This window comes from Paramisgurnus dabryanus, chromosome 10, assembly GCF_030506205.2.
Source record: "Paramisgurnus dabryanus chromosome 10, PD_genome_1.1, whole genome shotgun sequence".
Classification (NCBI taxonomy): domain Eukaryota; kingdom Metazoa; phylum Chordata; class Actinopteri; order Cypriniformes; family Cobitidae; genus Paramisgurnus; species Paramisgurnus dabryanus.
This window is the reverse complement of record NC_133346.1, coordinates 17,118,962-17,263,140: the sequence shown is the minus strand read 5'-3', so window position 1 is coordinate 17,263,140 and position 144,179 is coordinate 17,118,962. Positions and strand designations below refer to the sequence as shown.

The following is a 144,179-nucleotide window of genomic DNA, read 5'->3' as shown; positions in this document are numbered from 1 at the left end:
TGTAAGACTCGTTTCTTAATCTCTCTGTTTTGAATCAAACATGAAAAATATGCAAAGGTATCCTTTCAAAAAGTTAGTACATTAAAAGAGTCTCGTCTTTTCAAGGTTTGCCCTATTTTACGCACGACTGTATTATATCCGGCAGTGCATGGCATTGCAAAACTTTAAATCATTTAGATGAAGTTTGATTTTAAAAAGCAATTTTGTTAAAATACAAGTTTAGCTTAAATACTTGTCTGACCTACTGAAGTAATAGTGCATTTTAATGTGGTTATTGATCTTCTATGTCCCACATTTTTGTAAATATAAGACATTTTTTAAAATTATTATATATGTTTGGCTGTCTGTCTATTGCCTTTCAAACTACATTTGATATTATATATTTAATTATGTGCAAAGTAAAAAACAAACAAACTCATTTTCAAGTTGGCTAATTAGTATGAATTCGTACGAAGTACAAAAAAGTACGATTATTATCAGTGTTGGTGAATGTTACTTTAAAAGTAATGCATTACAATATTAAGTTACTCCCCAAAAAAGTAACTAATTGTGTTACTTAGTTACTTTTCAAGAAAAGTAATGCTTATGTTACTTTTGCATTACTTTTCTTACTTGGCTGAGACTTGATCTCATTCAGGCCTTGCAGGGGTTTTCATACGACTGAGAAGTTCTGCATTTAGAAATTGCTCATTTCCATCGCAAAAATGTCAAGCTCTGGCCTGCCATCTCTGTTTTTCACTCAAACTGTTCTTGCTTAGATGTGCACGCATACAGTGCATAATTCTGCGTAACTACATTAAGTTTAATTCAGTACCTTATTATTTTTTTAAATCAAATTAATTAAACTGAAAAGTAACTTGAGTTACTTTAAAAAAAAAAGTAACTCAGATATTAATGTGTACATTTATAAAGTAATATGTTACTTTACTCGTTACTTCAGAAAATTAATATTATTACGTAATGCACGTTACTTGTAATGCATTACCCCAACAATGATTATTATAAAAAAATAATAATGAAACCCCATCCCTAACTTCGCCCCTAACCCCAACGTCACAGGAGCGAAACTTAAAAAGTAATGTGGTCGTACGAAAAATCACCTCGTAAAATACGTACAATTTGCCATGAGATTGCGTTGCCATTCTTTAAGCTCATCTGTTTAACTTGGTTTTTTTTTATTTTTAAGCTAAAAGGTCTCCGAAAAATGTATTATATTTTTTTTTTTATAATAGGAAATATCACTTTATCAGGCAATCGAATGTTATACATGAAGATACGCATCAGTATTCTACATTCTGTATGCAAATTGTGTGGTTTCAACTTAACAATTCACATTAAACTCATAGTCAAAGATCTCATGAACAGTTTGATGTGATATATCATCTCATGGTAGATGTGATCTATTTATGTACCTAGTTTTCTAAACTTTAAAGAATTCAGTGCCCTTCTTACATCAAAGCTGCATTTGACAGCAACAAGGTGTTTATTTACACCAATTTGTACACACACCCACACATTTACTCTACACGCTCGATTTGAAATCAGGTCACATTCATTTACTTTAAACAAACAGCGCAAAACGATGCGGCGATGAACGCGTATGCCACGACCCCTCAGCCGGAGTCTGCTGACATGCTTTATCGAGCTGTTTCATGAGGAATGAGAGCGTTCTAAGTGGAGACTCAGATGAGAGATGAATCGAAGCATCGCACGACTGCATCGCATCTAAAATGAGGACTCTGTAATGAGGATTAACTTAAGCAGTCAAGCCTGATCGCACCTGGCACCCATCACTCTCTGACACTGTGCTCTAAACTCATATGTTCACTAATATCAGAGCACTCGCTGAATCTATCCATAATTAGAGAGCCGCTCTCTGCCACAGGCGGCCCTTCTGCACCTTTGGCATTTACAAGTTTGTTGAATCAGCCTACCAGAAACTTTATTACTCATTATTGGTTTCAAAATAACAGGTTATGTAGATCCTAAAATGCCTAGTTTTAATTGGTGTACAAAAGCAAACATATGGATGGGTGGCTGGGTGGATGTGTTAACTTTTGTTGTGAATATGTTAAGATTTTGTTGAACAGAGGTAGCTTACGAAACCTTACGGAGTTCCCATGGTTCATACACTTAAAGGGACACTCCACTTTTTTGAAAATATGCTCCTTTTCCAGCTCCCGGAGTTAAACATTTGATTTTTACCGTTTTGGAATTCATTCAGATGATCTCCGGGTTCGGCGGAATCACTTTTAGCATAGTTTAGCATAATCTATTGAATCTGATTAGACCATTAGCATCTCGCTAAAAAATAACCAGAGTTTCGATATATTTCCTATTTAAAACTTGACTCTTCTGTAGCTACATTTTGTACTTATGCTACGTACACACCAAACGCGGGGCATCGCGTTACTCACTCTAGATAACTCGCGGTATTTAACTTCGCACTATTTGTCTCAAACGCACCTTCGCCCAAGTTGAGCGATGGCGCGTTTGAGACAAATAGTGCGTGTTTTTGCAGCAAAAGTGCCGCCCATATCGTGTCATTCGCATCGCTCAACGAGAGGCTGCATCTAATCATGTCTTTGCATTGACTTTGTATATAATCTACTTGCGCAAATCGTTGAACTCGAATATGGTGTGAACCCACAGTAAGACCGACGGATTATTAAAAGTTGCGATTTTCTAGGCAGATATGGCTAGGAACTATATTTTCATTCTGGTGTAATAATCAAGGACTTTGCTTTTGTAACATGGCTGCAGAAGGCGTAGTGATATTACGCAGGGCCTGAAAATAGTCCCCTGCTATTGAAAGTAACCAACGGGACTATTTTCGAGCACTGTGTAATATCACTACGCCTGCTGCAGTCATGTTACAGCAGCAAAGTCCTTGATTATTACGTCAGAATGAGAGTTTAGTTCCTAGCCATATCAACCTAGAAAATCACAACTTTTAATTTTCTGTCGGTCTTAGTACACAATGTAACTACAGAAATGTCAAGTTTTAAATAGGAAATATATCGAAACTCTGGTTATTTTTTAGCGAGATGCTAATGGTCTTATCAGATTCAATGGATTATGCTAAGCTATGCTAAAGTGGTACCGTCAGACCCGGAGATCAGCTGAATGGATTCCAAAACGGTAAAAGTCAAATGTTTAACTCTAGAAGAGCTGGAAAAAGTGTCGCTTTAATTGTTTCTTAACATTTTCTAGAAGACATAAAAATAGAAAATGTGTGGAGGGTACAGTAAGAGTCATTAAAAAATGTGGACACAGTAGCAGAGCTCTGAAAGTTTGGTTTTGGAAGAATTTGATGAGAAATGTTTGGAAACCTGGTGCGTTTTCTCCTTTGGTTCAGTTCATTTAGGCATATGTGAACATGGCAATCACGCCTGGATCCACACCAAAAACAATTGGAGCGGCTTGTGGTGAGAAAGCAATTTGACCCAACAGACCAACAAACCAGGCTGAATATAATGGATGATGACATACAGTGTGTTTTTGTAAATCGAACAAGCATATGTCAGAACAACTGTCCACTACGCATACAAATGCATCATTTTAAAGCTGTTTAGTAAGTGTGAGGCGAGACTTCTAATCTGAAGGTCTCCTGAGGTGCCCTTGAGCAAGGCACTTTATGATGGCAAGGACCCCCAAATATGATAAACCTTATGCAAGAAAGAGAAATAATTAGCTAGATTTGTAGATACTCTGAATTTTTCTGGGTACCCCTTAGACCCCAACACACCATTTTGAAAACCCCTGGTTTAATTTACTGTAATCACACTTTGGGTGAGATTACTAAAACCCTAAAGGAGGCAGATGTGAGACTTTATTATTCTCATTTGCTAAATCTAATTGGTGAAAATCTCAATTCGCTTTCCATTTATTCTAAAGCCTTTTGCTGAGAAATTGGTGAAATAAAGAGATCCTATTTGCTTGGCTATGCACAAATGCCATTTTAATTAGCCTACGTGTGAATGTCAAAAAATGATTTTGCACAAGTCAAAATATTGACCTTGATTATGCGGCTTCGATTATACTTTTCATAAACGCAGGAATATTTGTTTCAAAAGACGAGCTGATTGCATACAGAAATGAAATGGCTCATGCTTTCTGCCCGTTTGCATGACAAATGTTTCGGCACTCCAACGTGACCTCTTCATTTCCAGCAAGCTTTTCTAACATATTTACTGTAATTAACATGCCAATGTTTCACTCAGCATTTGAGTAAAAGGGTCGCTCCATTCCCCGTACATGAAAGTCAACCTCAATTACTGCTCAGAAATGCCATTTAGCCTTTTAGCTAGACTCACACCGCTCTGTTTATTAAGCAAACAAAAGCAACACAATGTCCCCATTCCCTAGTCAAGACAGATAACACAAACAAGATAGTCGTTAATGTGCTTTGTTATCTAAATATGAAATTTCAATTACGTTTTTGAGCAGTGCAATGTGTTTTCTTTCTTAAGGGCTATGAGTAATTATAAAAAAGGGGGTTGCAACGTTCCGGGGCATGGATGTAATAAAAATACGAAATGGGTAATTTATTACATTGTTACAGCCTGCTGTCCCCATAAGCTGTACAGTCACCAATTTTTGAAGTGTGTGGTACAACTTCATTTGATGAAAAGAAAAACAAGGTTTTGAGTCACTGTAAGGTTTTGCGTCAAAAGTCCTACCTCCAGTACGTTTTCTATACTGTGATACATTTTTCATTTCGAATGCTAGACACACAAATGAGAAATCATATTTCAGGGTCATTTAAACCTTCATGCCTCTTGCCGCACACAAGGGGGGGGGGCATATGCAGCTGGGCCGCTCAAATTTGTGGAAATATTACGGCATGACGGTCATACGGGCTGATACCAGAAGAGAAGTGAGTCTTAATGGATTGTATTCCCGGTTGTTTTTCTGAGTTCTCTTGAATGATTTGGTTGCAACATGAATGCCACAGCATGTGATTTAACCTTCAGGGTTATTTTTTGCAGTTTATGGGGAAACTGGGGCACAACCTAAGGCATTTTGGTTATGCATCAAGCATTCAAAGAATATTTATGTAAATCATGTTTCACACAAGCAACATAGGCAGCTCTGCTACAAATTAAGAGTTCAAGTTTGTACAATTACACCAAAAGTGACAATTGTTACTACTGCTACTTACCCAAAAGTACAGCTTTGCTCCTAAGGAGTTTATATTAGTAGCTCAGAGGTACATTTAGGTAACAAAGAGAGTTTATTAAGATATTATATTTATCAAATATTCTTACTGTATTATTCCCATCTTAGATATACATATTGGGGGTGACACAGTGGCTCAGCGGGTAGCACTGTTGCCTTACATGAAGATAGCCATGGATGCTGGAATGGCAGAAAGAAAGAAAGATGTGTACATATCTGTCACTCTGAAATAAAAGCTTGTAATCACAGGGAACCATTTTAGTGCTACAAAGCAACTATATAGCACCTCTGTAGAACCATAAGCATGACTATAGCACCATTTATGGCACAATAAGGTTATACACAGGTGCTACACAGGTAGTGATGTTTAGCACTAAAAATGGTTCCCCTGTGATCACGAGCCAGTGAACCACATTAAAGGGATAGTTCACCCAAAAATGAAAATAATGTCATAATGACTCATCATGACTCTCATGTCGTTCCATGAAAATCTATGTACGGTATAATGTCCATGTCCAGAAAGGTAATAAAAACATCATCAAAGTAGTCCATGTGACATCCGTGGGTCAGTTAGATTTTGTCAAAAATACATTTTGGTAAAAAAAAAATAAAAAAAATAATCATCATTGTATTAACTTCCGCGTCTGTTGCGAATGCGCATGCACAGTGACACTGCTGACGTAAGATGCTACTGACGTGTTATCCTCAGACATGTTTGTGAAGATTTTTTTTCAAACTTACAGCGTGCGTCTTCCTCAGACTGTAAACGAAGCTCGGGAGCAAAAAAAACCAAACAAAGCTGGGGCGCACCAGATAACATGTCAGCAGCGTCGTACGTCAATAACGTCGTACGTCAGCAGTGTCACTGCAGTCTCCTGCATGCGGTTCACAACAGACCCGGAAGAGAAGAAAATACTGAATAAAGTCGTATTTTTTTCATTTTTGGACCAAAATGTATTTTTGATGCTTCAATAAATTGGAACTGACCCACTGGTGTCACATGGACTACTTTGATGATGTTTTTATTACCTTTATGGACATGGACAGTACATAGATTTTTAATGGAAGGTCAGAAAGCTCTCAGACTAAATATAAAAAATCTTAAACTGTGTTCCGAAGATGAACATTTTGAATTGTTTTGAATGACATGAGGGTGAATCATTAATGAAATCATTTTCATTTTTGGGTGAACTATCCCTTTAAGTACTATTTAGCACCAATTTTTTTTTTTTTTTTTTTTTGATGAGGGACATTTTTTTGACTGTTTTTTTTTTCTGCAATGCAGGTGGGGTTAAATGCAACAAATTCAGAATATGCAACAAATTCACAATGCAACAAATTCACAATAAATACGCGGTTCACATATCGCGTCTTTTGCACGCTCAAGTTCGTTAATTAAAATGTAGGCATATTGTTTATTCCAGGCGTGGCAGCACCACATTGAGTTAAAAACATCTTAACTTTTCAGAATGCCGCAATTGCACCGCAGGTCATGTGACAAGAACCAACCAATGGTCGCATTTTCAGCGTGGTTGTAGTCCAAAGCACATGTGTAAGCGCTCTACCCCCTACTTTGCATACAGGGAGGGGAACAGAAGCTTTCTTTGCATTTAAAGAGACATACACAAAAATTTGCATTTTTCATTGCAGCCACAAATGGCCATGTTCAACATTGTATAATGAGATGAGCTGAGACTTTACAGACTCATTCCAGGGATACCAGAGACAATTTTAATATTGTTGAAAACACCTAGGTTAGGGGCCCTTTAACCATTTCATATTTCAGACAATACTTAGACTGCGTCCAAAACCGCATACTGTACAGTTTGTACTGAATGAGATGAAGTACTTTCTGACCATTAAAACAGTACATATCATACTGTATACTATGAATCCAGGTAGTATGAATGCGATTCAGACGTACTACATCCACCATGTTGATACATAACGTGACATATGTCGTCATCACGTCATGTCATACCAGCGTGAATACAGCCGCATCGCAGCTTTCCGCCATTTTCTAATATGATGACGCCTTATTTATTGATTTTCAGAATAGCGCAAGGGCATTCTGAACCAACCAACAGTTGCGTTTTCTGCACAGTTTTAGACTCGAAATGTGAACCGCCCCTCATGAGGCCAGTGATGGTCCATTGGTGTTTGAGATAACACTCTAAAGGGTTTTGTTGTAGCAACCCAAAACAAGCTAAAATATAAACCCTATCTCAGTAGGAGTGAGTAGAAGCTTGCAGATCTATGCTTTTGAGATGATGTGTGGAATCAATTTGTAGAAAAACCTCACACTAAATCACCAGATAATACATAAAACTATCCTCACGAAGACAAGCCATTTTTGCACATTTATTGTTTAAGCCCAGTCAGAATGGACTCGGAAGAACCAGACAAGGTAATTGTTCCCAAAGGACAAAACATTCAGGATGAGAAGCTTTTAGTAATGGCAGATTTTTTGGACCACACCTAAGATATACTGGCCTGCATTAGTCAACAGAGATCCAGCAAGCATAAAGTCCTGTATTTAGCACCTGAACATTCACGTTTATGCATTTGGCAGAGTCTTTAATCCAAAGCGACTTACAATCGCATTCAATCGATACATTTAATCAGTATACGTGATCTCTGGAATCGAACCCATGACCTTTGTGTTGTTAACACAGCGCTCTACCATTTAAAGTAAATCGATTCGATTCATAGAACGCTTTTTACAATGTTGCATAGTTCAGCTTTACATGAAAGATAAAGAAAAGAAACCACAAAAAATGATACAATGATTTAAATTAGACGTGTCATAGAGATCAACTTGTTTACTCTAATGATCCAGGCACCAAAGAAAATAAGGTTTAAAGCAGAGCCGGAGGAGAACCTCAAGGCATTGCATTACATAAACAATTCTGCTACAGTTCTGCATCTTCAACAACTGTCATGCTTTACTGTACACCTCAGCCTGTCTGTGGACATGAGCCTAGAGGAAGCCCTCTCCATTGTCACATTCATCTAAAAGCTAACAAATCATACCATAGTATGAATGTGTTTTGTTGCCCTCTGGTCGACCCTGTTCCTACAACCTGGTGTTGGCGGCTTAAACAGCATCTCGGGGACAAATTCACTTTTTTCCAGATGGTCCGAGGAACAGCAGCCCAGTAGACAGCTTCACACTGAGACCCTCTCTGGCTCGAACGTGTCTTTTTGTCATGCCTAATATGCTGACTGGATGTCACACATTGCCTTTATTTCTCGTTCTTTCCCATAAAGGGCTCACACATATTTCCCACCTCGCTGTAGTAAACATGCCCAAATGTTGCAATTTACAAAGTGAATCAATAAGAAAAAATGAAACCATTTCTAGGCTCTTTGCAAACAGCGTTTGATCTGATTGTATCGGCGTGAGGCTTTGGTGATGAGATGTTATCAGTGCCATCGGAGACTTCAGTTACTTGTCTGTCTCAGCTGCTATGCAAAGATTAATCCTCAGCTGTTTCTCCTGATGGGGGGCTGCTCCTCACAATCTCTACCATTCATCAGTCAATATCTCTCAAGCAGATGCGTATTAAAAGACGCGCGCACACAGGGATGCAAACAATTAAAAAAGACTGGATTAGAAGGCACATGGCAACTGAGGATCAAATCTAACCTACAAGCATAAATCATACAAAAACATTTATGCAGAAACAATCACCCCATCTATCTATCTATCTATCTATCTATCTATCTATCTATCTATCTATCTATCTATCTATCTATCTATCTATCTATCTATCTATCTATCTATCTATCTATCTATCTATCTATCTATCTATCTATCTGATAATATGTTGTTATCGGAATCTAGGCTGTGAGGTAAACAAAACGCTACTGGCTATTTTAAAAGGTTCTTCCCGACCCAACATCCTGTTTCGATGGAATAGCAATTACAATCGGCAATGCATTGAACAAAGCAGCACATTTTAAGGCACTTCACTAAGTCTTTAATAATCCCATAGACACCCGAGCTCAGTTTTATATGCACGCACACTTGTTTTCGTCTAAACACTTGTACTCTGACAGGAAGTGTGGGCTTATCACCTCACTCACTGTTAGTGCAGAAAACACAGCAGTTTGTTTTTCCCTTGTTTCTCATTTTCACCTGTCACTTTAGATGTGACCACACACTTTGACATCTGTTCGAATGTCTGTTCTCAGGGAAACAACATGTCGACAAACATGCACCACTGCAAACTCCTCAACCTGTTTTTGCATGTATTTGCTCTTTTTTGCGCGCTCTCTTTCTCCTTCTCTCAGTTTTTTTTTCTCTCCAGGAATACACTTCTACCAGGCTCACACGCCATACAAGCCTAAAATATGTTGCTCTGGGTACATATTGCTGCATCTTTCGATGTAATGTCCACTTGTTTCCTGTTCATTTTGACACTAAAGTTTAAAAGCTGACACATACACAAATGAAAACCTGCACGTCTTTATTATCACATATCGCGTCTTTTGCGCATTCAAGTTCGTTATTTCAAATGTAGGTGTGCAGTATGCACGCTCATAATGGAAGCGACGCCCATTTTTTCCATCGAGTTAAAAACATCTCAACTTTTCAGAATGCCGCAAGCGGACTGCAGGTCATGTGAAAAGAACCATGCCTAACGTTTTTTTACGCGTTTTTTGGCAGGACATGTTAACGGTCCTTTAACTCTTTCACCGCCAGCGTTTTTAAAAAAAGTTGCCAGCCAGCGCCAGCTTTTTTCATGATTTACACCAAAGTTAAATGCCTTCCAGAAAATGTTCTTCTTTAAATATATAAACATACAATATACCAAATGAAAGAACAGACCCTCTGCTTTCAAACAAAAAAAACCGTTTCATCCTACCTTTAGTGGTTCTTTTGCAATCAGCTTTTGAATATGGGTAGGTTTTTGCAAAAACACCATATTTTGAGCAAAAAGCAGAAATAATTCCATTTTTGTGAAGGACTTTTCATAGAGATCCGATTCAGAGCGATCTTTAAAACAGACACGGACATGCAGCAGCTTGCCATAGAGCAATACTTCTGGGTTTAAAAAGTTGCGGAAGGGCGCCACCTGGTGGAAAATAGCGGTATTGCGGAAAGACAGAAAATCTCGTCATTGGCGGGGAAGCGTTTTCTCTTGATTGACGGAATATCTCGTCAATGGCGGGGAAAGAGTTAAAGTGACAGTAAATAGGGTTTTAAGCGTTTTATTCACCAAAATCAATGTCTTTATTCAAAAAAATGCCCTCGTTGGTGTCAAATGACCTCTGCCAGTGATCTGACTTTTCTTTGTAAGCTTAGAATTTCTTCTCTTTACTTACATTGAACGGGTAAGTCCAAGCAGGCTTCCATGTCGTGCCACCATAATGATAAATTATAATAGCAGAGAGGGACAAAAAGCACTAGCCTACCAACGCGTTTCCACAACGTGTTTTTTTTTTTCAAAACACGTGAACTAGCTGAAACGGACAAGGAGATCAGTGATTACATAACCGCTATCGTAGTTGCAACACACATTTGGAAAAGCGAGGCGCTAGAGAGGACTGTTTGTATGAATGCGAAATACAATTTCACCACTAGGTGCGGTTAAATCCTACTTATTGTCCCTTTAAGCAGATTTGTGGCATATGTTACTTATTTATGGTCATACTGTATGCATGCAAACCTGCAGCATGCCAAAGCGTCTATCACTGTCCTTGCAATTTAATTTGAATAAATTACAGCCAACTAAAACATACAGATGTACAGTATTTTAATAATTTATTACTGTCCTTTTGTAAGTTGCCAAAATGGTTCTTTTTAACAAAATAGTTATGATGACATACCTAACATTTTCGAAAACCCCAAAATTCATCATATGAATAGACAGAGCAGACATTCCCCTTTACAAACATACCTGGATTGTAAAAATCCATTGAGGATTGAAAAAGTTCTGATATTTTTAATATTAGAAATCAGAGGAAAAAGTTATATGTATGTCAATGAAAGGTGTGTGCCCGAAAATGCTGCTTATTCACATGGTTTTGCTTGTAACTTTCTCTTTTTATCAGACATTTGCTTGAAAATGTTAGTTATTTCAAACGATGCCTGCAGTTCTAATAGGACGTTCGCTAGTCTATTACCAAAAATGTGACTACCGAATTTCCGTGATTTATTTAAATACCGTCCCACACGGGCGGAAACAGATTTTATGCCTCAGAATTTTGACGCGTGTGCCCGCGATGTCAGCATTGCTAAACAAAAAGTTCTTGACATACCTCGGCCGAACACAATTGGCCGAATCCTGAGAATAATCAGACATCAGACGTTTATCTGTCACAGTCAAGGATTAACTGAAAAATAGACATCAATAATGTTCATTATTACACACCACTTTAAAATGCTTGATTCTGATTGGCCAGTTGCGACATTCCAAGGTTTGTAATTCCGAGATAACAACCGCCTGAAACTAATAACGCACGGTAAGCCAGATGCTGCAAATCCTTTTGACCGGTACATTTGAAAATTACACAAAAAATATACATCTGTATTTATATGACATTATATTTACAAATGATTAAACCAAATAGTGACATTTGAGTGTCTTGTCTTATCTTAAACCAAAGGTAAACGGGTTTTCCTCTCGGAATGTCTGCATTCTTTAAAGCCGCCGTTTATCTTGATCCCATTTTTCAGACTTTAGTTGTGTGTGAGGTTGTGGTTAGTGCATAAATAATACCTGCAAAATTATAAAGCTCAAAGTTCAATGTCAAGATATGACAGAATTCGCTTTTCAAGGAGAGAACGGCTGGTTTGGACTACAGCCCTCTATTTCCTGGTTATATGACGTCAATATAAGAATTTTGAACTAACCTTCGCCCACAGGAATATGCCAGTTGGCAGCCAAGCTAAGCTGCTGTCAAATCACAACACACTAAACAGGCTACACAATCAGAACTTGTTACGTATTTCTGAAGGAGGGACTTCATAGCCCAAGGAATACATTAGCCTGTTTTTCTGGTTATGCAGAAATAGGCAGAGGTATAGTACCTAATTCCAATGAGCCCATTTAACACTTCTGAATGCAAAGGAAAAGCGTGGTGTTGATTTTGTCTTGTTCATGTTAATTAGACAAAGTAGACAACAGAGAAGTTTGCACTTGCAAAATATTCAGTGTGAACGTTAATAACTTTGCAGGAAAACAGATGTGAAATGCTGTAATAGACATCAAATAAAAATTGTCCTTTTTAATACTTTTCATAGTTGAAAATTGCAAATCTGGTGCATTGATAAACGAAAATTACCAACAATAACTTGCTTTTCATGTTTTTCAAGAGAGCAGAACCAAATAAATATGAGAATCGAGCACTGTGTCCTAACCAGCTTTCCGGTGTGTTAGCATGATTACTATTTATCTCACTGGAAAATTGGACATATTGACGGATTCCAATGAGATGTTAACATTGGGCTCTAATGGGAATCAGACCCTTTATACTGTTTCAAGAAAAATGCATTTCTACAGGAAGGATTACGGGATCAATACGAGGCAGCCTCGTTCATAAAACCATCGCCATGGAGTGCTACACAGACGGCTATCCGCTGTCTCTCTGATCCATCTGCAAATGCAATTAGCAATGCACAAAGCAGCGACGTGTCTGCTAGAATCAATAGCATACTTCCTTTTGTGAAATACACCACATTCAGACGAGACCATGCAAACAAAGTTTCAACATTGAAAATGAAAATGGACTGTATGACACGCTGGTATAAACTATGCTGTGTTCAGCCGTTTAGGGTCAAAAATGAATGTCTGGGTGGAGCAAGCCTTTATGTGTTGAAATGTCTTTACAGCCCTAATGGACTCCAAACATCTTGCAATGTAACATACTTTATGATGTAATGCATATACTATGTCAATACTAAAGAAATGAGAGTGAAAAGTTTCTGGTTTTATTAAATCCGTCTGTCCATCTGTCAACACATCCCTCATGTAGCTCAGTTTAGTAGAGCATTATTTTAGCAATGCAAAGGTCACTAGTATGATCCACACATATTTATACAAAAATGTATGGATAGAATGCACTTTAAAGCAATACTCCATGCCAAATATCAAAATTACCCCATGATTTTTTCACCCCAAAGCAATCTACTGTAAGATGCATATGTCCGTCATCATTCAGACAAAACACATATGGAGTTGTTTTAGTAAAAGTCCTTGGTTTTCCAAGCTTATAATGGTAGAAAACAGGGTTCAGGAACCAACTTGTGACTTTTAAGCCAAAAAAAGTCCATCCATCCTTCACAAAAGTAATTCACACAGCTCAAGAGAGTTATTAAAGGTCTTTTGCGCATAATTGATGTGATTTTGTAAGAAAAATATCCATATTTTAAAATTTTTAACTATAATAACTAGCTTCCGGTAATTATGCGATCTTGGACTGAGACGTATCACAAGATTAGCGTAGTGAGCATTACCAGAAGCTAGTTATTATAGTTTCTAAAGTTTGAAATATGGATATTTTTCTTAAAAAATTGCATCGATTACCTGCAGAAGACCTTAATTAACACCTTGGAGCCATGTGGATTACCTTTTTGAAGGATGAATGCATTTTTGGGGGGTTTAATTCAGAAGTTGTCCTCTGATCCCTGTTTTCTACCGTTATAAAGCTTGGAAGAGAAAAGTCATTTGCTAAAATAACTCCAAATGTGCTCGTCTGAAAGATGATGGACAAATTTATCTCGGATTGCTTGTGGGTGAGTAAACTATGGGGTAATTTTGATATTTGGCTGGAGTATCGCTTTAAATGTTTTCCTGTATTGCTCAGTGGTAAAACATTGCATCTGCCAAATGCATAAATGTAGATCTGAATTTTTTTGTTTGTTTCTGTAACACTTTACTTTGAAAGGGTGTTCATAAGACTGACATTACACCTTCATAATCATGACATGACACATGAAGAAGATTTTGAGATTTTAATGCAAAGATGACATTGTTTGAGATGTCTTTGTTATGAAAACTTGACATTAACCAATACATCATACTGTAACTGACCACTTTTTACCAGTGATACAAATTGAATTTGCCATTAAAATGTCATTTAGTGTTAATACTCTGTCATATAGTATTATAACAGTGTCATTAATATTTTTCTTGACCTCAACTACAGTGGTACAAATATATTTTGTCATTAAATGTCATTAAGTGTTAATACTCTGTCAACACGGCTATTACACGGCTACTTGCCACATAAGGAAAAAAAACTGGACATGAATATGAATTTAAAACATTTTATTGGCATATTTGTTTTAAATAAAGATTCTTATCTTTCAGGTTTCAAACTATATAGTACCACCATTGTTAATTGTGGTTGTCCAGTGTTTGTCACAAGATGGCGCCAAACGGTAATCTTTATTGGCGCGGAGGGATTTAAACATACAGGTAGTACCGGTTATGCGTTATTACTTTGGAGCGGTTATTATTTGAAAAAAATGAATCTGCAAATGTCTCAACTGACCAATCATAATCAAGCATTCCAGAGAGGATGACAGAGTCATGAATATTCTCCAGTTCGTAAAGTGTCCTATGTGTTTAAGAAATAAAATCAATCATCCAATAATAATAATAATAATAATAATTAAAATTGATAACATTTTACTTTATTGCATTTGGAGAGAGACTCACCTAAAATTAAATATACACATTACAATAATGGGTTATGCCATGCAGTGTTGGGTCCATATCGCTGCAAAGTTAATCCCATTAAATTAATTAATTAAATGTTTTGTTCGTTTTTTCTTCGATGTCAGAAAATTTCAGAACCCTCTGTGTGAGGAAGAACAAAGTCTATTAGTTGTCAGTTTTTTTTTATTGTGCACGTACATACAATTATTTGACAGAGTATTAACACTTATTGACATTTTAATGACAAGTTCAATTTGTACCACTGGAGTTGAGCTCAAGAAAAATATTCATGACGCTGTTATTAAACTATTTGACAGAGTATTAACCCTTAATGACAGTTGAATGTAATGTTAACCCATAAAGCTAGGTAGTTTCTTAGGTTTGATCATTATTCTGCTATGTCATGTTTATGACAGATTTATGACAAGTTATGATTTATTGATTTATGTCAAGTTGCCATAACAAAGACATCTCAAACAATGTCATATTTGCATTAAAAATGACATAACTGAACAAATGACACTTAATGACTGTTGTCATAAAATCTCCTTCATGTTCATGACACGCGTCATGTCATGAATATGTAGGTGTCATGTCAGTCTTATGAACACCCCTTCAAGTAAAGTGTTACAGTTGTTTCTATTAAATAATGTCTTCTAACTTCATCCCTGGACTTGTTGGAATAAACTGGAGTAAAGTTGCACAAAATCTTCAGTTCAACAAAGTTCAACAAAACTCCAGAAAAAAACTCTAAGCATTCGAATGAGGGCAAAAATAGCTGCGTAAGAACGGTACAACAACATAAAAAGCACATCTTTGAGGAAAGATTGAAATGCGGTTGTGAGGGCCAGATGAATATTTCAAGTGCAAATGCTTTAGTTATGCTGCTGTTCGGCGAGAGCTAAAGGAGTTCAAACATGCAGAGTGCTGGATCAGCGGGGACCGGACCGAGTGCAGCTCTGAGCACTTTGGCTGTGCTGTGGTTGTGCTGGGTGATCAAGAGGAAAGGAATGGCTTGGGTCCAGTGGAGATAATGGAATTGGTGTGTTCTCCCAGGGCGATGCTCCCAGCAGGAGTTAATTCTGTTAATAGCAGTCGACTCTAGCGTCTCCCTTTGGTCCCTCTGTCTGGCGGAGACTGCACGCAGCGGGGACCGGGGAGCTCGGCATAAACGGCCGGTAGTCGCTGTATAATGAATGGAGCGGGGCTGAAGGCTACAGCTTATAATTGCTCTCTGTGCCGCTAATGTATCATTACAAAAGAACCGGACCCCGCACACTTCACTGTGAATGCTTTTGCATTGAAAGCCAATCAGAGGGGCACGCCGGCCCACGCCACCTTGCACGGGAACATGCGGCTATGAATCAGCCACCCTGCAAACATCTGTTCACTTCAATGCTTCACCTGCTCCGGTTTCATTGTAAACAACATGCGATATAGCCCACGGGGTTACAGAGAAAACTACCGAAAGCCAAACAATATGATTTAGCAAATGTTAGTCAATATGGAAGCCGTTCCGCTAAGCTAGTCAGCTGCATTCGTAAATTATTGTTGTTTTTCCTCATAGGACCCAATTAACCCTCATGTTCTGTTAAGATTGACTTTATTGGCTTTCGGGTTGGGGTTCCAGAAATTCCATGATGTACGCGTAAAGATTACTAATTGAAATGAGTGCCTGATTATGAAAATTCATTGCATTTATTACCTGAGGTAAGGTATGCATATTAGGAGACAATTTTTTGGTAATACTTTATGAACTAAATGAGCAATAGTTTTTTCAGCATTTATAAATCTTTCCTATTTTTATTTTGGGTGCTCTGTTCCTTTAAGAATGTTTTCACTGCTATTAAAAGGGCTTTGGGGGCTTTCAGACCCCAAGGCAAACATGAGGGTTAACTTGAACAGCAATTTACCGGATCCGTGATTAGACAAGTACAGAAAGAGATCAGGACACAGGCAGAGCGTGATCATCCTGGCTGATTTACACTCTGTCAGTCCTGCGAATTGAATTGGCAATCGTCAGCCCAGCGGCTCTGGAAAAAGAAGAGGGGAACTTATAAAGAATGATGAGATTAAGGATCATTATGGACAACTATTCTAGCCAACAGGGATGGAGACTTACAACGCGAGTGGAAAATAAAATTACATTTGTCACAAGTAATAACGAGCTCGTCTCCATTTTTACAGACGTCCAAGTCTCCGAAAATGAATCAAGTCATGTATATATTATTATGAAAAATCGCAGACGTCTTGTCCCACAGTGATGTCGCCCCCGAGGAAAGAAGCTGCACTTTGGAACAATGACACAACACGTATCGCATGACAAGTCACCTCCAGGGTAAATCTTCGACTCGGCATATGACTCATGAGAACAAAACAGCATTTCTTTTTCATTCAGCGATGCTACAATAAAATGTGGTCGGATGTTTCTGTTATTAAATTTTCCAATAGTTGGATCTGCTCCGCAGCAGGTTCACTTTGCCACCTCTTCTCGGAGAACGCTTCCCTCCGGACGTCCCTGCAGCTCAACCGTCTCGTGTTCTCCCAGTACACAGGGTGATCATTTTTTGCCGGCATTATTTCTTGCCACACGTCTGTGGTGAAAGGTCCAATTTACAGTTCAGAACTCAGTTCAATACAACCGGATTGCTTTTGCAATAACTTCAGATGACCGAGGGGAGTATTATCACAGCCGAGGGGAGTTCGGCAGGCATCATGTGGGGGAGCTCTTGAGCTTCGCAGCATTTCCACTTCCTCAGATGAAGGCTCATCTGCCTATCTCCAACCTGTTGCTAGTAATTAAATGATAAATGTCTGCGGCAGAAAGAGAAATCATAGATTGTTCTTCTTTCAATTGCGTACAAATAAGGGATGCCAAGTCGATGGCTGCTATGCTGTAAATATTGACGGAAAATGCCAACTGGATAGATTAGCATGCATTCCTGTCTCTGGTCAATATCCTCTTTCATCAAAGTGGGAAGACGTTATAAATGCAGCCTATTGTTTTTGCAGCTTAGTGCCATGTTTGAATTCTACATGATTCATTCGTCAAATGAATCAGCCGTAATCTTCACCGCGGTTAATTAAAAATCCACCAAACAGACTCTTCCTGAAAACAGACAGAGGCTTTTGCTGCTGTATGCAGTGGGCTCACAAAGCCTACGTTTGTCCTCACTCAGTTCAATTGATTTAAAATGTAAACAATCTTTTCCACACAACAGGCATTTTGCTCCGTAATCAGATTCGTCCTGTGTTTCGTATGAAAGAGTGCGGATCATAGTGAAGCGCATGCACTCGCAAATGACATCCATTACTTCCACTGAAGATCTAATAAGCTGGAGTCTCATTTTCCGTCTCTCTCCAGCTTTACCACTCTGCAAGTTTACAAGGCGTATTTCAGATTATTGGCAAAGTAGCCTTAATGTGCTTGCAACGTATTTCATCAAAGCAGCAAATCAACGATGATAAACGCCTATCTCCGTTTCTTCACATCCTATTGATTCATTGACGTGTTCCAGCCTACATATCACTCATTTTGCATTGCATTGGGTGCAAATCTTTTAGTTTTTACTGAACTCAACTCAGTTGACTAATGTAAGAATGTGGTGGCTCAGGTTGTGCCAAAAAAGGCACAACTAAACGGATTCTGCATAAAAATCCAATATTGTTGAAGCGGCTCAGGCAGACCATTTCTTCAGCACATTAGTTTCAGAGCCGTAGCCACGAGCGTCTCTGCGAGGCTGAACGCGAGCTCATTGGATTGGCAGGCCGTAATAGCGCAAACAGGATACATTAAACGGTACCGTCGTTGACACCCCACAGCACGAGTCTGGCGACCACTGCAGTCATTACTCTTTAAAACTGCTGACCAAAGCCATCACAGCGCCCGGGCTGTCAGACAACACACAACTTCTACCTGCCAGGAACAGAGAGACGGCAGGCGCGAGAAAGATAAAAAGAAACAGGAATCAAATGAGGTGTGTAAAAGGAAGCGTGGCCCGATCGTGATTCTAGTCGAAGGGAAAAAGATTAAAGCGACTGAATGAGATTAATAGGAGCCATGCATGAAATTACAATTTTATGGATCTGGGTTCCTTGTTTTTATAGACACCGCCATGACCAATTCAGGTTAATTTCACACAGGTTAGTTAAGCGAGTGCTGTTGTTTAGCCTTGGGGTGGAGGTTAGTCTACCTTTCGAGCCACCGATAAATAAAGAAACTTTATTGTTTCACCTCATTAACATTTCATATAAATTATTCCCGTAACACGCATTAATACTTCAAGAACTGTAGTTAGCTAAGAGGGCTGCGAAATGAATTGCTTTGTATTTTTAATCTCCGTCATATTTCATTTGGCCAGAGAGTTCCCTGTTCCACCATAAAATCACAACAAATATCGATCAGCATCTCCTGTCATGTGCAGCCTTATATATTTTTATGAGAAGGCATTGTTGCTCGAGAAAAAACGGCTGACTGTTACCGGACGCGGGAAATCCATTAACATCGCATCGTTCCATCACCGGGCAACCTCTCTTATGTCATTCAGGGGAACGGATTCACACAAAGCCATTAATAATTAATAGATATTCATAAAGGCCATCAAATATGAAATGCTTTCAAAACCGACTCTGACGACCCAAATCCAGACCTCAGCGTTGTATTGGATATGGCACCATAGCATTTCCATAATAAATATCTCTTTTAATATTAGGGTCAAGAAATCCGAATGCGAGTATTTCTGGTGAGATGTACTAATGATGAAGTTTTATCTTGCTCGGTGTTGTGGCGCATAAAGATTTATTATGTACACACGCAACACGCGCTGTCAGTATCTCCGCAGCATTAGCACAGCTCGCATTCATTAGCGAGCTATCCAAAAATGACGAACGCTATTTGACATAAACAGCTCATTAATTTGACCCTGTCACACAAAAGTTTGGCATGCAGTCACTAGGAGACCGTTTTGTAATGCTTGCTTGTACTGCATATATTAATTGGTCCCAGACAACAGATTGTAACAGCCTCTTTAGTATCCTGCAACAGTGTCTACAGAGAAAGACGTATTTCTGTCGAAACACCTTTGTTAACTTGTCTTTTTGTGCGTGGGTGCGTGGGTTGATGTTTATTTTTGTGATCTGGCAGATCAGCAGGTGATTGATGTACAAGCAGAGGAAAATGTCTATCATTTGCAACACTTGAGTAGCAAAATGTTGAGTAACAGCATGGAATTTTAACCTCATTCTTCATTCTGTAGGCAGAAAGCAGATGTATTACTTCGACTTCACTTCTCGAACAGTGAAACAGGGAGGACTGGAATAGAAATGGTTCATTTGTGAGGAACAGACATATGTTATTCTAACGGAAACACAAATAGTGCTCAAAACTTCAGATGTTTGGTTCGAAGTTAAAAATAACCACATTTTGTAGATGTATAAAAAATTAAGAAACTATACTCTGGTTTTGCTTTTAATCTTTATTTCTACTTGTATTGTGACATTTTCTATCCAGTGTCTATCATATTTCAACAAAAGTAAACTTGGAATGGATTAAATTCACCCAGCAGCAATGTGAATTCAAATATATATTCATATGTATATATTTTGAACTGTTCCATACATGTAAAAAACATTAATAATGTGCTTCAGTAACACTTTTTAACAATGTTCACTTGTAAATCATTTAAAAGTTATAAGTTAATAATGAACTTATAATTTACAAAGCATGACTATAGATTCATATATGAATAATGATTGATTGATTGATAAATAAATAATACAGTGATATGCTAACATTTTGTTTCATTCAGTTGCCATTCATGTTATTAATTAATGATGAACTAATCATTTGCAAAATGACTAGTACATCATGTGAATCTGTACAGAGCCCCTCCTCCTGATAATTATTTTAAAGGTGCCAAAGTATGCATTGATACAATCTGTTAACTTGAGCCCTTTTCACACAGACATTCCGGAAAATACACGGAAAATGGATCCTGGATTTTCCGGGATCGTTTGTTTTTTTTGTTCATTCACACTGCCATGATTTTCCGGCATCTGCAAGGTTCCGGAAAGACAAGTGACCTGTTTAAAGTCCTGCCCTCTCTTCTACGCAGTGTCTGAAGTTTGCATATTATTTATTATTTCTCTCTCCAGAAACCACTGCATTTTTGTTTATGATAAGACTATAAAGGAGCACGTGAATGCGAAGTTCTATGCTGGTGAATGATTTCAGCTTCAGAGTGGATATTTGATGACCTCCCTGATGTTTGCTTTAATACAGTTTTCAAACATTTCTCATCGTGATTGTTTATATGCATTTTAAACCCCCCCGTTTTGAGAAACTGAACGATATATCTTGTTGGGATGACGTGCGGGTATTTTTGTTTATTATAAGCTCAAATGAGCATGTGATGCGATATTCTTTTATGCTGCTGAATGATCTCCGTTTCAACGCAGTAAGTGACGAGCTAACTTACCTGATATCTGCTTCAGTCCAGTTTGCTGACATTTCTCGTCGTGCGTTGTAAATCCCTCATTTTAAAGAGTTGAACCAACTTCTTTTTCACACAGCGGGTTTTCCATGTGACTTCCTACAGTAGGTCCTCTTTCCGGCGTCGATCCCAGAAGATTTCAGGAACATGTTTGCGTTCACACAGAAGTTTGTCTGGCAATTTTACCGGTATTTTTTACCGGACCAAAGGTTTGTGTGAATAGGGTATTGTTCTCTGATATCTACATAGAAGGTATGTTGCTTTATTATGTGCAAAATTGATCCAGAAATGTCCATTTACAACCCTAGGATTATTCCATAGACAGTCCTTCCAGAAAAACGTGATTATGCGATCGCATTACGAATGCGAATTATCGAATTGCGCGTCGTGAACATTACTGAAAGCTGCAAACCCTGCGATGCAGATGAAACAATGAAGTTTTGCAAAGCTACATAACTTGTTTGACTCATCAATGTTTTTGAGCCATGTGTTTTTTAAGGTCTGAAATAAAACAAGATGATAACTTAAATATTTATTTTTGTGATGTGGTATGCTTGCTTATCATATCGCGCTTTTCCATTGCATAGTACCCCATGGTTTAGTTTTGTTTGGGTGGGGTCAGCTCACCTCACTTTGGCTTGGTTAGCTTTTCCATCGAGTTTAGTATCACTTCGCAGTGGGAGGGATTATAGGCGTGTCGTTATATTTGCGCTGCATACTGCTGTGACATTATACAAGTGAGAGCGTTGTTGTACATTCCCATACATTTATTTATTTCTCAGTCCGCCACAAAAATTTAAATTGACCACCATAAACAGATGTTTGCACATCGCGTTTATCACTAACGTTACCTCTGTCTCACATGACAGTTTCTGTTCAAACACCCGTGGCGTCAGTCGACGGCGCTCCGCTGAGGCTCATTGAAGTTGCATTTAAGCATATATGATGCTGACGTGCTCGTCGCTAATGTTCCGCCACAAACTGCAAGTTTGGAAAAAACTGTTATGGTGTTCCTGATTCTCAACCTGTGGATGTTTTTCATCGTTAAAAGGGAGTTTGGGAACTTATAGCAGAGCACAGATGACAACCTGTTTGCTCGAGACAGCGCAAGCTAGCACTGAGGTAAAGCTAAGCTTTTACATTATAGCGATGACGCTGAAAGTGACGATTCTGTCAGACCAATCAGTGAACTACAGTGTTTTCGCGTCACGTTTGGTATCAGCTTGGGTTGCTTGGAACCCCAACCGAGGTGGTATGAAAAAAATTATCGGGTACTACGTACTGCACCCAGTGGAAAAGCTCCCAAAAGTAAGCTGACCCGACCCAAATTAAACCAAACCACGGGGTACTATGCAATGGAAAAGCGCCAATTGAAGGTAATAAGAAATGACTCTTTCCATTAAGGTAGTAGCTAGTGAGAACAGGGTTTTTTGGGAATCCCTTTTTTCTCTTTTTCTTCCAACCGCAGTTTTTGCAAGTTCCGGCAGTTTTTGCAAGTTCCCACAATTTCATCGCATTAAAAAAGCACAAATATCCCGCATATTCCACCGCATTTTTTAAGAAAACGTGCCGCAAGATCAGGGATTTTTGCCCGCAGCCATCACCAGAGGTGGTTAGAGTACCCAAAATCTGTACTCAAGTAAAAGTACAAGTACTTATACAAAAATGTACTCAAGTAAAAGTAAAAGTATCAAATCTAATTATTTACTTGAGTAAGAGTAAAAAAGTATTAGATGAAAAAACTACTCAAGTAGTTAGTTACTCGTTACTTCCGATCTGATAGAGAAGTAGCGCAAAAGCACTGAATTTCAGACTACTTGGAGGGTTTTCACAAACCTCTCCTTAAAAGTCTCATTGTTCTGCTTATATACAAGTAAAGCAGACTATCTCAGTCCTGCAATGGGTACATTAACATCACATAACGTGTCATTTGAGAAAAAATCTCAAACACACACAGATGTTTTTCTGCCGGTTAACTCTGTATTTATTTTCATGCTCACAACACAAACTTATCAGCATCTGCCTTTAAACATGCAAACAATAAACAAAAAAGAACGTGTATGTCTGTTTGTTATCATGTTTTTATATGAATAGGTTATTTTCATTGCCATTAAAGTGCAATTACTGAACATAAACAGGAGCTTAATAAAAATGATCATTTTAGAATTTCATATGGAACTTATCTGTTTGTGCAAATCAACTCTACATTTATTATAATATATAATACATGTTTCTTTAAAATCAAACTTGATTCTTTTATTTTTATTCATTCATTCTTTAGGAAGGACTTAAATAAAATACAATCCTGTTTTTATTTGAATGTATTTTCTACACATTAGTGAGGTGTCCGGATTTGTGTATAAATGCAAGACGTCCTTACATTATGCTGTTCAGTTTTTTTTTGTTGTGGGAAAATGATATGGAAATGTGCAGATGTGAAGGTGCTGTTTGTATGGTTGAACTTACACTAGGTTTTCTCATCGCTTGCACAAGAGTGCATATGGCAAAAAAAACTCGGACAGTGTGTCACATAATAGTGTTCAAATAGACATTACTGTGACACTTACCACTTTAGGTTGGATCTTGAATTCCTGTACGCTGAGATGTCAGCTCGTTTAGTGAACAAAGCATGCATTGCATTATGAAACTATTCTTTTTGACCTCAACATTTGAAAACATAGACCGAACTTGAAGCCGTGCATGATCTGCCTCCGATATCTCGCACAATGCACACGCGCCCTCATCTGCTTCACCTATCATCTACGCGCAATCGCGCGCGCTAAAGGGTGACGCAGCCTGTCTTGCGAAACTTTCGAACACGCCCTATAAAGTTTTAATATATATATATATATATTCATTAATTATTACCATTTGATAGTAGCGCAGTAACGCAGCCAAATGTAGCGAAGTAAAAGTACAGTTTTTTCACCAGAAATGTACTTGAGTAAGAGTAAAAAGTACCCATCCTTAAATTTACTCTAAAAGTACTAGTTACCCAAAAAATGTACTCAAGTAAATGTAACGAAGTAAATGTAATTCCTTACTACCCACCTCTGACCATCACATAAATATGTTTACTGTAGGTTACTCACATAACCATGGTTCCCTGAAATAACAGGAACAAGCATTGCGTCAGCAACTGATGCAATGAAAAGTGAACCGTATTGAAAGGGAACTCTGCGTTTTTCTGGAAGGACTGCATAGAATGAAATGGGCTGTTATTACCTTATTTGGAAAGGTTATGAATAATAATGTTAAGCTCTGCTCTGATTGGCCGTTTCACAGCATGGTTCATGTCAGTAGCTCACACAGTAAAAATACCTTATGTTTGAGCCTGTATTAGACAAATATACAGATTTTGAGAAATAATCATTTATTTGGAGATTGGAAATGGACATTTCTGAGTGGTAAGTTTGTGTATTTTCAGTATGGACCTGCAAAATGCAACTTTAACGTCAATAAACTTCTGCCTAAATGCTAACTAGCATTAGCATATAGCATTAACTTTGCACGTTAACTCTTAACGTCAGCAGTCACAACTTTGTTTATAGCATTGTAACAAGATTGTCATTCATTTAAAGTCGCCATGAAATGGAAGTGGCGATTGCCTTGTTTTTCCTGTGGTGACATATCCGAGTGAAACGGTTTCTGAAATGAAATAAGGCAGGGCTGGATTTGAATTTGTCCATTGAGATCATATTGGATCGTTTGAAGTTTGGTCGTGTTGCTAATCGCTGTGGACTTCTCCCGGACCCCGCCCACCTGCCATACCATATGACCAGAAATAAAGAGAGATTTGTGTTTTGGATTAAAGATTATGAGGGCACGTGATTTTAAGTTTAAGTCATTTGTAAAAAAAAAAATACCACAATATTCCAAAACAAATTACAGTTTTTCATTTTATTTTCATGATGACTTTAATGTGGAACTTAATGTTGGGGCGTACATCTCGACTGTAACGTAACAGTCGGTGTTATGTTTTCAGTGCTCTTTTGCACGCACAAGGTTTACATAAGAAGATGGAAACAATTACTTTTAAAGCTTACGATAAGTCATTATCAAAAACATGTACAAAACTTTAATCTATGCCTATGTACTGGAAGCTGGGCCTTTCAACCATATTGAGCGTTGCATTGCATCCTATTCAAAGTAATTGCAGTGCTCAATCTTGTTATATTCAATATCCTTGGTAAACTTTGAAAATAGTTATTTGGAAAAAACATTCCCTTAAATAATTGGCCAACTGCAGCTTACTGCACTTGTTTCTGGAAGATTGTGAATGTATTTTTATACAGTATAACACTTTTGACAATATGTTTTGCTGCAAAACAACCTTACAGCAACTGGTTGCAGACTCCCAGCAGGCAAGCCAAGGGTAAATGTAACAAGGAAAAACTCCCTGACAGAAATGTACTCTGTAAGTTCTCTGGCTTGCATAGGCCTTTACTTTTTCTCTATTAAAAGAATAGTCGAGGTCCCATCTTCCAGTCGTGAGCATTTTTGTGTGCAGAGATGTGTCCTGTGACAAACTGTCTAATATGAGAGCGCTGGCTGCCCATAAGTTCACCATCACTCTCATTTCCGTCTGAGCATCGGTGCACACTGGGAAATATTTCATGAGCTCTAAGTGACTGAAATAGTGTGTAAGCATTTTTTATCGGCTGGCCGTTTTAATTAAATGAGCTTGGGAGAGTTAGGAGTTTTTAAGAGGGCCTTTCAGTTCAGCGCTCAGGCATTTATAATGTACGTCTCAGTGTCCATTTGGATCTTATCAGCTTTGACCCACGATGGCTCTCTTACGGTAGACGTAAATAAAAGACCTTCAAATACCTTATCAGCACTGACCCTAACTCGATTGTGGACATGAAGGTGTTTGGAGACCAAATGTACCGCATATCTCTCAGCGGTACATAAACAAGCACAGCAACACATATAAAATCCTATAGCTAAGCTAGATGATGGACCATTCAGCAAACATCTTGTGATCAATCTTAAGTCAGCTAAGCTGTCCCACTTTCCACCAGAGACTTCTGCTGAGCAGGACTCATCGATTTCCTTCCCAAAAAGAGACACCTTATGCACTGAATTTTAACAGAATAACTTTTTGCTCTCTGCTCCCGGCAGCAGGTTATTACTGCGTGTGGAGATGTTCGGCACCAGGAGGTGTTAACCAGGAGGTATCGTAAGATCTGCACGAATCTGCCTCACACATGATGTTATTAGACATTGGATACATTTGGGAAAGGAACATGAGTCGTAGACGGGTTTTCATAGAGCCTATTTATGTACAGTTCTCTTTCTTACACATGAATAGTGTGGAAGTAGAAGTTCTTCACAAATCAGGTTATCTAAGGGCCTCCTGTGGTGAGAGCTGTCACCTCCGTCTTTTTGGCACTTCAATTACCAGGAACTCGTGACCCACAAGCATGAATCATGCACAGGGATAGAGGAGATGAATGTGATGAATGGAGCGATGAGAAAATTTTATCAGAGATTGACATTTGTACTTAATGAGCCTCATATTTATTTAATTGGAATATGATTGTACTGTAGCTCTTGTTTTTCAGATGTAGTAGAGCGCCTCACAAGTTTTATCCAACTGAATTTTGTGCCTGTTGAATATCTTCATCAAAGATTACAAGCGAACTTGCTTAAGAAAACATATTTTATTTAAACATACAGTGGCCGCGAAATATTTTTTATCACTTTTAATCATTAATCACTTAAAAATTTATCAACACATGTCATTGCTTTTGATACCAAATTCATAAAGCATTTGAGGACAGTTTTTTTAATGAAAGCACACTCTGCACGCATTATTTTTAAATAATAAAAAAGATTTTGTTGTCAATGAAAGTGTATTTTGACGTGGTGTTTGATTTCGAGTTATTTGTAGTCGACTCCGATTCCTGACTCCCTCTTTTGGATTCGATGGAATCGACTCTTTGACTCCATTTCTGGTCTATCAAAACAGGGTCAGCATAAAAAATACAAGATAACTGAATGTAACTTTGCCAGTTCTGGAACATTTCAGCTATAAGCTGATCACCAAAGCCTTCGCAGCTACACTTGGAGCATTTTTGCAACGAGCACCATCAAAAGTCTTTGTGCTTATGGAAACAGCTCTCTGCAATCAAAGTGAACAATTTTCCTAGCACGCAACAAAGGCATGGCAATCCAGCTCTAAATAGACTTTATTAGTTAGGGGCCATGTACACCAAGCGTTAAAACGCAGCTAAAAATGCCAAGGGAATGCTAACTGTGAGCGCTTGCCAGCGTTTCTTCTCACTTTTCAAGCACTTGAATGATTACTTTGATACTTTTGTTTTGTTTAGTTGCCAGCTGCTGCCATTTTTAAAAGCGTGCCACTTCCATTGGAAACAATTAAAAACATACGATCGCAAGTGAAAACCTACCTCGCATACCTCAACACAGTTACAGGCTCATTTTTACTTTATTAGGATGTTTCTTTTATTTGTACTTACTGTAAAGCTCTATTCGGACGGGATTACTTTTACAGGGGTACCTATGAGAAAATCGTGCTTCTCAGAGGTCCTCTGTGATTTTTATCCCGTCCGAATCGGCCATGTCTGTGTTTTTCTCGGACAACCTCCGTTAGAATTCCAGAGCAATTTACCTAATGTTTTTCGCCAAACTCAGAGGTCCTCTGAGAAATTTAATCCCGTCCGGATGCAAATGTCTGTGTTTGCCCGCAATATCTTTTGAAAACGCGGTTCATTTCGTGTTTTGGCCAACTTGATCTGCCGTAAGGTCTTACTAATGCGCGTATATTGCATTTCCTGGGTCCCATTTATTCAGATATGGATGTTTTTTGGTAATGTTAATTAATAAAGATAATAAATTGTTATTAATCATTATTTCTTCATTTCTTTGGGTTTATTATAAGCAGACAGTTATATAAAACACGTAGGCTAACGTTACTTTAGTAGGATTTGTATATTTTATTTTGATTTGTTAAAATTAAATGAATAAATTACATGTTCTCTCATAATTTTACATTTAAAGCTAAATATTAAACATTACAAACACGAGTATCCAGAGCACGTGCTCTTCTGCAACACCCAAATGCATGAAACAGACACTCCCATCTCTGGAATAGCCTGCATCATTTTAATCCCGTCCGAATTGGTACATAAAATCACAGAAGTCGTGGGGGACACGTTGAAACTCAAACGTTGTTTGGAAAACTAATCCCGTCCGAATAGTGCTTAAGATTGGTGGAGAAATGTTCCACGGGAATGCTTTTTTTTTATAAACGCACAGTTGACCTATCAAATGTCTAAAAATAACCAACAGAGCAAGTGTCTCTGGTAAATGTGGAATAAATTAAATAATTGACTTTGAATAATTTAACGTCCCACCGTCAATTATTCCATACATAATCAGGAGAATATTATTATGGACAAACTGATGGGAATCAATTCGTGTCATGGAGTCAAATTCGACTTCAGGGACATTCAACTTCTTTTGGAGTCAGTTCACAGTCACTAATGTTGACGCCTTCAGTATATCAATCGGAGAATATTCTGGAAAATGTTTATTTACATGCTTTTATTTTTATTCAGAGCAACTTACAGTGCATTAAGGTACAATTTTAACAGTGACACTAGGACATTTTTCTACCAATTGAGCTACATCTTAGCATGTTTATTTCAGATTCTACTTCGTATCATTTTTTTTGTTTTGTTAGTTTTTGAGGCCACTTTATATTTCTGTTTTGCTCCTTGTATGAAACACCCAAACGCTGTAAACCCAATAATGTTTCATTTCTATATACATTTTTCTGTTAGTGAAACAGAATCACTATAATCCAGACAATCCGACATACATCTTTATATAATCTGGGGATCAATTCAAGAAACTCATTGAATTTATCCAAGGATCAATGGAATTATCAAGGGAACTTTCTGTAAAGCAAAGCTGTGTTTCTCAATCCTGAAAAATCCAAACTCCAACACTGCACATTTTGGATGTCTCCCTTATCTAACAAAATTGATTCGTCTGCTAGCTCATTAGTAAAGTGATCCATGACTGGTGTCTCAAATAAAGGCTGAATGTACAGTACACAATACCATCTCATTCTGTCCTTTACTATAGTTGTTTGTCAAACTGTACAGTCTGACCTTAGTGAGACCTTAGCTAAAAGCCAAAGCAAACTAAGAGATTCACATTTCACTATCCACTTAAACTTGTGAATTGGTCACAACTAACAGCATTGACTGTGCACTTTAAAGGGACACTCCACTTTTTTGAAAATGTACTCATTTTGGCGCTACCACTTTTACCATAGTTTAGCACAATCCATTTAATCTGATTAAACCATTAACATCGCGCAAAAATAACCAAAGAGTTTTGATATTTTTCCTATTTAAAACTTGACTCTTCTGTAGCTACATCGTGTACTAAGACCGACAGAAAATTAAAAGTTGAGATTTTCTAGGCAGATATGGCTAGGAACTATACTCTGATTCTGGCGTAATAATCAAGGACTTTGTTGCTGTAACATGGCTGCAGCAGGCGTAGTGATATTACGCACTGCCCGAAAATAGTCCCCTGCCATTGAAAGTTACTAAAGGGACAATTTTTGACGCCTCCTGCAGCCATGTTACAGCAGCAAAGTCCTTGATTATTACGTCAGAATGAGAGTATAGTTCCTAGCCATATCTGCCAAGAATATCACAACTTTTAATTTTCTGTCAGTCTTAGTACACAATCAGGCCCGGATTAAGAGGACTTTGGGCCCTGGGGCTATAGCAAACACCAAAGGCCCCCCTTCATCTGATTGCTAAGCCAGTCTTCTACCGCAATAGCCTTCATATTTTTTATTGTTATTAATCAATGTATTTAATTAGTGTTTTTCTTTAACATTATTTATTATTATTTTTGCACACTAAAGAGTTCAGGCTATTTAACACAGTAACCCTCAACTGCACAGATTTTGGGAACATTTTATTGATAAAACATTTGTACCCTAGGTAGTGCATTTACTCCAGATATGAACTCAAAAACATAAAGGTTGCCAAAAATCAGCAAAAACATTACTCCTACTTCAGTCATACTTCCTCAATAAGTACTTAACCATGAATAATTTAGGGATAGTTCAAAAACATCACCCTCATGTTGATAGCATGAGGGTTATTAATAGCCTATATTTACACTGCATTTACAATTACATAAATGCTATGATTGTTATTTTAGAAGAGTTTTTTGAAGAGCTGATATACAAAGTGATTTTGGCTACACTACCTCTCAAGCATTGCAGAGCTTTAGGCTACTGATGCTCTTCTCATCTTGTTGTGTTTATGAGCGCTTTTAACTTTAAATGCAAGTGATAGTTGGATTGTAGATCACGTATGGCGAAGACAATTCAGCGCAAATTCAAAAATATGAGAAAATACACTGTTACACAGAACTACAGAACACACGCATAACGCACCGCACCATAGGGAAGGAGAGAGCTCGCACACAGAGAACCGATGTGTGTGTGGGAAAACACTACTAACCTTTCGTTAAGTCATGATACAGTCTGTCAGCCGTCTTCTCTGTCAGTAACATCTGTTGACGTTTTCGTGAAAATACAAGTACATTGAAAAATGACATGAAAACACCGCCAACTTTTAATTCTTTCACTCAGTGTCATGTGAGAGATGCGCTGTCGAGGTGCCGCACACAGCATGAGACAGAGAGAGCGCGTGCGCACGAGAGAGGCGCCGCTGAGCCCTAGCAATAGTGAATGAAGCCGTTTTAAATATTAAAATAAAAATGTAAATGGTAATCATGAAAAATCTATTCGTGGCGCCCAGTGTTGATTCAAATAATGTATGGGAAACACTGCGATTATCATCCAAATAGTGCTTAACTCATTAACTTCAGCTGCTTGCTTACCCTTTTCGACATATAAAACACGCGGATCGGGGACGACCCTTGTGAAAAATTAGCGTACTTAAGTGTATTGAAAGCATACTTTTTGTGTGCTTAAAATAATAAAAGTATACTTTTTGAGAAGTGCACTTGCTGATAATATAATATAATATAAATTAAAGACCACTTAAGCGTAATTAAATGGAATACACTTTAATGACACTATTTATTAACACACTTAAGTGCACTTTTTACAACTGCACTTTGTAAGAATATGTATTTAATTTTAACTTATATTAAGTACACTTTCATCATAATATTTATAAACACACTTAAGTGCACTTTTAAAAATGCACTTTGTAATAATATCTAATTAATTTGAACTTATAGTAAGTACACTTTCATTATAATATTTATAAACACACTTCAGTGCACTTTTAAAAATGCACTTTGTAATAATATCTAATTAATTTCAACTTTTAGTAAGTACACTTTCATAATAATATTTCACTAACACACTTAAGGACACTTTTTAAAAATGCACTTTGTAATAATATCTAATTAATTTTAAATTATAGTAAGTACACTTTCATTATAATATTTATAAACACACTTAAGTGCACTTTTAAAAATGCACTTTGTAATAATATCTAATTAATTTCAACTTTTAGTAAGTACACTTTCATAATAATATTTCACTAACACACTTAAGGACACTTTTTAAAAATGCACTTTGTAATAATATCTAATTAATTTTAAATTATAGTAAGTACACTTTCAACATAATATTTATAAACACACTTAAGTGGACTTTTAAAAATGCACTTTTTAATACTGTCTAATTAAGCTTAACTTATAGTAAGTACACTTTCATCACAATATTTCTTAACATACCTAATTACACTTTTTAAAAATGCACTTTGTCTAATTTAGTTTTACTTAAATGTAACCCTGGTTAAATAATTAAATATTATTATTTTAAAAGTGTGCTTAAATATAATAGAGACTATTAATACATCTACATTTATTTTATAAATGAGGAAATACATGTGAATAATTCAATCTGAATTATAAATCTGAAATGAGTAAACCAATCGGAGTGTTTAATTGTAAGCTCCGCCCCTTTTTTGCTTTCGGATCGCGTCTCAGTTCAGAGGAGAGATGCAGAGCGACAGAGACACTCGATCTAACGCGAGAGTGTTTAATTTGATTAAATATGACTCTTAAGTTCATATAAACTGAAGAGATCAGAATTTAACTTGCATATATTCAATGATACAGCGTGATTGTGTGGATTGAGCACTTTTTGAGCTTTCATTTTGACCTGGTGAGTTTGTTATAATTACCAATGTTATAATTAGCCATAAAAACGAATGTCAACACTTTAAATGTCATATCATTTTATTTGTTTAATCCATACGAGACAAAATAGTGTTATATTGTGATGTTATATGGGTTGGATTGTTCATTGCAGTGTGATTATGTAAAACCACATGGTGCGTTGTGTTCACTGCTGTTCGCTGACGCCATTTTGGTTGCACGTGCCTGTGAAAGACAAAAAGAGAGAGAAACACGTGAATGGACAGGTATTTGTCTAAATTGTCATTTATTTTGATGATGGCACTTATGTATGTATTTTATTTGTTTCCTGTATTATGTATAATTTTAATCATTATTGATACACAATATTGAATGTTTTTTCCTTTCGTATGAACATTCCTTGAGCTGGATTTTCCTAATTGATGGCGAGCCTCCCATTTCGACCTGATTGGATCACGAATCTAGAGGAAAGGACAATTTTCTATTTTAAATATTTTTCTTCAGACAAGTAAGAGGATACATTTCAGAAACTGTTTCCTTATTTTGTTTGTTTACTTTATTGAACTGAAACATTTCAGAAGCACAATTCTGATAATTTAAGACTGATCAACAGTGTTGGGGCTAGTTACTCAAAAAAGTAATATATTACGTATTACATATTACTCTCAAAAATAGTAATGCCTTACTTTACTTTATTACTCCCTGGAGAAAGTAACTAGTTATATTACTAGTTATATTACTAGTTACAGTTTTTTCTGGACAAGAATGTTTATTTGGGCAAGCCACGGCCAAGAAAATGCTGGCTTCCTTACCCGCTACCGGAAGTGGGGCACAGCGTTCGGAGAAACATTAAAGAGTGTGCACTGCACCGTCAAGTTATTTTCCTTCCGTTGAACATAAAAAAATATGACTGAATCTCCACCCGTCGAAACTAGCTTTCTGTTGCTGGGAACCTTCTTCTGAAAAAGAGCTTGCCGTTGTTGATGCTTCCATTTACCCGATCTGTCTTTGAGTGTGCCGCTGCCGCTCTGTGCTGCTGGCTACCGGGTGTCGACCAATCGGTGATGGTAAATGATACCTCGTGCCAAACTTAGACCAATCACTGTTCCATTCACGCCCTCCTCCCCTTCCCTTTTGTTCTCTGTGTTTTGTGCCTTGTGTGATGAAGGTGCTACTGGCGAATGTAACTTAAGTAACTAGCTCGGGAAAACTGTAATAATATTACCATTTTCAGACGGGTAATGCCTTACACTACTAGTTACTGAAAAAAGTAATATTATTACAGTAACTAGTTACTTTGTAACTAGTTACACCCAACACTGCTGATCAATACTCCAATTGATAAGAACTTTGAACTTGAATACTGATTTCAGTGTGTTACATATATAATTTGTACCATCTTTGTACATTGATTGTGACTGTGATTTCTGTAAATGAGAAGTAATTTAGAGCGTGCACCCATAGGATATATAGTTAATTGTATTTTCATTGTTGTTACTATTTTTTGTGATTAAGGAAAGAAATAGAAAGGTTTCTTAATACTCAAAGTAAAATAATTTATTAATCAACTTACCTTCTGTCTCTGCTTGTTGCTCACTATCACTGCTACCTCCTCCTTCGTACCGTGCACCCTTCTGATCTTATAATTATGCCTGGTCTATAAGTAAGTGAGTTAATACCCGCTACATAAAGAAAGTACACTTTCATGGCAATATTTCTAAACACATTTAATAAATTATCATTAGACTGATGTGACCTACCAAAGACTTGTTAATTTAAAGTTCATGCAGTTCTTTTTTAGTTGTCTGTTAAAATGTAAAAAAATTATAACTTTGAGTTTATTTTTTTCTAAGGGATGTAATTATTCAATATTGATAGTTGTTTGTTTGATTCCAATTTAACAATATTAAAATGAGTTTTTTTTTTTGTTTGGACATATACAACTCATAATTAATTTATTAAATGTACTTTTGCAAAACAAAAAATCTGATTCATAATTTGACTACCAAACTGTTTTATTGTCAGTGTAAGCATTGTGGTTTTTGTTTGTTTGCAATGCATTAAACTGAAATGAATACATATTTAATTAACTAGATTTGTTTTTCAGTATTTTGAGAAGTACATAAATATATTTCACATACAATAGAAGTAGTTAAAGTACATACTGTAGAAAGATGCAATGAAATCACTTCACTGCACTGAAATCCCAGTTCAACTGATTGCATTTAATTTTATATATTGGAATTTATTTGGCAAACTTGTATTTGAAACATTACATTTAATGAGTAATGAAATGTACTGTTAATATACATTAACTTATTTTTAATTTCACATTAATTGCTTGACAGTAGATTGAACAGTGCACTTTAAGTATATTCTAAAAACACTAGAAGCAATTATGAAAGTAGATATAAAGTTGTAATAAAGTACCAATTAAGTTGTTCCAAAAAAATCACTCTTAATGGCAACTTATTACATTTTATTTCAACTTAATATATGATATATGTTAAATTAATTACACTTAATGTGCATTCAGTGCGCCGAAAAGATTGCATTTAATTCACACTTAAGAGTATTGTTAACAGACATTAAATTGCATTTTAAATCACATTAATTTCATGTCATTATATTGTGTAGTGCACTTTAAGTATATTTTAAAAACACTAGAAGCAATTATGAAAGTAGATATAAAGTTGTAATAAAGTACCAATAAAGTTGTTCCAAAAAATTACTCTTAATGGCAACTTATTACATTTTATTTCAACTTTATATATGATATATGTTAAATTAATTACACTTAATGTGCATTCAGTGCGCCGAAAAGATTGCATTTAATTCACACTTAAGTGTATATACTTAAAGTGTATTATTTATGTAATAAGTACACTTTATAAAAGTACACTTAAGCACACTTTTTTTTCACAAGGGGAGGCAGGGGGGTGAAGCTTGTTTTTCCTTTTTTTGTGAACCACTATCACTTTTTTCATCATTTTTGAACTCCAGCAGAGATGGGTCTGTCTGCAAGAGAGGGGCGTAACTATTGCTCCAGCGAGCGTTTTATAGCGCTACAATGTTCATGAAAGCATAACGAAAAGAGGCGTTTCCCAACGTCATGGCGCAAATTGTGGAGTTAATTTGATTGGGCGGTGAATTATATCATTCAAGTCACATTTTCCAATAACGTCTTGTTATTTTATTATACACAAATCAACCACCTATGATTTGACAATCTCATTTCCTCCAGCCAATCACGGGCCCCCAAATCCCGCGGGCCCTGGGGCTTCAGCCCCACCTAGCCCTTATGTTAATCCGGCCCTGTACACAATGTAACTACAGAAGAGTCAAGTTTTAAATAGGAAAAATATTGAAACTCTTTGGTTATTTTTGGGGTGATGCTAATGTTCTAATCAGATTCAATGGACTGTGCTAAGCTATGCTAAAAGTACTAGCGCCAGACCCGAAGATCAGCTGAATGGATTCCAAAAAGGTAAAAATCAAATGTTTAACTCTAGGGGAGCTGGAAACTGAGCATATTTTCAAAAAAGTGGGATGGCCATTTAAGTCACCAGTTCTGACATTGCTTTCTTACACACAAAATTAAAAAGATGTACGGACTCCAACAACCCTGAAAACCAAATCGGAGTATCTCAGATAGGCTGCAACTTGGCAAAAGAGGTCACGGGCTGCTAACTTCCGAGCTGAATTAATGGCGGTGCAATTGTAAATTTTCATAGTACGGTTACAACTTTAAGAAGTGCTCTAAATAACAACATTATTTATGTTGCATATCATTAAAGCCAGACATTTTATCTAACTGTCCTTTCCTCTCTCTGTGTCTGCTGTGCTCCAATTGGTTCTTGGTTCAAAATTTCAGGCACTGACATAACTCAGTCAGTGGGTAAGATACATTATAAAAGCAATTTATAGGCTGTTGTGAGCATATCGCACTGTACGATCCAATATTGCTGATTTTACCAGACTAAAGACATATTTTTATAATCCTCTAAATTTATCTGCGGCAGCAAAACCGCACAGTTTGCACCTTTAAACCACACAATGTTGCAGGTCCTTGCGATAGAGAATCTGTACATTACTTCAAAGCTATAAACTCGTGTTATCTACTGTGTCTTATCGATGGTGAGAGGAATCCTTTCAGTCATGCACATCTGTTACCATGGTGACAAAGACCCGCTGGGCTCCTCAATACATGCAACATGTGTTTGACACACTCCATCACGAGCACAATAAAGTGATTTACATGCATAAGTAGTGCATTTGTTGGCGCTTGTTTGTGTACGTAAGCTTATGACACCAAAGCAGTCTTTGTACCTTGTGATGGCATGGTACATTCAAGTCTGAATGCGTACAGAAGTGTGTGTGTGTGTGTGTTGCGGCAGGAGTGGCTTTGACGTGCTCATCCATCAGCGTGGCGCGCTGAGGTCTCCGTCAGAGCGGCGGGAATACAGTGGACCGCAGGGAGGGGAGGTGTCACTCTTAAACAGGATATATGGCCTCTCACTGAGACACAAATTACAGAGTAAATACATTATGGTGCTGCAAGACTTCCCCACTGCAACATCTCTTTACTGGCTGCGGCCCAGTCACGGCAAGCACACCCGCATTTACCGGCCAGCTCCGAGCTGCATACACAATCGCATTAGAACGGCGTGCCAACACCACATACAGTCACATTATACAGAGTCAGGAACTCCTGTGCAATCAAGAATTTAAAATGAACTCTCTGGATCTAAATGTTCATCGACCCAGCATGGAGCGAACAAATTTAGCCGCTGCATTTAGCCCCCGCAGCATACCGGATTCAGGATGGTCTCCAACTAGAATAATATTCCCTGTGTGATGGCATTTCAAGGATACAATCTGATCAGTCATAAGCCTGCCAGTCTGTGCGATTCAACCCTCACGCTTACTTTTAGAGAAAGTAAATTGCTTTCCGTCTACCGCCTTTCCTTCTCACTTCACTTTTTATCTAATTAAAGTGAAAAAAAGTCATTTTTTCACTCCTCTGTGTTTTCAATCTGATGGCCACCAAGAAGGTCAGTTTTTCCATACATCAGAAGCCCACGCTTGCCACATGCTTTTATCAACCTCCATATCTAATGAAGACTGATGTCCAACACCATCCATCTTTAAAGCAAAAGAGGTCTCTCTGCACTGAATCATTCCAACACTGTCAAAACACAACATCCTCCTCGACAATCAGTAAACAACTTGCCATCTATAAAATATGATTTTTTTACTCTGGAAGCGGTTTCACGTGAATTATGCCCCGTTTGTTTGAAGCACAGCTATAATTTTCATAACTACACCCACTGATAATAAAGTGCCACGGTTGGCTGTCTGTCACCTTGCCGGCATTCTGTGACAGACGACATCCTGCTCGGTTTATTCCCAGTTCTCCGCTCTCCTCTCTTGCCCTCAGCGAATCACAGCATCGCCCCTGCAAAAGCACAAACATGCTCGACGTGAAATTAAGCTTTTTTTTGCCGGCGCTGTCAGATAATGCGGCAAGGATGACGGTGACTTGTTTTACGACCTCATTTCTCGTTTTCAAACCAGCAGATTCGCTCTGTATTTCCTTTCCTTTGTGACTTCGCCTATGAGAACAGACGGGGCACGGTGCGCACGGCATAGACGAATGGCCTCTTCGTTTCGAGGGGGAACGGTGTTTATATCAACTGTACTAGAGGGCTATAAAGATGACCAGTGAGAAAGAGGGGAGTAGGTCAAATGAAATGTTTAATTTGAACATGAAAGCTTTTCATTTAAGCCTATAGTCTATAAGATGATCGTATATTGTGTTATTCTGAATTAGTGCAAGCAAGGCAATGTGTGAATGTTTCAGGCTGGGTGCACAGACCGGGGTGAGTGGACAATTAGATCAACACAAGCTGATCTGTGCAGAGTTTTCCTCCAATTATTTTTGGTGTGAACCACAGGGAGGGGGTGGAATGAACTTAGCCCTTAGCAAATAATGATGTACAAATGAGTGGAGGGAGGGGGAAGATGGGGAAGGCTTGTGTGGGGGCAGAAATGCAGCTCCACCGCAGCTCCAAGTGTATATAGCCTGTGAGGACTGTCTGTAGGAAAGAAAAATCTCTTTAATATCCCAATGGTTTCTTCCAAATAGCCACGAGTTTAAATAGTGCAATTGGAGACTTTAACGGATGTTTCTCAGATTTGTCTGGGGAAAAATGGTAGTAATTTTACGTACACGTCCTTTCAAGTTCAAAGTCAAAGATTTCAACGTCAGTCAAGTCTACAAAGTTATTCTGGCCATGATTTTCACGTTAATTACATAGATCTTACTGTTAGCTGATTTCTCAATGCAGTGTTGGAATGTGGTTGCCAACTTGGACAATTAATATGCCTTTAGTATTTTTTTAACAAAACAACTATTAGGATAATTTAAAACCCATTTATTCATATAAATTTATTGGTTTGGTGATGGCAGACTAGATCTGCTACGCTGCTGCAGAGCAAGTAAGACACTTGCTTCTGCTAGATGCTGTGGCTTTAAAATATTTTAAGATGCTGCTACTGATAGAGAGAGGAAGCCCCCCAGTACCAGATCAAGACAGGTGGTGCTGGGGAGGTGGAGGGCTAGAATTGAGATTTTCATAATGCACAGAGTAAATGAATATGTTTCAGGTTGCCTGAATTTAAAGAGAGGTTAATATGGAAACAATAATTTGATTGGCTGAGGAAATTACCTGGAAGTGACCAATACTTATGCAAATAGTTAGTTTTGTGGCTGAACTGTACATTTCTTCAAAAATATTAGGTCCGGTGTTTTATGTATACTGTGTATAAAATACTTTAGATTTGTTGGTTTAACTTAAAAAAAGTTTGTGCTGCCTTAAAGGTAATATTATATATAATTAGTTAACTTCAACTAAGATTTTTAAGTTGAATTAACTTATCATTTAAAAGAGCACCTATTGTCTGATTCACGTTTGTACATTTCCTTTGGTGTGTAAGTGTGTATTTGTACATGTTAACTATATGCAAAAGGTACAAACCCCAAAGTAAACCATGACACGAGTTATCATCTCCAACATAAATCTCTTTTCTTGGACTACAACAAACACACGGATTGGAGGCAACAGTTCACTTCATGGGATTGGTGATGTAGACAGGACCGACATTATCATATTTCCTCCTGCTTCTGACTCACAGCCTGTAAGCTGTTAGCAACTGAATCTTTCAAACATGGTAAGGAGCGTCACATATCCGGCTGACGTCAGAGGTATTCAGGCCAATCACAACGTACAGATTAGCTGGCCATCAGAGCTTTTCAAATCTGTGCTTTTCAGGTTGAAAGTGAAATCTGGAGCTACAAAAATGTACAGTATTTGGAAAATAATGTGTTTTTTAACCATAAACCACACAAACGCACTGTATTATACTCAAAGTGCACTGTATTATACAAACGCACTGTATTATACACAAAGTAATGTTGTTTTTAGCAATGAAATAGGCTTTCTTTTGTGTTTTTTACAATAAGGCAACTATACAAAATGATAACATATATTTTTATGTTACTTACAAAGTACACTTACAAAGTTAAGTTAAACTTGCTTTTATGACTTATGTCAAACTTATCACAAGTCAAAACTCAAAATAGTAGGTTGAATTAACTTGCATAACAAAGTTGTTTTAACTTTATCCTGCATTTTTTACAGTGTGTGGCAAAGAACTATACATTCCAAAAGTATAGAAAAAAGACACCAATAAACCAGACCTAAATGTGTAGGCAAGAACTGCTCTGGCTAATTGTTGACAGTATGGCCAACAATTGTGTCTTTTTGTTTGTTTCTATTTTCATTACACTCAAAAAAGTTTACAGAACCATCTGAGAGTAAGGTGATACTTGAAGTTGCACTCAGTATTTTCCCTCATTAAAAAGTTTTACACAAAGAGATCAACAGTACTTTTCAAAAATATGTTAACTTTAAAGTCATGCGCACTCTCATGAGATTCCAGTCACATTAGTAGTCTAATAAAAGTTATTTTATTTCATACGGAGCTAAGATATTGAGATGATATATGTGTAGCTGAATATTACCTTATCTCACTGAACTCCATTGTTGGACACTTATCAGTCTGACGGTGACTAACAAAAACTCAGTAGGCCTAATTGTAAAAACTTGTTTTTGCAACTCACCAGGCCATAACGTTCAAGATGACTGCTGTGTCATTTAACTCAAAATTAAAATAAAAATACAGAATGGAAATGAAAATAACAATTGAGAAGAAAACTGACAATACCATACCACTAGCATTATTTATGTGAGTGTGTCAAACCTGTGATGAATGTAAGCTTTACACTCATTAGCTCTTTATGCAACAGGTTCAATATTTGATAAGAATCAATGTACAGTACAGCATTTAATTTCTGAATTACTCCTTGTAAAATATTACGTGAAGATATTAAAGCCATGACATCCTTAAACAGTTGATCTGGTCGTGGGATGATTGAGATTGCGTCTCTGTATTTGCTGTAGGCCTGTGGAGAGTAATTGACTCTCATAATTCACTTTTAGATGCGAAATTTATAGCTGAAAATAGACGAGCAGGTTATCTCGCAGAAAGCCTTTCATTTAGGCAGCCCTATAAAATGATGAATTCATCTCATTCCCAGACCCCGGGCTTAAGTGCATTTTTTTCTCTCAAGATCACCTTTTTATAAAGCCGCAGGGAGATGGTAAGAACTGGACAATTTTCTTTCCTCAATGTAAGGAAAGAAAGTGTTCGCACCTGATATGAATCTCATTTGAAGCAGACGGAAACATTTCTTTGCATGAGCGCCCCTATCGCGCGCATGTCGCAGTGGCGCGCACGCGCGAGGGCAGCGATCTGTCATCACGCGCTTCCCGCGTTTCTGCAGCGAGTTGAGGAAACGCTCCGTAAACGTCAAAAACAGCTTAAATCTTTACAGGCCATTAAAGTTACCTCACCATGGAGAGATTAAACACCCTTCCTGAGGAAATAAGGTAAGGTAGAAAGAGACTCGTCTTTACAACCCTTATAAAAATACCTGACCATATTCAGCAGCTCCACTAACATTTGACGGATATAGATTGACTGAGTGAGTATGGATAAGAGGTAGGGATAACTAGATGGATGGATGGATGGATGGATGGATGGATGGATGGATGGATGGATGGATGGATGGATGGATGGATGGATGGATGGATGGATGGATGGATGGATGGATGGATGGATGGATGGATAGATAGATAGATAGATAGATAGATAGATTTTTATTTGCACACTACATCTACTTGACAGCTTTAGAAACATTTAAGATGATAGATAGATAGATAGATAGATAGATAGATAGATAGATAGATAGATAGATAGATAGATAGATAGATGTATTTATTTTAATTTGCACACTACATCTACTTGACAGCTTTAGAAACATTTAAGATGATGATACAGATAGATAGATGATAGATGCTAGATAGATAGATAGATAGACAGACAGACAGACAGACAGACAGACAGACAGACAGACAGACAGACAGACAGACAGACAGACAGACAGACAGATAGATAGATTTTTATTTGCACACTACATCTACTTGACAGCTTTAGAAACATTTAAGATGGTAGATAGATAGATAGATAGATAGATAGATAGATAGATAGATAGATAGATAGATAGATAGATAGATAGATAGATAGATAGATAGATAGATAGATAGATAGATAGATAGATTTATTTTAATTTGCACACTACATCTACTTGACAGCTTTAGAAACATTTAAGATGATGATACAGATAGATAGATGATAGATGATAGATAGATAGATAGATAGATAGATAGATAGATAGATAGATAGATAGATAGATAGGTAGATAGATATATAGATAGATAGATAGATAGATAGATAGATAGACAGACAGACAGACAGACAGACAGACAGACAGACAGACAGACATACATACAGACGGACATAGAGTGACTGAGTGAGTATGGATAAGAGGTAGGGATAACTAGATAGATAGATAGATAGATAGATAGATAGATAGACGGACGGACGGACGGACGGACGGACATAGAGTGACTGAGTGAGTAAGTGTGTGTGTGTGTGTGTGTGTGTGTGTGTGTGTGTGTGTGTGTGTGTGTACCTGGTAATTATCACGTTGTGGGGACCAATTGTCCCCACAAAGATAGCAATACCAGTGTTTTTGTGACCTTGTGGGGACATTTTGATGTCCCCATGAGGAAACAAGCTTATAAATCAAACAAGATGATGTTTATTGAAAATCTAAGGTACAAGAAAGGTTTTTGTGATGGTTGGGGTTAGGGAATGGGGCAGGTAAGGGGAATAGAATATACAGTTTGTATGGTATAAAATGCATTACGTCTATGGAATGTCCCCACAAAACATGGAAACCAGAATGTGTGTGTGTGTGTGTGTGAGAGAAAGAGAGAGAGAGAGCGAGAGAGCTCTACTAGTGTCCTCCATCTCCCAAGAACAAAAAAGAAATACAAGTTTAGTCAAGTGTGAAGGAAGTACTCATTATAAAACTGAAACATGTCGGTTCTGCTTTAAGAAAAAAAGAAATACATTTTAAATGCATTTGACATTTGAGCTTCTCTCCGACAATCAAGTACGTTACATTAAATGATCAGTGTTACCCAGAAAAGTGAGCTCATTTCCACACTTTTGAGAGTCTTTATCAAGTCAACATATCCTCAAGAGAATTTTCATCCCATTCCATCATATAATCTCGGAGAGATCAGTCTAGAGGTTATCAAGTCTCACGTTTTCCCCAATTTCCTCCCCAGAACAAAAGTCTTTCTGTCTCCTGGCAACAAAAGAACAAATTTATGGAGAGTGGAAGAGAGAAATGTGACAGCATGTGGCACCCAAAACATATGCTTTATTTTTTTACCGAGCCTATTCAAAGTTTCCCTCCGCCGTTTCTTCAAAAACACATCATGCACTGAATAATGGCCTTGAGACTCTCCATTATCTTGAATTCAATGTGTTGTTGTTTTGAGGCACAATCTGCACTCATCGTAATTGGACAGCCGGGCCTGGTGTGTGTATTTCTTCTCAGAAAAACAAAGTCAGCCCTGCGACTTGGTGAACTGGGAGAGTAAAGTTTTCCTATGGGATATGGACCCAGCACTGTGGACCGGGGACGAAAACAAGTCGAAGTGACTGGGTTTGAGATGGAACCTCCAATTCCACATGGCTTTAGAAGATCCAGTCGGGGAGGCAACAAAGTGGATGGACTAAAATTGGCTGGATGCTGGGAGAAGGAGGTTTATTGTTAAGGCTATGGAGAAGCCTCACTGCCTGAGGAGGGAGACAATGATCTTCAATTACCAACAACTCTCAGTCCAATTTACAGCGGACATGAGAGTCGCAAGGACGAAAGAATTGTCTTCAGAGGAGAGCTGCGGATTGTGGAGGCTGAAAGTTTCAGAAGTGATCTGCGCACAGAGGAAAGGTGAGATTTTTTTGTGCAGTTAAGTGGATCGACATGTACAACAGTGAATGGGAGTCTTTTAATTAAGTGACGGACACAAAGAAAGGGTGGCTTTAATTAGAAGGGAATCGATTGCGGAAGAAAGTTTTATTCATAAGGGAGAGAGCGAAAAAAGTGTCTGAGCTTTAATGAGACCAGATCAGAGTCTGAGCATGAAGGAGGGGTGAGTTTTTGCTTTTTTTTTAAAGATGTAGGTGGTGAGCGACAGTGAGAGCTGCCTGTCATTAATGGCTGTGCTTGTCTTTAAAGCCCTTAATGTATTTTTCTGTTTTTCTTTCGCTACAGTAAGGCCACGACACTTCGCATTGGATACAGAAAACCTTCACAATCCAGACATTTCAGGGCGCAGTGAATCAGAAATGTTTTGCATTATCCACCGAGACGCACTCAAGTTTCTCTCTAATCACGTGCATCCGACCTCTGCAGTCGGCAAACAGGTAAGCCTTTTCCCTGCTCGGCTACCATACAGAGGCAGACCAATTATACTTTGATATGTAAGGATTGAAGAAGCAGAAAATGAGTGTGTGTGCGGTTGATCAGACGCTCCCATGGCTGAGATCAGCCGATGCCACTCTGCTGCCCAGGTGTATGCTTAATCAGAAGCGCTTCTCCTTTAGGTTTCAAATCGGACAGAAGGAGCAGGTCCACCGGGAGACCGCCTGTCAGTATTCATCTTCTAAATGAGAGCGCCCTTCCATACTCCATCATGTAGCCTGTCTTCCGTTCTCCGGCAACTACCGGCTCAGCTTTCCTCAGCAGCTACAACATTTCTCAACAAAACGCTGTGTTTTCCAACTGTACCCCAACTGTCTTTACAAAGCCATCAAGCGAGCGCAGAAGAGCTGCCTCCGCAGCCTTGGAGGCAGAAGAAACACTATAGCTCACCGTGCCTGTAGGACTCATTCAGGTGTGTAACAATATCTGACAAACCTCCACAATAAATGCAAGCAATGTTCCTGTGTGTATATATAACAGTACACAAAACGCTGTCAAAATAATGCGGCCCTGCGCGTAAAGCTAAAAACGAATACGTAAAAAAAAATGTTTCAACCCCTAAACTGATCTTCCTTTAAAACAAACTGCTTTTCTTCACCATTAGTAGTGTTTTGTACCGACTCTGCATGGCCTTCAACGAAATCGTTGAGAGCAGCTGTACACATGATGTTTAATTGCACCCCTTGTGTTTACAACAAAACATCCATATTTTTTTCTTTGCTTTCTGTTTCTTTTTTCTTTTCTATCTACTTCCTGAGCATCTGTTTTCTTACACTTTATCTAAGGTTTCTCGTGGGAGAACCTTATTGTTGTGATATTGAATTTTGAAGTTTTTATTTTCTTTTGAATCTAACTTTCCTTTAAGTTGCGCAGTGAAAATGTACCATATTGCCTGACTGGAACCTCTGTCCCACTGGACAAATAAACAATGCATGCCCTCAATAATACATGAAACAGAGATGCTACACAAGCAGTAACGTGTCTCCCTGATAAAAAAAAAAATTTTGGAAAAAATTGCTTGTGCGTGATAATGATCTACGAATGAAAATTCAAAAATATCACTTTTCACAGAAAAAACATGTTGTAATTGGGATTTTTAACATTAATTAACACCCGTAAGCAAACAACCTTGCATTTTACCAACCAAATGTGCAATGTGTCACAACATGTGTGCATGCCTTTAACATTTGATTAAAACAGAGCTATTACATTTTTTAACCTGTCTAAATGGCAAGGATAATTAAATTTATTTCTACCACACATTTACGTTAGTTTTCTCAGTTTAGCATTTTCAACTTCATTACCTTTTTTCTTTTCTAGAAGGATTTTGAAGATTTTAAACAATGGGTGTCACATTATTTTTAAAGGTGGTGGGCACAGTTGCAGAGTTTGACGCTCTGTTTATAATGTCACAGAATGTCCAATGCCTACCTTATGAATATTTATTAGGCTATTAAAAAAATAAACAAGGGATGGGATGAGCTACCGACTAAGAATTAATAATGGTTCATTTGTAAAATGTTCAGTGCGAGCATTAACGGTGGCAAATTATAATATAATTTCCAGTACATAATAAAGCATTTAAAATTTGGTATATCATAAAGAGGTAGGAATAAAATCGACTAACTGTCAATGCCCTAACCAGACATGTGAAGGTAAAAGTTTAGCTATGCGATGAGACAGCAATATGTATCGTACTGCAAGGTACACTATGAACTGATGTGATGATCAGCAGGAGTGGAATACAAAATAGCAGGGCTACATCAAGGGCCAACGCTAGAATTCATGCGCCTCAGGACTAAATGATAAGCTTCTGCATATCCAGCAGTGTAAGTACGCATTTAGTGGGCCACTTTCATCACAGGTCCTCGTTGTCTCCTCCCCTGACACTGGCCCTGGCCGCATCATGGGGTAGGTGAAGATGTAAAGCTTATGCATTGGCATTTTATTCAAAATTGGCCAAAAGTGCTCGTAAAACACCCTTTTTTAGAAAATCGGTGGAGAATTGGTATTCTGTAGATTTCCATCATTACCTGTGGATCCAAACAAACCCAGGATTTGAAAAAAAGATGATAGTTTACATGTCTAAACCATCTCCTTCTCAAATGACACAGAGTGCTACACAGCTGGAGTCGGTAGATTTACATTTTTTCCAAGGTATTGCACAAACCATAAACCACACTGTCAGAAAAAAGGTACCATGGAGGTACCTTTACACAATAGGGTACAATTATACACCCAAAACAAGTTATAAAGGAACTAGGGGTACAAAATGGTGGGGTACCATCCCAGTAACGGCAAGTGTGAACCTGGAAGTGTACCTGCAAAGATATAATATACCGTACCATCTATTATCTAACATGACCATTTTTAACCATATCCACAGTATGTAATGGCTCTTTTATTTTAAGAAATCATGCAGAACGGATAAAAGCCCTTTCATCACGTTGTGTTAGTTTATAATGAAGTGATTAATTGCAGTCAACTCTGTGGTTCATAATTCTGATCAAATATTTATTAAAATAATATTTTAAGGAAACACCACAGTTTTTCAATATTTTACTACGTTCTTACCCCAACTTAGACAAATTAATACATTTAACCTGTTTTTTTTCAATACGTGCACTTAATTTTTGTACAGCACGTCTTGAATGTGTTAGCATTTAGCCCTATTCATTTCTTAGGATCCAAACAGGGATGAATTTATAAGCCACCAAACACTTCCATATTTTCCTTGTTACATGAGTAGTTAACATGTAAGTATGGTGGCACAAAACAAAAACGTGGTGATTTTTAAAGCAGATAAAAAAATGAGAACTATATTGTAAGGTGGAAGAGCACTTAGTTTGCAGCACTTCGACCTCGGGCGTAGTAATATTGAAGGAAGTTTGAGCACGAGGGGGAGTAAACTAAGTGCTCTTTTGCCATACAATATAGTTCTCATTTTTATCTGCTTCATTTTATTTGTGCCACCATACTTACTACTCATGTAACAGTCTTTAAATAGAGAAAACATGGAAGTGTTTGGTAGCTTCGAAATTCATCCCTGTTTGGATCCTAAGGAATGAATGGGGCTAGGCTTAATGCTAACACATTCACGACGCCCTGTACAAAGATTAAGTGCACACATTGAAAAAAATAGGTATGTATTAATTTGTCTAAGTTGAGGTAAGAACATAGTAAAATATTGAAAAACTGTGGTGTTTTCCTTTAATTGGTATACACTTGCATATACAGTAGGATGAGCATTTTTATTTGAGAGGATTTAGAGATTTGCTATTGCATGTTTGGTGGTGTTTACAGTATTCAACAACCTGTTAGAAATCTAGCTATTTTAAAGACAGAATATTTTAAACTGATTTTGTTCATAAAGACCATTCATATATTTCATCACTAAGCCATACAGTATCACTTTTTTTAATCCATTTCATTAACATTAACAAATGGTATTACATGCTGTCCAGAAGTATAATTGCTCAATTCCGACAAGCAATTGCCGGTGGCATTAAAAGCAGTTTTAATTCCATCTGGACAGAGATTTGCAGCAAATTAGATTAATGTTAAATCGCCATATTTCTGGGATTAGAAGATGTATTCAAACAAGATCCCGGATAAGTGTGGCACTTGGCGGGTGGGCAGGGAAGTGTCAAGCTTTTACGAAGGTGCGGTTGATTCTGCGCATATCTGTGATTTCAATAATCTCGCTTAAACACACAAGCACAGGTCAGTAAAAAGTGACAGATATTTAATACTAGCTCCTGTTGGACTGCTTTACAAATCTGAATCTTATGGTTATAGTGCGCTATAACTCGCGCGCTCTACCAGTCATGAGCTATATGGTGTTTCCATCAAGCTGAGACGAGGCTGTGAACGAGCGTGTGAGGGACAAACAGTTATTCAAAAAGCGATTTTCCACTTGAACATACGGGAGAAAGCTCCTGAGAGCCAAGTGACTGTGGAGAAGAGCGTTTAGGCCCACTGAACAGGTGAAAAGGCAGCGTTCGAATGAAGACTGCCACGAGGCACCAGCATATGATAGCCGTGTTATATACGTACGCGTGATGGATGGCTCTGGGCTGTTTCAGGATCATAGATGATTGGAAGATTGGGTTCAGTTGGGAGGTAATCGGGTGTTAAATTAAACAAAGAGACACTTTATATATACTATTGGACTGTTTCCCTCCTCAGCACAAACAAAAATATAGACGTTTATGTGCGTAATTATTGTACATGTGTGGGTGTGTATAAGATAAATAAGCATTTTTTTTACTAAGCGTAACGTTGTGTGTGTCCACCGAGCTTCACTGTGCTTATTGACTTTGCACATAAACCTCTTTAATGATGATGCTGTTTAAATTGCACCATTGATTTTAATGCACCAATTACGTCCATAGTGTATGAGAGTCGATATGTAGGACAGGAGTACAAATAGCTGAATATGAGAGGGCTTTTGTCCAACAATTTTCTATGAGTCTTAAGTGCCCACGATCTGTAAAACACCTCACTTTCCTGAAAAATGCGCAATCAATACTGTGGAAAAAACCCTTTTTAAGGCTCGTAAGCTGCGCACATTTTCAGACGAATGAAAAAATAATCATGTTTTAGCGCCCGCTACACAAAAAACACTATGCTTTAGGATCATTAGTGCCGTTGCCGGAAAAGGACCTGAGATGAGAATCCATGTACCCATCGATCTTCCATCGGTCTGTTTGTTTATTTAGACAAAAGTACATTTACACCCCCCCCCCCCCACCCTCTTTTAGAGGAGCGGGAACGTGACATTATTCCACACTAGGTGGAGGTTGGAGATACGCCGTTATTTGACAGTGTTTAATTGGAGAGTATGGTTGAGAGGCAGCCGTCCCCGTCGCTGGCTTCACTTCTAATTGCCGGCAGCACCACGCTTACCGAAGCGAGCAGGAAAAAGCGTGGGTGAGGGAGAGCGAGAGGAACGGAAAGAGAGAGAGAGAGGGGGCAGGTTGCCGTGGCAACGGCAGATCAACAGTAGGCAGTAGCCGAGGGGGTAGTTTCATCTTGAAGAAAGAGCATCTCTGCTGCGTCTCCCTCTGCAACAAGAAACAAATGCCCCAGCCGCCCGCAAACAAAACAGCTGCTTTAAAGCTCAGCCCGCAGAGTGCGAGGCGAAGCGAAAACCTATCCATTAGAAAGAGATTAATGAAAAAAACTCAGTGGGTCCTCCCATCGCAGGCTCGCTTAAATAAGCTGCCACAAGCCTCCCTGTCTGTAAAATGTGCTTCTGTGTGGTCTACAACCACTATCATCCTGATCTCAATTATACTTCACACGGCTTCACTTCGGAAACTGTTGGTGCACTACAAGAAACTGTAGAACAGAAGGCCATCTGATTCATTAAACCTGATGGTTGAGTATCAGGTATTATTTGCTAATCCTTTTCCCAGACGCTGGGTGCAGCTCTGCCGACGAACATTAGGGGGCAGTTTGGCCCTCTAAAGTCAGCCTGCTGTTACACTTACATTTGAAAGCGTCATATATATTTCTCATATTTGTCTGTTTACTCGCACACTTGCTCTGAGTATTTACCTCACTTTTCATCCCGTGTGTTTGATATTCCTCATAACTTGTTTATATCCTCGCATTTGTTCACTGGCTCGCATCCATTTATTTTTATCTTTGAAAGCTATCATTTCCGAAGTGTGCCGTAGCATATAGATATAAAGGGGGCACGGCAAATGAAAGCCGGATTGATTTATTGTCTTTCATCTTTTTTTACGGCTTTGTCTTTATTGTGCTGTCGGGTATTGGGAGGTCTTTGGCGGAGCCGTTTAACTTCTTGAACGCTGCGGAGGACGGAAAATTCATGGAGCTTCCCATTAATACTGATGGACAGGTTTTCTAAATAGCTCACCTTGTAAGATGAGAGCTGCACGTTACATTTGATATTCTGCAGTATTAAGGTCCTGTCAATCTGGAGAGACCTTTTCTTCTTTTGTTTACCCAAGTAAATAGATATGAGAGAAAACACAAAGTGCATTACATCTTTGTCAGATCATTTTGCTTTATTAATGAAAAAAAAGCTTCACGGAGATAGCACGATCCCTAAATTCATTCTTAAACAATGACTCACCAAGCAAATGTATTTCTTTAGTTTTTTCCTTCACTCATTTTATTACAAACTTTGCAAGGACTTATTACAAGGAGTTTGTTTTCAACATGCGGAAACAGAACGAAACAAAACACATGGGAATCAAACAAACAAGTCGGATCGGACAATCCACTGTTCACGATAAACATAAAATCTGATAAGCCCTCTGTGACAGGAGCCAGTGAATGACTACGGTGCAGGCATACAACGGCCACATTCACACTGACTCAGCAAAAAGATCGATCCATCCAAGGCAAGATGTGCACGTCTCAATAAACACTTTACGATTTTTATATGCCGTCGGCTTTTGTTGTAAGATTTAAAAAGCTTCACTTGCATGTACATAAAACTGTACAAAAACAGATCATCACAAGCATTTTTAGTCCTATATAAATATAACCAACAATTAAGGATAACAAGTTTTGAACTCTCCTGCAAAAGACATACTTTCAAGGCAGCTGTCTTTAGGTTGGGGTGAACGGTGAAGATGGGTTTGTGCAGTGAACGTCGGTTTTGTTCTACGAAAGGGTTTCTGAACCGGCACTAATATATCTCAGCAAGAACAGTAAACGGTTTCTACCAATTATCTTTGGAATCATGCTCAACTCGTCGCCTGCTTGACACCACGCACTGGGGGATGTGGAGAGCTATGTACAAAACTCCTTCAAAGAGATGTTTACCACAGACACCAGTTTTTTTGATTATCTATGAAGAAAAGCCTCATTCTAAGGACAAGGAAAGACTTCCCCATTCAATACGATCTCATCCAGAGGTCCTCAGCTAGAGACATCTAACAGCAAAAACAGCACACATCTAAACACCGGATTAAAAAAACAACCACAAGAAGTGGACATTTCTCAGTCTGTCCTCTGAGCGGCCCGCGAAACAAAACCGGCAAGAGAACTCAGAGGAGTCCATTCCCATGAATAACATTTCCAGACTCGGAAATCTGAACGAAGTCGAAACCAGCAATTTAGACTACCTGACTCAGGCTGGCATCAGAGTGCGCTAGTAAGGTCAAAGCCTGTTTGAATAGATGAAAGCATTTCAAGTGGTAGAGGTTTGTGGTCATATCTCTGTGTTAAGTCCGGGTCGGCGATCTCCTAGGAAGAGCTACGCTGAGCGCAACTGCGGGTGAGCCGGGCTAATTACGTCGGATCATGACTCTCGCTGGATTTTTTTATCAAGAGTCACTAAATGGCTTTGAAAACAGCATAATGTGCCTTCTTTCCTTGGGGCGGGATAATCATTCGCCTTATTTAATCATGGCTATGTCCAGTGATTTCCATATGTTTCGGCCTTAATTGTTGGGGCTGAAGGCCGAGGTAAGCGCAGTGAAAAATGCGACTCTCCGCTTTTTCTCTGCCGTCTTTTCCACGATATGTGCTTCCTTTAGGGGTTGGACTGTTCACATATGCCAACTGCACCACACTCATTACTCACCCTAATTAAGGAAATGCCCATCGCAGAACACCCCCGTTCCATCCCCCCGCAGACACAAACACTCGCTTATCCGAGCGCCGGGATACGAGCAGTTTCTGTGCTGCAGCGGGTGCGGAGAAAGTAGATATCGAGTTGATACGTTGTGATGCAAAAGTAATGATAATGTCCATCAGATATCCAGTCCTTGAGCTCACTAGATAGTAGTCATTGTCGAAACGGTCCCTTAAAAGGGACTCTCAAACACAAGGGGACACAGCTAGATAGTGTCTTTCTATTAGATAGTCAGCACAGTGTCAAAGAAAAAAATGTGTTAAACTCGAATTCCCTATCAATGGACGACAGTACATTTATGTTAAAAAAGGTGGAAAATAGTCAAAATATGGTGTGCAGATGTAATCTTTTCTAACATTTGTATTTTTTTTTTTTTTGATTGTGGAAAAAAACATGCACAATTGACATGCGAGAGACAAGACAGGATTATCAGTCTAATTTGTCCATTGTGATTGTTATATACAACTGTTTTAAGGCATTAATACATTTGTTCTTCAAACAAAGTTGAAATAGCACACAATTATTTCCCTTTAAAAAAAAGTAAAACACATGTAAACAAAAACAAAACAAAAAACAACCATGAGTATGATCGTGGAAAAATGTGTCCATTTGATGGAGGCAAGGCATGTCCGTGTACTCTCAATCGCAATTGTGTCATAGTTTACGAAACTCTGTTGATAATCTGAGGGGAGCCAGACGATCTCCTCCTAACTGATGCTGTCCTTCGTTAGCTGTAGGCATCTTTGCGAGTGCCAGACAGTGAGTGCATTGCACCGCGGGACTTCAGGTGGAATGAAAAATTCACAGTGCCAAAAAACACAAGTTTTGCTGCACGACGCAAAAGTACGCAAGCATTTTCGCATCTGTTGAAAGCCTGCTAATGTTCCAGAAGCCGCGCGTGTTAATTTTTCGTGACAGTGGGTCCCCTGACGCCCATCAGACACAGGCATATGTTAAGCTCTGTCATAGTGTGTTAATCTGTGTTAAACCCCCCCTCACAAACCTAATGAACGGCCACAAACTATACACTGTGTTGCAATGCGCATACGACCATACGGCACAGCAAGTGAGGGTCTCAGAGTCTTAAAAACGCACACCTGTCCCTCAAAAGCAGCAGTTCTGACATCTGACTGTACACTCGGGTGTCATCAGGCTGGTTTAGATGTACCTTTTTTGTTATGTTTCAACTCACGCCTGATAGTAATTGATATTTATATATACACCATACAAATGTATTTACAGCGTTTTAGATATACATATAAAGTCTGCTCCACTCTGAGAACAGGATTAGGAGTGTTATACACCCTGTATGTGGCTCAGAACCCTTTACAGTACCCTGACCGTGGCACTACAGCACTTGGTAATCTATTGAAAGAACCCATTGACATTTTGCAGGCTAGCAAAGCTAAACGTCATCAAAGTATTCATGAATCGTTTCTGATGGCATGTAAAAACAATGGTTTAAAACAGAAAGTATAATAAATATATGTATGAATGAATGAATGAATAAATAAATAAGATAAATAAAACTCTTTAACACATTTCCAATGACCAATTTTTCAACTATTAAATTCGTTTTCATCTTGTCGCAGGTTCGGGTTTACAAATGTCGTTTCTAAACCGTGTCTCTGTAACTTTTGATGTGCATCGATCGAAGATGTTGGGCGTGGTTATCTCACAGGTATATCTCCCGTTTCGAGGCGTGATTCGAGGTCGGACTGGTGGGTGGGAACTCTGATGTCACGCTCAGAGGCACCTCTTCCAGTGGGGCGTGGTCACTGGGGTTGTGGTCACTACTGGAGTAGGCACTACGGGAAGGTGGGAGGCGTGGCCTGTTCTCCTCTCCCCCAAGCCTCAAACTCCCATTGGCCAGGCGTCCCAGGCTCCCCCTCTCCTGATAAGGCACAAACGTAGACAGTTTGGGGGGATTGCGGGTCTTGCGGACAGGTGAAGGCTGACCGGGCATCCAACAGGCATCTGAGTGACCCAGCTCGCTACACTCCTGACTGCAATTTCCCGTCATGGCAACGTCAGGCAATGAGCGGATATCTGTCGGGGGAAAAGACAAACACACACAAAACAAGTCTTTAATGATGGCAGTAGTTCAAATTAAAGAACGGCAAATCAAAACTTGTTTTGTTATGCTAGAGTGGATCTCTACTAAGAGAGTTAGAGAGACACCGCAGTTCATCTAGCAGCAAACACAAGCAACTATACGCTGAATACACAAAGAGCTGCCGGTGGTTGCTATGCACTGTGATGTGGTTGCTATGGGAGAGACTGTGTTTGCTATGCATAGTGCTGTTGGTATGCTGTGCGTTTTGGGACATTCGGTGGCCACCGTGGGTCAGATTCTCCAGCAGGTGATGTGATATGAAAGAGTCTATAATGTTGATATGTGTTTGTTATGTGCTGAGGTTGCAACAACTGTTTGCATTCCCCACATGCATATTGGAGGTTTAGTGCCAAAAGGGCGAAAGTGCATTTCACATTTCATTGCATGAATGCCCCTTGGGCTCCGCTCTCTCAATATGCACGTATAGAATATTTATATATACATGCTGCATGTACCGGCACGTCTGCTTTGAGTATCCTACATTCGACACGAAATAAGACCCACCAGTGGTCCCTGAAGGAAAATTCAACGCGAAGGCTTATTGATTGGCAGGTCTGAAATTAGTGAGCCTCTGATTTCTATCCATTTTTCATTCCAGTGTTCCCTAATTAATTAAATAGGGCCGAGACCCAGTGACCTCATTCCGACAAAGAAACACTAAAAGGCTACATTAACACACGCTTGCTGTAATCCGCCCACCACATGCATTTCTTTCATGTTGGTTCTTGTAAACAAAGTTCTGGTCCCAGTGTACCATGTTTCTCACCACTGTGCATTGGCATTATTTATGGTAGGCAAATGTCTTATGGCTGATTTGACCCCGTCACCTTATGAAGTAACTTGTGGGAGTATCTAGTACAGAGGAAGCATATTCAGTAGTGGAACAGGAATTTGTATTTTGATTGTGTGTATATATAGTAAAGTGACGAAATAGTGCTGGAATTTGATATTTTTAATGTTTGCATTGCGGTTTTTACTAAGATACTAGTACAGCCCAAAGCATGACCTACAAACTACGTCCTTTTTTATTAAAACATCACAGTTTTTTTTTATTAAACAGTTAAAATATTGTGCATAACCATATTCATAACCTAAGCCTCAGTCAAACTGCGTTTTTAAAACAAAGTAACGCCTATGCATTGCCTATGTATTTAAGGAAAACACCACCGTTTTTCAATATTTTACTATGTTCTTACCTCAACTTGGATGAATTTATACATTGTACACTTAATCTTTGTACAGCGCGTCTTGAATGTGTTAACATTTAGCCTAGCCCCATTCATTCCTTAGGATCCAAACAGGGATGAATTTAGAAGCCACCAAACACTTCCATGTTTTCCCTATTTAAAGATACATGAGTAGTAATATGAGTAAGTATGGTGGCACAAAAAAAAAAAAACGTGGCGATTTGTTATCATCACTCTTGTCTACTCCCCCTCTCACTCCAACTTATGTCAATATTACTGCGCCCGAGTTCGAAGTGCTGCAAACTAAGTGCTCATCCGCCATACAATATATCATCTCATTTTTTATCCGCTTAAAAAATCACTAGGTTTTATTTTGTGTCACCATACTTACTCATGTAACTACTCATGTATCAGTCTTTAAATAGGGAAAACATGGAAGTGTTTGGTGGCTTCCCTGTTTGGATCCTAAGGAATGAACGGGGCTAGGCTAAATGCTAACACATTCATGTCGCGCTGTACAAAGATTAAGTGCACGCATTGAAAAAGATAAAATACATTTTAAAATATTTTGTTACCAAGCTGATCTGGGGCACCATTGACTTCAATAGTAGGACAAATAATACTATGGAAGTGAATGGTGCCCTAGATATGTTTGGTTATTAAAATGTTTGAAAACATATTATACAGAGGTTTATACAGGTTTAGAACAACTTAAGGATGAGGAACAGAATTCCCCTTTCAAAGCCTACAGCAAACGGCCAGTTTGGACTACAGTCCTCTACTTCCAAATTGAATGACGTCAATAAAACCGTTTTTGACTAAACTCCGCCCACAGAAATACGTCAGTCACCAGCTTTGGCTCAAACGGCTTTGCTAAGCTAAGCTGCTGTCAAATCACAACACACTAAACAAACTACACAATCAGAACTTGTAACGTATTTCTGAAGTAGGGACTTCAAAAAACAAAAAAGATTTCAGCCCGTTTTAGGACAGTGAAAGAAGAGCTATAGAGATAAGTAAATGTATATGTATGTATACATATATTTTTTTCACGTGAAACATAAACACATGTTATATTGCACACTGTAAACACAATCAAAGTTTTAAAAACACAGGAAGAATGTGACCTTTAATTACATATTTGAACAACTTACAATGCATTCAAACTATACATTTTTATCAGTACGCATGACTCGAACCCATGACCTTTGTGTTGCTAATATAATGACTAAGCCACACATTACGCATTTGGCACAAGCTTTTATCCCAAGCGATTTAATGTATAGTGCATTAAAGCTATACATTTTTTTCAGTATGTGTGTTCCCCTGTAATCAAACCTGCAACCTTTGCAGTGCTAATGGAATGGTCTGGCAATTACCCTACAGGAACACTACAAACGGCACCTCTCATGTTCCGTGTCTCTCCATTTTCAATTCTCTCTGAGAAAATGAAAAGTAGTGGAGACCCTTTAATGTGCGAGAGATGCACAGATGACAGCCCCGAGGCAGACGCCGGGGCCCAGGGGACGAAGCTCCACTGGCCTTCAACATTCATGCAGCCTTAATGCACTCATTAAAAGCAAACTCTGCGAGGCTCCACAGGCACAACAAAACCGACGGTTCTCTTCACACGAAAACACAGCGGCGACCCCACCGCCGAGGATGAGGCATGCTTACGTATGTTTTTAAAAAAACTCCCAATAAGCAGCAGCCGACATGGTCAATATATCAAAGAGGTCTAGAATAGTGTAAAAGAGGGCGTTTGCAAGACTGGAAAAGAGGCTTTATATCTCACAGAGAGGAATAGATCAACTCTTCCCTCTGGAACAAACACATTAGTGCCCTGCAATCCTGTTTGCGTGCGTGCGTTTGTGAGGGATGAAGTGTGGGAGAAAAAGTGTGTGGTAAACCGAGTAGTTGAGGGTGTGTGCGTGTAAGGCATAATTTGTGCAACATAGTATGCGAAGGACCGGCAGCATGTGTTTCAAAGGCATAGTGTGGAAGATATTAAACTGTTTTTAAGTGGAAATATTAGATGAAGAATGTCAATTTTTCAGTGGTATCTGTTAATGTGTTTGTGGATTTTGTATGATGCAGATGGTGTGCTTGAAAGATGCAGTGTGTGTGTGTGGTATTCTTGTTGCTTTACTGAGTGAGTTTGTGTAGGCTGGTGTGAAAACAGTTTTTACATTTATTCGAAAGTTTCATTTCTTCTTATTTTCCTAATTAAAGAATAATATGTAATCATTAAATTAGATTTTGAAATAACAATACATTTACCTGTAGATTGAATTAAAAGAGAGCCTCGTGACTATGCATTAGAGCTAGTTAAATCAATAGCAAAATGTAAAAATGTAATTCTATTCTATTAAGTTGACCGCTGGATGTAGATGATAATGGTCATATTCACACCGACCTTAGTAGGATCCACATACTGATCCAGCAAAACCCAACAACAGAACAAACAAGTGTTTGGTGTGGCATTGCTTACTAGCCTTAAAGGGCCATTCACATTATAATGATAACTATAGTTACAGTTGCGTCACTGCAAGCTGTGCGTGCAATGTGGTTGCAGACAAACAGTGGAAATGAATTACACACAAGTGAAACGAGCAAGATAACTCACTACAAAATGTCTTGTTGTGCTGCTGGTTGTCAGAATAGGAATGCTAAAAAAAGATGGCCTTCATTTTCATAGAATACAGTCGTCGAAGACAACATTTGAAGATAAACGTAGGTGTTTATGGTTGCAATAAGCCCTTAAACGGACAGACTGGAGTGATGAAATCATCTGGAAATCTATTAATAATTAGAATAGAAAATAAGTAGAAGATATCCGGTGTTCTGTCGAAGTCTGTTCCCTCTATGTGTTTCTTATCACGTCACATAAGCTATAAATATAAGCAGGAAATAATAGAAAACAGGAAAATGATGAAATATTTAATAAATGGTTTTATATAGAAACCTTGAATGTATTGCTTTTATATGTAGCCTACTTTAGCGATTCACACTGTGACAATAATTGATTTACCAATAAAGAGCAATATACATTACATCCATGCATATCAGTAGCCAAGCCATTAAAACTTTTTATTTATCTAAAAAATAAACGTAGCGTGATTAAAATGCTATAAGTAACATAACATTACAGTAAAGGGAAACATAGGGAAATCAAACTTCGACAGAACACCAGATCCATAACAATCACGGTTTAATGCTAAAACACTTCATACTGCTACTGCAAGCTGTCAACTTCTGCGACAAGTTTGGCTCCGCCCACAAAAAACCGTCTTCTCTGTTTGCAAACATGAAAATGGTCTATTACCGTCCACATCATAACTATAACTTTAGCTAATTTGCTCACGGCACTCGCGAAAAGGACTTGCCTTTAATGGTATTAACTATTATTGGATGTTTCTTGTAATAAAAACTTTTGATATTGTTTACATGTCACTGAATATGTAAATATGCTGTTCTTGATGCATTTACACAGTGGGTAACCAGCAAATGTCTTTAACATGCTGTGTTTCGCGTAATCCTAAACAGTGAATCTAGTAGTTTGTGTAATAATATCTTACCTTTTGGCATAGTCAGTGTGGGAGGAAAAAAGCTTTCCGTAGTGAAATTCACAGCAACTAAATAATCACTGGATATATGAGGTAATATGTAATGGACCTCGGCAATGAGCTTCTCCACTGTCATTTCAAGTGGGAAAAATGCTCAGAAAGCATTTATCGTTATATCGTTATAGTTAATACATATAATAAAAATAAAAAAATTAAAAACGATATTTTTTTTAAGTTATAGTTATCATTATAATGTGAAGGGCCCTTAAAGGTCCACTGTGTAGATTTATAACCATGTGGCGGTGAGATTGTGAATTGTAACCAACGTCTCAAACACATAGTGATGCTACGGTTGCTGCCACAGGACAAACATGTCGTCGTCTGAGACAACGCAGGTACAAAATGCGTTTGTCCCTTTAGGGCTACTGTAGAAACATGACGGCGACTTCCATGTAAGGGGACTCTTGGTGTATGTAGATAAAAATGGATCATTCTAAGGGAATAAAACAATACAGTTCATTATCTAAGGGGTTTACACACCACTGCTAATATAGGTATGTGTATTATATCACATTTTCATCAAGAAATCCTTCAAAAAGTTACATAATGCACATTTAAGACACGTGTGAAAGTTGCATTTGTAACTATAGCAACAGTAGGCTATCAAGGCTGCTATTCATGCTACCAGTTGTCATATTAAGTTGAGATAAAATGAATCATAGCATTGAAAGGTTTGCGTTCAGCCTCCCTCCCCATACAGCCAAGCTAACCCCTCCACATCTGTTTGTGTCGGACGGCATTTTGTTTTCCCACCATCCAAGTTTCCAGCACTAATCACAGCACGTAGCCTGAATGGAAGACCAAAGGAAAACCGTGCGCTATCGGCACTTTCCGTGACCGCTTTAGCATACAGAACCTGCCCGTCGTTCATTTTTAAGGTGTGGATTTGCAGTGTTCTTGCATCAGAGAAACAGTGGGATGACTGGTCTCGTGGATCTGTGGCTGCCTTTCACTGTCTGATCTTCGGCCCAGGGGTAGTGGGGAGGGGAAATGGGCATGTTGCTTTTCTTGGGATTTTACAGAACCGTTTTCGTTTGATCCGGCGTGCACGCGTTCGAACGCACCCTGTCTTTTGCCCTCCATCCTTCTCTCTGATCCTTTATTCCACAACTCTCGCTGCACATGCCTTTTTTATTCTTCCACTCCCTCCCCTCCTACTTTCTCTCCAAAGTACCACTTTCTCACTCATTTTCATTTGTCCTCCTTACTTCTTTCTCTTTGTACCTGCTGCTTCCGAGTGCACCGCTGTGCTCTAATCAGCTGGAAATTACAGTCCAGTTCACGGAAAACGAAAAGAATCTGTCTGACTTCACGATTGTCCACGGTTTTAATCAAATGTGCAAAACGCTCGTATAATTACAAGAATCTATTATCAAAAATCAGGTGCCCTGTGGTTAACCGTGAAAAACACAATGATGTCTGCATTTCTGTAATAATCTGTGGCAGCCGTCTTGACACAGTTTGTTTTTGCCTGGCATGCAGAGGGTTATTATCAGACACAGAAACTCCTCTAACAAGCTGGCTCTGCTGAGTACATCATGTTCCTCTCCAGAGAAACAATGAAAGACAAAGAAAATGAGAGAAATCAACCGCGAAAATGACACGGAATAAGACACAACTCACTTCGGAATCATTCACGTAATGGCAAAGACATCCCGGGAATGATACATATTTAAGAAGTAATGATGGCAAATGTTTTAGGTGCTGAAGAACCGTGGACCTGTTATTCAGAGTTGTTTCGATGATATGTACATTTCTGGTGCTGCTTAAAAAGGAATGTTGCAGGGGAATAACAAAACCTTTTACATTTGGACCAAAACAGCATGTCAATCAAACATGGCCAAACGACCATCATTACCATGTTTGTTGTTCTTTCTAAAGTTCTCACCTTAGAAAGTTTTCAAGAAAGATTTGATTCATTATTGAACACAGCAGTACTTGCGAGTGTATGTACTGCTTCTGAGAGAGTTTAGGGTTGCTTTGGTCTAAAAAACCTCCCTTATCCTCCTGCTTGTTCTGGCAAGCCTTGCTATTTGAGGATGTAGAATCGATGGGCATTCTTAAAGAAGGCTTTAAGATGGCCCATGATGTGAAGAGAAAGCTAAGCCTGAACTTGCCCAGGAGTAAAACAGGGGGTTAGTAGTGCGGCTATCCTGATCAACTGATTAGCCACTCGCTTGTGCCAGGTCCTCCTGATGGGCTGCAATTTTTGGGCTAGGGATCATTTTCCTCTTGGCGCCAGATTGGCGTTGCTTGGCCATGGCCCATTCTGGGTTTTATAATGGTGATTGCTGGCGATGCATGGTCGTATCTGGCATTGGTGCAATATAGTTTGGCGCTTTCAGTTTGCGGTTGGATTATGGGGTTACAATTAAAGTCTGGCTCGCTGGTGTGTGACTGTATAATCACAAAGCATTAAAGCATGGAACAAATGGTTTGTATCTGCATCTATGACGAGAGAGGGAATGCGGGTGTGTCTGACTGCAGACTGCATGGATGCCGTTGCCTTTGGCTGGCTGGTGAAGATGGAAAGCGGCCGCAGTGGATTTGCTCCTCTCAGCACTACTGAAAATAAGGAAGTACATGTCAGAGCCACACAGCTCCGCTCCCTCCAGTGCTATCCATCATGGCAGGCCAGTTCAGTAGTTAAAGAGTGCTTCACTAACTCATGCCAGCAACGGTCGTGTATATGTGTGTCCTGTATGTGTATAAAATGGAGGTTTGAGCCCCAGGGCCTTTTTTTTGCCTGTATGAGCAGCCCAACTGGGGTGGAAGTGGATTTGTGTGCGAGCCAGTAGTCTCTCAAGAGTGCCCTTTGCGCTACCTGGTCTTTTGTGCGGTTCAGAGGTGATTTGTGGTTTTTGGTGGCACCTTACCCATTCTTGATCATCTAACTTGCTCCCAGTGTGCGGCCTCCTAAATGAGACTGCAGAACTGCTGCATGAGGGCTTAATTATTATGATAAAATACAACATAACTGTTGACTATTTTTTTAGTTATTTGTCTTCCGAAAATGACCCCCTGGGTCGTTTATGTAAGAGGCATATTATGGCCCATGGTTATGTTATAAAGTCTAGCAGGAGTAGAAACCTTAGGGTTGTGTTGTGTGTGTCTTCACAAAATAACTGTAATACCAAATGCTGAAACATGGCTGCAAGCAGGTGTAGTGATATTACGTAGCGCCTGAAAATAATCCTCTTGGTAACTTTCAATAGCAGGGGAATATAGCAGCAAAGTCCTTGATTACTACGCCAGAATGAGAGTATAGTTTCTACTATATCATCCTAGAAAATCGTAACTTTTAATTTTTCGTCGGTCTTAGTAGAAGATGTAAATACAGAAGGGTCAAGTTTTAAATAGGAATATCGAAACTCTTCGGTTATTTTTGAGCGTAATGCTAATGGTCTAATCAGATTCAATGGATTATGCTAAGCTATGCTAATAGTGGTACCGCCAGACCTGGAGATCGGCGGAATGGATTCCAATACGGTAAAAATCTAATGTTTAACTCTAGGGGAGCTGGAAAATGAGCATATTTTTTTTAATGTACATTTAAACCATATACTATAGCAATTAAAAAACGAAATTTTATGAGGTAACTGCATACTAAAGTTTTAAGCCTCACTGAAAGCTGTTCCACAATTACCTAAATTACTGCTATATATAGTTTAGAAGTAAGACAAAGCAGAACATAAACATTCAACAATCAAGAAAATATGAAAGTACAAAGAGAAACAACAAACAGCAGTGTGACACCACTACAACGCTTTCATCCAATTATAATAAATCAAGCTGCCACTGTAAGTTTACAGTGTCATGCGACTGTATGACCGTGCAGTTGAGCGTGAACTTGTTTACTGTCACTGTGCAGAATTCTGCACTCTCGGTTATCATTACCAATAAGCCTACAGACTAATTTACTGTAAATGCTTTTGCATTCATCTATATTACAAACATATCTGTGATTGGCTGGAAAAGAATGAAATGAGATAAGATTTTTAGGCAATGGGTGAAGAGGCTGTAGTCGCCCCGTGATGATGATATGTTAATGGCTGCAGCTATAATTGTAATCTCAATTTTTTATATTAATTACGCAGCCCCAGCTCAGAGATGAGCCAGCAGAGATGTTGTTCTCTCCGTTTTGAGCGAATCTTCAGTCCGGTTTCGCTTCATCATGTCTCATCAGCCTGTGTTTTCCAACGTCACTTAGCCACATACAGTACAGACAGGGCGGGGTATTTTTCTGAGTTTTCAAATGATCCCCATATCTCTATAATGTCTAACAGTTCCATCGTCTCTTTTAACTCCGGTTTATAATGTTGACTTTCCAAACCTTGTTTGTCATTTATTGGTTTATGTTGTGCTATATGTATTGTAATTGGCTCCATCTGTCAGACCATCAAAGGTGTTTATTGTGTAAGCAATTCACATAACAGTATAACAGTTTTTTCCTCTGATTTTCATGCAGGCACCCCCACACACAAACAAGAGATCCCTCGAATCAACTGCTTACAAAAAATATTAAATCTAATAAGTCTCCCGTTATGTTCAAATTTTAGCAACACTATTACTGTTTGAGATCAAATTTACCCCAAATTGTTTAATATATGCTTTATAACTTTAAATTTAAAATAAAATTGTAGAAAAAAACATAACTTTATATTTTTATATACATAGATTTTTTATTTAATAGATTAATTTCTATAAAAACGTATCTTTTTTAGCACATTATTTTAGTGTATATTTAGTTAAAAAAGTAGTAATGACAATAATATAAAACATTTATTTTATTTGAGAACCGTTTTACCAGTTTTTCACATGAACCCCATTCATACAGACCTTTGGTCCCAGAAAATACCCGTAAAATTGCCAGACAAGCTTCTGTGTGAACGCAAACACGTGCCGTAAATCTTATGGGATCGTTGCCGGAAAGAGGACCTAGTAAGATACACGGAAAACCTCTGTGTGAACAAGAAGCCGAAACAATGCCGTAATGGGCGTGTCGTGGTGAGGATGCGTGCGTCATCACAACAAAAGTTATGGTTCAGCTCTTTAAAATGAGAGATTTACACGCATATCAACATTCAAGACGAGAAATGTCTGCAAACTGGACTGACGTAGATATCAGTTAAGTTAGCTCGTCACTTACTTTGCTGAAGCGGAGATCATGATTCAGCAGGATATAAGAATATCACGTCACATGCTCATTTGAGCTTATAATAAACAAAAATGCCCACGCGTCATCCCAACAAGACATATCATTCAGCTCCTAACAACGGAGGGTTTAAATGCATTTTAACAATCACAGTTAGAAATGTCTGCAAACTGGATTAAAGCAGAGATCGTCAAATATATCCACTCTGAAGCTGAGATCATTCACCAGCATAGAACGGCGCGTCACACGCTCCTTTATAGTCTTACCATAAACAAAAATGCACATGAGTGGTTTCTGGAGAGGAAATAATAAATAATATGCAAACTTCAGACGCTGCGTAGAAGATAGTGCGTACTTTAAACAGGTCACGTGTCTTTCGGGACCTTGCAGATGCCGGCAAATTCAGTGTGCATTTTCTGTGTATTTTTCGGAATGTCTGTGTGAAAAGGGCTATATTAATAGTAAATATTATGAATACTATTAATATTAATAGTAAAAACACTCATAAGATCAGTTTTACAGGAACACTGTGTGTACTGTATGTACATTTATACTTGGAAGACACTTAACTCTTTCCCCGCCATTGACGAGTTATCTCGTCAATCTGCAATACCGCTATTATATTGCAGGGCAAACCCTAGGGCAAACAGCTGTATGTCCGTGTATGTTTTAAAGATTGCTCTGCCTCTGATCTCGATTAAAAGTCCTTCACAAAAATCTCAGCTTTTTGCTCAAAATGTGGTGTTTTTGATGAAACCTACACATATTTGAGAGGTGATAAAAACAGAAGACATGAAGGTAGGATGAAACGGATTTTTTTGGTTTGAAAGCAGAGGGTCTGTTCTTTTATTTCATATATTGTATGTTTATATATTTAAAAATGAGCATTTTCTGGAAGGCATTAAACTTTTGTGAAAATCATGAAAAAAGCTGGCGGCGAAAGAGTTAAAGTAACTTCAAGTCAAAAAGTCAAAAAGAAAAGTCAAAAAGTAGTTTTAAAGCTTTTAAAAGACAATTAGCATATTTTTCAGAGCTGTTAAAGTAGCTTTGGGGGTTAAAACCTGCAGAAAAAAATCTATTAGTACAAACATTTCAGCTGCACAGTTGTTTATGAATTAACCAATATCTCATGTCATTATATAAATAATAATTGAATAATGTATTTCAAACTTTCATGATGGACTGAATAAACGACTTCAGGCTGTGCTGCATCAGCAGGTGGAATCTGAATCAAAGATTTATTAGGTGTGGCATATAGATGAGAAATATCACCGCAGTGTGAGGTACTTCATGAGATGCTGTATCTACTAAAGAATAGGTCAGGATAGTGAACTAGTCGTGTACCAACCAAGTGATTGACTAGGGAGGTCAGCTAGTTTTTTCCCCAAAACTTTAAACCAAATAATAAAAACTGTAAGATGTTTATTAAAGGGATAGTTCTGGATAAAAAAACACAAAAGTAGTTTGATAAATGATGGTAAACACACAGCTGATTGTAACCATTGACTTCCATAGTAGAAAAAAATATATTATGGAAGTATTGTGATAAATGATTGTAAGCAAACAGTTGATGGTACTCATGGAATTCCATAGTATTTGTTTTTCCTACTATAGAAGTCAATGGTTACAATCAGCTGTGTGCTTACCATCATTTATCAAAATGCTGTATCTTCTTTTGCGTTCATCAAAATAAAAAACAAAAACTTATACAGGTTTAGGATGAGAAAATGATGACAGAATTTTCATGTTTTGATGAACTATCCCTTTAAGTATCATTAAATCCCATTCTTATGTTAGAAGATATTTTTACCTACTTATTTTATGGCCCAAAATGTACTACAGTATTTGTGATGGGAAACCATATAAATTTAAGTGCATAGCAACAGAGTATGCAGGAAAGCGTTATGCTGTGATCACACTAGGCTTTTCGTTCCATTGACTTCCATTCATATGCATGAGAATGTGCCAGACTGTAAATGCAAGGTAATGCGACAAAATGTTGCATTTCTGCACGTTTCAAAGTTCTGACCTGAAGACGTTGGACCAATAAATGATCGATACAGCACAGCATGACCTTTCACAGGTGAAAGAAAAACTGAAAATAGCAGTATTGCACAATCCTAATTTGGCCAATAATAATTAAAGCAACAATGACGTGCAAGCACATTGGAATCCATTATGTGTGAATTAAAAAATTAAACACTTTAGAGTGTGATATTATAACTGGTTTCTACCCATATACACTGGGGTCTGCATAGAAATTTCACATGTTAGTGTGTCTAGTGTTAAAAGTGATGGCAATGTACAGCCTTTTCTTTGAAACAGTAGACCATCCGGGTAATATGATACTATTTTAGTAATACCGGGTACTACTAACTCACTGTGATTTCGGACATACTAATTATAATTTTGCAATGCAAAATACTATGCAAATTGGGACACAGTCTTTGTGCCTGACATGTAAACAAGTATGCAACACACATAATAATACTGTAATAAGGGCAACAGGTCTATCAGGGCTACACTGTGTTTTACTAGAAGCTAAGACCACAGCCACAGACCAATCAGCATCAAGGACCAAGAGCTAACACTTAATAATTATTCCCTATAAACATCCAAGCAAGGACAGTCAGTGAGCATGATGTAACTTGAGGAAACATCAGACATTATTTGGTGGAAAATTAGCGAGGAGCAGTCAAGGGGTTTGAAAGGGTTTATTTGTGCTTTATTGTAATGTGACATGATGAGGGTATAATCAGGCTCAATGAGGCACAAACCGAAGGTTGATGTTGACGTTTTGTCAAGGCGATAATCATCTCATTTTATCTATGATCAGCTCACGTTGCCCATAGAGCCCTGAAACGCTGCTGTATTTTGAGCGATCCACCTTGTCCTACTAACAGATGTTATCTGTAGCACTTGGGTCAGATCGTATCGCAATCATTACAGACAAAACTGGATAAATGCGGAGGGTGATATGTGAAGTTAAACATGGGAGCATGGAAAGGCGAAAGTGAGTAGATTTGCCTGAATACGCACATAGGTCAGATCAATGATGCTTGTTTAATATAAATAATAATCAAAGTAAGGCAGGTTCCTAGACCAACATCCTTGTAGGGTTAGCAGTGTGAAAATGATTTTAATCAACTTTGTTGGATGCGGATGCATTTGTGGAATATTGTAAAATACAATAGAAATTTAACATGCTCCTTATATTTTTCCAAGAACGGTACATTAAGAAACTTACAATGGGAATTAATGGAGCAACACAATGAATATAAAGTTATATCTCCAACCTTTAGTAGTCCTAACATAAAACGCTTACAGCTTACACTCTAAAAAATGATGGGTTTTTTTCAACCGTTGGGATAAAATAACCCACAAAATGTTTTTGACCCAACAACTCTGCATAGATTAAAGGTGCCAAAGAATGCACTTAAATAATATTTTATTTCTAGTGGGTTTATTAAAGGTGGGGTGCATGATTTTTGAAAAACGCTTTGGAAAAGGGAGTCTGGTTGAGTACCAAAACACACTTGTAGCCAATAAGTAGTAAGGGGCGTGTCTACTAATGACATCGTTGCCTGGGTTGGGTATGTGTGGGGTGGGTCTATCAAAAGCAGGTCCAGATTCTATTGGGGTAGGGGTGTGTTTGTTTAGGTGATTTCAAATTTCAACATTGGCTTTCAAAGATAATTTAAGTGCAAAAATTATCCATAGACGGTTTAACATGTCCATTTACAACCGCATGATTTGCCTTTACAATGAAATGGTCTATTATTACCATATGTAAAAGGGTTATGAATAATAATTTTGTGCTCCTCTCTGATTGGCTGTTTGTCAGAGCAGCTCTTCAGAATAGCTGTGTGTGTGTGTATAAACAGACCTTATGTTTGATCCTGTATCAGATAAAGATTCTGTATTTGAGGAATAATCAATTGTTTGGAGATTGGTAATAGAGGTTTCAGACTGGTAAGTATGTGTTTTTTTCAGTATGGACCTGCAAAACGTAACTGTAACGTCAATTGTAATACTTCAGCCTAAATGCTAAAATATAGCATTAACTAGCATATAGCACTAACTTAGCTGTCACAACATTGTTTTTAGCCTTGTAACAACATTGTAATTAATTGAATGTGTAATTTAATGTTGGGGCGTACATCACGACTGTAACGTCACAGCTGGTGTTATGTTGAAATTGGCCTGTTTTCCAGTGGTCTTTTGAATGCGGGAGGTTTCAACAATGGCGTTTGATGCTCACAAGATGTATTTACCATGTACAGAACATGGTACAAACCATACTCAAGCACAGACACATGCAGTACAAATGATTTCTCATACAAATTATTACTTTAGCACACCATTAGGGCAGCAATCATTCGCGCCATTTAAAGGCCATTGACAAATTAATGATAGGAAAGTGGCAAAATGACTGTAGGCATGTGTTGACATGCACCATGCGTTAACAACTGATATTAATCAATCAAAAAGTCTTACCTTTGATTAAAGGCAGGGTACATGATTTAAAAAAAATGTGTGTCTGAGTACCAAAACACACTTGTAGCTAATCAGCAGTAAGGGGCATGTCAAAAGAAGGTCCAGCTTCTATTGGGGTAGGGGCGTGTTTGTTTAGGTGATTTCAAATATCAACATTGGCTTTCAAAGATCATGCACCCCGCCTTTAATGGTTAACAGGTCAATAAGAACATCCCTAATTCCAACGCAACGGGCTGGGTTTTCCCCTTTTTGACCCAATGCTAGGTTGAAAATAACCTAGGATTATTAAGTGTACTTAACATTTGTATAGAAAAAATTATCTAAGTGCTTTAACCAAAATTAAAGCCGCACAGTTTTGCTTTAAAGCACTCAGCATGCATGACCTGGATACTTCTATTATAAAGGCCTTACTGCCTTTCAGCCGAAAAAATAAAAGAGTTGAAGTTATTTTCTGTGGTAAATGCTGTCGGTAGAGCTAAACCAGAACAATTCTTGAAACTGCACTGTGACCCAGTCCCTCGATCTCTCTGCAGTCTGTCTGCACTTACCCAAAACTTTGAAACACTGATACATCGAACCCAAGTGGATATTTCTTTCTTCTTGTTCATACTGTAGAACAATAAAGGCTGCCGAAAATAAACGACAGCACAATAAGCACAATAGCCGTGCTGGAATCTGCTGGCATTGAGGCCACAGAGTCACTGACGTCTCACCTCTGGAGGGTGAACAGAATCAGGACACATTGTTTCACTCCAACCCCCTCAATCTAAAACAACCACCGGGGGAAAAAATATTGTCTGAAAAATCCTGAGCACCACACGAGACTCTTTTTTGTAGGGAAGGTTGAGCAAAGAGCAGGAAGCCTGGCTCAGGTCTTTGCAATCAATTCTACTAACAGGCAGGGACTCTGACAAGGCCCAACGCCATCTGTCTGAGCGGAGCCGTGCCCCGCGTCGTCACGCCACGCTGGCATCCGGGCAATCGCCCAAGCTGGCACCCACAAGACAAACAAGCCCCCTCAGACTAACACTCTGTTTGTCAGTCTGTCCCTCCCGCTTCCTCCCTTTGAACACACGCAAACACGTACGTATTGTCACATACAGAACCAACAAAGACAGCATCGGCTTTCGTCTGCCCAACTCACTCGTGAACGATCACATGAGGACGCATGTCACTCACACGCTAAATGAAACGACAGCTAAACAACGCAGAGATGTGAGTGCGATGTGCCATTAAATATAAAAAAGGAGCTTGGGACACAATAAAAAAATCTATTAAACACAGAGCTAAAAAAGCGAACGAGACGCTCTCAGTGGTGTTCAAAAGACAAGCTACACTATTAGGACTTCATACGGCCCAGAAACATCACAGAAGTAAAAAAAAAACGTTCCTCATCATTATGCAAATGCCATTTTATTCCATTTTATCTCTGTCTCTTTTTCCTCTCTGGCCATATGTGCTATGGCTCATCAAAAGGAGGCAGACCACATGCCAATACCCCCATCTGGGGATCACGCATACCCCCTTCCTCTGCTGATCACTGCATGCAGGCAGGTGTCTCAGGCACGTCACGGCCTCGAGATGTGGTCAAACGTCACCACTGACCTGTGAAAAGATCCCAGGGAGCCTCAGATGGCTTTTCGGAATAATTCGACTCTCGGGGCTTTAAACCTGCACGCTTACCTCTCCCTGCGGGACGCGGCTAGCAAGTGCTTCTAAAGAGAACAGCAATCTAATGTTGAGTAGTACCCAATATCATTTGCCTTAGTTCCGACAATCGCGTGTAATGAGCCTTTAAAAGCGTTTCAGAGAGTGAAATCATTCCAGACGCACGCAAGACTGAATTGTCGTTAGAAAACCGAAACGTTCGATACAAAAAAACATGCTTGCTAGTTCCTCCATAAATCAAAATTAGCAGCTTTAATCAGAGTCAAACAACCACTTATCAGGAAGGAATGATTCATCAGTGTCAATCCTTCCCTTTTTCCGACTCTCTCGAGTAGAGGAAGCGAAATGGAAGCCGCAATAAAGGCAAAATCAGCATTTGCGAGCATGTCATTGTTCGGTGGCTGTCACTCAGACCGGCTACATAAATGAGTTCTGTACACCTGGCTCGTCCAATCAAACGAGACCAATTAGGAGAGAAGATTAAAACTCCAAACCTGTTATGGCAGACGCGTTCTCAACGCTAGCACTGCCTGTCTAGAAAAATCACTATCAAACTTCTCTGAATCGGGCGTAACCGTACACATTAGTACAGAATTGTACTTATGAGATGGAACAGCATTTGGAGTGCAATGTAAGCACAAGCTTTCACAGTACACAAAAACTTCTGGCTGATCTTCCATACGCAGGCAAAATAATTTGTAATGCATCGATTCTAATTTAAGCAAATTGGGGTTACATACTAACCATCGGAAAAACAAGCACAGATGAGATGTGTAAAAAGATCTGCTTATCGTACGCGGAAAACGTTTAATTTCAAATTCATTTTTCATCATAATGCTAATACGATATTAATACGCATTAGCCAGCACTTAAACTAATGATGCTCATCAATTCTAATCATTTCCACAATGATGACCGGCTTATTGAAAGACTGTGCGTTCGATACAAATATAAAGGCTGACACACACAATCGTTTAGTCTGGGGGAAGCGATGACTTTTTCCTGTATATTAACTACGGAATCCGAAACGATTCCTAATTAACATTAATCTAATTATTATACAGCACTGTATCATTTATTATATGCAACATATGGTGATATAGCCATGCAAATCACTCATCGTTGCATAAATATGTATGGTTGCTTGGGCAAATGTTATTTGAACTAAATCAGTGCATTCCTAGAATGTTGGTTTAAGGGATGTCTTTAGGCAGGCGTTGAACCATGCACAAAACACATGAATGCACTAAAAGCGAAAGCAATACTTATGAATTTTAATATTTTCAGGTATGTGCACTAGTTTGTGAAGGATGCAGTACGTTTTTTCTGTGTATACCCCCCCCCCCCCCTTGTGAATGGTGCATCCCTTTGTACGCCACCCCAAAGACAATTCAGGACATAAAATATCCAAACTTAGAATTTGAATTAAAATAAACTGATTAATTTAGTGTTATGCTCTTGGTTGGTAGCTATATTTTTCGGATGCTTAATTACACATAATTTATGGTAAATAAATGCATTTTATAAAATGTCATAAAACTGGGGTCCCCTTGGCACAATCTTACGCCCCGAAGTTTGAGAATCACTGTAGTGAGCTATGCTTTGGCATATATTTTACTGGACCTGTATAGCATCTTTACATCGCTGCTATAGATTTGGTCGGCGTTACTGGAAACCCAAAAAGATGTCATATCCATATCCAAAATTATTTGAATTAACGTGCCTATACCTAGTTAGTCGTTTGATCTTTACAATTTGTAATGATTACAATAAATTTTAGCTTGCTGGGTGGCGATCTAAAAAACCCTAATATGAAGTTTTATATGGGCTTTCTAAGTAGCCCTCCGAGATGGCATCACAACAAAATAAATAAATGTCACTCCCTGATATTTTGCGAAGTAAAACCACTCCCACATAGCCACTGGTGAAAAAATGGTGAGCCTCCATGGACCTGTAATTCTTTATGTTGCTCTGTGAGTAGATATAGCACATCACAGAATATAGGCTAGCACAGTAACGTCGCTGCTACAGTAGAAACGGTGCATGGAATCTATTCTATTAACATGCTAAGATAAACTAGTCTTTATATCATAGCTTTAAAGGGCACATATTATGCAAAATACACTTTTACAAGGTGTTTGGACATACATGCGTGTTGGCAGTGTGTGAACACAACAACCCTACAATGGGAAAAAAATCCACCCTCTCCTTTTTTAATCTGCATTGAACCAAAGCAGTCTTATTAGACATGCTGTTTTGATTCTCTTGTTAATGTGATGTTACACTAATAACAATGCCCCGCCCACAGCCACTGACTGACTGGTAAACTTTACCCAAAATATTTCCTTAATGTGTTTTTAGTGCAAAATCGGCTAAAATACTATTGTCTTAGACTGTATACAAAGAAATCTGATTTATTTTTAACCAAATGCACTCAGTGTCTGTTTGTAAGGAAGTGAGGAGCTGTAGCTCATTTGCATTTAAAGGTGCAGTGTGTAAATTATACCGGCATCCACAGCTCACCCTCACTTTTGAAACTCATAAAGAAGCTACGGTAGTCGCCACAGGACAAACATGTCATCGTCGGAGACAACTTAGTAAAAAAAGGTTGTCCACTAAGGGCTTCTCTTGAAACATGGTGGCACAAAATGGCGACGTCCACGTAAGGTGTATATAGATAAAAACGTCTCATTCTAAGGTAATAAAAACATAACAATTCATTATGTAAGGTCTTTATACACCACTGATAATATAGTTATGTATATTTCATTGCACTTCTGTCAAGAGATCCTCCTAAAAATTACACACTACACCTTTAAAGTTACATACATTAAAACAGCGCTTTTTGCTTCCACCCAAATACGGGCATTTTGGACATGCTATAGCAAATGAATTGTGTGGTAACTTTACAGACACATTCTAGGCACACTTACGACTTGTATTACATCTTGTAAAAATGGGCATAATATGTGCCCTTTAACTCTTTCCCCTAATTGACGAGTTTTCTCGTCAATTAGGAGGAAAACGCTTCCCTGCCAATGAAAAGAATTTCCGGCTTTCCGCAATACCGCTATTATACATTACCGCAACATATACAACCCGGAAGTAACGCCTCATTTGAAAGAGGAAGAACTCCATTTATGTTTTAAAGATCCCTCTGCATCTGATTTCTTTCAAAAGTCCTTCACAAAAATGGAATTATCTCAGCTTTTTGCTCAAAATTTGGTGTTTTTGAAGAAACCTACCCATCTTTGAGAGGTGATAAAAAGAGAAAGGGTAGGATGAAACTTTTTTTTTGAAGGCAGAGGGTCTGTTCTTTCATTTGATATATTGTATGTTTATATATTTTAAAGAAGAAACTTTTCTGGAAAGAATTAAACTTTTGTGAAAATAATGAAAAACAAATTCAACTTTTTTTAAAAACACTGGTGGGGAAAGAGTTAATGAACATTACAAAACAGACTTTTGGATAATTCACAGTCAAATGTTGATATTACAGTCAGATTGAATACTTCCAGTCCGCATGCCTTCCCTCCCCAAATGTTGTAGATGTCCAACTTGTTAGTGTGTTTAATTAGGGTGATTAGGTTTATTCAACTTTAGACTGATCGGGGTATGACATCACAGTACCGCATAAGCGATTCCAGTTTAAAGGACCCTAATGTATGCTTTCACATCACTCTCTTGGTACAGTGATGTCACACGCTGATTGTTCTTTGCAGTGGCGTATGAAGTCTATCAAAGCTTTTCTGGAAGAGGGTTGATGAGTTGAATTAATTGTTTTTAGGAGACATTGATCAGTGGCAGATACTGTACTGACAGTCTGACCCAATATGGCTCTATATTTTCTATTCAGGCCATATTAGCAGGGCTGACACCATGCTTTTCCAGACAACATGTTTTCCCTATGCTGACTCCCCCACACCACTTCCCCAGCTATGACTCAATTCGAGCACGTAAAAAATGCATAAAGTTTTATTAACTGCACTAAATGTCTGGATGTATGCTCGATTTGAATGCTTTTCATTATTATTTCATGAATAACTGATTCTCTGATTAATGGTAAATTTACACAAACTTCTCTTTTAGATTCAGTTAGTAAATGAGCCACAATCTATAATCAGCTTAATTTAAATCAAATAGGCTGGTTCGCGCTATTAATACATAATTGTTATGTATTTATACAAATACATAAGAATGGATTATTTTATCGCATTAAAAACCTGACTAGACTGTAGTGCGAGTGGTTAGCGAATAAGATGCAGTGTTTTGCACTGATTAACTGCATGCTAATGCGGCACAACTGTTTAGTGAACTCGCTTAAAGGGATAGTTTACTTTAAAATGAAAATTCTGTCATCATTTACTCATCATCATGTTGTTATAAACATGTATAAAAAAAAAATCTGATGAAAACAACAAAAAATATTTTGAGAAATGATGCTAAACACACAGCAGTAAGTGACCATTGACTTCCATAGTAGGAAAAACATATTTTGGAAGTATTGTGATAAATGACTAAGAAAATATTTTGATAAATGATGGTAAGCACACAGTTGATGGTACCCATTAAATTCCATCATATTTTTTTTATTCCTACTATGGAAGTCTATGGACACTTACTGCTGTGTGTTTACCATCATTTTTCAAAATAGCTTCTTTTGTGTTCATCAGAAAAAAGAAATACATACAGGTTTAGAACAACATGAGGATTAATAAATGATGACCGAATTTTACATTTTAAAGTGAACTATCCCTTTAACACAGGATTTCCATGACACAGTTATGCACCGTATGATCAGGCAAACACAGTACAAAGCACAGAAGCAAACCATAAAAGCCATATGCTAATGTCAAAATAAGAACTGAAATCGATAGTAACAGATCATGTTACATGAAATCAGATTGTACATTGCAGAACTCAGGAAGCCCATCTAAGCCTTTCCTCTAAGGAGAAAAACCTTGAGTAAGAGAGAAAGAGAGAGAGATAAAGAGAGACAGACAAATTGAGAGAGACAACAAGACTATAAGAGATACATAGACAGGAAAATAAAGTAACGGGTTTGGGAGGGGGAGATGGGGGGAGAGGTCCTTCCACTAAATCATGGAATCACAAATTTTAAGACCACCATCCTTCTTTTCCACACCATATACCACTGAATTACATCATGCACTTCAATCTGATCCAGGATCAAACGAGAATCGCACGGGTGCCATGGAAACACACTTCAAAGGCTTCCTGTTCCAGCATCCAGCGTAAACCTCTGTTACCGACTGCTGCTCCCGCACCTGAGTGACGCTTCTGGCTTCTGTTGACTTGATAACAATAAGAAAATGTCTGACAACTGCCTGAGCTCAAATCTGATATTTACTGATGGAAAGACGTAACACTTGTGCAAACTGCAAAATGAGAAACGTCAATCTGTACATTTTTTATATTACAGCCGAAGAATTTGTGTTCGCATTAAGGGAACATTCCAGGTTAAATAGAAGTTAAGCTCTATCGACAAAAACTGTGAAATTGTAAACCACAAAAAATGATTTCAAGAATATTTCACATTGACAGTTACATGGTTTCAATGGGAGTCTAGGGGCAGTGTACCTCATATTGCCTTGTTTCATTGTACTGAGCAGATTGCAGATTATAGAACAGAAATACTACTTCACATTTTGCAATGATAATGTCAACTAAAGTAGTGATAGACTGATATTTTGGTCTTGAAACTACTACTGATAATCACACCCTTGTGTCACCACGATTTTTTATTTTATTAAATCAATGATTCTCCCAAAAATGAAAAAAAAAGGTAATTGAATTAAGTTAGGTGAATTAAACGATAGTGTAAAATGCATGTCTTGTTTGCCATGATATATTCAACCCCCTGTTTTAAAAAGCAAATGCATTAGTCGAGCTGAGTAAATAAATTTTTTTGGCATGGGTGGTACTGTATTTACAATGTGCTGTATGTGCTCAGAATAAATTATAAGTATCCATATAGCCATAAGTCTCTCCTATGTGCTGCGTAATGCCCTGTCAAGATGACACTGCTCAATCATCAGCCAATTGACAAATGAGAGTTGTAGTGACAGGCTGAAACATTAGCGCAGCTCTTGGTACGTCAGTTTGTGGTTTTATGGATGGATTAGAGGTATCATGTGTATTGTGCGCTGTATTGATGGAGGCTAACAACAGTTGCTGTGTCAAATATCCCGTGAAGGGCATGTGAAATATTGCATCTGTCATTTGCTCAGCCTGAGAGACGGACAGCATTCGGCGTGTTGTCCAGGGATGGGGAACTGATTGGTTTAGGGTTGCCGAATCAGTCACAGGGTGCAGGTATATCTGTATATCTAAAAGAGGTGAGGGCACAATGCGGCGGTACTGTCTTTCTGTCGAATCTAAAGCTGTGGTAACAAAGGCCAAAGCAAATCATAAAACCCCATCGTTTTCTGCACAAAGGATCCAACACCAGCATAAGAAAAGGAGACTTTTCATAACCAAAGGCCAAACTGCTTCGGGAACAACGGTGTGATTTCGGCTAGGGGCCACAGATGCATTGGAACGATGTGTGTGAAGTTCACATATTGCTTTTCATCTATCTTAAACGGAACGACGTGCCAAGCACTCCGCCTGACCCCCCCCCTCTCCACCTGTCAATCATCCCACCGGCAGCGAGCAAAAACCTCCACCGGCCCTGCTTGTCACCCTGTCACTCAAATCTTACCGCAAAAATAAATAGGGGGCAGGAACCACTGCTGTATGCCAGACAGCTGGGGGGGAGGGATGGCGGGGAAGTGGGGACAACTGCCTTTTTAAATTCATTTTCTCAAAAAGGGATTTCTGTGTAATCTCCCTGAGGTGAGAATCATATTTTAATTAGGTCTACCTCTGCTTAACAGTTCCCCGCCCTGTCTGATCAGAGAGCGTGCCCACCCACTGGTGCTAGCAAGGCTGTCAGCCTCACTCACTTTCAAATCAACCCGGATCAAATCCAAGATGCCAAACATTCATGGTCTTTCCACTCCCTTATAAAAATAAAACAAGCTAGTTGGTCAACGCTAGTCTCTGAAGGACCTTATATCGATCCATTTCCAAACAGACACGTCACTCAAACGCATATGTACGTAAGGTCATGCGTTAATTTGCCGTAAGCAGCACAGACGTTTTTCATTACCGCTCCTAAACGGTTTCCTAAAATCCATTGCGTTTTCAGTCAGACACACCCTGCGTGGAATCAACAGGAGGTCTTGTTTTACAGAGCATGTTAAAACACTGATGTGAGTAGACTATGGTATATTGCACAGCTGAAATGTTAACATGAGCTTTCACCAAGATGTCCAGAGGGATATCTACATGGTAATTAAGCACAACATCACTAATGGAGGAAAACCTGGAGAGGATAGGTGCGAAAACATATAAACGGGTATTATGGAAGCACTGGCATTGTAATTGGCGATTAAATTGGACAGAACTGAATTTGCGAGGACAACGGTTAAGGTGCAGCTGCTGCGAGAAAGTTTCTGCTCGTGAGAATGACAATATAAATGCATTACACGAAGAAAGTCGCATACGTCTTTCGCAGAATTTAGTAATGGCTGAACGAAATTGATGCTTGACTATCCTGCTTAGTCCGTGAATTCTCTCTGTGGTTTTTTTTTTAGTTTTCTGTCTTATTGTTTTATGACCCTGGCAGCTGCTGCGAGAGCAGTTTGGCTTCAGCAAAAGAAGCTGTTTACGATCGGCACGCTGTTGTCTGGGCAGACGTCAAAGCACAGAATTATGTGGAGACCAAAAGCTCCATTAGTTGGAGTTTTAATTAGCGCACTTGTGTGAGAGGGTCATTAAGAATGATTTGCTGTTGTGATTGAGGACTTGCTGATGGGCGAGACGCAGACCCTGCTGAGCTTGCTTTTGACCCCAAACGTATAGATCTACATTTTGGCCAAAACTAAGCAAAGTTAAAAAAAAGAACAAAACACTTCTCACTTGATCTGGGATAGCCTGCCAATTGAGTAAAAAAAAAAACTCAAGCCAACAACATTGTTGAAAACCATCAAAAACCATTGTAGACCAGCATCATGATCTAAGCTCCTACCGTTTTCTGGGTGTTCCATCTCTCCGATACTGCCATCTGGAGTGGTCCGTTCGTAATGGTCCTCGGGCAGGGCGAGGGGGCCAATGCGAGGTCCCGAAGAGCTCTTGCTGCTGGGGGTCTCAGACTCCTCCAAGCCACTGTCGTAGTAACTCTGCTGGGAAGAGTCTTGCTGGTCCTGCATCGGATTGGCAGTGGAAAACGTCACTCTGCGATGTGGGAGCTGGAATGGAAAGGAGGAGAAGGGCCTTCAGTCAAACAACAGTCTAATTATAACTTAGGCCCCAAAACTAGGCTAATTGACCACTAAATTTGTAATATCACACTTCAGCAGACGGGCATTTTCAATCTGTAATTTCCAGAGGGGCGACTAATGAGGAAACGTTTTGTTCAAATTGAGGGGAAACTGTAAAGATGGAACTGCTTATTAGAGCATCTTTTGGCAGAAGGGAAAGAAAAGGAATATCCTCTGATATTATTGCTCAGGTGACCGCGTTGTTTTTCACAAGGCCAATGAGGGCAAACACTCTTGTTGAAATACAGGGACGCAGAGCTCATAAAACTGTGGAAATCACAGATCCTGCAGAAAAGCCTTCATTCCCAATTCCGTGTGAGCTCACAGCTCACAGACTGCAGGGAAGGATCGATCGTGCCAGGCTGCACACACACACGCGCGCACACAGACACACACAGACAGGCTAACAGAACCATTTTAGAGCAGGAATTAAAGCCATTAAGAGAGCAATTTCAGTTCATATAAAAAGCCCATTAACACAGCCATTTAAAACATATAGAGATGCCATTAACGCTACGTACTTCTCAAACCCAGACTCGTCTTGCTTTTTCCTTCTAATTGTCAGCAATGTTTATTTATGAGCTCATTTATCAATTTGTTTGCACATTGTTTTTCATGAATTTTACCAAAATTCATGTCCAGAGTACTTAGAAATGCGGCACACTTATAACAATGGCAATCCATGCATTGTGGCTAGTCAGTTTAAACACTGTAACACTTACATACATACAGAAAATGTATAGCTTCCCACGTCGCAATAAATTCATAATTGAAAATAGCTACAGTAACTGCACAACTACATAAAGTACTTATGGGGGAACAGCATATCAGATTATACAATTAACTTACATTATCTATCAGGCTATTAGTGCGATAGAATACTTTTTTTAATTTTAACAAGTTAATTTTATAACGTGATTGTTTAAATGTACAGATGAAAAGCCCTCTGTATGTATATGAATGAATATGCCAATTCAGGGCATGCACAGTAGCTGCATTTAAAAGGGGATTAAAAACAGTAACAGCAGATTTCATTTTAACATCACAATATTTTTTAAATGAAAAAAAAAAAAATAAAGTGCAGGGAGTTTCAGAAATACAATTGTGATGATTATAATGAATCAGTGAATTAAACTTTTTACTACTTCCAACACTATTTGAGAGAGACACAACTACAGTAGTAAACATTTTATATAACCATGGTTATGCTGATTGACAAAGAAGGCTTTCTAGTTAAAGTTCCCAAGAAGCGGAAAGTCCCGACCACATTGTGATGTATTGCATGGTTTGAGTTTTCCACTGCGAATTGATTAGATATGGAAAAGTAGGCGTGTCATTTAGAAATAGAACTTGCAGGAGACTAACAGTTGGAGGGGGCGGGGTTAACAGATGCTCCGCCCAAGGCCTCTGGCTAACTTCAACAGAGAAGGATCGGAAGTGCATTTTCAGATTTTGATCAAAGTTTTAATGGACACATGAATTAGGCCTGCATATATAAATTGTTTATAGTGAACACTGCAATATTCCAATAAAAAATAAGATTTTGATTTCATGGGGACTTTAAAGGAATAGTCTACTCGTTTGCCATATTAAACTATGTTATTATCTCAACCTAGACAAATTAATACATACCTGTCTTTTTTCAATGCGTGCATTGTACAGTGTGTTATGAATGTGTTAGCATTTAGCCTAGCCCCATTCATTCCTATGGTACCAAAAAAAAATTTTATTTTGTGGCACCATACTTACTGGTATAACTACTCATGTAACAGTCTTTAAATAGGGAAAACACGCAAGTGTTTGGTGGCTTCCCTGTTTGGTACCATAGGAATTAATGGGGCTAGGCTAAATGCTAACACATTCACGAAGCGCTGTACAGTGAACGCATTGAAAAAGGATAGATATGTATTAATTCGTGTAAGTTGAGGTAATAACATAGTTTAATATGGCAAAAGGGTAGACTATTCCTTTAAGCTATAATAGTAAAAAACTAATACGCCAGCATCCCATATGGGCACCTTCATCCAAAACACAACATATGCTGGCGATCAGCTATGCTGTTTTTCTCGGCAGGGAAGTTAGTAGCGGCACACTACTTTTAGTTAGTTATTCCCCATCACTGCTCTTTATTCTCTCAGACTCATATGAGTTGTAGGCCTGTTCTCGGCATGCTCCCCTGTGTCTTGGTATTTATGGTTAGTGAGGAACTGAAGTGCAAAGAGGAACAATCTCACTGCACAGTAATTACATCGACTTCCTTAGCAAACTCAAACATGGACTCACAGCATGAATCCCTCTGTTGTCTATCAAAGCTTTCACATGAAGAGTGAGATATAGAAGGGAGACTATAGGGCTTTTGTCTCGGAGCAGAAACTTCTAATGTGTTTCTCTTTTTTTTTTTTTTTATTAATTTGTAGCCTTTGATGTGCAGTGACCCACATGCAATGAACAACATTCTTTGGGTGGCAGGCTCTGTAGTCCCTGTTTTATCTTTCATGAAATGTGCTTATCGTACTTTCTAGCAAATGCAAATGGCACTGCTTGATCACTGTAAAGTGATGGGGTGATTACAAGGCTACATGTGATGTGCAAATTGTAGTGTTTGATCTACAGTAAGGGACATACTTAAAGAAAAATCCTCAATTTCAGTTTTATTAGAGAAAGAGCATTATTATGGTTATGAGATTTTAATCGCTAATATTATTGCTATCCCAGGTACCATTCTGGGGTAATGGCATTGTCGGCGACAGGAACTGTGGTTCAAAGCGGACACGTTACTATTTAAACCTAAGAGATGCATTTAGTTGTTTAAATATGGATTCTTGCTTAAACTGCTCCTAAAGGCATTGCTTAAGAGTCAGCAATTTTTCTACCCTCAGCGCTGGAAGCGGCAGCTCTGCAGTTCTACAGATAAGGTAGAGTCTCAGCACTGAGTCTAGCTTTTATCTTCCTCCAGGGGGAGCACTGGAGAGCTTGGATGTGAGTGAGGATGGGGGTGACAGGGCCCTGGCTTTGACTGAAAGTGAGAACGCCTCTAGCCAGTGTAAGTTCAGCACTGATGCTTGGGTTAAAGCAATCCCTGATTAGAATCGACCTGCATGGATTTTGATGACTATGAATGGAGTACAGCTGGGTGTCAAGATGGAGATTGAATTGGAGAAAGAATGCCTTGTAAAGGAGCAAGTGGCTTTCAAACAGTCTTGGATTGGGGAGAGTTTTGGATTGGAAAGCGAGTCTTGGATTGAAGAGGGTCTTGGATTGGAGAGACAGGCTTGGACATGTAAAGAGAATCTTGGATTGAAGAGATTCTTGGACTGGAGACTCAGACTGAAGAGAGAGGGACTGTTGAGAGACTTGGACTGGAAGAGTAGGCGCTAACCTGCTGGAAACAACTGTAGAAGGGTTACTGAGGCTGGCTGTAAAATTGGACTTGGAGCCAAAGGAAGGTTCAAGTATGTGGCACAAAAAAGATTGGACAAAGTAGAGGGGGAACGAGATATCATAAAATAGACAATGGGACTCTGAAGGAAGTTGAGCATGAACAATAAATGGTGAACCTAGAAGAGAATGATGAGGAAATAAATGGAAACTGTGCTTAGATTGGAAAAGATTAGAAAAATTTCAAGGAGCTGAGGTCAATATGAGAAATAATAAAAACATCCTATATTGAATGAATGTGCATTTAACACTTGACAGAAATAAAGGCCTATAGATACTGCAGCAGACAGAGTTTCAGAATAAAGTCTCATGAACAGAGACAGTACGAGAAAATGGCGTTCGTGAGACTGGGGTGCCGTGCCTCAGAGCAAGTAATGAAGTGCTGCCAGATATCTGTCTATTCATCATTCACAAGGTGTGGTTTGAGGTGAAATACTCCACAAATGGATAGCCGATACACGGGCTGGTTTAAGCTGCAGGCGGAGCGGCAAGACCGAGCTTTTCCTACCAGTGATTCATTCAACCCATTACTCCTGCATGCTGTCATACCAAATGGCGTGAACTATGAGATTTGTCATTAGAAGTGGCAGCTCGATCCCCTGCACTCCTCATGCGGCCAATGCAGGCTTTTACTGTGTCACCGCTGTTGCAGCCCCAAACCTTGTACCGGTTTAAAACAGACTGCTTTAGGAGTGTAGCTTTCAAGAGAGAGAGAGATAACTTTTGGCGGAGAAACTCTCACGTCTCTTAGGCGCAAAGGGGTTTGCATCTACCAAGCTTTGCTGGTGCAATTAGCCAACAGCGAATGCTAAACATGTCTGACAATAGCTTTCTCTTGCCATCTCCTATTTCAATCCTGAGCTTCCTCTCGGTTCATGCTTCACTCTTTCCTCTCCTTCATTACCACCCCCACTATATTGCTTCCCCGTTTATCCGTCTCTGTGTCTCTTTGATAAGACTAGACTCTTTGAAGACCCTCGTGCCACACTACTTGCCTCCAAGCAATTGCACCTACGAAAAACTGAGAAACTCTGGGAAGAAGAGGTGAGAGTCATAAGTATGGAACATAAGAACGAATCCGTGTGCGCCTCCACCCCCCTCTACTCCTCTCAGCTCTCCGATTTTATGCTGGCTGCATCTCTTCCGAGGTGCACTTCTTCATTGTCATGTTTGTTTGCGCAGCTCATTTTTCCTCTGCTCTACATGCCTTCTAAAGAAGCGGCTCATTGATCCTCGCACACGCCCGCAGCCCTGCAGCCTGAACGCTCGCTCAGATCCCCTTTAACTAAAGCATGGCGTGCAAGAGTTCACCCACTGACTTTAACCAAGCGAGAGCGTCGGGGTTCACACTACATCTCCTACTCAGTGTGGGGGCACGAGGGCAGGAAAGATCTCTAAATTAACCATAAGACAGAGGCTGAGAAAACAACTTCCAACATCATAACCACATAATACATCACAATAGACCTTTGCAAAACTGTACAAATAATTGTCTTAAAAGCCTATAAACTTTTTTTAAATACTAGAAGGCAAATAAAAACAGAAATACTGTAATTTTAAAGGCCACAGGTTCCGAGTTTACTCCAAGGGGTCTGTGACATATAAAACAAGACATTTCTAAGTATTTAAATGAACCTCAGCTAATAATCTGTACTGTTTAATTTTTAATACTCTGTGTCCCTGGGTCTGTAATGGTTGAAAACCCCTGGTCCATTATAAACTTATCATATAGGTTGTCTCAGTCGATGACGTGTCTGTCCTGCGCGGCTACCATAGCTTCACTTTGCATTTCTAAAAGGAGGGGTGAGCTGTGGACTGCACCTTTAAATACCAGACAAATAAGACGGTTCAGTGCTATCAGATGGCACAGCCAACATCTAATCTATTCCCTGTATTCAGTGTTTAGGAAAAAACAAAATAACTGAATTACTGCCATTGAATTATCGGTGTATAGCCTGCTTCCTAGACCACAATGGCTGTCATGGTTGACCAAGCTGTTAACCTTTAAAAACTCTTTGGATTTGTGTCCATTGTCGGGACAAGAAGCAAAACAAACATTAATCGACACTCCTTTCCTTCTCACCTATTCTCCATTAACACCATTTAAATTCAAACCTGTCTCTCCTCCCAGTTCCTTCACACCCTCTAAATTTAACCTTTCTCTCCACTTTATTCTCACCTGGCATCTGGCTCTCCCTCACCATCTCTACATGTCTCCCCACCCCACCTCTCTGAAACTAGTCTGCCATTGGGATTTGGAGGAAATTGAATTGAATTATGAAGGAATTTCTCTGCAGTTCGATTGGCATCATTTCCCCCCTCACAATAGAACATCATTCTCATATCTCTTCGTGTGAGAGAATGAAAATAGGCCTGGGCGCCATTCTCTCTCTCTCTCATCCTTTTAAATTGGATTTTTCATATCAGAGGGCACCCGAGACATCCACAGATTCTTTTAGGACTGGGGAGAAAAACCCATTTCATAAAATATGAGAGGTAGGCTATATAACTGTGATTCTCAATGTGAAAAACTTCACGGCGTAGCATAAATAATAAAACAATAGGACACCGGTTATATTTTATAACATTAAATGGAGAAGCTGTATCAGTGGTGCGTAAGTGTCCAGTTTTTGAATAGTACAGTTTAATCTGAGTGGATCAGACCCTTATTTCTGCATTAGGCCTAAGGCCTTCTCCCTAAGGAATGTACTTTTCCATCCCACTGCAAGTGTTTGCTTCTGGGGGTGTGGGGTTGTCCTAAATTGCATTTTATTTGTGTGGTGTTCTGAAAGTCCTTGTTTTTGAAAATATTGAGTGACTGTGAGGCAGCAGGAATATTAAGTTGTATTGAGAAGGTGGAGGGGAGAAAGAAAGGCGCTTGAGAAATTAATCCTCAGTATCCATTCCCAAGTGGACACCCTTTTTCCTAACCTCAATTTTTAGAATTAATTCCTCTGCCCCTATAGCTTCTGGCTAAAAGGGATGCATGGAGATCAATCTCAAATTGCTTTTAAGGGATAGTTCACCCCTAGCATCATTTACTCACCCTCATGTTGTTCTAAACTTGTATGAGTTTCTTTATTTTGTTGAATATAAAAGAAGATATTTTAATAAATGATGGTAAGCACACAGTTCACCTGCTATGTTTTTCCTACTATGGAAGTCAATGAGTATCGGCAACTGTGTGCTTACCACGAGGGGCAACCTTCTGATATCTCTGACGAAGCCAATACGGAAGTGACTTAAACTGCAATTCATCGACTGGCCACTTGAGGCTGGCTCCAAAAGGGAGTCAACTCCCATAGACCACCATGTTAAAAATGCCCAACTTTACAGTAGAAAATAATATGTTTACAGCCTGGTACAAAAGGTGTTTTTGGTCTGTATAGCTAACTTTGCCCTTCATGACAACTGCGAGGGGGTGATTTTTTGTAACTCATCTGTTTAAATTATATTAAGCCTTAAACTTCTGCATAATAAAAAAAACGGTAAACGGCCACTGCTGTCACTATCGAGCTAGACGGGCGTGGTTTCGGCAACCAGCTACCTCAGCTTCACCCATGTCCCGCCTCTTTACCCATTTAAGTGATGCGCTGTGACGCGCGGTCAAGATGGCAACGGGAGGCAACGCCTACTTTTAGCTTCAAAAACGATCTTCACAAACCAATGGGTGACGTCACAGACACTACGTTGTTTTACAGTCTATGGCTTACCATCTATCAGTAAGATTTCTTCTTGTGTGTTGAACAGACTAAAAATACTCATACAGGTTTAGAACTACATGAAGGTAAGTAAAGACTGAATTTTCTTATTTGGGTGAACTATCCCTTTAACTGTTTCCCCGCCAGCGTTTAAAAAAAAGTTGCTCCGCTTTCAAAAAAAAAGTTTCATCCTACCTTTAATAGATCTCTTTGCATCACCTCTTAAATATGGGTCTTCAAAAACACAAAATTTTGAGCAAAAAGCTGAGATAATTTCATTTTTGTGAAGGTCTTTTGATAGAGATCAGATGCAGAGCGATCCTCAAAACTTACACGGACATACAGCTGTTTGCCCTAGGGCGATACTTCCGGGTTTCATAAGCCCACCTTGTGGATAATAGCGGTAATGCGGAAAGCCGGAAATTCTCGTCATTGACATGGAAGCGTTTTCTCTTATTTGACGATTTAACTCGTCAATGGCGTGGAAAGAGTTAAGGACCTGATATAAAATGAGATTGGAGCAAAAGATGACAAAGACTTTAGAATTGTTCTTTTACATCATTATTAATAGGCCACATGATATGAAGGCCACAAAGATACTACTCTATTGATGGTTCACTAAAAAATTGTATTTATCCCTGCACTCTTATTGAATAGACTGAGATGACTAACCACACTTTGAATTTTCTCAATGTATAAAATGATAAGAGAGAGTATAAAATGATGTTTAATTAGAAGCTAGAGAGCTCTTTCATCTCCAGGACAGAGCGTTCTGCCATGGCCATGGAACTAGGACGAAACCCCTCTATTGATCTATCCGAGTGGACCCGAGGTTTGGCAGCAGCCTAACTGTGTTCAACCAGCCGTGAAAAATGGCGCTTAGAAATGTTTTTATCTGCATCAAGGTTGGCTCGCTCGCATGCCTTTTCCTTGCTTTTGAAATGGGAAGGACGCCTTGTCCGGGGTGATGTTTGCAACTATCAAAGGAATTCTAAGCTTTTTTTTTAAGACCCCAAGCAAATACGTCAACAAATCTATTCACATCTCATCCTCCGCCCTTTTTAGCCGGTGGTTGGGAAACACGGATGAGGACTGATGAATTTGCAGCGCGGTCCTTTTAAAGAATTAAAAGCTGATTACAAATGGGTGACTACAGCCACGGCTTCAGCTGGGTCTACAATCGAGGGAGGTTAGTCTCTGAAGAAGAAAACGTAGCAGAATAAAACTCACTGCCGTAAGCCAGAAACAAACTATCTTGAAGCCTGGTAATCAGAAAGCATTGATCCGACATTTCCAATTAAGTGAGGATGCATGTAGAGTTGAAGAGTTTGTGATTATGCATTCATGCGTGTGCGTGCAAGGCAAAGTGTTTGTCTGTGCTTAGTGTGGTGTGATAATGGCTTAAAAGTCAAGGCTTTCGCTCGCTCGCTCTATTCACCTCCTCTCTCATGCTGTTTTCTCTTTGTGCATTTTAATTCAAACTAAAACAAGTGAACCAAAGTCCTACATTGTTCTGTTTTAGTTTGTGAGCAGCCGCTGAATCTGTGCCTACTGAACTCAGCAGAAAAGTCATCATTCATAAAAATCTACTTATAATACAGGGCATTTTGATTATGAAACTTGATTGGATGGGTCACATTTGCCGCACATTAGTTAAATTCTATAGTCCCGTGCCAAATGCTTGGCAACAATACCAGCCTACATTTAGGATAATGAACTGCATTACTTGGCAGAAGAATTGTTTAGATTTTTTTGTGCGTGGCATCTTTAATCAAATTGCTGTTACCACTATTTTATGCTTTGTGTTAGGCCTATACAGCCCTTACCTGAAGAAATCACTGGAAAGCGTGTGGATAAGTGTTTTTGTATCATGTTTTTAATAAAAAAACGTATGAAGAGTTTTGTTCCTTAACGCAATAAATCCATTTTGACGAATTTGGGTAAAAATGTGTTTTTTATACCAAGAAAGTGACAAGATTAAATAAACTATTTTCTGTCACAAACTTTCACATAGCATCTTCAGGTTATGATAACATTAAAATTCAAATCCATAATGTGATTTTCAAAGATTTATTATAAAAACTGTTTTTTTTCTCGCAAAATGCAATAAACCAATGACATTTTTTTTTCATAATGCTATAAATCTATTGAATCAATATATAAATGTGCATTCATCTTTGCCATGTTATATTCATTTAGTTGACAAGTGGTATACACTGATAAAAAAAACATTAATGGCATTAATCAAAACACTTACTTTGTCATATTAATAACACTGTCATTGCTGCTGTCATCTCTGGGATGTCGTCGCTGAACATTTTTGATAGCGATCAGCTATAAAATGTTTTGGTCCTGCTTGATTTTCGTTGACTTCGCATAAAAGAATGTAGTTTTTTTAAGATCCCCTGGGGTCAATGTGTTAGCATGACAGAAGCTTGATGCTGTCCCTTGAGAACAAGCAACAGCTGGCATTTGTACTTCGCCCGAGATCGCGTAAATTATTCGATTTTGATGGCTTACGTTTCTTCCCTGCCATAGAAAATCACCACAGGTTTATCAATGTCATCAAAGTATTATTTTGTTTTTGTTTGTTTGTTGATCACGAAGTATAAAGTAGATGAGGAAAACTAGGATTCGGTGTCTATTTAAAGCTCCGCCATTGTTGTTTACAATGCGTGGAATGGTGTGCTGTGATTGGTTAAGGGGATTTATTGCATTCTGCAGAGTAGGAGGACTGGTGTTTGTTGCGGTTTGGAAAAAACGAGAAAAAATGACAGAATAATACGGCGGATATCGGAATTTGCGTAAAATTAACAATTGACTTTTTAATACTGACCTGATACAATACTAATTTTTCCGCCAACTCATTTTTTTTTTTTAATGGGGTTTAACGTGTTTTAAAACCAAACTCTTCATATTATGTGTTCCCGTAGCTCATTTGGAAGAGCATTTCGTTAACAGCACAAATGGTGATGGGTTTGAATCCTAGGGAACACATACTGATAAAATGTAGGCTATACGTTGGGTGCTATTCAATATGCTTCCTCGTTTCTTCGCTTTGAAAAACAATCAAGCTTTGACATTTTTTAGGAAATCTCAAATCTTTAATTGTACCATGAGGAACGATTTGTGAGGTAGTCATGAGCGAAAATAAATGCGGAAGTGTTTTATCGACGTAACCTGATGCATGCATAAATCTCCTCCGCCTTCAACACATCTTCAAATCATATTCAAACACGCATACAGTTTTAGTAATACTAACTAAATAATTGCAAATGTAGACTCGTTTCCAAAAGTATATTTAAAGTCGCCATGAAACGGAACTAGCGATTTTCTTATATTCCCAGTGGTAATGTTCATCAGAGTGAAACTGTTTCCGAAATGAAAACAGAAAGGGCTGGACTTGAATTTGTCCATCGAAAATCGATTGGATTCTTCGAAGTTGCGTCATTTTGCTATTTGCTAATCGCTGCAATCTTTTACCGGGCATCATACCCCTTGACCGGAAGTAAAGAGAGATCGTTTCGAGGCAAGGAGATTAGCATTTTTGATGAAAGGTTATGAGGACACATGAATTGAATTTTTAAAAAAAACAATGAGGCTTGTAAAAAATACCACAATATTACAATATTAAATATTATATTCAATTTAATTGTGTTTTTTATATTTATGTATAGACGGACACACATAGTTATTTTAGAGTAAGTGTTTATTTTAATGTAGCAAGGCTATGAACTCAAGTATGTGTTTAACTTTAATTATATTTAATACAGACCGAACATTATACAGAGAATGAGGATATGCCATTTTACCTAATGCTTCAACTCCTCTGTCCTTGCGTCTTCCCTCGCATCCTAGTTGGGTGATGCTAAGATGCAAGAAAAGGAAGCAAGGAAAGAAAACGAGGATGCACAAATAAGAAGCACCCCTTGTAGCACACTGTAAAGTTGCTTTGGATAAAATCATCTCCCAAATGCATAAATGTAGTTCATTTAGAAGAAAACCCCAAATGTATACATTTTGAATGTCAATCCAATCTAACACATCTGATATAATCCATTATCTTGTGAGCAGAGTGCTACATGACTGAAACAGGTGTGTCAGATAAGGGGGGCTATTAGGGGTCTTCCAAGAATACGGTTACACTGTAAAAAAAATCCGTAGAAATTTCAATGTTATTGCAGCTGGGTTGCCGGTAATTTACCGTAGATTTACATTTATGTTATTTACTGGCAAGAGTTTGTTCAAAGTTAAATAAATGTTAAATATTAACAAGTCTTTATCTTTACAGAATCAAACTATACAATAACAGCCTCATGCAAAGCATTCTGGGAACCAGAAATCATCATCAACCTTTTTCTGTTTTTTGCTTCAGATTTTGTTTCCCAGAATGTTTTGCTTGATGCTGTTTTTTTATTTTTACTCTGTAAAGACAAAGACTTGTAAATGTTTAATGTTCATTTAACTTTGAACAAAATGTTGCCAGTAAATAACATAAATTTAAATCTACGGTAAATTACCGGCAACCCAGCTGCAATTTCTACGGATTTTTTTTACAGTGTAGGAATTACTGGATTCATTTGATAATGGTACAATAATTTCACAAAAGAAAAAAATAAATGCACAGGTATGTCCCACAAACTGCTAAGAATCTGTCAAAATTGGATGCAAGCATGAATTTATGCCTGAACCTTCTGTCAGGCAAATATTGAAATGCACTGACCTTCACAATTCAACCCAGTATGTTCATTTAGCAGAGGAATTCGACCCTAGAAACTGATTTTTCTTGCTTTTGGATCATAGATGGCTCATCGTTTCTCATAGAAATCAAAGAGTGAGTCAGCTAGCTGGGGATTAGATCGGCAGACGGGGTGAGAGACAAGATCTCTCCGAGCAGGAACTGTAGACTTGAATCTGCATTTAGTTATACCTCAACGTTATGCAGCCAATCAGAGAGCTGGGATTTGACGCCTTGTCTTTACTGAGCTTTACCGGGGTGTTTGTAGGTCAGTGGGCTAATCGAGAGCCAGAGGTGATCGGAGTCTGCAGCCAGCCCTGACCTCCATTACATTACTGCAGGACATTTATAGAGATCCAGATAGTGAGAAAGACAGAAATACCCATTAGTACCATGTTAAAGCAATTCAGTCCAGTGCATTCTGACCACAGACTCCAGGCTGGGAGCAGGGAGATGCCCTTAGCCTATATGTAACGCAGCACATCCGCGGCTATAACACTTCAGGGAACCTATCGGTGCACCCATCCCGTCAAATACACAATGAGCTTTCAACTCCTCTCTAATGTGCACTGATCCTCACAGCTGTAACCACGATAGATGCTCACAATTGGCTTGGAAAGAAAGGGGACAAAAACAGCAAAAAAGGACCCGACACATGGTCTCGATCCCTGCGGATACATGCAGGCCATGCCATACTTTTCAGTCTGCGAATCTGGGGAGCGCTGCATGTGACAGTAGGGATCAGGAATTAAAGGAACAGTTCACCCAAAAATAAAAAAAATGTTTATCTGATCTCGTGATTTCCCAATCTGAATGACGTTCAAGCAATGCACTCATGCAATGAAATGAATAGTCCAAAAATGACTATAAGCACCATAAAATTAGTTTATATGACTAGTGCACTATATTTAAGCCATACAAAAGGAACAGACTGTTTTTCTCCTTAAATGATGCCCTCTGCCATCTCATTTGCGTAATTTAAATGCGGCATATCAAAGCGCACGTCATTTTGCCATTAACTACAGTACATCAAACAACATTTACTCCTATGTGTCTTGTCATTGACATTATAGCTGGCACAGTGCGTCTTGATGTGCCATGTTTCAAAATTACACGGATGGGAGAACGATTTGAGAATGGGGAAAGCATGTAGATCAGTCAGTTAATGTTTATTATTGTTTTGCAGAAAAACGAAAGTCATAAGAGTTTGGAAGAACATAAATGATGAGAAAATTTCCATTTTTATGAGAACTGTTCTTTTAACTATGTTTACAAGTGCAAACAAAACAATATGCAAGACATTATTACTCCATTAGTTAATAAATCGTCTCTCGACTTTTTTTTTAGATAATGTAGTACACAAAAAGCTCAAGTCTTCCTGAAAATTCAGATTTCTGGTTATTTTGTTCTAATTTAACGACACATTTACTGTACAAGAGGCTTTTGCTGGTCATACATTAACAGTGTCTCTAAATGCATTAACTGTCTGTAGTGGCTATTGCGTCTTTGAACCCTTAACATCTTATGAATGGATGTTATTACTCAACGCTTTCTCAGCTATTGAATTGCTGTCTTACTTGTGATGAATATGCACACATACTCTCAAAGTGTTTAACTACAAAACCTGCTTGATTGAAGATACATCTAGGCATGACTATATTAAATTAAATATAATATAATACCATAAGGATTAATCATTTTAGCATCACATTATTATATGACAAAACAATAAACCTAATTAATATTCATCTTGAACTAAGTATTGAACAGGTATTGTTTTGATAAATGTGTAGCTATCTGTAGTATCTAACTAATGTATTGTAGCTATCTGTATCTTTTGAAAGGCGAGAGAACCCATGCACTATTATTATTTTGCTTTGCTTGTTTTTTTTTCGTGATGATGTCTTAATTTCTCATTTTCTCGAGATAACAAAAGTTGTTTTCTCGTTATCACGACCTAATTTCTTGTTATTTCAAGATAACAAAAGTTGTTTTCTCATGATAACAACTTAATTTTCTCATGAATTCGAGATAACAAAAGTTGTTTTCTCATTATCCTGACATGATAATCCCAACATATCCTCCAACTCATACGATTGCTTTGGTCGTTTGTCCATTTCACCAAATACGACCAATAGATGCATTTAGTAAATTAGCGCCTCTACCGGCAGCAGGTGAAACTTAATTTATTAGGGTATAAAATTATGTTTTGGGGTATCATTTTGCTATGATAACATGTATTGGGATAAGGATTAATTACACTATTTAGGCATTTAGGGCAAATAATGTATCCATTTATTTATTATATGATATAAACACAGCATACAAAACAGTCACAACTTTTTAAAAATATACCTAAAATATTCCAAGTGTACCGAGGTCAAACGATCGATTTATTTGAAGAAAAGATGCAAAAGTGATGACAATCCGCTGTAAATATCAGATCCGGTGTAGACTCATTCAAAAACAGCAATAATACGTTGTCTATGATTGTGAAAGGCATTGGCTCTCGTGTGTCTCGTGACTGATCGCATCATTACATCAGCTAAGAATGTAAAGCGCTATTGGCTCTTGTGACCGACTACGTCAAGCTGGTTTATGTTTGACTGAGATCTGACTGTGCGTTTTGATCACTGAGTTTTTCATATAAAGTAATCGTATGGCTTCAGTTCGCAAGGTTTGCTACGCGAATGGTTTGTAATACTTTACTGTTTTATGCAATACATACCTGACTGTACTTTTACTTGCGTGTTGTGTTGTATATGGTTGAGAAGTGGTTGGGTTTAGGGTAAGGGTGAGGGTGGGGTTAGATGCTCCAAAATATCTTTAAAACCTCAAATGTTTATGAAACCGTTTCTACATTTACACATTTATAAAATGAAATGTGTCTAATCTGATGTATAAGGCAAAAACCTTAAAGGTGCAGTGTGTAAATTTTAGCAGCATCTAGTGGTGAGGTTGCAAATTGCAACCAATGGCTCAGTCCACTGCTCACCCCTCACTTTTGAAACGCATAGAGAAACTACAGTAACCGCCACCGGAAAAACATGTCATAGACGGAGACAACTTGGTAAAAAAAGTTTGTAAATTAAGGGCTTTTGTAGAAACATGGTGTCACAAAATGGCAACTTCCGTGTAAGGGGACCCTCGGTGTATGAAGATAAAAATGTTTCATTCTAAGGTAATAAAAACATCTTTATACACCCCTGATAAAATAGTTTTGTATATTATTTTTCATTTCTGTCAAGAGATCCTTTTAAAAATTACACACTGCACCTTTAAAATGTAACAACATGTTGTATAAGCTACTGCTGCTAGAGGACACTAATCCCTTAATACGTCACTTTACGTTGTTATAAGGTGCTTGCACAAACGACCTATGAGGTCGTTATATTTTGGAGGACAGTCTCGATAATCCAAATGTCATAATGTAATTTCATATCCATAATATTCCGTGTATTTGAAGTGGACTGCAAAGATTACATGATGTGTAAACAATAAAATGAATATAACAATTTCATTTCAATTTCATTTCATTGAAACAATGAAATGTTTAATTAAAATCTTTAAATTGTTTAAACATTTGTTCACCAAATAGCATTTTTTTCTTATTAAGATTTCTATGTATCAATCTGCCCTACTGTGTATTACTGTTTTTATTACCCAGATTGCAGCTATACATTAGTGAATATATATTAGGAGAGGGGGCACTTAAGTATTTTGCATAATGTGAACTTATGTTGTTTTGTGATTTCACTAGAGAAGCCAGTCACACACTCTTGGGGTTGTTTTGCTAGATTGTGGCTGGGAAAATGTTTTGAACAGAACACACTGAGTACGTTTACATGCACAGAATAAGCGGATAACTATCAAAAATCTGCTTATAACAGAAAACTGTTTTCATGCGTTTACATGCAAATCAATAACCCGGCTATGCAGACAACTGCGTTTACATGGGACTTGAATAATTATCAGTTTTCTCGCAGGCAGTGACGTCACCACCTATAGTAAACAATGGTCGTTCAAAAAGTCAATGGCATATCTGTATTAAGCTGTACTGTTGTATCTCTTCTCGGGTCTGCAGAACCTGTAAATGTAACATGAGCTTTTATTTTCACAGTTTCTATGCTAACTGCTTTAATCGAGCGGAGACTTTTATGCGTTACCTTGCGCTTACTTCCGCATGTGAAGTTCATCTTTCATACGCGGGGACATGCGCACATGGACAAAACCGTGAGAAAGCCGGTTAAGGTGTTTACATGCCACACGAAATCGTCTTAATGAGCAAAAAACTACCTGTGCCGATCGGTTTTTGCTTACGCCGTTTATGGGCTTTCCCCGATAAAGGAAACCTGTTTTACGCGTTTACATGACCCCGCGTGTTATCAGTTTATTAAGCATAATCGGCGTAAGACTGTGCATGTAAACGCACTCACTGATAGTTTCCTAAACAACCCAGCATTCTGTCATTTTTAACCCAACGGTGTCTTCTGTTCAATATTAACCCAGCCCTGGTTTAAAAACAACCCAGCATTTTTTAGTGCACAATGCAACTTGCGAGAGGACACTGCTGTGGATAACAACCGCAATGACCATTCAGCAAAAAATAAAAAATAAACACATTTCACACGGTGTCACAAAATTGGGCATGAAGAAAAGTGTTGGGGACATACAGTTTCCACCGCAGAGTACGGCTCAATGTTTATGCCAAAAATCAATAATGGCTGCACTATACAGTACTGTGCAAGTCTTAGGCCGCCAGCACCACCAGACTTGTTGTTTGAGAAGTTTTAATGTCCATCCTTATTTATTTTTTTCTATCTATTTTATTAAGGTACAAACAGAAAATAAAGGAAATATGTACAAAAAAAATTAAAATTAAATATCTTTTTCAGGCATCGCTGGTGTTTAGTGTGACCTCTCTTGGCACTAAACACATCTTGAGAGTTTTTGAGCAGAATAAAGTAAAAAGACTAATTTCTTTAAAATTTGAAATTAGGATTTAATTTTATTTAGGTTTAAGAGATCCTGCAGTTTCCTGCTATTGCTCAAGCCCTAAAAACTTGACACATCAGTTTACATTTTTATACAGTTTTTAATACTACATACACATTTCCTGTATTTTCTGGTTGTATTCTATTAAAAAGACTGAGAAACAATTCTATATGATCACTATAACATTGCAAAAACAACAAATCTAATTCTGGCATGGTGGGCTAAGACTTTTGCACAGTACTGTGTAACTAGACAGGCTTTAAAATATTTTATAAAAAACAACAACTATATGTCAAATTATATATCTCACTGAGTGACTTCTGTTCATAATTCTGTGTTTACTCATCGGTCGAAATGAAAGATTGATTGAAACTCGAAACCGACTTAACAGAGAGACTTTCAATCAGTGTGAAACATTATTAAAACATCAAATAGCTCCAACACTCCTCCCCTCCTATTCAACTGAATACAAAGGCAAAATACACTTCATTTTCGATGTTGCTCTCACGCATACACTACCATATACACGTACACACCCATCCTCATAGTTAATACATCAAACAGCATTAGCTCACAGTATTGGAAAGCCTCAATGCATGATTTTGACTCTTTCTCTCCTACACACAAACACATACACAACGTGCTGCCAGTGTGTATACTGTATCTGTGTCACAAGGCTTGTGTAATATTATGTTGAAAGTGATGCGCTGTCTACCCTGCCAGTGAAAACTGCTGTAGGAACAGTTTAGGAAAAAACTGACAAACGTCCAGATCCTTCAGTTAGATCCAAACTTCTGAAAGCTCATATGAGCTCTATTTATTATCACTGTCTTATCTAGCAATGTCTCAACGTTCGCAACATGGCCCATTATCGTGCCTTCCATACATGGCTAAAACATCCATATTCATGAAGATATCTTTTATTCGCTCGTAATGGAGGTTTGGATTAGAATGCTCCTGAACAAGCTTTATTGGCTCTTAAACCCATAAAGGCCTTTGGCATCTAATGAAATCGCCAGGTGGTCCATTAGATTTCCCCTCAAAAAAAGACATTAATTAGCTCACGAGCTGAATAAAACTCCATGTAATTAACACTGATGGACAGCGCTCTCGTCCGTTTTCCCTTTTCATGGAAAACAGTGCGTGGTGTCCATCCCCTTTTATTTCATCAGCGCTGTAATTATGCTATTGATATTCATTATTAGTTTTCAAACAAGCCTTTGTGAATGCGGCGCGGTTGTTAAATCTAGGTAGACGAAAATAAATAAGCCCCATTGTGGATCCGCTTCCCCGCTCCGCCCAAGTCTGGCCTTGTTTTCTTATTTTTCCCTGTTTATGTGCCATATTCCGCCTCGAACGCAGGAATAAAGGAGACGTTTGCCGTGCTCTGCATTGGTCTCGGCTTTCTGTAGGCATTACAAAGGAATAACCGGCATTCTATGAAGTCTTAAATGCGCCCTGACAATCTGAGACCCACTTGTTATGCCAACTTGGTATTAGTACTGACACGGTACTATTTGGAAGCTGAAGTGGTGTTATCTTCAATTACCTGATCATTCTCTGAGTGAGCAGGTAATCCATGAAAAAGTGTTTTGGCTTTAAGGATAGAGAATGTCTCGACAACGTCTCTATTTTTTTCCACTCTGTTGTCTCCCCCGTCCTCGGCGGACACGTTTCATTAGCTTAAACCGGCAGCGGTAGGAAACTCGTTGCGATGACACTCGGTAGATGGATTTCTTATGTTTGAGATCCATCCTGAGAGACTTCCTCCAGCCCTGCTTGTGGCTTTATAAGTGGGGTGTATAATATTTATAAGTGGGAGGGACGTTTGGGAGCGTGAATGCATAAATGCAGCCGTCATTTTAAAGATGCCGGCACTTGTTCCCTGAAAAGCGATTGCGTCACATGACTGCACTCTGCGGTCTCTGGAGCATCTGAAAAGAAATGAGTGTGGGCCATTATCTTTAACCGTCCAACGGTGCAGACACAAACATCTTTTCGGATATAAACCGTAGAAGTCCTTCCCCCAAGACCGCGTTCAATAACGCAGCTCTGCTAACATCAGATTAATGAGGCCTGCCTGGCATGTGCACCAAACTCTCGCTTAATAACATCACTTCTTTTTTGAGCCGTGCAGAACAACGCAAACCAATTTAGAAGAACTGCAGCTGCCCGAATTCCTCATAAATCTCCTCCGTCGTTTGGCCTGCCATTGCTGCTGTGGTATCTTTATGGGGATGGCAGGAGAGCCTAGTGAATCTCTCTTGAGCTATTTGAAATCTACTGAGCTGACCAAGAGTGCTTTTTACACGAACTAGACTGGTTGGTATAGAATCGGTATTCGGGAATCAAGTGCACACCAGTTCATGTGAACTTAATCGCAGCAGGGAACAGCTATTGATGGCGTATAATTTACATCTTTGCACGCTTGCGTTCACATTTATTTTGGTGCAGTGCACTTCTTATACATGCTTGTCTCAAAATTAATTGCCTTTGGAGAGCAGTTTGAGTTCTTCGAATGCAATATGTTTTGCAGTATGTGGCAGAGCTTGGCAGGCTATCGCCACTGTTGTTCTGCTGCGTAAAGTTTTGCTAGTAAATCTAAAGTGACAAAAACATGAATAAAACAGTGAAGCTGACATTGTCTCACCCTGAATCATTACCTTGTTATACAGTGGTAAACAGCTGTCACTAATGGTGATATGCACAGAAAAGAACAATCACAAATTAGAGATTATAATTCTCTGTTGGTTCTCTTGGATAGCAATGGATTTAAAATGAGATATTAAAGGGCACCTATTATGCAAAATCCACTTTTACGTGTGTTGGCAGTGTGTGAACACAACCACTCTACGATGAAAAAATTCACCCGCTCCATGTTTTTTTATCCTCATTAAACTGAAGCAGTCTCATTGGACATGCCGTTTTGATTCTCTTATCAATGTGAGGTCACATTGATAAAGCCCCGCCAACATACAGTCCTGCATTATCATAGTTTCCACCCTCAGCGGGTTGTACTCTGTCCACTAGATACATTTGTCTCAGATTGTATTAATCAAATCTATTTCATTGAAAGCGCTCACTGTCTGTTGGTAAGTGAGTGAGGAGCAGTAGCTCATTTGCATTTAAAGGTACCCGACACAAAACAGCGAGTTTTTGCTCCCACCTAAATAGGGGCATTTTGGACATGCTATAATAAATGATATGTGGGGTATTTTGAGCTTAAACTTCACAAACACATTCTGGGCAAAACTGAGACTTATATTACTTTATTATAATAATTATATTATTATATCTTGTAAAAAAGGCCATAATAGGTGCCCTTTAAACAACTGAGATATTCATATTTTTATTGCTAAAACACAAACCCCATTCCCTGAACCAAATTCCCAATGGCGTATACCCATTGGTCAAATTGTTCACTACTTTGAAAAAACCTTAAAGTTCAGCTAGTTTAAAGATTTGCAATTTGTATAATAGCACCGCACTATCAAAACCATAACAATGATGTAGATTGATGACGCTCTGAAGCAGCGTGGAATGAAGGGATTTGTTGACTTTAACTAAATCTCTGATGGCCATCAATTAAACTGGAACGAGAAATCATGTTAACACATAAAGTAATCAAGTTTTATAAATGTTGCGTTTGATGACAATAAGGGGTGTGACGAGATAATATTTTTATTACCCCAAAATAACAAATTACTTCATTATCAGTTAGCAAAATAATTGTTAGGGCCAGTCCTTGATTAGTTAAAACATTTTAAAAATAATGTGATTTCAGATTCTTATTCATTTATTTTATGATTGAGGGTTTCTTACAAAGTGTAAAAATATTGTCTCGTCTCGTGAACCCAATCTCATGTTTCGTCTCGTCTCGTGGATTAAGTGTCTCGTCACACCCCTAATGACAATGTTTTATTTCATTATTTAAGGTTTCATGTAATGTTCAAAACGCAATTGTTAGTCATAGATGTTACAGTGTAAGTACCATACGATGGTGTGTTAACACAACACAGAATTGAGTGTTCAGATTTACAAACTTACCATAAACAAGCGAGTGGCCCGACAGACACTATTACTTCCGCATTTCTCCACAACAATGTTGTCATGTGGTTTCTATGTCAGTAAAGGCGGTAACAAAGGGTAACGTGGATTTTAACGTCAGTGACAGGCGACTGCACTGCCGCACCATATCACTGTTTAGAATGGCAAGTAAGTGAAAACATTTATGATATTGTTAGTAATCCGCTGGAAAAATATATAACACTGGACTAGTATTTTTTTTATTGGATATTTTACTGAAAATATCTTACAAATTGTACCTTTTAATACTATTTGTAAAACTCTAAACATAAACTTCTGACTCACTAAACCACATTTTACACTGCAAATGCTAAAAACAGGCAACAAAATTTAAAGTTGTGTTTTTATACCAACAATGGATGAAGAATTGAAGTAGAATGAGGTGGAGGTGGTAGATGATGATAAGTATGTGTAAGGGGTGGTGGATGAGGAGGAATATGAGGATGAGCAGGACCCTAGAGGCAATGCAACTTGCATGGGGTGTGATAGATGTGGAGGGTTTATCTTCTCTTTCCTGGAAAGGGACAATTTTGCCTGTGATGTGAATAAAGCCTTGTGGCTGGACCTGAATGAAGATGGGATGCTGAGACCAAATGAATTTCTCATTTACTTTGCAGTTGCACATTGTTGAGTACTGTAACATGCTCTTCATATTGAGGCTTCTTCAATATTTGGGATTTTTTGGGGATATTTGTCAATTTAAGAAGCAGGAGAATAAGGCAAAGTCTCATCGCTACTGTATGAAACAACTGAAATATTAATAAGATTAAGGATTGACCGTTTAAGAAAAGTCCCTATTATGTTTCTCAATTCTCAATCATGTCTCATATTGTGTCAGATTTACCAAAGGTAGGGGTATTTAACCTCCTAAGACCCAAGTTTTGGTTTGTCTTTTTTTCAGATTTCTTTCAGCTTTGTGGGGTTAGGAAGAAGCAATAAATATAATAATCAAATAAACATGAAGCAGTGTAATTGTCCACATTTGTGTACAACAGGTTCCAGTTACACAGAATTAAGTAGTATGGGGCTAACAACAAAAATCTGATGCCCATGTATGTGGACACACCAGTAAAGTATAGAGGTTTGTGTATTCGTGTGTTTCTGCATGTCTGACTTGATCAGTATATTCACATTTCTTTCTCTCCTCATTGCCACCCATGAGCAAATAAGAGGCTTGATTTAATTTCCACTCTGTTTTCGTTGATCTCTGTCATTCCAGTTAAAGACGTCACATGTCCCCAGACCCATCTCACCTCCGGCAGCTCTGTGACATTTCCAGCGCCGCTTTCAACAGCGTCTCCCTGACAGCCTTTCTTTTCTCGATGTTCTCCATAAACACATAAGCAACACATACGGAATGACACAGCTCCTTGCGCTTTACTAGAGTTCCTATCAAAGAAACCCACATTAACTTGTCAAGCTAAAAAATAAATAATGTATTGGATTGAAATAAAAAGGAAGACGTCATTGGTGTCAGCGCTTTGATCCACTTCATCAAAAATAGAGCATGTCGTTCCCCTTTTTCCACTCTGCATTGCTTTATGCCTGCGTACTGAGCCGGGGCTTTTGCATTGTTTAAATGACAATCCGGGAAAAGAAAGGTTTCAAAACGTATAAAGAAAGAAACGCACCCCCTCCTCTGTTTTTAATTTGCATGGCCGTCTGATGCAAGGATAAGTCACATGAAAGGCGGTGGCATTTTCAGGTGAGGCAGATAATGAAGAGGATGTGCAGAAGAGCTACAACTGCCAGCGTCTTTCCGCAGAGCTGCCATGAATGGCGGTCCGGTGAATAATGCTTCCATTTCCCTGCTGGCATTTTAGTGGCATTTTGATGTGAGTGCGTGAAGGGTCCCAGGAGAGATGGGAGGAGAAATCCAATAGAGATAAAACTCCCTCTCTCTGTGTGCATTTATAGTTATGCCAAACATCAAAGATCGATATCAATACTTGGTCTTTAGATGGCCGATGAGGGAGAAGAAAATGAAAAAAAAAGACTTCTAAAAAAGATATGATCGATTGTGATGAATAAGGTTCCATTTGCAATCTTTGTAACAACCAGTGTTGGGTTCAACTAGTTACAAAGTTATTAGTTACTGTAATGCAGTGGTCTCCAACATGCCCACCAAAGCACATTATATGAATAGCCTTAATTTTACTATTTTTTATTACATATTTTTATATTAGCCTGGCTTCTTTTTTATGGATGTTTACCTTTTAAACAATGATAAAGCATATCAACAAGTAAAATAAAATAAAACCATCTAGTAAAAGAAAATGTTTTGAGTAAACTATATCAAAACAGTATCCCTCCAGATTGTTTTATCCATTGTGGTAGCCCTTGCTCACAAAAAGGTTGGTGACCTCTGCTGTAATTTAATAAATTTTACCTTGAAAAAGTAAAGTAATGGATTACTCTTATTTTTACTTTAATTTAATTACAGTTACTTCTGATATAATTAAACTAATACCTTGTGTATAGACTGTAGAAAAATTATATGTAATACAATAGTGGTTTTAACATCAAAATTTTGCTCTTAATGTTAAAATGCATGTTTTTTAAATCACTTTAATTACTTTGGTAAGTTAATAAGAATGATGCTAACATGTAGTTTTCAATTCTCATTAAAAACTAGTTGGTTATTAGCATTAAAATTACTAAAATATTGGCTGTTCATTAGTACCAGTGGGGGCCGGTGACTTCTTTTGAGGGCGCACGATGCCGTTCGTCACAACATGTATGTAGCCCGTCATGTGTGTGGTTTGTAATTTCAAAATATGTGTTCGGCGAGTCTAGTGAACCTATGCGCATCACGTGATTTTCAAAATAAATGCCTGCTGCAGAAGCGTCTAAAGGGTTTATGATAAAAGAGACGCTCGTGTTTGCCAGATACTCGCATAATCACATGCGTAATCAGAGTTTACTGTTAAGGGAGTGTCTTGCGTGTATTTTGTGAATGTGAGCGTCTCTTTTATCATAAATGATTTTGACGCGTGTGCAGAAGGCACTTATTTTGACAAAACACGTGATGCATATGGTTCACATGACGCAACAAACACATATTTTGAAAACACAAGCAACACATATAACACTCCGAACACATATTTTGAATTTGTGCCCCTTGGAAGATCAGTCACGAGCCGCCACTGACTAGTAGTGTATTAAGGGAGTGTCTTGCGTGTATTTTATGAACGTAAAACATCTCTTGTATCATAAACTGTTTTGACACATGCGCAACTAACACATATTTTGAAAACACGAGCAACACACATGAACATATTTTGAATTTGCACCCCTCAGAAGATCAGTCACGAGCTGCCACTGATTAGTAGTGTATTGAGGCAAAAGTAGTAAATTGTTAAGTAATGGTGAGCATTCAAATTAGTAATAAGTAATTAAATACTTTTTGGAAAGAGTAATTTGTACAGTAATCTAATTACATGATTAAAGATGTAATTAGTAACTAGTAATCAAGTACTTTCTTAAGTAACTTGTCCAACACTGTTAACAACCTAACAATAGCTGATGGTAAAAATACAGCAGGGAGTTCATAATTTGGTAGGTTCTCTCAGGCCTTTGCAAAGGTTTCAGCTGTGCTTGTTTTTAATGGTTATGTAATGGGGATCGAGCGGTGCCTTGTGATTTAGTCAGAGGAAAGAAAAAGAGAGTAGGAGAGTAAGAACGAGGTTCCCTTCCTCTCTTTTTGCTTTATTTATAAGGGCTGCTGATTCATGAATGAAGGGATAGAGTAGAACATAAGAATGAGATGAGGGGAGAGGAGGAGAGCAGGGAGGAGAGACGAAAATTCAAGAAGGTGAGAAGAGGAGAGGAGAGAGAAAAAGAAAACAACATGAAATCTATCTCACAAAAGTGATTTGCTATTAATGACATAATTTCCATTCCTGCATGCTCCAGATCAAATTGATTTCAGTAGGCCTTTAAGGCATTCATTATTGCTGTTTTTTCTAAATAAAATTCCACATGTGGCCACATTGCATATGTACTTAAGTGCTAATGCCCTGCGTTTAAAACTTTCAATGAAAACAACCTTCACATCAGACAGTTTGAACAAGTGGTGGATACCTAAAGCTCACCTAATGAAGGCACGTCACTTAAAGGAATAGTCTACTCATTTTCAATATTAAACTATGTTATTACCTTAACTAAGAAGAGTTGAAACATCCCTCTATCATCTTAGTGCGTAAGCGCTGGAGTGCACTGCGACACTTCGATAGCATTTAGCTTAGCCCCATTCATTCAATGGTACCAATCAGAGATAAAGTTAGAAGTGACCAAACACATCAACGTTTTTCCTATTTAAGACGAGTAGTTATACGAGCAAGTTTGGTGGTACAAAATAAAACGTAGCGCTTTTCTAAGCGGATTTAAAAGAGGAATTATATTGTATGGCGGAACAGCACTTTTGGGAGTACTTCGACTCGGCGCAGTAACACTCTCCCTCTCCCATTATGAGAGGGAGAAGGGGAGCGGACTTTTCAGGCGAGTCGAAGTACTCCCAAAAGTGCTGTTACGCCATAAAATATAGTTCCTCTTTTAAATCCGCTTAGAAAAGCGCTACGTTTTATTTTGTACCACCAAACTTGCTCGTATAACTACTCGTCTTAAATAGGAAAAACGTTGATGTGTTTGGTCACTTCTAACTTTATCTCTGTTTGGTACCATTGAATGAATGGGGCTAAGCTAAATGCTATCGAAGAAGAATTGTTAGGATAGAACAATATTTGGCCGAGATAACTATTTGAAAATTTGGAATCTGAGGGTGCAAAAAAATCTAAATATTGATTTTAATATTGCCTTTAAAATTGTCTAAATGAAGTCCTTGGCAACACATATTACTAATGATAAATAAATTATTGATATATTTATGGTAGGAAATGTACACAATGTCTACTTTGAATCTACTTGATCTTTACTTAATATCCTAATGATTTTTGGCATAAAAAATCTAGAATTTTGACCCATACAATGTATTGTTGGCTATTGCTACAAATATACCTGTGCGACCAATGACTGTTTTTTTGTGGTCCAGGGTCACATATATGCTTACAATACAGTTTAAACATATATGGATGAATAAGTATTTTTTTTTAGCGTTGAAAAGCCCTTCAAAAGTTTGAATTGAATTGAATTATAATTGGACCAGCATTTTAATTTTACTTTCATTACAAACCAAAACTTCAAATATTGAATAAGAGGCCAATAAGAGCTCATCATTCAATATGGCATCCTAGGGTCTAATAAACTATTTAAAAAATATAATAAACAAATATTGTAGGTGATCCTAATCTTTGGACTGTAAGTGGTCAAGAAATAGCAAATTCATCAAGTGCTCAAAGGAGATGTATTTGAAATGCACAGCACTATCAAGTGTAAACAGGTATCTAAATCCAAGACTAACACTAGTCTGTATCTTTGCACCCTCTTGTTTTCTCTCGGTCAGTTTTATATTCTGTTTGTGAAAACCTTGTGTGAACAGGAGTTAATTCTTTTGTAATCCAAGCATCTCTGATGCTGACGACACAGATGGACTTCACAGGAAATGGGACCGTTTCCAACGTGGGCGCCAGTGGGAAAGCCAAAGGGACTCAGAGGTTTCATTTCTATCTTGGCCTGCTTTACGAAATGACAATCCAGACAAGAGCTCATGCTAAGGAGCGAGAATCTGTCCGGGCAGCCTTGTGGCTGTGGGCTAGCCAAACACTCGCCTTCCTCATCATGATATCTTCATCTCAAAGGCCTATCAAAGAGAAGAGTGACTTGTCTTTCACTAGCACTGACTAGTGAAAATTTCTTCTGATCTCTCTCTCTTTCTCTGCAGCGTGCCTGTCACTCACTGTCGGCTGGGTGGAAGCTCATGTCTGACATGCTTCCATTAGTAGGGAGACTGTTCAATTACCTCAGCTCACGATGTTTAAACCCTGCCAATTACTGATACATCTTCCATCTAAATTATGCATACACAGGGCTGGGCCATTGAGTGTAATGATTTTCCCCTTTTGACACCGTGCCGTGTGCGTTTGTGACGAGACCAGCACCCAGATCTTGCTTGCTATATCTTGTGCTCATTTGGTGCTGTGCCTTCACAACTGCAGCTTTTTGAAATCACTGGCACGGAGCTTGCCATCTCCAAACTGGCACACTATCTCTCTGTATGCTCTGAGCACATCTCTTCTCATCCCTGTCTCCTAGCAACATTGGCTGTCTCTGGCCTGTGAGACCCGACCAACAGCCCCCGCCCCCCTCTATCTTCAGTCGGCATGACTTATCCACCTTTATTCTACCCTCCACCTCCTCCACTAGTTGACCCCTATTTCGCTTTTGGGATGTGACCCCCATCTCCTGCATGAGTACTTTCTCTCTGCAATCTCAATCAAAGGCTGCGGTAACCCCTCTTTTCTGTAAGCCTGTTTCACTCTTATGCTCTTACCATCTATTACTTCTAAGGCACCCTATAGTTAACCTTAGATCTCTGGAACCACATACACTCTATAAAACGCTACTTGCAACACATTAATGTCTGCAACACAACATATTTTTAAGTGAAACACAATGTTTCATTTGCAGGACATACTATAATGGGGGCCTTCCACTACTCTTCTTCGAGGGCTAGATTTTAAAATTGTAAATAATTGCCAAACTTTTAGCCCTATTTTTACCCGTTGTATATTTTTTTACTTTGACCTATTAATATATATATCAGGGGCGTCGCTAGACCCCTTTTACTGGGGCACGTGCCCCAGTGTAAATCTTTTGTGCCCCGGTGTAAATCTCAAGTTTAAATTTTAGCAGTTAACTAGTGCAATCCTTTACAAAGACAATCGCGGCAAAAACGGATCTTTATGCAAAGTAGTTACTCACTTTAGGCTTGTAAAAGCAACGAAGCATTCGCATTGACGCGTGCACGCACGTATCCATGGCCGCGCGCGTTTGCGTTCACCGGGCACAACCGCATTCAAAAGGTGACGCCACGCGAGTGCTTATGAAAGCATAACGAAACTAAAGTAAGTTTCTAAATAATAATGCTAATATTATTTTGACTCGATCATTATTGGCTTCTGTAGATGGACATCAGAAATGTTTTGTGCAAAGCAGGGAAAGAGAAGAAGAAAGGAGAGATGAAACGTTTAAGGGAGGTTAGACAAACTACATCCTGACCCTGTCAGGTCTCAAACATTAGAGGAAAAATCTCAGGAAAACCTCTTGTCAAGTCTAAAGAATTGCATTGTTGCTGAGAAAATCAAAAGATGTATGTGTTATACTGTTCTGTATTTTCAGATATGAAATTAATATTTAGTTTACTAATATTTAACTCCCGGACATAACACAAACAGTTAGCAGTAACTGTGACTGAGATTATATAGTATAGCAGTCATAAAATGACTGGTTTCTTAAAATATTCTTGTAAAAATAAGTTATTAATCATTGCTATCATTGTATAATGTAGAAAATATTTCTCTGCTGTCATTTTTTATGCCTCCAAACATGTTAATAATGTTAGGTATGATGAAGAATACACTTGTATATATCTTTCGCAGTAACTGTTGCACTGTAGAATAGTGGGTTAAGCAAAGGACATTGTATAGAAGTGTTGCACACCTCTTGCACACAGCAGGCTTTTAAAAAAAAGTCAGCAAAAAATGGGGGGCCTGTGCCCCAGTAGAGCTTTATGTCTAGCAACGCCCCTGATATATATATATATTCAGTGTGCCTTATTTTGATTGGTTGATCAGCATTTTTATTGGTTTGAACCACAAAACATGTGACGTCCATTCCAGTGGACACAGAGTATGAAGGGGTTAAACTTCTTTTGTTTAACTTTCATAAATTATTATATTTCAAGTATTCACAAAATATCGTCAGTCTTCTCCTAATGACAAAAATTGCACTTCCTGTTCACAAAGCGCCTTTCAATTGTAAACTACATCCAAACATTTACAAATTTTGACGCCAGTTGACTAGCCCTGTAAGGTGGGACCTCAAAATTTGTAAATACAAGATATTACTGCTACATAAATCCAAAGCGCAAGTGCATTGCAAAACATACAAATACAAATACATTGCCGGTGACTTCTTTATTCTAGGGCGCTCGATGCGAAGTTCGTCACAACATGTATGTAGCCCGTCATGTGTGTGGTTCGTAATTGCAAAATATGTGTTCGAGTGATCCTATGTGTATCACTTGTCTTGTCAAAGTAAATGCCTGCTGCAGACGCGTCTAAAGGGTTTATGATAAAAGAGACACTTGCGTTTGCCAGATACTTGCATAATCTCATGCATAATCATAGTTTACTGTTAAGGGAGTGTCTTGCGAGCGTCTCTTGTGAGTGTCTCTTTTATCATAAACGGTTTTGACGCATGTGCAGCAGGCACTTATTTTGACAAAACACATGATGCACATGGTTCACATGATGCAACAAACACCTATTTTGAATTTGCGCCCCTCAGATGAGCAGTCAGGAGCCGCCACTGCCCGGGATCAAACCCACAACCTTACTAACCCATGGCTTTACCAAAGAGCTAAAGGAACACCATCAAAGTTTTAAAGCATCGAAGTTCCCCATAAGTAATTGTTTCTGAGTCAGTGACCACAGGCAGCATGAGGCCAAGGGACAGCCTGCCTGCAACTAAATAGGCCTGCAGCAGCGTTCGTAAGTGCATAATGCCCTATTATGGACAAATGCACAAAGAGCTCACATGAAATTGCATTAAATTCAGACTGACTTCATCACATCGCATGCCTATAGGCTGCTACCACAGTCCGTATCAAATGAACGCTGAATCACTTTGGAATCAGCACTCTGATTAAATAAATTTGGTCTACATGCACACGCAGTCACCTTAAATCTCTGGCAAACGTGCCCAGCGCTGAAACTAAAGACAGCCATTTAATGAGAGTTACCAGGACGTGTGATCAAATACAGTGCGGTTTTTTAAAAGTCCTGTTGAAAACAAACCTCAAAAGCAGAACTAAGCGAGAATAAAATACAAAGGCTTGAAACAGATTCAGTGTGAATTCATTAAAATGCTTTGAGGGATAATCAAATGCACAATAACTTTTATAGCAATGTTATAATTTTCCCAATTTATCTGTTTTTGTTTGTGCATACAACATGAACTCACAGAACCAAGAGAGAGCATTTTAATTTTTCTCTGAGAAAACAGAAAATGAAAACATTTCAATCCCACAGATCTGCGAAAACATACTGTGGCATGATCTTTATAGACGCACAGTCCATTACTGAACATTTCTGGGCTCATCAACTAACCATCCACTGAATCTATACCGGGAGATTGAATTTGGGGATATAATGGGAGGGGGAAAGTAGTTGGTCCACCTATTGCTTACAGGGGACAAAGTACAAATGATGGCTGAAGGTCAAGTCAACAGCAAACAAATCCAAAATAGATCACACCACATAAATGTTTCTATTTTCTGGGAATAAGGTAGAGGAAAAACGGCAGTTCCAAAAAAAGATTCTGTCTGCGTGAGCAGTGCTTTGAAGACAGCAAAGATTAGCAAAGATGCTGTCAATTTTATATGCCGTGTTTGAGTTTCTTAGTCACAGTCAATTCATGCGGATTGCCTCAAGACTTGCTGAAGCTCAAGCTGTGATGCTCTGGCTGAGGTGGTACTGAGGACCGCATCTCTCCACAGCTACGCTTTCATGGAGATGGTGAATATAGAACACAGCAGAGGAAGGCTGGTTTGAATCCCAGCTGAGCTGCAACAACAGAAGACAGGACAAAGCGGTTCTTACTTCATTTGGACCGCAGCTGGATAGACGGGGCGATGCCGGAAAACAGGATGGGCCCAGCACGGGCCCCTGTGGATGCCCAGCTGTGCTGTAATAAAAAGGGAGGAATAAAGCCAAGGGCTAATACAGATGTGACCCCCCACACAAACTCCAGCCCTGTGCAGCAAAGTGAGAATGCAGGGCACAAGGTTTCTTTACTGGAGCTCATCCGTGCCTCTGTATGACGCCATCAAAAACAACAGAGCTCAATCACAGGAATGTAGGGCAGAGTTGTATTCTGTCAATGTTTCACGGATATCTTACTCTCTTCACTTTCCACAAGCCAGGAAAAGGGATGGGATTTTAGGACCTTTTGCTTGGTATTTAGATCCAGTACAGGTGATCCAATCTAAAGTGGACAACACTTAACATGTTACTGTAAATTCAGCTTCAAATCTTTTGTTGCTGGAAGGTTTTTTTGCACTTTATGGCAACAGGATGGCACTGTGTCAAAAAATAACATTGCAAGAAGCGAAATAATTGAGATGCTTGTTAGTACCAGGTGTACATGCTGATCTCTTACCTGACAACTTGTTTTTGCATCAATCAAGACAGATCTTGAAACAAGTAAATAGTACCTATGCAAACTAAAGTTGATGGCGAAAGCAGCAAATAAGCCAGGCTAATAATTAGCTTTATCACACAATGAGACATGGGTCACCCAGGAGGGCGAGTCTCTCTCTCTCTGTTGAACAAAGACAGACAATATGTTTCAGCTCTGAAGAAATCTCCAGCGGGGATTGCCTGCTTCTCATAATACTTGTCAAATCCCACTTGACACTTCATATGGACTGCTAATCAGAGACAATCCATCCCTGGGCGAGACCCTGCAGTGTCCACAAATTCTTTTTTATTGTAAGCACAAAAAATCCACAGGGCTGCAGATTGGACCTCACATCACTGGTTCTTTGTTTATGCTGACATTAATCCAAACGGAAAAGAAAGGTGAAAAAAATAGCATGCATTTCTAAACGAGTATTCAATGCAAAAAATGCTAAACGGCAGCCAAGAGAGTTGGTGATTGCAAACACAGATAATGAAAGTATGAAAACCCGATAAATAAAACAAATGGAAATAGACTGTCTATTTCAGGGCTGATGCTCTGGAGACTCTGCGCTCTCTCTATTCCGATATTTTTAGATGGAAATTGGAGTGCGAGTATGACATTGTTTCTTATACCTAACAATTATGCCTTGGGAAGTTTGCCACCCAGTTTAGATGTGTAAAGTTGCCCTGGTCCTGGTAAGCCTTTTATAGAGTCAAGACTTAAGGAAAAACTAGTGGAATGTGCTGAACAGCAGCAAAGGCAAGATACCGTTTTGGATGTTTCATGTTCTGCTGCTCAACAAAATATAAGTTTGCAATGTACAGTAGCGTTTCATAAAGATGCATGAGGTAGCAGCTGAAAAATATAGTAATGGTGTTTTTTTATTATAGTCTAAGCTTGGCTCTTGCGACTGGCATCATAACTAACCGAAAGACAGTCATCTGCTTGTAGAACTTGATTACATAAGTATAGCAATTCAGACCAATTTTGTTCCAAGTGTTCACGTATTAGCAAAGTAATGAAAACATCTGCCTCTCCAAGGTCTTTAAATGCTGTAATAAATGCTGAAGGACCATGATAGTCTTACAAACAATCTAACACATAATTGCACGCCACAGTGAACACTAGATAATTTTAAAAGCTCGCTGAAACCCCCCTCAAAGGGACCGAATCCAATCTCCAAAACTCTCTCATTTCATGCTATACTGCATCACGGTATTGTTAATTACCTTCTATCATCCTGTTGAAAACAGCCAATATTTTTCTGTTCTTGTCAATATTAGAGACTATCTTTAGCTCCCGCTCTCCTGCGCTGAACTGTAGCGGTTTTGTCTAGTACCTTGTGCTATTTGTAGACGATATTGGCATGCTGCTACAGTAAGTGAAGCGATTGAGCTGTATGGTGCAGTGTCGTGTGCCCCTGGTTATAAAGTGAAGAGGAGACTGGACGATCGCATTAGCACAGCCACGATGAGCATAGAGGGGGAGAGAGATGGGCTCAGGGAGGATCACGGTGGGCCTGCTCTTCTGCTCTTATCAGCCGCAGTACCGGGCATCCACAAAAAAGGCACAAGGGAGCAAAAACAAAGAGAGAGTGCAATAGAGAGAAAATTTATGTGCAGCCAAGCAATTAATATTCTTCTTGCCTGGTATCCCATTTCAAAAGTCAAGCAAAAGGTCTAACATTATAATAATCAGATATAAAAAAGCTTATCCTGAACCTATAGATGACATTTGGACTATTTTAAATGCACATAATGATGACACATATGATCAAAGAATATGCAAAGACAATGCTAAATGTTTTATAGAAAATTTTTTTGAAAAATTGCCACAGGATGCTGAAATGTGAATTGGAATGACAGGAATTTTTGGTACATTTTTGGACTTCTCGTTGTGTTTTCCTTATGCTTTCCATCTTATAAGCCTGATTAATGTACCTTGTTTTCTTTTCCAAGATCATGGAGGTAAATTTGAAAATTTGGGGAAATTATGCTTTCCTCCACCAAGGTCCAAAACTTTAAAAAAAAAAACTAAAAAAAAGGTCCAAGGTCCAAAAAAAGTAAATCTATTGCAAAAAAAAATCATTTGGTTTACTTTAACTTAACAAATTAAGTTGTTAATAAAACTTGTTTATAAGTTATGTCAATTACAGTATATACTAGTCAAACCTCTTTCCCCGCCATTAACTCTTTCCCCGGCAGCATTTTTCATGATTTTCACAAAAGTTTAATGCCTTCCAGAAAATGCTCCTATTTAAATATATAAACATACAATATATTAAATAAAAGAACAGACCCTCTGCTTTCAAACAAAAAATCAGTTTCATCCCACCTTCATGTGTTCTGTTTTTATCACCTCTCAAAATGCGTAGGTTTCATAAAAAACACCAAATTTTGAGCAAATAGCTGAGATTATTCAATTTTTATGAAGGACTTTTGATAGAGATCAGATGCAGAGCGATCTTTAAAACATACACGTACATACAGCTGTTTGCCCTAGGGCAATACTTCCGGATTTTATAAGTTGCGGAAGAGCGCCACCTGGTGGATAATAGCGGTATTGTAGATTGACCAGATAACTCGTCAATGGCAGGGAAAGAGTTAAAGAGTTATCGCTGCAATGAAGAGAAAACATTTTCCTGCCAATCACGCTTTTCTGACGAGTTTTTACGGTAATTCTGTTTTTTTTTTTTTTTTAAAGCAGAGGGTCTGTTCTTTAATTTGATATATTTGTATGTTTATATATTTCTAGAAAAAAAAATTCCTGGAAGGCATTTTGTGGACTTTTTTGTGAAAATCATAAAAAAAGGTACAGTACACAAAAAAGCAGTTTTACATATTTCTTGAATTACAATCAATCTATTTGAATTGTTCTTTCTAACATTCCTATTCCAATTATAAATCGAGTTTTCAGCCTTAAATGTAAATAACTGGACTAGTAAATGGATCCGAATTTTTTCAATTCTGATACATAAGTTAAAACCAGGTTCAGAATTAAGTGTCTACTACGCATGCCACACATAAAGACCTTGCCTAGGGCTGTTCCTTCAGAGAAACCCTGAACACAAAGACACAAAAGTGGTATACAATAACGATATAAGCAGAGGACAGTGTGAAAGGAGTGAGTGAGGCAAGAAAAGGGGTAAAAGGGGAACAGCAATTTGAGGAGAAAAGGGTCTGGTTCATTTATCACTGTCCGATTGGTTTGTTTCCTCCCCTTCAGAGCTTTAGACCCTTCACACGAACAGACGCACACACACACACACACACACACACACACACACACACACACACACACACACACACAGACACACTTTTTTAGCCTGAGGTGGAGCTTTGTAGGATATCGTCAATCCTATTTTATAGAGCTGTTCAGGGATTCTTTTTGATTGTCTTTATCTGAGCCAAATACTTTATTTGTACAGGATAAAATGGACAGGATCTTTGCTTTAGATGGGGGTTAAAAGACATAGCTCTATAAATGTCTCTAGCACACTGACCGATGACCATCCACTTTATCCGCAGACTCGGATCTCAAAGTATTTTTTTCAATTCTTCTACCAGAGATTTTGAAATTCTTCAGCAACCAAACCAACTTGAAGATGTATCACCACATTGATTTAAAGCAAAAAGTCTCTAGATGAGAAACGACCAGAGTAAACATTGCATGCTTAATGCCGTTTTTGAAACAAAGCTGAAATTACACTGATCTCTTGCTTTCACAGAAGCGCATGCTATTGCTTAACAATCTCCAAAACTCACCGAAGGTCTGACTTGAAAGGTATATACATTATAGGTAAAAATCAATTTCCCTATGGAGAAAATGAATGGGATTTTAACTTTCCGAACTAGACTGTTGTACTCTATAACAGCCAGAAAAAACAAGCTCCCTCTCTCTCTTATGTTCTCTCATTATATCTCTCCACCCTGCAGGGGCTGATATGGTTGTGGGATGTGAGGTTGGCCACAGCTGAGGTAGCAGTCCAGAATGCATTGCCGGCAGAATTGGATAAACTCATTTATTGGTATTGTGCGTCCACCCAGAGAGCATCTGTGCGTAATGAATGGCAGAGCACGGCTACTGCAGTAAACTCTCTCTCTCACTCTGTCTTTTAAATTTAAATCCAATGGAGCTCTAATGACGTGACCGTCCAGAATACAATATTGGCAAAGCAATGCAGAGCAATTTTTGAATATAACACAATATTTCTTCCTCTCCTTTATGGTTCACGTTCGAGCCGGTGACGCGTTCGAACCGCGACAGGAAAGAAACCGAGGGTTTTCCATCAGCTAGACAATAAATCTGAATTCTTCTGTGTATCCAAGCGCATAATGGACAACTGAGAGTCATGTCAGTGGCTGCTGATAAGGGCATCTGCTCTGCATCTTGATTACAGTCATAAAAATATCACTGATAATGATGTGGTATTATCATCAATAATGCAACAGTTAGTTACAGTCCTCAAATCTGATACAGTATGTTCTGATATAAGATGCTTTATTAATTTGTATCGCATACTGTCTTAAGATTAAAGCAACAGTTTGTCCAAAAATAAACAATACCACATGATTTACACCAAAGCTGTCGTAATTTTTTAGGCTAACACATTTTCAGTTATCTTAGAAAATTTCCTAGCTCTTCCAAGCTTTATGGCATTAAGAAATCCACTTTGTTCAAGCCAAAAAATGTGCATCCATTCTTCACAAAAGTAATCCAAAAGGCTCCAGGGGGATAAATACAGGCATTTAAAGGTTAAAATGGTACAAGTTATAACTAACTTCTGGTAAAGTCTAACACGCATTCACCAGATTAGTGTAGCATAAAATGTGCAAGATCCGGTAAGAAAAGACTTTCGCAATAACAGTGCGTTGTATTATCTACAGATAGGAATAACTCAATATCCTCTTGTATTATATCGAAATCTCTTTGCCTTCACCCCCCATGTTTGTCACTACACTAAACTCTAAAAACAAATGGTGCTAAATAGCAATAAAAGTGGTTCACTGGGTCGTAATCATAGGGGAACCATTTTAAGTGCCATGTAGCACCTATGTAGTACCTGTGTAACACCTGTGTAGAACCCTATATAGCTATAAAGAACCATATCTGGTGCTATAGTGGTGCTATATCACCCCCGTATAGTTCTTCATAGGTGCTTTATAGGTGCTATATAGCACTAAAAATGGTTCCCCCTATGATTACGAGCTTTTAGTGCTATGGCAACGTGCGTTCGCTACACTAAAACTCTGTAGTGAATGTACAGAGTCCAAGATGGTCTTGTTACCGGAAGCTAGTTTTTTTGTTTGTGAAGCTTTAAATATGGATATTTCTCTTACAAATTCGCATCGATTGTCTTCAGAAAGCCAGTATTTAATCCCCCTAAAGCCGTTTGGATTACATTCGTGAAGGATGGATGCACTTTCTTTGGGCTTGCAGGAAGTGGACCCCATTTCTAACTGTTATAAAGCTTAGGAAAAGCTAGGACATTTCCTAAAATAACTGAAAATGTGTTAGTCCTAAAAATGAATGGACATATGTATCTCGGATGGCTTGAGGCTGAGTAATTCATGAGGTAATTTTCATTTTGGGCCAAACTATCCCTTTCATTTACAAAGCAAGCGATAGTTCTGTAATATAATGGATTGCATATGCTCACCGTACAAATCGCCACTACGTTAGGGATGAGAAAAAATCCTGGTTAATAGGCACGCCTTTGCCTTTCGCAAACAGACCACCATCCGCTCATCGACTCCCCAGGTTTCCATCCCATTTTCTAGCTTTTTTAAAGCGCTTTAATTGGATTTCATCATCCAGACAAGTGCCTTTGGACAGATAATTATCACTGTGCATTGTCCAGTGCTATCTCTCCCTCTCTACTCAGTGGCCTTTGTGTTTAAACATGCCTTCCATCCAGATAAGAGTGTGAGACTGCCATGCAAATAATCACCTCCGAACAGGCTTTTGAGCACTCACCCGAAGAATCTCTTACCACGGGAAATAAAGGATTAGACTGCAGTCAACTCTCTCCCTGTTTGTCTCTCGTTTTCGCTCTTGATCTCTTTCACACTAGGGCGTTTTTATTTGTCAGACAAGGGATTCCAACATGGTGGAAAATATTGGATCTGGATTAAGTTCAGCCATGTTATTCAACACCAGTGACCATTTCTACAAGGGAGAAAAAAGCTTCCGGAATCAATGTTGTAAGAAATATCATCCATTTAAATAGAATCCAACACCACATACACAGACCGATATAAAATTGCAAATGTACCATTCCCCGGTCCCAGGCGATTTAAAGCACGTTACGCCAGTGTCAGTGAGTAATCTTTAAAACTTTATCTTGGAGACGACTACAAGGAAAGCCTGATGCGGGGTGCACGTTAGGGCCCGACTCCTGTCGGGACGCATTCAACGATCCTTTCTTTCCCTCTTATCCTGAAATACATTTGACGTGATGCTTTTCTTTTTGAGACTAATACAACAAGGCACATCAGAACAATTTACATCGCTAGAACCCTCTCTGCTCTCACCCCACTTTATAGACTTATGCAATTAAGCCTTGTTCCTTTTTAGTGCCAACATGAAACGGAAGAGAAAATCATTCTGCAAGTGCCAAAAATCCGAGGAGAGCTCAATATTCATGAAATATTCTAATATCCTACGTTCCCAGTAGGGAAGAAGACAGAGAGGGAAATAATGATCACTGCTCTTGTCAGCCAGCGAAAGCAAGAGAGAGAAAGAATTATGCAACAACATATCTCCCAGGCACTACTTGTGGTTTCACAGGTTTTTTACGGGATTCTTCGGTAAGTGGATTATTCTCCAATCCAGGACACAAGAAAATTGATGTTTTCCATCATAACTACGAATAGTTTGAAGCTTCAGATATTAAACTAGGCCTTAAATGTGTTTCCTGCTGAAGATGTGGGTTGAACAATTTAAACATAATTGCTTTGCTGGTTGCCCCAAAAATGCACCACCAAGCAGTTTTGCACAACGGTGGAGATAAAGAGGGAAGATCTTAATACGACTTGTATTTTGACAGGGTCAGGAGTTGAGCCTTCGTGTTGACATCTTTGTAAGTGTTGATGCCGTCTTAAGGCTGTCGAGGGGTTTGACTGACAAGCCTTTCGCGATGACTGTAGGATTTGAAGGATTGATTTAGTTGTATTTTCTTGTTTGTTTGCGCCACAGTGTGATGCATGATTGAGTCACAGACAGCTCAAAGCCTGAGAATTAGGGCTGTAAGACTGTTGCTTTATTTCCTGCCATCCTTACCATGCAAAAGGAAAGCGTGTCCTGCATCATTTCCAATGCAAAGTGTGTTCACGGTGAGAGAATGCTTACTCTAAACGATATTAACAGAAGGTTTGTAAAAATCAAACACAAGCAGGTCTGGCCCCAGGCTTCGTTTTTGCAGTGACACATATCATGGTCAAATACAAAACCGCATTGTCTCTTGGTAGTTTGTAACTTGAATAATGTATGAATGAATCGTCTAAATAATGAAGCTTGATTGTAGATGTAACAACACACCACTGGAAGGCTTTGAAGGTGTGAGTATGTGTGTGAACTAAGGTATATACCTTCCTAATGGAGCTAAATGGATTGTGTGCAGGTCTCTATCGCTCTAATGGGGTGAGCTGTCTGAGAGGCATTTGTCCTTGTTTCACTCTCTGCAGCTGAAACTTTTCTACTGACCCACTGGCAAAACTGAGGCAAGGGTCCGCTAAACGAATTGTTCTGGAGTCAAAAGCAAGTTCCTCTCTAATAGTAGTGTAGATTGGCTTCCATTATGTTTGGGAAGCTTACAGTAAACTTTCAAAGCTTATTTAAAGAGATAGTCCACTTTTTTAGAAAATATTCTCATTTTTCAGCTCCCCTAGAGTTAAATATTTGATTTTAACCGTTTTGGAATCCATTCAGCTGATCTCCGCATTTGGCGCTAGCACTTTTAGCATAGCTTAGCACAATCCATTGAATCTAATTAGACCATTAGCATTGCGCTCAAAAATAACCAAAACGTTTTGATATTTTTCCTATTTAAAACTTGACTGTTCTGTAGTTACATCATGTACAAAGACTGCAAGAAAATTAAAAGTTGTGATTTTCTAGGCAGATATGGCTAGAAACTATACCCTCATTCTGGTGTAATAATCAAGGACTTTGCTGCTTTAACATGGCTGCAGCAGGTGCAATGATATTACGCAGCAGCCGAAAATAGTCCCCTTAGTCCCCTTTCAATAACAGGGGACTATAGCCATTTCTCAATGTCAAGGATACTTCCTTGGCAGGACTAGTCCTTGCAAGTCACTTCCTTCAGAGGCTAGGCGAGGCTCCTCTAAGCATTCGGAGAACACGTTAAATGGAACAGGCTAGCAAGTGCACGTCATTGCGTCATCACGTCAATGAAAGGTGTGCTTTCGGTGCTGCGGGCATAGGATTGTGGGTGATTTCAGCGCGTGAAGAGCGTGAAGGATACACATATGCATCCTTTCCTGTATATGAGATATTTCTCGAACGAAGGACTCAGTCCTTGGCTGAAATTTCGAGGATCCTCGACATTGGAACAGTCCTTCGACGGACGTCGATGACGTAGCATCCTCAAAATTCTGGCTTCCGAGGATCCTTCCTTGACATTGAGAAACGGCTTATATTTTGCACCTCCTGCAGCCATGTTTCGGCCCTTTAAAGTGATACTCCAAGCCAAATATTAAAATTACCCCATGATGTACAGGTTTGCTGTCCCTGATGTATCTCTTTATTTAAGCTGGTCAGTGCTGATAGCTGGTTTATTCTTGACTGGGGGGGTGAATCGTCACTTGTTTCACGATTCGATTCAATCCGATTATAATTATTATGTCAATAATTCGATTCAGTCCGATATCTTGATTCATCACGCAGCATCACAATGTGTTTCATCCTCAATTTTTAATATTACTGCACAGGTAAGGCTTCATTGAAAGAGACTCGACATTAAAGGCGGGGTGCATGATTTTTGAAAACACTTTGGAAAAGGGAGTCGGGCCGAGTATCAAAACACACTTGTAGCCAATCAGAAGTAAGGGGCATGTCTACTAACTGACATCATTGCCTGGGCTGGTAGGCTGTGTGGGGCGGGTCTATCAAAAGATGGTCCAGATTCCATTGGGGTAGGTTCAGCCCCATTTTCCACTATGCTGTCTTTTTTAGCATTGCTCACAACACTGAAATGAAGCATTATTAGTGGGATAGCAAAACAAAATATTTACTGTCTGTCAAATCTGAGAATCATATTAAAGAAATATGAACCGATTATGCTCACGGCAGTTTCCGTCGTCTGGGATTGTTTGCCTTTTTTATGGTGTCTTCAATTTTAATATCATCAATGTTTTCAAATAAACATCAGCCACAGCTAATGCTGAGCTTTTGCCTGTTTCTCCATGGTAACAAGCTGAACAGAAAAATGTGCCTCTCAGTTATCATGCAAAGCCCATGACGAGGCAATTACATCAGGCAAAGCTGATTTTTCATCACACTGAGAGAATGAGGCACTTCATTACTGACACCTCGGAAATCTGATTGTCTTGTTGGCCTTTGAATGAGGAAAAATAACAACTCAAATCTGCATTAAATACAAGACAAAAGCAGGAAAAAGAACACAAATCACAGACGAGAAACTGAGATGAGAGTATATCCACCAAAATCAGCTCAGAGTGGAGGAAAGAAAGACCAACAGCAAGAGAGGGATCTCAGAGTTGGGGCGGTAGGAAAGAAACGGCATAGCACATTATTGAGAGAGGCATTCAAGCTAAGCTGCTTATTGATAAAAGCACTAATCTGCCTGGCGGAAGGTAAAGGAGGATGAAATGAGCGGTGATAAAATATTGGAGATGAAGGCAATGCCATCAGGGAGCTGAGCCTCTACTCAGCTTCTCATTTTTTGTTACGCGAGGCTCTGACCACCGGTGGCTTCCAAAACGCATTTCCGGAAGCGAAGAAATGAAATGGGCACAGAATGTACCCGCTGCCTTTCATCTGCACACGCAACCAGCCAGAGATAGCGAGAGAGAATGTCACTGTCTATATTCAAATTTATAGTAAATTCCTCAGCTCACGTCGTAAGCAAGAAGATAATTTGATGAAATCAGAGACGTGACGCCTCTGGCGAAGAAATGACATCGCTTCGTAAACGCGCATGCAGAAAAATGTTTCCGAGCCGACGTTCGCATAAATCAAGCTCCTTGTGGTTGTGTGCAGAAGTATATTTGGGAGGAAATGAATCTGACTGTGAACACATGGATATTACCATAATCATTATCATTATTGTCTTCCTTGTCTTCGATGACACTATCATTAGTCGCACATCTGCGCGCCGCTGTGGTGCGCTGCGCTCTGCTCTCGAATAGCTCAACAACATCAGCCATCCCCTTCGGTGACAAAAACTTGCCATAAAGCACCTCCTGGGTAAGAGCTGTAATCCTTGTTATGAGGTAATCAATGAGAACGAAATCACACATGCAAATAAGGGCACATAAGAGACAAACCAAAAGAGTTTGCGTCCTTTTCAGAAAGAAATGAGGAGATGGTCCGATTTTACTTTGTCAGTTCTGCAGTGCCCATCCCAGCGTGCTTGTCAAGATCATGAGAATCGATTAGCCCAGACTCAAAATGTCATGTCGGCCTCATTTATTTGAAGTCGAGATCCAACAGAGTGGCGATATCAGAAAGTGAATCATTTTGGCACAAGAGCCAGTTTTAACATACTAAGTTGGTTGGCCTACAAAATGGCCACAGTAAGAATTGCAAACCATCCTCTTTGACTCTACACCGTTATCACCTCTATAGTCATGGACAAGATTACTCATTTGGAATATGTCTGTCCACTGCACTAAATCCCTCAGCACTTGTCCAGGTCAATCGATTCTGAAGTGTCAGCCAAGACCGGTCAGTCAGTAAGTGCCTGCAGAGACCTGTTAGGCCCGGAGACACCCTCTAGAGAGATACTATACAAACAAGAATGCGTATCTGATTCTCTGTTGTCTTCATTGCATTTACTACATTGACAGAAGCCTACTAGTGGGACGTTGGTTTGTAGCTGTAGGTACAATACGATTTTGTCTTATTGTGCTAATTTACCCTGGTGTGAGCGATTCTTGTAGTATATCATTGCAAAGTATTTGTTGATAATTGCTCAATTGTTCATGCCTGCAGGCTGGTAGGGGTGTCTCGATCTTTCAAATTCCTATAAGCGCTGCGGTCGCCCTCACGCTGCGTATGAGCCTGCGAGGCTTTCGCACCTGACAGTAGATTGGTCCACAGAGAGAGAGAGTAGAGCACCGGCAGTATTGTGCTCTAATGAGGAGCAGTCTGAGAGTATTATGGGCTGTATTCACTGAGGGGAGATCTGAGAGGGTGGGCGCCAGGTTTGAGGTTTACGGGTGCATTCTGCAATGGATATTAGCCAGAGCTGTGCATGAGCAGATGCTTAAAATGTGGGATACAGGGAAAGGGCCTTGAGGCAGCCTGCAAAAAAGCATGGCTGTCTTATATAGAGAATATGTAAGTGTAAGAGGAACTCTACAAAGAGCACAGGGCTCTAAAGGTACTGAATATTTAGTTTTTCTTAGCATCTCTCAGTGCTTGTGCTGATTTATGGCCATGTTCAATTCAATATATAGGGTGCATAATTTACTAAAGTGAAAAATATAGAGCATCCACAGAGAAAGGGAAAGGAAGAAAGCTCTGTGGTTAGGAAACATTTTTGATCCTTATCTTAAAGATTCACTCGCCACAAAATGCAAGGCATAGAGAGATAGAGAGATGGAGTGAAGATATCAAGGAAAGGCTTGGCTTGGAGCTATTTTTTAGCCACAATGGCTTGCTGATGTGCGCTTTTACTTAGAGCCCATCACATGGAGACGCGTTCAGCGCTATACATAAACAATTTGTATCATATCCATGTTTATCCAAACAGATGCATGCATATTTTTTTAAATTGGGTCCCAGAGTGGATAAAACGACACCCTTGCGGTTTTGTGTGTACAGCCAATCTGTATAATTTGTAAACTATAATGTCATCGGCCCACGTTTCAGACCCTAGTCAGACACCGATATGTTATGTTACAGCATCAACAATGGTGGACTACATGCTGCTAAAGCAAAATCGTCCGCTCCTTTGCTGCTACAGTGAGCAACAAATGATTTTGGACATCAACAAGGTTTATACGCATGCTCAAAGTCTTTTATCTCTGTGGCAGAATTACAGCGCCACATACTGGTCTGCCATGTATACTACATCAATTCGAGTAGGTTTCAGTGGTTACGTGTGTACGCAGATATTTCCTGAGTTCATGGACTTTCTTGTTTTGAACAAGGAAAAAGATTGGATGGGGAAATCTCTGGCTTCGAGTGGATGTGGCCTTAGTTTTTGCTCCAGTGGTATGGCCAAAATGTATGTCATTTGTAATTGTTAAATAGCATTTAATGAATTAAATATCTTACAGATGATGAAGTATTCAATATAATTTGTTAGAGCTTGATAATGCAGATGCAAACCAAAAAAGAAGATGATTCCTATTAAATCAATGCTTAGTCTGAAATCAGTGAAATAGTTTTGCATGCTACATTGATATGTTACCATAACATAAAAACACAAAAGTCTCAAAACAGTTAAACAAATATGAGAGAAATAATATATCCGGATAAGCCACATTAAAGGGACACTGCACTTTTTTTTGAAAATATGCTAATTTTCTAGCTTTTTGGAATCCATTCAGCTGATCTCTGGGTCTGGCAGTACCACTTTTAGCATAGCTTAGCACAATTCATTGATATCTGATTAGACCATTAGCATCGCGCTCAAAAATGACCAAAGAGTTTTTATATTTTTCCTGTTTAAAACTTGACTCTTCTGTAGTTACATTGTGTACTAAGACCAACAGAAAATTTAAAGTTGCAATTTTCTAGGCATATATAGCTAGGAACTATACTCTCATTCTGGCGTAATATTCAAGGACTTTGCTGCCGTAACATGGCTCCAGCAGGCGCAATGATATTACGCACTGCCCAAAAATAGTCCCCATTAGGGCTGGGACAACGCGTCGACGTAATCGACGACGTCGACGCAAAAAATACGTCGACGCAAAATATGCGCGTCGATTCGTCAGACCCAAAAAGGCGGCGCAGTAGTAGCAACGCAATTGGCTTCAGTCCACGCCGGTTTCACACAGCAAGGGTGAGCAGTGCCTGCGGCCGCGCGGCGCGTGGTTTTTTCAGCGCCCATGTTAACAAGCATGCCCTCCGCCGCATGAGCAGCGCGAGCTCGCGGCTCGAAACGGATATAAACGGAGGTCGGAGCCAGCTGCAAATACTTGGGCGGCTCTGTAGCAACAGTGCTGCAATCGTTTCTGCGTGGTTCTGCTCAATTAAAGTGAAAGTGCTTTGTTTATGGTTGAAATGCTCGTGGATTTACGCGAAAAAGTGTCATTTTACCATAAAATCATGAATGTGATGCCAAGTGTGTTTTAAACAGTCATTTGAGCAATTTAGCAGAAAGCACTGAAATATGTCACTGTTGCCAGACTGAGCTTTCATTCACTCTCTGTCCAGCAGTAAATGAGTCCTCATCTATCTTAATAAACTTAAGAGAAAGAGATTTAATAATATATGTGCTTCTTAAGTCTATAATTGTGTTTATATCTGTCATTAAATGGACTAGAACAGCACGAAAACAATGTGGATTAAACAAATCTAGTTATAAAAATTACACAGACAATCAAAAGGCACATTGAAGAGGTTTTGCTCATAAATGCATGTAAAATAAAGTAATTTGAACTTGAGATTTTTATACGGTTACTTAACTGCACAGTATGTACAGTACAAATGCTTTTTTGAATGCTACCTCTGTCTAAGAATGCATTATTTTGCACTTGTATAGTCTTTTTTTATTTAAAAATTTTAAGAGCTATAAAGATATATTGAAATGTTTACATTCAGATATGTAAATCAACATGTATAACTTGCTATTAGTTAATTAATGGGGAGATAATCGAGAATCGAATCGAATCGAAGTCGAATCGGACTGACAAAATGAATCGTTAGATTAATCGATGCATCGAAAAAATAATCGCTAGATTAATCGTTAAAAAAATAATCGTTTATCCCAGCCCTAGTCCCCATGGTAACTTTCAATAGCTGGGGACTATTTTCGGGCAGTGCATAATATCATTGCGCCTGCTGCAGCCATGTAACGGCAGCAAAGTCCTTGATTATTTTCTGTTGGTCTTAGTACACGATCTAACTACAAAAGACTCAAGTTTTAAACAGGAAAAATATCAAAACTCTTTGGTTATTTTTAGTGTGATGTTAATGGTCTAATCAGATTTAATGGATTATGCTAAGCTATGCTAAAAGTGGTACCGCCAGACCAGGAGATCAGCTGAATGGATTCCAAAACGGTAAAACTCAAACGTTTAACTCTAGGGGAGCTGAAAAATTAGCATAAAATGTAGAGTGTCCCTATAAGGGCAATAGCACATTCATTGCAAAACATCCCATATGCGCATGGGACTCCAAATCAAATGAATTCTACATGAATGCAACAGGTTGTCAGTCCTGGCCTGTAATTGCCACTGAAAATATAGGTATTACTAGTAAGAAATAGGGAAGCATCTTACAGCACATTGGTTGCTAGAAGGTTAAGAGATATTTCACTAATTAATGCCCAGCCCAAATATCCAACCCAAATCCCTGCCTCCCAATCATTTTTCTACGATTAATTGGAAGCAATGGGATATGAGAGGCAGCCCGTAGTGAGGAGTGGGCAACTGAGCGATATCTCAGTTTATGAAGTAATTTTAATTATAAGGATTTAATTTAAGCATAGATTTACAACTTCATTACACCAACTTAAAAATAAGTGTAAAGGTCCCTTGCTTGATCTCTTAATGTGTGCTAAAGTCTCTCACTCTAGGCTTTTCCAGGGAGAAAGTACATCCTGAAAAAGAGGTGTCGGATCTTTGCAATGATCAAGTTTATTATCAGCACTGTACTTGATAAGCACATGCAGTCTCTTTGGTAGCTGTCACACCTCTAACACATTTGGAGGTTTTATGAAAAAGACTTTTGGGAAAGTCCCTGATCTGTAAAAGACACATTTGGCCACACACACAAACAGCCACATAAAGCTGTGCTACTGTGAATTGAGCTTTGGGGCTTTTTTAACACCTCGGGATAAGTCTTCCCGAACAAACAAACTTCACCTAAAGAGTTTTTTACGGACCAGGAAGGAGAGCATTGAAGCCAGTCATCATGCTCAATCCTCACTGGCAATAAACAGCAAACAAGGCCACTGTGTTTATACTCATCAGAGCTTAAACTGGTAGTGTCTAAGTCAAGGCTGTCACACGCACCTGAGCACATTGCCGCTCGCATGGAGTCAATGGTGAGCGTATTACCGTTCACTCTGTCACGCTCTGTACTCTACATCTGTCACTCAGCTTGGCTGAGATTTTAATTTTTTATTTTGGTCAATCTGTTAAGCCTGATGTGGGAGGGGGATTCCTCACGAGTTCACATCTGCCGAGAGATGTCACACGAGTCAACATCTGTCCCTTGTTTATACGCATATCAGTCAACTCTTGCAGACACGAATATCCATTTATGTAGCGTATGCTCTTGAATGAGAATCTGATCGGATAGGCCTGCTTGCCACCAGCCCACATTCACACAAATAGATCTCGTGACTGTATGCAGAGGGCTGGAAGCATGCACACAACAATGCAACACACTCTCCGTAGCTGGAGTCTATTGTCACTTCCATGCCATATGCTGTCCATCACGGTGTTGGAGCTGCCGTGGGTAACTGTTCTCCCCAGTTAGTAAGTCTACAAGGCCTGCACTCACCCTGGCTGTCATCTAGCATCTGCTGGCTTTATCAAACAACAGACTGGTACTGATGGAGTCAGGACCCGTATGACCTTGCTTTCGGTATTATGCAAACCTGACTACGGCTCACCCTGGAGATTGCACTCAGTTTGATATTTTCACCACCACCCACATACAAATATATCATTGCATCCAGTGCTTAAGTGTTTTTTCATTGGCTTCAATCTGAAATGAGCACCGTGAATTGGCTTCTAAGTGGGTCAGGTTGAATTGGCATCTGAGCCAAATCTGAGGCTAAGAAAATGACTTTGGACTTGTTCAGCGGCAGCAGGTCAGATGGGCGCCTCTTACTGAGCGGATTCGATTACATGACCACAGAGACAGCATGAGCCCTAGCAAATATGCACATTTTACACTCTACTTACACTATGAAGAATTACATTGAAATCTAATATGAGATGAGAGTTATTCATGAGTAAACTCTTTCAGGAAAGATTTTATGACCAGGCCTCTGTAATTATCTATGCAGTAAGTAAATTGTATTAAAGTCTATTTTCAGGCAGTAAACCAGTGGCTCAGAGAATATAAATAGGAAAAATGCTGCAATGCAACAGCCATTTTTTACATCTTAAAAGCAGACAGATTATTAAATGCAGAAGATGTACTGCCATGATGCCTCTATATATCTTACAGTTATAGTGTTAAATCACCCACAACATGCTTTAAAAAATCCCAAACAGTCAAAAATAAACTAGTCATATATAAACACCCACTATTTTAGCACTATTAAGTACTATTCTGGATAACATCAGCATCTCCTCTATCAGTAAATGCAACATACACTACACATCCAGAATTACAAATAAAAATCTGTACCGTTTTTGCACTGTATTTTGGTGGATTGGTCTTGTAGCTGTAATCCGAGTACTGGTCAGAGCCGGTCGAGTTGTCATCACCGCCTGTTCCCACAAAGGTATTGGCAGCAGGGAGCTCCTGGACAACCTGGTGCTTTTGGGAGGCAGATGGGGACTGGGCCTGGAGCTGGATGGAAGGCAGTGGGGAGTTGGAACGGTAGTGTCTGCCTAGGTCAGGGCTTCCAGGCGGATATGTCAGAGGCAAATGGATCCTGGGGCTGTCATTTACCCCATCGAGGTTAAATTTTAGGCTCTTTTGAAGGCTGACCTCTTCATCCTCTCCAAGAGGTTTGGGTGCCTTTGGTGGCTTACCTTTTTTACCCTTTCTCCCTTTGCCACTTTTTGGTCCCTGCTTGGGAGCATACAGATCTTTGGTCTCCTTTTTTCCAGCCTGATAACCACTTTTAGCTTCTCTTTGGAGACGATGCCTGATGAAGACCACCACAACAATGACAGTGACCACCCCTGCCACTCCAGCCAAACTGCCATACACAATGTTGCTTCTTTGGGCAGCCATGCCATAATCTGGATCTCCTGCAATGTCCATGTCCAGTGGGGTGTACAAGCTATGTCCCACAAGTGCCTCCACATGACTTACATTAGAAATGGTCTCGTTTACGTAAATGTGTACCAAAGAAATGGCATGACGGCTTGGCTTGCCTCTGTCACTAACTCTTACAACCAGTCGATGCAGACCACTGTGTTTGCGAGTTAGCTCCTTGGTTAACGTGATCTCCCCATCGGATGGAGAGATATAAAAAAGATCATGTGGATTTCCCCCAGCAATGCTGTATACTAGCTCAGCATTGGATCCAGAATCAATGTCTTCTGCTTCCACCACCTCCACAACACTGTCTGGAGCAGCCATGGGAGACAGACGTCTGAAGGATGAGTTTGACGGTTTGGTGACAACAGGCGCATTATCGTTTTCGTCAAGGACATTGATGGTTACACCAACGTATGATGACCTGGGTGGGTCTCCTCCATCTACAGCTTTTAAACGGAATGTATAACTGCTCTCCTTCTCTCTGTCAAATGAGATACTAGACAGAATAGTGCCTGTACCATTTTGGATGACAAATTTCCCCACATCTGGTTCCACAGAAAGTTGTACTTGAGCATTTCCACCTTCATCCATGTCCTGTACTGTTACCATGCCAACAGGGCTAAGGGGTGGCATGTTCTCCAAGACTGAGAAGCTGTAGAGACTTAGCATGAACTTGGGATCATTGTCGTTTCTGTCAAGAACCTTAATTACAACTGTGGCAGTACCCCTGTGACTGGGAACCCCTTTATCAGTTGCAGTAACACGGAACTCATAGCGCTCCTTGTGCTCACGATCCAGAGGGCTCCGAGCACGAACTTCACCTGAGTTGGGGTCAATCTCAAAAAGCCCCCTAGTTGAAGAGTCTGCAATAATGTTGTAGACCAGCTCGGCATTTGTTCCACTGTCTGCATCTAAGGCAACAACATCTAACACTTTTTCACCTGGCTGGTTCTCCTCAGGAAACTCCTGTTCAAACAGAGTTGGGGAGAAAATGGGTGAATTGTCATTTGTATCTGTCACTTGGACTTTCAGTGAGTTAGTGCTGGATAGAGCTGGGTTGCCTGAATCCACTGCCACTATCTCCACCCGGTAGTCCTTTATCCGTTCAAAGTCTAGAGGGGTTGTGGTCTGCAGAAAATACTTCCTTTTGTTGTCAACTGAGGAATCACTGGCTGGCCGAAGTTGGAAAGGAACATCACCTGCAACCACACAGGTCACCACAGCATTTTCCCCTTCATCTTTATCTGAAACTTGCACCAATGCTACCGCAGTGCCAACTGGCATATCCTCTGAAATGTTTGCCACCCCATCATTATGGATCACAAGACCAATGCCACGAATCTCAACCGCTGGTGCATTGTCATTCTGGTCTGTCACATCAATAGAAACATATGTTTTAGAACTTTTAGGTGAGGGGCCTTTGTCTCGGGCAACAACGTAAAATTTCAGATTGTTGATCTCCTCACGATCCAATGGACCTTTGACGTATATGACGCCTGTGGAACGGTCTATCCGGAGTAGTTTTGGCACAGGATCAATGGCCTGATGTAATGTGTATTCAATCTCACCATTAGGGCCCAGGTCTGAATCATTAGCCTTCACCTGCAAAATAAATAATTAAAGTCACTACAACGTTACATGGAACTAGATGAAAACATTGAGTCTAAATAATATGTAAAATCTGATTTAAAATCAGATTTTTTTTTAAATCAGACAATTTACAAGACTCGACTGGAAAACCAACATTCATTAGACAGCAGGCCTTTCCTTTAAGCAATCTACACAATTGCACGCCTACGAAGTGCAGAAGTCAAGACATTTAACAATAAAAGAGCAAAATCTTAATTATTTGAAATTGCAGTAACTCTTCATCAGAATAATCAGAGGATTTGAAAGTGGTGAAAAAAATGTAAACAAATCTGAAATTTAAATGGCTATTAATAATTATGCAAACATCATTGTATATGCTATTTAGTGAGGTATATGCATTTGTTCACTCTGTTAATGTTTAGGATTGACATCACATTTATATATCATTTTAAATCTGAAAATTATTATCATAGTGACGGTATGAAAAGTCATTATTTTCACAATGGACAATGTAAAACATTAGTAGGTCAGATTTTATTCTCAATAGTAAACAGACACCAGTGGGTCAGATGATGCACTTTATATCCGCGTCTCTCTGAAATGCTGGAGTCCTACATACTTAAATGCACACAACACTTGAATGTTTACATGAGGGCTGTTCAAATTGCATTGCATTGCATTGAATAATACTCAATTTGAACATGCATAACATTACAAAACAACCCTTGCTCTCAAGTTTATGCAATGGTTTTTAACACTAAAGAGTGAAGTGATAGCTAACAAGTTATGCATTACAGTTTCATTGACTTTGGAAGGCATTGCCGAAAACATACGTAAGCCTCAAAAATATACAGGTGTGGGTTTGGTTATAAAATGGGCTTTCTCTCCCATAAATAACCCAACTGCGTGTTAACATATTAAAAACTCAGATTCAGTACTGACAACTGTATACTGCTGCTGTGTGACAGAGATTTTAACATAATATGTATACATAATGTAAAATGTGTATACATCCATTACGTATTTCTCGCCATTCTGTGCGCCTTCCCTGACATGCTGTGGAGCACCCCAGTGGAGGCTTGCCCCACACTTTGAAAACCCCTACATTAGACAAAATATTGGATATCTGAACACAGAAATTCAAGACATATAATAAAATGTTATAGAAGAAGTATAAAATGTCCCTATTGAACACTGCATAATTCATCTTAAATATTGAACTCTTTAAATTCACAATTCTGTAGTTTATAGTGAAATGACTTTTTAATTTTCTTTCATTCAGCTGATTTCTGACAGCTGCGCATGTGGTGATCAAACTGGATTATTTTAGTAATTAAGGAATACGAATTCGGTAAACCATGCCCTGCTTCACTGATGTAAAGCATCAAAGTAAAGAACAGACAGTTGGGAGGTCGAGACAGCAGTGCTCATTAAAATTTCACACTTCAAGATGATGCAATAGACACTTTATCTTGCCTTGTTTGAGAATCTAAAGGTAGACTATGAATGTTTGCCTTTTTACCTGCAACACAGAGTGTCCGATCGGGCTGTTTTCTGCAACTTCTGCTTCATAGGACGATTTTTCAAATTTGGGTGCATTGTCATTGGCATCAGCGATGACGACCCTCAGCAAGGCACTGCTGTAGCGAGGTGGATTTCCTCCATCCACTGCTTTGATGGTAAGGTCATAGGAATCTTTTAGCTCTCGATCAAGGCCTCCCAACACAATGAGCTGAGGCAATTTTTCACCTCGGTCTTCTGCAACCTGCAGACCAAAGAGCGCTACAGCCTCTGGTCCCGCTGTTAAGGTGTAATCAGATACTCCATTCCTCTCCGTGTCTTTGTCTGTGGCAAGTGGAATTGAGAAGAGCACCCCCATGTGGGTGTTCTCTGGAACTGAAAGGGTGAGAACAGGTGAGGGGAACTGCGGTGTGTTATCATTGATATCAATCACCTCAATCCTTCCCTCTATCAGCCGTGGACTCTGATTGTGAATGAGGTCTGTGACGGACACCTCAAACTCCAGAAAGCAGGGCTTGCCTTTGTTGCGACAATCCTTCAGTGTCTCTCTGTCTATGGGGATCTCGGTCGTAAAGATATCCCCAGTTTTTCCATCCACCCTCAGGTAGGGAGCACCCACCTCCAGTTTGTACAGGTGCCCGGTGTCGGGTAAGCCCTGGTCAGCAGCCAGACTGCCAATCAGGGTGCTGGGAGGTTGTTCCTCATGCACACGGTAGAGAATGCCACCCACCACACCACTCAACAAGTCCAGTAATAGTCCCCACAGCAGAAACAACACCACAGGGAGATCCATGAGCCCTCGGAGAGGTGACACCTCGGTCTGCAAAACAGCATGAAAAACATGTTAAATCATAAGCAAGTTTGTCATGCAGTACTCTTTTTAACAAACAGAGTAAAAACCAACTTCTTTTTATTTTCTTTCAATTTACTTTACTAGTAAGAAACTAGTCGAGGGTGAAACAGAATTCGCACAGCAAACACTGTTTTGTGTACACACACTATGGAGCTATGAGTTGTAAAAGCTCTCCGGAAAAATGCTTCTTCCCCCGACACCACTAAAAGCCTCCTCTCTCATTATCTTACATTATTTATCATCCTCATTTTTGAGTAGGCGATGACTTGTATGTAAAGGAAGGAAAAGCAGACCTACTGTACAAATGTACCCACAAAATGGTGCTTAATACTGCGAAAATGTGAAGTAATGCAGTATTGTAATGTTTTCAGCCTCAGTCGATGGCCACAAAATGCCCCTTTTCCCAAATCTGGTTGTTAAATCATGCCAATTAATTCCATGTAGGGAAAACGTTAATTATCACTCTTTTGAGTGCCTGTCCAAGCTAAGCTGCTTTTGGAAAATTAATGATTAAGAACAAGTAATAAGACACTTCTTAATGGGCTTTTTAATAGGAAGGTATGGGTTACGGTTAGTCTGAAAAACAACAGCTCAGCAAGCCTGGTACTATTTACAACATAAACTCATTTGTCTTATAACCGGTTTGTAATATACTTTCCTCAACATATGCTTCATCTGGTGCACATACACAGCAAGTGATAAGGCTATTATTTTGGATGACTTCCCTTTAATGAAGGTTACACTCATTTGATTGGCCCATAACATAAAATGAGCGGTTTCTCAAAGCAAAGTGCTGATGAGACAAAAGGTATAAAGAAGACTGCTAACACAGCAACGGGACCATTCAGCATCACAGAATATAAAATATTTCCCTTTGTAATACACTGGTATAATAAGAGGCTGCACGCCCAGGTCACAGAGCACCAGTTCTTATCTCAAGAGCACAGATTTACTCAAACGTTTGAAAAATCTCAGTGTAACACATGGGCTAATTTACACACTGTAATGCTCATGTTTGATTTTTTAACCTGCTAGGCTTCCTCATTAATCACTAGTCGCTATTTTAGCATCTGCTTTGATCCTTATTCCCCTGGCTTCGGGTTTTTCTCTGTTTTAAGCACAGAATGGTTTCTTGAGTTTAATTATATCCTGAGATTTCTTGTTGTGCCTTTTTAAGACGGTGGATAGTTTATTGAGCTGTACCACTTAATGTTGCAGCCTGTGTGTTTTTATGTATACTGTATGCAAAACATCTATGTAAAATCTAGAGCAGAGCATGAGTCAAACCAGAATCAATACAGGCTGTGCAAGTGACCATGATCCAAAGGAAAGTAAATAAGTGTTATACAAAAAAGCTAAACACAAGAACGCATAGAAATCCAATCAGAAATCCAATCCCGTCGTATCTATTAAGATTGGGAGTACCACGTATTGATGTACTAATTGCCCAGGTATTGACGTGTTCTCTTTTTTGCATTTGCTGTACAGCCTACTGTCGATTTAGGTGTGCTGATAGTGTGTGCGGACTAAAAACATGATTAGAGGCTGTGAAATAAGCTTCAAAGGCCAAGGACGTAAGTCGCACTTGGGCCATTGGGAGGGTGGGCCCAACACTAATCGTAGTTAGCCTGGATTTATTGCTATGGATATGCAAAAAGATTTTTTAAGGTTCATGATACTTTGCTTCATGACAGTGACATGCATTATACCCAAATTGTGTACAGGCCATTTAATGATTTGCCGCTTTATTCCTGGACTACAAAACCATTCGTAAGTCCCACGGGTATATTTGTAGAAAAATCCAAAAATTGCATTGTATGGGTCAAAATAATAGATTTTTCTTTCACGCCAAAAAACATTTTTATATAATGTAAAGATCATGTTCCATGAAGATATTTTTTAACTTTGCTACCATAAATATATAAAAACTTGACCAGGAACTTGCCTACAACCTTGGCATTGCTACCAGTTTCTTGGGGATTTCCCATTCAAGTTTGGGTTTATGTAAAAGCTTGCAAGTTATTGACGATAGTATGATCTGAAATTTGGCACATTGCCCAACACTAATTCCCAAATATTTAATAAAAGATAAAGGGAATTGCACGCAACATACATGGGTTTTTATTTAGTTTTTAATGACCCGACCCGACCCAACTCGCAAATAAAGTGACAAATTCATTCCCCGGCCCAACCTGACCCGCTGTTTATGAGATGACTTGTGCATCGCTAATATGCATTGATAAAGGCTTCATTTGGACTTTAAATGTGATTTTCTCAGTGTTTGCACTCTCAAATTCCATATTTTCAAATCATTGTATCTCGCCAAATATTATCTTGGTCTATCCTAACAAACTGTACATCAGTGGAAAGCGTTTTTAATTTAGCTTTCAAATGATTTTTCAAAATTGACCCTTACAACTGCTTTTGTGGTCCAGGGTCGCAAATTCATACACGGTTGGAAATGTTGGGCTATTTTCCCAGCATTGGGTCAAAAGGCACAAAGCCAAGCCCATAAAATGTTTAAATTTGACCCAACAATTGATTAAAATAACGCAGCATTTTGGGCTGAAACATATCAGCATATGGTAAATAATAACCCAAGGGGTTGGGTTTGTGCCTTTTTGACCCATTGCAGGTTTGAAAATAACCCAGTGTAGAATTTAAATAGCCTGTCGCAAGTCATTGACTAGTGCGTATAATGATTTGTTGAATTGACCTGTAGGACCTCTATATCTTTATTCAAAATGCACTGCACTTATGCAGCACTGGGAAGTGAAAATATTGTTAGGAACTAAGTGTTAGTGGGGTTCGCCTTCTTTAAACGCAAAGCACAAATTAAAGCCACATTTGACAGCTTGTAAAAGCCAAAGTGCCTTTGATAGTAAATGCAATCCACAAATAACTATAACACCACTACTATTAATAATAATAATTAACAACATGGCAGCACTCTTTAGGTAAGAGACTCTTCAAACAACCCAAGTGCATCTCACCCTGATGAGCCTAAACACACTTCAACTATTTTAAGAGCTGTTGCTTTTCTCAACTATTTAGAGTGTCTGAAAAACAAAAGGGTTGTTATTATTATAAAAGCGGCAAACTAGAAAACGTGTGAACAAAAACATTTACTGTGCCGAATACCTGTATGTAACCTGATACCGAACATGCCATATGCTCACTGTGAACTGCTTTTCTGTAAGGTGCGATAAACCTACAAAATTAAATGAAATGCCAGTGAATAAATCCCAAATAGCTCTGTTGAAAATGCAGCACCATGTCTTTCAGACAGAACCCTCAAGTGATACATTTCCAACCTTTCTCACAAGGCACAAACTGCCTGCAAGAACTTCAAATTTAAACATGCATGAAACCAACCCCGGGTAAGTTCTGAAGTCATTTCGCTCGGCTCTTGAGACTGATAGTTCATGCAGACATTTTATTTTCCCTGAAGTATTGTGACCTTTTATTTTTCTGCAGTGCTGTAAATCATCTGTTATCGCATTCATTCAGGTTCAACAGGTTTAGCATTTCAGCTCAGCCCAATTAAATCAGTTACCCATATTATTGCCCATACCTCACCCTATGGACAAACGCTTTGCAATTTTACAGCCAAATAAATGCAGTGCCTAGAATGCCTTTTATTTTTCCTTAATTAAAATCATTTTTCCTTACATAAAGTCATTTTAGTATTAGTATTATTCATAATAATTAATATTATGATTACTGCTAAGCAACAACATGCACATTAATCTTTATAAATATCCATGTGGATAGAAACGAAAAATGTTTGGTTCCAAGATTTCTCAGTGTTTAAGGTTTACTCTATCTTCCCCTGCAGCTCAGAGAGGGTTGAGGGTGGAGATGGTGTATAGGGGAATCCTGTAATCATCCTTATAGGGATTTGACCAAACATTGATCCTGCTGTTGACCCAGCCAGCCCAGGTGGGCGCTCCACTGCGATTTCCTTTAAATCTACAGCCCTGTGGTACATCATCCAACCCAATCCTGCCGGACCGTTATTAACCATAATAACATTGTTATACATCATGACTTGCCGTTGCATACAGCCTACATTCAACTGGTCGCTCGTCAACTATCTTTCTTGCAGCTTAATCTTTGCGCATATAAATGCTCGGTACCTGATGAAAATATGTTCAAGATGATGCAGAAGGCTTATGGCAATGTATTTTGCGTAATACAGGCAATAAACATCCTACATTCACATCGCACTGAATTCTATTGCAGCGACAAACAAGTGTCATGGTTATTTGTAAACCCATAAAAACTGCCAGACTGATTCGGGAAAACATTTATTATGCAAATTATAAAGGGATGCAAAAATCACTGATATCAATACGCATTCTCCATAAATCAATATAGTTTGTAGCTATGTATTGGATATTTAAAGATAACTCACATTAACGACATTATCGACGCGAATTCTCGTAAGCTTTATTCATTTTCTAGCCGCGTCAATAAAGTTCGTTGCCTACCTTCGTCGATCACTTTTCTCCGCTCGCCAGCTCCCTGCGTCTCTCGTCTGAGAATCAACTACAGCTGCTTCCTTCGAGGTAACACAGACACCGCTGTTTTAAAAAATCCAGACATCAAGAAAGCATAAAATCCTTCCGTCGGCAAACAATCCATAAGTGTCCGCGTTTCTCCCCGCCATCCCCACGACTGCGCGTCAGGTTGATGGCGTAAGTATTAATAAAATAGAAATTACGCCGGATAATTGATGTTAAATGTCTAAGGTGTTGCTTCTCAACACGAAAACTGTTTTAAACCATCAACCAGCCCTATTGTCAGTCCATAAATCCTCAAACACTCATATGAGGTATTTTATGAGAGTACAGGTTCTCAGGAAATTTGATGGTGCTCTTCGTTTTCTCAGTTCTTCGCGGAATGGTAACATATAATAGACCGGAAAATAATATCAAAACGTAATGACAAAACGAATGTATGTCGGTTTCCCCTTTCGTTTTCCTCAGTAGACTACCAAAAGCAGTTTTGGCACAGGTATCTTCTCCGCACAGGGTTAATCCTGCTTGAATGTCTGTGCATGTCAGTGAGTGAGTGACTGAGGAGATTTCTCAACAGCGCGCGCTGCTCCTCTAGCCGCTCACGCAAGCGGACTCTCGAAGCGCGAGGAGGTGGGGCTCTCAAACACTCGCGCTACAGGCTGTTAGATGAAAAAGCCACAATTAGGTTAAGAAAACAGTATAATTTTACTAGCCTTATATAAATTACCGATAATTATTATAAATCATTGTCATCGTGTTTCGTTGCGTGCTGCTTTTGACGTTTTTATCTGGTCTACAGTACATTAATCAGATGTGAATTTTAAAGGTGGCTGCAAAGTCTTCAAGGCATCGGATCTGTCCAAGAGGTCACGCGCAGAGCTCCGCTCTTTGCTTTCTCGTGCGTGTATCATAATCGTGAGCAATTGGGTCGTAAAATATGATGAGTATTGATCGCGGTAGAATCGCATCCAGTGGGCAAATACAGTTTGACGCATTCAACAGTTAAGAGCAAATGCGCTCTTTGCTCTTTTGGCGCCACCCACGGGCGTTTGGATGCACACGCGGCAGGCAAAGCGCGTTCACGTTGCCTCTAATCTACCCCATAAATCCACTCACCCATCACCCACACACTCTCCCACACACAACCGGTGGTGTTGTTTTTATTCTGAAGGATTCTGATGTTGAATAGATAGGTCGTGTGGAGAGCAAGACTCATTATGACCTTTAATATAGTGTTTGAAAACTAGAGACTGGTGAATTATGAGGTTTAGCAGCATGAATAAAGACACCTTGCAAGAACAGAGATCAAGGCTGCAGCATCAATGTCATATTAATGTATTTCTTCTTTGAATTATGGTTTGTGAAAGTCAATACCATGACCGTCATAACACAAGAAATCAAGATGATCATACGCAGTTGTTGCTGGATTGGAAACGGCAGCCAAATCTGCTCGAGAATCTCATATCAAATGGCATCCGTTATACAAACACCACAGCCTTGTGCCACCCTCTCTAAAACAAACTCATTATAACGACAAGTGCTGTTATCGTAATCAAGCTGTATACCATTTGAAAGCTGTTACAGGGTGTGATTTTTATCATTTGAAAAGCGGGTTAATATTCCTTTGTAAGATTATCTAAAAAAACTGATTTTATTTTGAGACAACCGAGTGAATAAGGTAGCGTGCACACCAAAGCGTTTACGCTGCAGTATGTTTTCAAATGTTTTCAATGGAAGGGCACGCTTTTCAAAAAAGCCAGGAGCTGTCGTTTTTTTTTCGTGCTGAAAGCCGACACTCTGAGATCTTTCCGCGCTGAACGCAGAGAGTTCAAAAATATTAAACTTTGGGAGAAAAGCACAGCTCGTCAATGTCAGGTCTCATACGGCCGTCCAATCACAGTGGAGGAGGGGCAGGATAAACATCACAACAACCAACCAGTGCACAGTGTTGGGGGTAACGCATTACAAGTAACGTACATTACGTAATAATATTACTTTTCTGAATTAATGGGTAAAGTAACGCATTACTTTATAAATGTACACATTAATATTTGAGTAACTTTTTTTAAAAGTAATGCGAGTTACATTCAGTTTAATTAATTAGATGTAAAAAAAACAATGTACTGCATTAAACTGAATGTATTAAAGTAGAATTACACACTCTATGCATGAACAGTTTCAGTCAGTAATGGAGATCGTAAGGCTAAGTAGATCATAAAAACGATCGTGCGAATCATCTTAGAATTACGGGCCGTTTCCCAAAAGCTTCGTAGCTTAAGTAGCACTTGAAAATCATCGTAGATCTACGAGTGCTCTGGAGTAATCGTTCATTCATTAGTGCATCGTAAGACAACAGTGTTACAAGGTCACCTGCAGGACAACCAGCAAATTGCACTCCTGCAATAACGATAATGTAATGTTTTAAATGTATATTTATTTATTGGGGTTTTCTTTGTTCATTTGTTTAAATAACTTGAATATAATTTATTTAAAATTCAAATGAGAAATCAAATTTTAAATGACTAAACATAAATTAATAAAGAAGGAAAACGTATTTGGAACAATTTTGGTAAAAGTTGGTACTAGCAAAATGGTTACTACCAATTGCTGCTATAATTCATATATGCTACAGTAAAAAAAATGTTTTGAAGGGTATGGCATCTGATTAAAGAAACCAAAGAAATATTTACGATACAATGCAATAACTCCTAATAATAAATAAACATAGATAATAAACAACAAATAATAATAATAATCTAAAATAATATAAAATGCAGAAGGCATTTTGCAGTGGGACGAGTCCTAACTAAATACGGAAAAGAATATTTCATTATGAACAATTTTAAAATGTAAAAAGTAATTGAACAATAATAAAAAATATTATAAAAAAATATTAGTGCACATCGGCTAAAGATCATTAGCCTAAACAAGCTTCTGCTACAAATTCGAGTCATTCTATTGGTGACATTTCAGCACTTGACAAACGGATAGCGACTCGTAAGTAGCACTTAAAACCCAGCTGCGAGCAATCGTTATACGTGCATCTTTGGGAAACGCACGTAAATGAACAAATAATGTTCGTTAAGTAGCTCGTAGAAAGCGCTCTTAAGTGCTAACTTCAATCGTTATCAGGAAACCCAGCCAAGAGCTTGACATTTTTGCGATGGAAATATGCAATTTCTGAATGCAGAACTTTTCAGTCATAAAGAACACCTGCAAAGTAAGAAAAAGTAACACAAAAGTAACTTAAAAGTAATGTAAGCATTACTTTCCATTACTTTAAGTAATGCAATTAGTAACTTTTTTGTGGAGTAACTTAATACTGTAATGCATTACTTTTTAACATAACTTTCCCCAACACTGCCAGTGCATCGTTCGAAGTATCACAGCAACCAAAGTGCTCAGCTAATAAAAGCTGGCAGTCGGCATCCGCCTGGCATTTCAGCCGTGTTTAAAAGCTTTGGTGTGCAGAGCCCCTAACCCCTTTATACAGCGCATACTGCGATTTTTCTTATTATGGAGTTAAAACTAAACTTTGGGAAAAGCATGCAAGTTTTAATCTCATTAATCACAATGCAAGTATACAGTATCTAAATGGCTGCTCACCTCACAGGAAGCAGCTGTTTATACACACTTTCACTGTGACATGAAAGCTTGAGTAAGTTTATGCTCAGCTCCTCCATTATGGACAGAAACATCGTACTGTCATCTCATTCTCATGTTATCATTTAAACTTCTGAATTACTGCATTCATCGCATGTTTATCTACAGAAGCTATTTTGTTTACCATGTGTCTTATATGAGGAGCTTAGATGCAAAAACCACCAAACGTTAGTCAAAACTGTGATTATGATATTAACCGAATGCTCTTGGCACGTATTTATGTTCATCAAATACTATCACTTCAGATTTGCTTTATCCTCACCTCAGGTCATTCAGAAACACCGGTTTGTTGGCAGAATCCATAATGAGTTTGATAAAAAATGCTTAATTACAAGAAAACATGTAAGATCCACTTAGATGGCTTTGCATCAGAGATCCTCATATACTCTAGTACTTTAAAAGTCTAGTACTTCATCATGTGATCAGTAGAGCAGAAAGCTTGCTATGGTTAACAATGGACAATTCAACCTGATATTCATAGCCCTACAATTGAATACAGTAGAGGTTTCATGCACTGTGTCTGGGTGTAACAGCATGCCACCTGATGCTGTCTGTTAAACGCATGCCGTTCCCACCAGCCAAGATAAGGTCTGTATAAAAGGAAGACAGCAGGCATTTTGTCCTTTGGAAAGAGTGCGACAGAAGTCCAAGAATTCTTTTGGCGTAAGCCACATGTTTAATTATTTCCACCGTGCTGTGTCTTTATAAAAAGCTAAAAAAAAAAGGAACCATGCAAATAGGATTGTGCATAGATAGGTTTTAGGCAATAATTGTTATTATTACAGGATCACATTTTAAATTTTTGTTTATACTGTGAAAATGTTAACCATAAAATGTGATAACATTAAAATTAGTTTTAATTTAACTAATTTAATGTGTCTAAATCAACCTGACCACATCAGGCTATGTTTATACTTAAATTAACACCTGCGTGTTATCACTTCACTCAATTTTATAAAATTGTTTAAGCGGTGAATATTTTTACATTCATCATCTTTTTATAAGCTGTCTATAATGTGGTCATCTTTAATAACACGTCATTAGGAAAGTGTTAACCATAATTATCATAGACATAGAGAAGTTTTCTCCAACCACATCTTCGTGGTCTCTGAGCAAACATTTAATCTGACCGATGGGGGACGATGGTGGCAGAACCCGGGAGCATCCAGAGCGGTGCATCGCAGTACAGTCCCATACCAAGTCCCCAGGGAAAGGCATGACTCCTTTATTTCTGCCAGTCCCTCGAAAGACAGCTTTTTTCAAAGAGTTCCAGTATGTGAGTCTTTCTGTCTCCTCCACCAATCTCTCATTAGCAGCAAACAAACAGCTGTCGGGTTACATCTCTTGGGCTCTCATTAAGCTCTGCCAGTCATTCACGAGCCAGCAACCATCCAATCAAAGTGCAGCTTCTACCTACGCTGTGCCCACCCACATGCAACAGGGAGAGGGTCAGGGGTCAGCTGAGTAAGAGACAGGAATGTAACACTGTATCATTACATCTTATGAGCATTTCATACATAAAAGGTAGAAACACCTAGCGTTTAATTGCTTGCGTACCTTTTCCAGCCATCTAAATGGGTTTTACCAAAGTCTGTTTAGGGAAGTCACGCCACAAGCTGGCATCGTTGCTACGCCTCCGGCAGTTATTTTAATCATGCAAGACAAAAGTTCTATTGGGTAAGACAGATATAATTAAAATTGTGTGTTAAAATCACAATGCCACCAACAATTAAACCTGACATCAACATAACTTTTTGTTTCCTTAGTTCAAAGTCGTTTCTTTCTTTCTTTATTGAAATTTATTTAACTAAGTTCGGGAGGAGCATGTGATCCAACCGATCAACGCAAAGAGGTGCCAATAAATAGCCTGTCTTCACCTCTGTCCCATGACAGTTTTTTGCAGCATCCCTCCTCCACCCAATCACATCACTCTCAGCTAGTTTAATCTATCCCAGTTAAAGAGGGGGGAGTACTCTGGATTTGGGCTGAAATTTCGCCAGCACGCCAAATATAGTTTCTCTCATTCCCTATCGATTACATGATAATGCGAAGTCGTGAATTATTATTGATGCCATTCCAGCATTTATGGCTATATTCATGGTGAAAACTAGTTAATGCATACACAAGTTAATGCATATACAAGTTTGGGGAGGGGCAATTTGGTATCTCCAATTAACCTAACTTGCATGTTTTTGGCCTGCAGCAGCACAAAAACGCTTTTAAATATGAAAGATGAAAGGATTGAAATGTAAAAGATTATTATTGAGTCTCTTGGACAGAAATGAGGACCGATTATGAGACGTTAGAAGGCGTTAAGAGGTGCTCCACCTGTAGCTTGGTAAGTAAATCAATGTTTTGCTTTAAACAAATGCATCTGTTTTTAAATGTTTTTTAAATGCTACCCTACAGATTTATTGTATATGATGACTCTGTGCCTGTGGGTATGGTGAGATGAAAACCGTTTTTAAGTAATGCTTTAAAAAAAAAACATGGCACTGTCCGAGTGCTGAAACGCTTTGGCTCGCCGCAAGTTTGCAAATTCTTTATTTCTTGTTTCTATTTTTAGAGTATAAACCTTTTCTTGCATATTTGCAAATTATTTTATGAGATTACAATGATTATGTAGGATATCAATACATTTACAGCAATTTAAATGCTGCCATTTGTACTTCTATGAATGAAAGAAAAGGGCTTTTAAAGGTTTTATTCCAAAAAAAATTATTTCAATAAAAATGAAAACAACACAATTTTTAACATTATTCTTAAACTGGTGGTCTTCTTCCTCTGCTTAGTTTACAAAGTCCGTCATCTAAATAGGGATTGGACATAGCGCCAGCGCAACTGGCTTTTAAAGGTGATGCGAGCTGAGACTCTCATTGGTTTATTGCACGTTACGCTCAAAACACACCCATTACTCATTAAAAGAATAGGAACAACCATTTCCGACCGTTCGGTGCACAAACCATTTTTCCCATTGTTAAATAAAGTGGCATCAGACACGCCCATTTAGACCGTGCGCCATGCGCTTTAGACAATGCGCTTAGATCATTAAAAAAGGGCCCTTACTAACACAAAAATAAAATTTTGCTTAATATAGATGTCATGTGACAATACACAACACTACAATATATCAGAAAACTAAGAAAAAGCATGCAAAATAGGCAGATACGTTTTAGGTATCAATAAAAGAAAATTACAAGAATAAGATCGAATAACATAGGAGCAGATGCAAAAATTAGATAATGATATTAACCGAATGCTCGTATTATACCTTTATCAAATAGTTTTGCTTTAAATCCACTGAATCCTGGCGTAACGCTGTTCAGAAATATTGTGTTTTTGGCAGAATCCATTTACTGGCACAATGATTTAGTAGCAAAGTCCTCTAAGTGCACTGAAAATGAATTGGGTGAATAATGCCAATGGCGTATGTCGAGGTGCAACACCTTTTTACCCGGTAAAAGGAGGTTGTATGTATTAGGATATGGACCAATTTCTTTTTGCCGTTTTCAGATTTTTTTATTAGTGGAGATTTTGCATGCACTGTATGGTTTTGCAGCTAAATAAAGTCAAATTTGTTAAATATAAATGAAATGCCTAAAGTGAGATTTGTGAAAATATGGCATTTTAATCACTGCCTAATCACTGCCATTTACATTGGCATTAAAGTGAACTAAACCATAATATAAGAGCCTGATAAAAAATGCTTATTGACAAGAAAACATACCAGACACTCGTAGAGGATTTTGCATCTGAACTTCTCATGTAATAAAAACAGATGAAAATTAACTGCTTTTGAAGTTAAACATGTAAGTGTGCTATTAAATTATTGAAATATTTACTTGCAAGGAGTACTTCAAGTAAATAATTTAGGTCAAGAAGGTTCGGCTGACAAAAACGCTTGAAAACCCCTGCCATAGAAGCAAGCATTTTTGGTTCCCAAAAGTCAAATTCTTAACCACTTCTTTCATACTACTTATAAGCGTATAACATTATCAACCGCAAATAACGTTCTTGTGCAACAGAAAGCATCTATGGATGTTCTGTGGGTTCTTTATGTAACCATACAGCCTGACAAAGCTTTATTTTTTAAAAGAGCACCTATAGTCCGATTCACAATTTGACATTTCCTTTGGTGTGTAAGTGTGTATTAGTACATGTTAACGATATGCAAAAGGTACAAACCCCAAAGTAAACGATGAAGCGAGTTATCATCTCTAATGTAAATCTCTTTTCTTGAACTACAACAAACACACGCATTGTAGGCAACAGATAACTGCCTGGGCCTGTTGATGTAGACAAGCCCGATATTATTATAATTCCTTCCGCTTTGGACTCGCAGCCTGTAAGTTAACGCCTGTTAGCATTGCATTGTGAGTGAATCTTTCAAACATGGTAAGGGGCGTCACATTTCCGGCTGACGTCAGAGGTATTCAGGCCAATCACAACGTACAGATTAGCTGGCCAATCAGGGACAAAGCGATTTTCAAATTGTACAAAATCACAAAAATGTACGGCATGTGGAAAATAATGTGTTTTTTGAACCATAAA

General features: G+C 38.8%; 1 protein-coding gene and 1 long non-coding RNA gene across 2 annotated transcripts; one reads left to right on the top strand and one right to left on the bottom strand.

Moving 5' to 3' along the window:
• The first annotated feature begins 31,959 nt into the window (after positions 1-31,959).
• LOC135779868 (uncharacterized) lies at positions 31,960-33,147 on the top strand. The gene is made up of 3 exons (XR_010544893.2): positions 31,960-32,552; positions 32,700-32,811; positions 32,951-33,147. It is a non-coding gene; the product is annotated as an uncharacterized lncRNA (long non-coding RNA).
• A 17,565-nt stretch (positions 33,148-50,712) lies between these two features.
• pcdh1a (protocadherin 1a) lies at positions 50,713-136,547 on the bottom strand. The gene is made up of 5 exons (XM_065290533.2): positions 135,936-136,547; positions 130,591-131,409; positions 126,894-129,080; positions 78,536-78,755; positions 50,713-54,240 (listed from the first exon to the last, which is right to left on the bottom strand). The coding sequence occupies exons 2-5, from the start codon at positions 131,380-131,382 to the stop codon at positions 53,867-53,869; spliced, it is 3,573 nt and encodes a 1,190-aa protein (XP_065146605.1). The 5' UTR covers positions 131,383-131,409; positions 135,936-136,547; the 3' UTR covers positions 50,713-53,866.
• Positions 136,548-144,179: the final 7,632 nt, after the last annotated feature.

Excerpts from the sequence above, each read along its gene's own strand:
- pcdh1a (XM_065290533.2), bottom strand. The coding sequence starts at position 131,382 with ATGGATCTCCCTGTGGTGTTGTTTCTGCTGTGGGGACTATTACTGGAC. Across the intron at positions 78,756-126,893 it reads CAAAATACAGTGCAAAAACG|CTCCCACATCGCAGAGTGAC; the intron begins GTACAGATTTTT and ends TTTCCATTCCAG. Across the intron at positions 54,241-78,535 it reads GATGGAACACCCAGAAAACG|ATATCCGCTCATTGCCTGAC; the intron begins GTAGGAGCTTAG and ends TTCCCCCGACAG.